At 39.5% G+C, this 144,179-nt stretch overlaps 5 protein-coding genes and 16 non-coding genes across 23 annotated transcripts in view; 20 read left to right on the top strand and 1 right to left on the bottom strand.

The window, feature by feature from the left end:
- Positions 1-35,474, top strand: part of clstn2a (calsyntenin 2a) — a 101,558-nt gene extending 66,084 nt beyond the window's left edge. Inside the window, exons 6-17 of one of the 2 annotated variants that reach the window (XM_053628297.1) lie at positions 2,381-2,566; positions 6,617-6,874; positions 7,506-7,627; positions 22,445-22,607; positions 23,975-24,141; positions 24,234-24,382; positions 24,517-24,725; positions 27,382-27,549; positions 28,589-28,734; positions 28,988-29,108; positions 31,037-31,173; positions 33,379-35,474. In XM_053628297.1, coding sequence (XP_053484272.1) covers positions 2,381-2,566; positions 6,617-6,874; positions 7,506-7,627; positions 22,445-22,607; positions 23,975-24,141; positions 24,234-24,382; positions 24,517-24,725; positions 27,382-27,549; positions 28,589-28,734; positions 28,988-29,108; positions 31,037-31,173; positions 33,379-33,588 — 2,036 coding nt within the window. In that variant the 3' untranslated portion in view covers positions 33,589-35,474. Of the gene's footprint in view, positions 1-2,380; positions 2,567-6,616; positions 6,875-7,505; positions 7,628-22,444; positions 22,608-23,974; positions 24,142-24,233; positions 24,383-24,516; positions 24,726-27,381; positions 27,550-28,588; positions 28,735-28,987; positions 29,109-30,985; positions 31,174-33,378 lie in introns of both variants that reach the window. The other variant, XM_053628296.1, reaches the window with a different exon arrangement.
- A 5,835-nt stretch (positions 35,475-41,309) lies between these two features.
- Positions 41,310-41,382, top strand: trnat-ugu (transfer RNA threonine (anticodon UGU)). The gene has a single exon. It is a non-coding gene; the product is annotated as a tRNA-Thr (tRNA).
- Positions 41,383-42,338: 956 nt separating this feature from the next.
- On the top strand, positions 42,339-42,411 carry trnat-ugu (transfer RNA threonine (anticodon UGU)). Its single transcript has one exon. It is a non-coding gene; the product is annotated as a tRNA-Thr (tRNA).
- Positions 42,412-43,368: 957 nt separating this feature from the next.
- trnat-ugu (transfer RNA threonine (anticodon UGU)) lies at positions 43,369-43,441 on the top strand. The gene has a single exon. It is a non-coding gene; the product is annotated as a tRNA-Thr (tRNA).
- Positions 43,442-44,394: 953 nt separating this feature from the next.
- trnat-ugu (transfer RNA threonine (anticodon UGU)) lies at positions 44,395-44,467 on the top strand. The gene has a single exon. It is a non-coding gene; the product is annotated as a tRNA-Thr (tRNA).
- A 958-nt stretch (positions 44,468-45,425) lies between these two features.
- On the top strand, positions 45,426-45,498 carry trnat-ugu (transfer RNA threonine (anticodon UGU)). Its single transcript has one exon. It is a non-coding gene; the product is annotated as a tRNA-Thr (tRNA).
- Positions 45,499-46,455: 957 nt separating this feature from the next.
- trnat-cgu (transfer RNA threonine (anticodon CGU)) lies at positions 46,456-46,528 on the top strand. Its single transcript has one exon. It is a non-coding gene; the product is annotated as a tRNA-Thr (tRNA).
- Positions 46,529-47,482: 954 nt separating this feature from the next.
- trnat-ugu (transfer RNA threonine (anticodon UGU)) lies at positions 47,483-47,555 on the top strand. Its single transcript has one exon. It is a non-coding gene; the product is annotated as a tRNA-Thr (tRNA).
- A 957-nt stretch (positions 47,556-48,512) lies between these two features.
- On the top strand, positions 48,513-48,585 carry trnat-cgu (transfer RNA threonine (anticodon CGU)). Its single transcript has one exon. It is a non-coding gene; the product is annotated as a tRNA-Thr (tRNA).
- Positions 48,586-49,539: 954 nt separating this feature from the next.
- Positions 49,540-49,612, top strand: trnat-ugu (transfer RNA threonine (anticodon UGU)). The gene has a single exon. It is a non-coding gene; the product is annotated as a tRNA-Thr (tRNA).
- Positions 49,613-50,569: 957 nt separating this feature from the next.
- trnat-ugu (transfer RNA threonine (anticodon UGU)) lies at positions 50,570-50,642 on the top strand. Its single transcript has one exon. It is a non-coding gene; the product is annotated as a tRNA-Thr (tRNA).
- A 956-nt stretch (positions 50,643-51,598) lies between these two features.
- trnai-uau (transfer RNA isoleucine (anticodon UAU)) lies at positions 51,599-51,671 on the top strand. The gene has a single exon. It is a non-coding gene; the product is annotated as a tRNA-Ile (tRNA).
- Positions 51,672-52,624: 953 nt separating this feature from the next.
- On the top strand, positions 52,625-52,697 carry trnat-ugu (transfer RNA threonine (anticodon UGU)). Its single transcript has one exon. It is a non-coding gene; the product is annotated as a tRNA-Thr (tRNA).
- Positions 52,698-53,654: 957 nt separating this feature from the next.
- Positions 53,655-53,727, top strand: trnat-ugu (transfer RNA threonine (anticodon UGU)). Its single transcript has one exon. It is a non-coding gene; the product is annotated as a tRNA-Thr (tRNA).
- Positions 53,728-54,681: 954 nt separating this feature from the next.
- Positions 54,682-54,754, top strand: trnat-ugu (transfer RNA threonine (anticodon UGU)). Its single transcript has one exon. It is a non-coding gene; the product is annotated as a tRNA-Thr (tRNA).
- A 957-nt stretch (positions 54,755-55,711) lies between these two features.
- Positions 55,712-55,784, top strand: trnat-cgu (transfer RNA threonine (anticodon CGU)). Its single transcript has one exon. It is a non-coding gene; the product is annotated as a tRNA-Thr (tRNA).
- Positions 55,785-56,737: 953 nt separating this feature from the next.
- On the top strand, positions 56,738-56,810 carry trnat-ugu (transfer RNA threonine (anticodon UGU)). Its single transcript has one exon. It is a non-coding gene; the product is annotated as a tRNA-Thr (tRNA).
- Positions 56,811-57,791: 981 nt separating this feature from the next.
- Positions 57,792-60,454, top strand: LOC128609653 (retinol-binding protein 2-like). Its single transcript, XM_053628295.1, has 4 exons — positions 57,792-57,925; positions 58,061-58,239; positions 59,027-59,128; positions 60,170-60,454. The coding sequence occupies exons 1-4, from the start codon at positions 57,853-57,855 to the stop codon at positions 60,221-60,223; spliced, it is 408 nt and encodes a 135-aa protein (XP_053484270.1). The 5' UTR covers positions 57,792-57,852; the 3' UTR covers positions 60,224-60,454.
- A 3,326-nt stretch (positions 60,455-63,780) lies between these two features.
- copb2 (COPI coat complex subunit beta 2) lies at positions 63,781-74,396 on the top strand. 2 transcript variants are annotated; one of them, XM_053628294.1, is made up of 22 exons: positions 63,781-63,918; positions 66,174-66,311; positions 66,440-66,526; positions 66,656-66,782; positions 66,856-67,004; positions 67,659-67,805; positions 67,916-68,015; positions 68,108-68,250; positions 68,841-69,040; positions 69,253-69,363; positions 70,493-70,581; positions 70,726-70,832; positions 70,940-71,083; positions 71,390-71,520; positions 71,647-71,854; positions 71,964-72,074; positions 72,214-72,428; positions 72,525-72,617; positions 72,906-73,089; positions 73,282-73,356; positions 73,724-73,870; positions 73,993-74,396. In XM_053628294.1, exons 1-22 carry the CDS (start codon positions 63,916-63,918, stop codon positions 74,086-74,088), a joined length of 2,805 nt encoding a protein of 934 aa, XP_053484269.1. In that variant the 5' UTR covers positions 63,781-63,915; the 3' UTR covers positions 74,089-74,396. The 2 variants fall into 2 exon arrangements, with proteins under 2 accessions (XP_053484269.1, XP_053484268.1); XM_053628293.1 differs by having other exon boundaries at positions 73,721-73,870.
- Positions 74,397-83,170: 8,774 nt separating this feature from the next.
- On the top strand, positions 83,171-83,659 carry LOC128610666 (zinc finger protein interacting with ribonucleoprotein K-like). The gene has a single exon (XM_053630084.1). The coding sequence runs from the start codon at positions 83,171-83,173 to the stop codon at positions 83,657-83,659; it is 489 nt and encodes a 162-aa protein (XP_053486059.1).
- A 7,053-nt stretch (positions 83,660-90,712) lies between these two features.
- Positions 90,713-130,192, bottom strand: rem2 (RAS (RAD and GEM)-like GTP binding 2). The gene is made up of 5 exons (XM_053628292.1): positions 129,866-130,192; positions 126,095-126,419; positions 122,937-123,010; positions 103,175-103,352; positions 90,713-91,939 (listed from the first exon to the last, which is right to left on the bottom strand). Exons 1-5 carry the CDS (start codon positions 129,875-129,877, stop codon positions 91,623-91,625), a joined length of 906 nt encoding a protein of 301 aa, XP_053484267.1. The 5' UTR covers positions 129,878-130,192; the 3' UTR covers positions 90,713-91,622.
- Between the last annotated feature and the right edge of the window lie 13,987 nt (positions 130,193-144,179).

The following is a 144,179-nucleotide window of genomic DNA, read 5'->3' as shown; positions in this document are numbered from 1 at the left end:
TCTTCCAAATAATCACAAGCCTATCAAAGAATCATTTTGTTGGATTATATCTTCATTTTACTTGAATAAATTGAGGGCTATATTCAGAGTTGAGTTACATTTAAGGTGGACTACAAGTGTTTACATTAGAAGAGACAAAATCTTAATCATATTGCTTATCTTAATCATATTGCTTATTTACACAACATGTAAATTGAGCTGAAAGTGTAGCAGATGAGTGCTCATTCAGCTTGTCCTTCAAATTGTTGGTACGTTTTTGTTTTTTTGTTTTTTTATAGGAGAGTGCATTGATTTAACAAAAACCTTGGCATTAATTTGTTAATTTATGTGATAAAATATGCCACATACATATTATGATTTCATGACCTCAAATTAATATCTTCATTCAATTGTGTGCATAATTAACTGTTGGAACATAATATTAAGATAATAAAATAATAATAATAATAATAATAATAATAATAATAATAATAATAATAATAGTTTGTTGATCTGTTGGATCAAGTGCTATTTTATAAGCTGCTGAATAATAAGAGATAGAAACCATATTGTTAATTTAAACCAAATTTGCAGTGATTACATGCAGCAGTATATTACTTCTAGTATTAGATGTTTAATTGAAAAACTTCAGTTGCTTCTACTCAAAAAACATCTGACAACTTTGAAGGCCTGAACTACATGCAAGTAATGTATGCTTGATTTTGCTGCGGCTTTTTTCAAAATCTGCGATGCAATTTGTGGAGTTTTTTTATGATTTTTTTTTCCCGAAAACTACTTGAATTGGCAAAATTGCAACTGCACAAAATTGTTTTGCACGGTCCTTCACAGTGATGTTTGTCGGCAAATGACACCTTTTAGGTGTACTCATGTTCGATGCATGTGAATCGACGGGGGTTTTGGCTGAATGCATGTTGTGATGATGTCAAATGACGCGTCTTGGCCCAAATCTGTGGAAAATCTGCGGTCATTTTGAAAAATTGCAAGCGCCTGCGAATATTATTCTGCGATCGCAAAATCCTGGAGGGACTGACTATTAGCATTGTCCCTACAATAATTATGTGGTTTTGTCACCAGTATGACAATCAATTATAAAACTAAATGCTATTATAATTTGATTTATATGGATGGCCCCCTTTTTTCCCAGACCTAGAAAAAGTGTGGACCCACAGGGTTTCATTTTAACACATATCTCAGGACATTGTGTGGTTCAGTTATTGTTATTTCTCTCAGTGTTTTTATGGATTTGGTAAAACAGAAAAGCGATTGCTATTATTCTGAACAATCCAAAGCATTTTTTATTTAAAGCGTAAAGCCTGTCCCCTCTGTCCTGTTTTATTTAGAATGAAAATGCTGTCTCAGTTATTCATAAAGAACTATGACCCTTTCTCTTTGGAGAAAAAAAGGCATCTATGTCAACATGGACACTACTGTCTTGCCATTATAAATCAGGATTGTGTTGCTAAAAATGTGTCCAAAGAAAAATTATAGTTACTTGAAAGAAACCATACCAAAACAAATCTATTAAATAAAGACAAATAAGATAGTTCAATTAGGGCAAAAGAAATGGCATCCTATAAAAGGAGGATGAGTTGGTCTGTGTCTGTGTGTTGGTCTAGCCAGTGGGATTTGTCATTTTCCGCTTTGCGAGTTTTGTGGGTGTGACGAAATTTTAAATTGACTGTGCTGTAAAAGTGCTTGGTAATTTATGGGTGATTGGCATTCATCAACATACTGTATACAACATACTGTGAGTGTTACTGAAGCTTTCGTAAAAATAGGAATTTTTAGTTCAGGTTGGCCTACAAAAACATTGGCACACAACTTTACTTAAGGATGACTAAATGATAAATGGTTTAATGGAAAGTATTAGTTAGTATAAGTGTCGCTGAACTGAGGGCAAACAATGTTTTGCGTTATTTGTTATGAGCGTTCAAGTTTCTTATTCGACATGTATCAGTTTATTATGCTTTTCTCTTACGTCCATAAATTTCCGAATCCTTGCACAGTTGCCAAGCCTGGTAGTAGAATGAATAATAAGTATTTTCATGCAAATCTGCACCAATATGCTATTATGTCCTGATTTAAAACGTATTAAAAATCTGTACTGTAACTGACTCATTCATCAGATATGCTGAAAACTGAATTCAGAGCAATAGACTTAGCTGCCAACACTCATTCTTTTTACATGTACTTAAATTACTTAAAAATACTTAAGGATACACATCAAGTTACAAGTTCTAGTTTCCGTTAAAACAGCCATGCAGTATTTATGTCTGTACGGAGCTACAGTATTACCTTAAAAGTGTGTACTTGCTGTTCTAGGACTGCTAGTAAAGCTGTGTCACATTTGTTTTCTGTCACACATGTGTTTTCTCTCCAGGATGGAGTAAACAAGTGGACTACGAGCCCGGGACAGGCAGCAAACAGCTGTTTCCAATGATGCATCTCGAGACGTGTGGCAGCCCCTTATCCTCGGTGCGAGTCATGGTAGAACTGCAGACCAGCCACATCGGGAAGGGCTGTGACAGGGAAACCTACTCTGAGAAATCTCTGCAGAAGCTCTGCGGTGAGTCATGAGGTCAAGAAACAACAATAAGCAGTTACCTAGTTATCCATTAGCTAGTTCTGGGCAAAAGAAAAGACAAGCAGAGAATTGTGTTATTCAGAACACACCACTCCGAAATATTTTGGTACTGGAAGGAGAACCCATGGAAGAAACTTTGAGAGAAACCAGACTCAAAAGTGAACCAATCTTCTTATGGGTGACACCATATCCTGGAATTTTAAATCATTACAGTATACGGTTGAAGAAGAGTACATGCAGGGAAACTAAAAGGTGTTTACAGGGTGTTCAGGTTCAGCAGATTGTGAATAAATGTCTGGGAATGAGCACAGGACAGTCTGAGTGATTACAGTTAAATCTACAATATCCAGGCGGGATTAATAATTGAAACAAGGATGTCTTAAATAATTTTATATAAATATATAGGATGTATAAATAATTTTGGGGAAGTGAAAAACCATTTTGGGCCATTCACAACATTAAATTAGTTAATATTAATGCACCATATGTATTATTAAGAAACTAGTTAACACTATTCTTAATTCTTAATAGTGTATACTTAAAAAAGCACTTGCATTCACTAGTGTTTTGTCCATCTATCCAAAATTTGGTTGCAACATTCAATATTAGCAAACACCTTAATTAATATGCTAAATAGTGTCTACAACAGTTACACCCAGTAATTTGGGTTCAGAGGGACATACTCATTTAGAAATACATGTTGATGTTTATACTTAATAATGTTTCGTTCAATTGTCCAAAATATAACTAACAAATTTATATTTATATATCCGCAATATATATTATCTTGGAAATTATTCTAAGCGTATGTGTCTTGCCTCTATAAAGCAGGGAACTTTTTTAAAACAGGATATTTTTTTACAAAATACTAATCCCCTACTGTATGCAATAAAACTGCAGTTGTTTACCAGAATTCCTGCAAAAATTTGTTCCAGGAGTCTCTCATATACATTTTAGTAATTCAAGTAAAAAATAAGTACATTCTATGGAGATTATTGGCATTTTTTGACATATTTGGACAAGCAAATATTTGTTCTTTGAAACTGTACCTATTAATGAAGTTGATATACTTGATCAAAACCTCAAGGAAAAATAGCTTTTTCACTCATTTATTCAACAGAAATATCAATAGATGTGATATTCTTCTGTGGAAAAGGTAAGAGCACCCTTGGCCCCAGAAGCTAGTATTGCCCCCTTTAGCAGACATAATTTCTTGTAGGCGTTTTGCATAATTGCCCACCAGACTTGCTGGGATTTTTGACCACTCTTCCATGCGATATGCTTTCAGTTTTAATATGTTTGAGGGTTTTCTTGCATGTACTGCTCATTTCAAATCCTCCACAATATTTCAATGGGATTCAAATACAGGCTTTGACTAGGCCAATCCATAACACTTCATTTCTTCTTTTTGAGTAATGGTAATCCACCATTACTTGGTGGATTTGTTAGTGTGCTTAGGATCATTATCCTGTTGAAAGGTCCACTTTCAATTCAACTTCAACTTTATGACAGATGGCCTCACATTATCTTCAAGTACTCTTTAATATGATGCAGAATTCATAGTTGAATCAATGCATGCAAGCTCTTCAGTCCCTGAGACAGTGAAGCAACCCCAAACACTACATGTCCACCACCGTGCTTCACAGTTGCTATGAGGTGCTTTGGTTTGTGCCAAACATGTCTGCTTTTACTGTGCCCAAACAACTCTATCTTTGATTCGTCTGTCCAGAGCACATTATTGCAAAAGTCTTTGCCTATATGCTCATTGGCAAACTGTAGTCTAGCTTTAATGTTATTTTTAAACAGCAAAGGCTTTTTCCTGGCACGCCTCCTATGCAGGTCAAATTTGTTCAATCTCTTTCTGATTGTAGAAGCATGCACTTAGACACCAACAGTTGCTAGACTTACTAGCAGAACCTGTGATGAAATTTTGGGGTTCTTGGAGACTTCTTCTTTTTGCATCAGACGGTCAGCTCTTGGGCTGAATTTGTGCCACTTGTAGATGATTTTTCTTACAGTGGAATGATGCATTTCAAATCATTTGGAGATATTTTTAAATCCCTTGCCAGTCTTATAGGCACCCACACCCTTTTCTGAAGGTCTTACAGAACTCTTTAGATCTTGGCATGATGACACCACACACCTCAATAGCAAAAGGAACGCCAGACACTAGATATGAGAGGGGTATAAATAAGACAGGTTCCACCTGCACTCCCTAAGAAGGTTCTAATCAGTGGCACCCAATCTTGAACATCTGATTCTAATTTTATGGATTTGACGGTGTGATAAATGTAATGGTGTACTTACTTTTATCATGTGACTGATCTGTTTTATGTTCATTTAAATTGTGAAAATTACTACAAACTGTCAATTTTTTGTGTCATTTCATAGTGTATCACCTTTGTTAATAGCCACTGTTTCAGAGATGATCAAATGCTTGTCCAAATACGTGAAAAAAAAGCCCATTTCCATGGGGTGTACATATTTTTTCACATGACTATATGCCTCCCCCCTGCCAAACTTTACATTTTATGGCAGCCACCCTCATCTAGAGCGACTTATGTTTATCTCATTTATACAACTGAGCAATTGAAGGTTAAGGGCCTTGCCCAAGGGCCCAACATTGGTAGCTTGGCAATGCTGGAGCTTGAACTCCTGACCTTCTGATGTGTACCCTAGAGCCTTTAACCACTGAGCCACCATAGCTCTGCACACCTTGAACCCTGGACCCTCAGATTAAAAATCTGCTCTACTGACTGAGCTAGTTGCCCTATCCATTGATTTTCTCTTCACTTGCTGAAACAGAAAATCAGTGGACCTGAACTTCTGTCATTTTCATTTAAGAATCCTTCACCCTGGCACTATGAGGACCTTAATCGGTTTAGGCAGGATTAAAAGAAGTGAGATGAGTTAAGGACTTGCACAGTGTTTGAAGCTATCAAACCCCCCATACATACCTGATAACCACCTTAGTATTAGATTTCTACTGTGACACAGACCATTGCAGATAAATGGTGCACTCTATTATAAATATGTGTATGCAGTAAATGTTTGTTATTAAAGCCTGGTTTGTTGGTTTAAGCACTTTAATTAAATTCTTTAATCTTGCCATCTAAATGCAAAAATGTTTTCACTGCCTTAATTTTGAATATCCAATATTTAAAAATTGTGAGGCAACTGTGATTTGTAAAAGTGTCCAAACGGTGGTGAAAAATATTTCTAGAGGCAGTACAATTTTTCTAAATTACTTCAAACTTATTCCTTTAGACCAGCAGCATATGCAATGAATTCCATGTTTAAATACTACTATTGTGTTTTACTCTGAAGTTGAATGTTAGCAGTTACATGAGTTTTCTTTTTACTTTGGGTCAGACAGAACTTAATTTTTAAAACTGTTTTTAAAAAAGATGATTGCTATTGATTGAAGATCAAGCCCTGAGGAAAAGTGCTCAAAGCCTATATATATAAGAATGAAAGTCCATTTCAGGAAATGGATTTTTGCTATTAGGAAGTCAGGCATTTACTGGAAACATCCATTATTGATTAAGATGAATACAAAGAAATTAAATGTAATACTATCTGTCTGGTAACCTGGGAAACCCTTCAAATGATCAAACATTCATCTTCTAATACATATACAGACATCACAACTACCCCTACAGCATATAGCTATCCAACAACTTGATCAAATTATGACGTTCCTTGTGCGAGGAAGCCCAAGTGTATCAAAGTGTATCATATCACTGGTATTAACTCCAAACCAGATTTCTGGTAATTTTTTTGCTCCTTTTTTGGGCAGAATTTCCTGCTTCACAAATAACAGACAGTATTTTCTTATTCAAGTGGTATAAGAATGCTCTACCGACACTAGCTTGCCTTATCACTTAGTATTTTACACTTGCTTTCCTGTCATCATCCAAAAAGGGGAGAAAATAAAGCACTCTTCTGAGCTGATGTTTGCTGTTTAGTTCAGTTTGTGATTTTTCGTCACCTTATAAGCTAAAGCCATTCTCACATTTGTTATTTCTGCAGGTGCCGCTTCAGGCAGTGTGGATCTTCTCCCTGCCCCGAGTGCTTCTACAAATTGGACAGCTTCGCTGCTGACAGACAGCGGACGAGACAGTGACCTCATCTTCCACTTCGATGGACGGCAGGCGGCCAATATTCCTGAACTGGTGGTGCCTCAAAACCTCACTGAACAATTCACCATTGCCACATGGATGAAGCACGGCCCGAGTCCTGGACTGAGAGGCGAGAAGGAGACGCTGCTATGTAACTCAGACAAGACGGGTATGAGTGAAAAGACAACTGGTTACTGTTGGCCGATGAAAGGAATGCTTTGCAAAAAATGAGAGCATTGATAATTAGTGCTAACCAGTCCCTATTACACTGCATTTATTGTTTAGCTACATTTGAGGAATCTGTATGTCACAGATGCCCAAAATATATTGAACCAAAGGGAAACTATGTGCATCTCTATGGAATCACAACACAATGTTAATACATTAAACAATTAACATTCTAAGTAACCTTAAGAACAGTTCCTGGATCATGGCCATTAAATATTCGCTCTCGACCACAATTTCTAATACTGATGACTTTCCCATTGAGCAAAATCTTATCATGATTTTCGTGACTGTTGCTACTAAAACACAGCCACCTATGTAGTCTTTATGCCTGAAGCTCTTGACATACTGTGCCAATAATAATCCCCCTTGAAAAGTCAATTAGATCTTTAATCTCACCAACATTGAGGTCAACTTCGCCTGTTCAGCATTTCTACACATGCCACAAAGCATGGTAGGATGTTAATTGCGTATTTGTGGCATGCAGTACACATTCACTAATTATGATTCTGAACTTATTTATTCAGGTTTTCCCATTCATTTGACTTAATTTCACCCATCATGTATATTGGCAGAGATGAACAGACACCATTACTCACTGTATGTGCACAACTGCCGTCTGGTCTTCTTGCTGCGGAGGGACTTCACGCAGATGGACACATTCAGGCCGGCTGAGTTCCACTGGAAGCTGGAGCAGGTGAGAAGACACTGAGACACTGATACATACTTCAACCAAGAGTATAGAGGGAGAGAAAGAGAGAGAGAGGAAAAGGGAGTGTGTGTGTGTGTGTGTGTGGAAACTAAAATAGGTATATTTCCAGTTCAGCTATGAGTTGTTGAATGGGATGACCAGAAGGTCTTTGATGAGCATAGATTTGAGATGAATTAGGCCACTGGATCAGACTAAAAATTTAATCGGAAATAAAACTGGCTAAAGAAGACATGCTGTCACTGAAATACAGGAAAGCAGCCAGTTGCCTAAGGTAAAACTGCCTTTTGTGCATCACTGGGGCTACTCCAATATTCATGATGGATTTCTAATGTAGCAAAAGATGTGCTTTTTGTGTTTGGTTGCATTGTGGGCAGTCAGGTCTTGATGCATTGGTTCATGACTAATGGAGTGGAGAGGTGGCCCTGCTCGGGTGTCCAGGATTTATGATACCCCTGAATCAGGTCAGGTTTAAGTACCATGCTCAAGAGCTCACCAGTGGCAGCTTGGTAGTATTTCGGCTTGAAATACTTTCCAACCTTCCAATAATTAATAACCCACAATTTTAACCAAACTCTCAAATGCTGATTGAAAACAGATGGAACATCCGTATGAGATGAATTATGACTCCGTTTCTGCCACAACATCTATAATTTGTGAATCACTGTTTCAGACATATGTTCTCATTACTTTAGATGTCTCCAGAGTAAACAGAGTTTCTTATATGCTGTAGTAATTAGTTCACACAACTTGAAGACTCAGCATATTCCAAAAATATTAGAGAGTGTAGGGATTTTTTTCACATATGTCGAGAGTCAGGCTTTTAAAAGAAACCAGTCTAGAAATATGACTGATTACACAGGCAACGTAACATCTGTTTCTACAGCCAAAAGCGCATATTTCTTCTGTGTTAAATACTGTGACAGTTTCCTCAGCCTCAAGAGTCTGCAAATGTGTCAGCAATTGTAAATTTCCTCTGGGTTAATTATCTGCAATTGAGAAATTGCATAGAAGCAGAGAGGGTTTTGTATTTACATAACAGCTGGAGCCATTCTACATGTCGGCACAATGTTCAGTTCAGTTCATTAAAGGTCAAAAGGTCAAAAATAACTTTAACAATTTTTTTTTCTGGTAAGCCACACTGGCTTCAGAGAGCCAGTTCTGCCTTGCCCAGTGTACAATTTAGTAAAATCACTCAGTTTTTTTATGCACTATAGTTTGGTGAGAAAGCATACAGCTGGTAAAAACAAACCCAAACTTGCAGCTCAATAAGACAACGAATAGCCTAAGAGTTGAGATTTGAGGTGGCCATGGTACAAGTTTCAAATGGTCTCACAAATGGTCACTTTTTATCCCAGAACTGTCACATGTAAGATCAGGAGCTGTGGCTGGCTTTTCACATGCTCTTGGGACTGTCCACACAGTAGCTAGTAGTCCAGAAATGGGAGTACGCATAGACCCCACCGTGAGCCATTATCAAAACTGGGAACAGTGATGAATCTTCCCAGAGGTCAGTCTACCCAATTTTCTCCAAGAGCGCATTAATCCAGGATGTCACCAAAAACCCCAGACAAACATCTAAGCAACTGCATGCCTCATTTGCCTTGGATAAGGTTCATGATTTCACTATTAGAAAGAGACTGAGCAAAAATGGAATCCATGGGACAATTGCAAGGTCAAAAACCACTGTTGTCCAAGAGGAATATTAAAGATTGTCTGAAATCGGTCTCAAAATAACACCCCAAAGCCTTTTGAACTGATCTGGAACTTCTTGAAAGACCCGTTACATCTGGCATAAACCTAACACAACATTCCACCATAAGAACATCATACCGTCAATAGTCAAACATAGTGTGATGGTGCGGGGATGCTTTGCTGTTTCAGGGCCTGGGTGACTTGTCATAACAGAATCATTGACAGAACCATGAATTCTGCTCTCTACTAGGAAATCTTTTAACTTCAACATATATGTTTCCGTTATTGTGTTTTCATTCTTATTTGAGTTTACCTGCTTTGAATATAGTGGAACTCATCCATTTAATTTGTGGATTGTTAACAGTATTTTTATTAGATCAGGGCTTGTTTTTAGTATCTTGAAATGGAATCCCCAAACAGTTCATATGGCCCTAAAAAGTTCATTAATCACTATATTCGAAGTACAACTAAAAACAAACTCCCTAAAAACAAAGCATTTAAAGGTGCAGTTTACACCAGTTTGCAACAGATCACTGACCCGGCCTGAATTCACATTCTATTAAATAAAGGTCACTGAAAATCTAATTGAAAATTTTTTCATCTTATTACCACTGCACTTTATCTTATTACCTACCACTGTACTTGGCTTGTGCTAGCATTGCTGTTCCTGTGCAACTTAAAACTGCAGGTACTACACGAATGTTTAACTGTGGGTAATGAGCAGTTCCACATTTGAACACTTCGCATTTAACGTACTAACACTATCCGGATTTCCTATTAAGGTTAGTGTAGCCTTTAAACCTACTGAAAGGTCTGTTTTGAGTACCAGTAGCCTGCCTATATTTTCTAGATTAGTAAGTACTTTTGAATGTATTAACAGAGTGTTGAGATGCAAGTTGAGATGCATATGTCAAAAAAGTGTATTATATTTATGCAGAATGTGGTGCCATATTTAAATATGTAAGTAGCTAGGCAACTTAATTTATTGTTACTCTAAATAAACATTTCTAATATAAGTAGAATCTGAGTGATCTTATCTCAGAGAGGGCATACTATTTGACTTCAGTGCCAACATTGCCAAAAGGAAAATACTAGAAGACAGATAAAACCAGAAATTTAACATAAAAACCCTAGCATATGTTGGTGGATGAGATGACTGCATGCTAACATTATAAATGATAAAAATGTTAGCTAAATGCACAAATTTGTGTTTTCCACACCTTATCCCGTTCACTTAATTTAGGGGGATATATTAGCCAGCAAGTAAACAGTCAGTTCTCGAATTTGATATGTTCGAAGCAAGAAAAATCTGCAAGCATAAGGATTTGAGAGACTTTGAAGGGCCAAATTGTGATGGCTAGAGGACTGGGTCAGAGCATCTCCAAAATGGCAGGTCTTGTGTAGTGTTCCCAGTATGTAGTGGGTAGTACCTACCAAAAGTGGTCCAAGGAAGGATAACTGGTGAACCAGCAACAAGGTCATTGGCTCCCAAGGCTCACTGATGCGCATGGGGAGCAAAGGATAGCCCCTCTGGTCCAATACCACAAAAGAGCCACTGTAGCAGAAATTGCTGAAAAAGAACAAAGTGCATCGCAACCTGCAGTGCATGGGGCTGTGTAGCTGCAGACTGGTCAGAGTACCCATGCTGACCCCTGTCCACCACTAAAAGCACCTACTTTGGGCACATGAGCATCAGAACTGGAGCATGGAATAATGGAAGAATGGCCTGAAGAATAATGGAAGAATAATGGCCTGGTCTGATGAATCACATTTTCTTTTACATCATATGGATGGCTGGGTACATGTGCGTTACATTACAATTACATTTACATTTACATTTATTCACTTAGCAGACGCTTTTATCCAAAGCAACTTACAAATTAGAAAAATACAAGCAAAGCGATATATCAAGCAGAGAACAATACAAGTAGTGCTACCATACAAGATTCATTAATTGAGATCCAGAAGAAGCAAAGTGCACAGAGTAGAGGTGTATTTGCAAAAAAATATATTTATTTATTTATTTTTATTTTTATTTATTTTTTTTTTTTATGAGTTGGTTAGGTGTTCACGGAAGAGGTGGGTCTTTATCTGTTTTTTGAAGATGGTGAGAGATTCTGCGGTCCAGGCCCACCACTGAGGAACAGTTAGCGTGAAGGTTCTGGAAAGGGACCTTGCGCCACGCTGAGTGGGAACTACTAAACGTCGGTCGCTAATCGATCGCAGATTGCGAGAGGGAACGTAGGCCTTCAGGAGAGAGTTGAGGTAGGAGGGTGCTGTTCCTGACAAGGTCTTGTAGGTGAGAATCAAGGCCTTGAATTTGATGCAGGCAGCTACAGGAAGCCAGTGGAGGGAGATGAAGAGGGGTGTGACATGGGTTCTCTTGGGCTGGTTGAAGACGAGGCGCGCTGCAGCATTTTGAATCATCTGAAGAGGTTTGATGGAGCTGGCTGGGAAGCCTGAAAGCAGTGAGTTGCAGTAGTCCAGTTTAGAGATAACAAGAGCCTAGACTAGTATCTGTGTAGCCTGTTCGGTGAGGTAGGGTCGGATTTTCTTGATGTTGTACAGGATGAACCTACAGGACCTTGCAGTTGTTGAGATGTGGTCTGTAAAGGTCAAGCTGTCATCAAGAATCATCCCAAGGTTCCTGGCCGTCTTGGTTGGCATGAGTGTGAGTGGGCTGAGCTGTACAGTTAGGTTGTGGTTGATTGAGGGACAGGCTGGGATGACGAGAAGCTCAGATTTTGCCAGGTTAAGCTTAAGATGGTGTTCCCTCAACCAGACCGAGATGTCCGGCAGGCAAGCAGAAATGCGTGCAGAGACAGATGGATCGTCAGGCTGGAAGGACAAATAGAGTTGGGTGTCATCAGCATTGCAATGATATGAGAAGCCATGAGACTCTATCACCTGCCCTAGAGATGTAGTGTAGATAGAAAAGAGGAGTGGACCCAGAACTGACCCCTGTGGAACGCCAGTTATGAGTTGCTGAGTTTCAGAAATACCTCCCCTCCATGATACCTTGAAGGATCTGTCAGAGAGATAGGATTCCACCCAGCGCAGAACCGTTCCAGTGATGCCCAGGCTGGAGAGAGTTGACAGGAGGATCTGATGGTTCACAGTGTCGAAAGCAGCAGAGAGGTCAAGTAGGATGAGGACAGATGATCTAGAGGTTGCTCTTGCTAGTCGTAAGGCTTCAGTTACGGAAAGCAGAGCAGTCTCCGTGGAGTGATTGCTCTTGAAGCCAGACTGCTTGGTGTCCAGGAGGTTGTTCTGTGTGAGAAAATTGGAGAGTTGATTAAAAACGTCTCTTTCAAGAGTTTTGGAAAGAAAAGGGAGGAGGGAAACAGGTCTGTAGTTGTCAACTACAGCAGGGTTAAGTGATGGTTTTTTAAGCAGTGGGGTAACCCGGGCCTGCTTAAATGAGATAGAGTATGTGCCATAGAGAGGGATGTGTTAAAGATGTGTGTGAGTGCAGGAAATAGTGTGGGAGAGATGGACTGAAGAAGGTGAGAAGGGATAGGGTCAAGAGGACAGGTTGTGGGATGGCTAGAGAGGAGGAGTTTAGAGACATCAGTCTCTGAGAGGGGAGAGAAGGAAGGAAGTAAGTGTTGCTTACCTAGGGAAGAGATCACCAGAATGTGATCTCCCTGTTGCACTATAGAAAGAACGGAAGCTAGTGGAGGAAGTGTGATGCTCTGGGCAATCTTCTGCTGGGAAACCTTGGGTCCTGGCATTCATGTGGATATTACTTTAACACGTACCACCTACTTAAACATTGTTGCAGACTAAATACATTCCTTCATGGCAACAGTATTCCCTAATGGCAGTGGCATCTTTCAGCAGGATAATGTGCCCTGCCACACTGTTAGCCACACAAGATGTTCAGGAATGGTTTGAGGAACATGACAAAAAGTTCAAGGTGTTGACTTGGCCTCCAAATTCCCCAGATATCAATCAGATTGAGCATGGGTGGGATGTTCTGGACAAACAAGTCCGATCCATGGAGGCCCCACCTCGCAACTTACAGGACTTGAAGGATCCACTGCTAACGTTTTGGTGCCAGATACCACAGCACACCTTCAGAGGTCTATGCATGGACTTGACTAATGGAAAGTCAGACAGTCAGAGCTTCCTCAACTGTCCAGTTTGGGTGAGCCTGTGCCCACTGTGGCCTCAAATTCTTGTTTATGGCTGACAGGAATAGAACTCGATGGTAGTAGTTTTCTGCTGTTGTAGTCCATCTGCTTCAAGGTTTGACATGTTGTATGTTCTGAGATGCTTTTCTGCTCACCACGGTTGAAGAGAGTGATTGAGTTACCACAGCCTTCCTGTCAACTTGAATCAGCCTAGCCATTCTCTTCTGTCCTCTCTCATAAACAAGGAATTTCTGCCCACTAGATGTTTTTTTTGTTTATTTTACCTCATCATTCTGTGTAAGCTCTATAGACTGTTGAGCATGAAAATCCCAGGAGATCAGCAATTTCTGTAATATTCAAACCAGCCCATCTGACACCAACAACCATTCCACAGTAAAGTCACTGAGATCACTTTCCCCACTTCTGATTTTTGTTTGTTGTGAACATTAATTGAAGCTCTTGACCCACTTATGTTTGATTTTGAAACATACAAGTCAGTGTATGCAAAGTTATCACAGAAATAAGCTCTAAGTCTGGCTGAAAACCACAGCCATATCTCCGTGCAGCTCTCACCTGGTTTCCCACTGAAGCTAAGTAGGGTTGAGCCTGCCCAGTAATGGGCAGGTAATGATTAGACCTCTACTGAAGTGTTGTTATTATAGTTTGTTTGTTTTGCCAAAGATGCGTTTGCTATAATGTTTTAATGCTGAATGTCAAATTAATTCATTCAGGGTGAGTATTATACATCATTGGGTACAACTGCACAGTGAAGTTGCTGAAACTGCTATGAGCAGCTAATATAGATGAGAACTTATGTGGAAAAGCAAATTAGTTAAAATGTTTTATTTGCACTAGCAAAATCTTCTCACCCAAGATGTTGTTTCGTTTAAGGAAATTTTGTATATCCCTTTACAGATTGAATTGAGGGGTATATACTGTAAAACTGTTATAATCAACACTGTGACCTTTTTTAAATGACATTATTATCATTTTTAGCCTGCCTTTTTAAAAAAATATATTATTTTTTTATATATATAAATGGACTCCATTCTGTACTTCTGGCAAAGTATGAAATCTGTTTTCAAGCCCAGGAGAGCTCCAGAGAACCAATCCCTGGGCCTCTCGCAAGCATTGTTATGGTCAGTGGAGGAGACCTTATTCATATATAAAACTAGACTTTTATTAGACTAAGATAAATACTAGACATTATTCAAAGTACATCAGAAACTTTGAGTTACATAGCTACGATATGACTTTGTGGTAAATTACTTTCAATATCGCTAACTGTCAAGTTTATACCTGCTTCTTAGTTAGCTAACTTTGTTTATGTGAGGTAAAGAAAAGGCTATTTACCAGTAACATTAAGCTAGCCAATCAACAAAATATTTTAGACTAACTGGGAATTTAAAGAAACTCCACTAATATTAAGAGTGAAGACTGAAAGGGGAAAATGACATGGCATGTCATGTGTAGGAATACTGCAAACCAGAAGACATGAGACGTGTGTTTTTCACAATGCTCTCAGCGCAAACACTTGCTCTAAAAAGGTGAGCTAATTAGTGCTCCAGTAAGGTTTTACACAACTTCACCGGTTGTAAACTGCTATTACAATTTCGACTCTTCCCTTGCAGAGTGAATAGCACAGCCAAGGCGACGCTGCATTAGAGCAGCAGCAGTTAAAATTCATAATTTTCACTAAAATAATAGTGTCAACAAAAATTCTCAAAAAGAGTCTAAATCATAATCACAATACAAAATTATAAAGAGGCTGCTAGAAACAGGGTAAGAGAAAAACAAGTGGAAAAAGCAAAGCATGAAAAAGGATAACCTTAATTCTTCTACCCCCTTTCCAGCAATGCAGAGAGCTACTAACACCTGCAACAATATTAAATATCCATCCACGATGTACCATTCCCGTCCTCTGTTGTACCACAGGAGCTTCGCTTTGCCTACAGCTTTTCTGACAAAAAAAGAGAAACTCAGTTTTCTGTAGTTCTTCACTAGAAGCCTAGTGTAGGGATTATTTGAGAACCCAGCCAATATATTGTGTGCTGAATCAGAACAGCTCTTTCTGATCATACAATGCATTTCCTGGAGGAGGGAGTCTGAAATGATGGCTTTGTCATGGCTGGCCGAAGTGCTTGGCAGAGCCACGCTGAGAGGAAGCTAAGCCAAGTGTTTGTGTGCAAGTACACAAGTGTGTGTTGGTGCTTTCATGTGCATTAATGGCCTTTTCCAGTAAAGTGGATGTTATGAACTGCCTTTGCACTGTGGTCCCTTTAATGTGGATGTGAAGTGTTGGAAAGATGGTTTCCTCTCATACACTGATGACCTCACATGAAATATTGTTCCACCTTCACCTTCCCATGCTTTTGCAAATTTAATCACTGCCATATCTCTCACTGTTTCATGCCTGGAGTTGGGTGAGAGTGATGTGGGTACCTGACGAGAATGTCATGGGGGAAGTAATCACAAAAACATTCCATCTCCCATCATTCCATCTACTTCCTGCATGAGTGGTAGGAGTGTTCTCACCCTATGTTCACACTAGCAAGTGACAAGTCATTCGTCTCGCTTGTAATTTGTCTTGCGTGGGAGTTTAGGCATTTTTATTAGTTCTGTTGCAAAGTTAAAAATGTATTCTATTATTTTAATAAACCTTTGCTTTGCTTTAAATGTCATTTTGATTACACTGTATGGCCAAACCTTTGTGGACACCTCACCCATCATACCCATATGTACACCCTTCTGGGAAGGCTTTCCACTAGACTTTTGTGTTCCTTCAGCCACAAGAGCATTAGTGAGGTCAGGCACTGATGTTGGGTGAGGAGGTCTGGGGTTCAGTCAGAGTAACAGTTCATCCCAAAGGTGTTCAGTAGGGTTGAGGTTAGGGCTTTGTGTAGGTCACTCGAGTTCTTCCACCTTCATCAACCTTGGTAAACCATGACTTCATGGAGCTCGCTTTGTGCACAGGGGCATCATCATGCTGGAACAGGTTTGGGCCTCTTAGTTCCAGTGAAAGGAAATAGTAATTGTACAGCATGCAAAGACATTCTATACCACTGTGTCCTTCCATTGTGGCAACATGGGTATAATGGATGATGGGTGTGATGGTCACCTGTCCACAAACATTTGGCCATATAGTCTATATTCTTAATATTACTGATATAATAATAGGCCAGTTACATTTAAACATCAAACATACTATCCAATCATGTTCATTCCTGCACAAAAATGATATATTTTTATATAATTTAAAATATGCCTTAAATATAAGGCATATCTTTGTAATGTCTCTGTACACTTTTAATAAAAGATCATATGTGACAGGATAAGATGAAACCATGCTTCTACATGTTTCTTCCATTTTGCAAGTTACAGTGTAAATGGGAACTAATTCCTAATTGGGTGTAAAGTAAAAGTTGTGAGTGGGCAAGCGATGAAAAATCAGACCATACATGCTATTGGATTTGTCAGAGTAAACAATTAAAACAGTTGTTTGGATTTTATTTTAGGTTAGTACAAAGGAGGGTGTAATTGTGTGTGTGAAAGTTGCCCTGCATCCCATTTTGGTTGAATTCGACTGCCTTGCACCCAGCACAGTAGGATATGCTCTGGATTCACCAGATTAAGTGGTTACTGAAGAATGAATCAATGCAGCGCAGAATTCTAGTATCAGGGTGGTTTTCATAAGTTATCATGCTGTAGACAACCTAAGTGGCTGGTCACTTAGGGTGTACTCACACTAGGCGTTCTGTACCGTGCTCGAGCACGTTCGAACCCCAAAGTCCAGTCGTTTGACTAGTGTGATCGCTCCATACCGTGCCCAGGCCCGCTTGAAGAGGTGGGCTTGGGCATAGTTCAGTTGGACTCTGGCATGGTATGCATATAGGGTGATCGCTAACCGTGGCCGAGCATGGAACTCAAAACATGACAGCAGTGGTGTAACTGTTCCATTTAACAGAATATTTGGGTTTATAGCAGGTCTGGTTCTCACCTTATTGATGAATGGGAATTGTAGTCGGCGAGTAAAGCTGCAAATTCATCCCTCAGTGTCAGCTGCCTCCATAAAAAACTTTGATACATGCAGCATGATTAAGTGAAAATCGCTGCAATGCAAAAGTGATAAATCCATTAGGCATGTGAGAGGGCCACGTGTCACTGCACCCCAAGTGACTCTAAATAAGCCACAAAGTAAGTAAAGTTACAAATGATGGACTCCATTGTGCTGTGCGAGAGCATCTTTCTTCCTGTTTTCTTCAAAACAAAAAGCAGCATCGTAATGATGTAAGTGTGTTCAGGCCCAGAACGTTAAGTGCAATGTGTATGCCAGCGAGGGAGTGGGGAAATGGGGACAATTGTGCTTGGGCACGGTACAAAGGCAACAAAGTGTGAGTACCCCCTTAAATGGAAAGTGGTTCATCTACAGTTCAGTAACTAAAAAACAAGTGTAAATAATGGTAACTATGCTAACTGCAAATTTAATTAAATCAGGAACTGCTTTGAATATGAAAGTGTTTCAAATCTACATCTGGGTGAGTGGAGAGTTAATAAAAAAAGGTGCAATGTCTCGAATAAATTAAGGCCTGATTTTCAGTGATCTCTTACTAGAACATGTTTGTATCAGATAGACCAGCACATAGATGTGTTTTGAAAGCATGGGAATAAATAAGCCCAACTCCCTAGAGCACTGATTTGGTATTCTTGGGATCAGGTCACATACTGAACCAGCTTGTGGCATGGACGTCAATGCCAGTAATGTATCAGGAATTCCTGAATCATTTATCTGCCACTGCTCAGTGTAGAGAGGGATGTCGCTATGATTTTGCTCCACTCACTGTCAGTGCTGTTGTGGGGGAGATGAATGGTGATATGTCTTGTATTTAGCACTCTAGAACTGGATGAACTTCAAGTCTACTGGGATGAAAGCTGTTTTTGTGTGAAAGTGTGCCATGCATACCATTTGGTAGGAGTTCCATCAACTAGGTGATTCTTGCTCTGTACAAGCATCTCATTTGTGAATGGACAGATAAATTCCAACAGAGGATAGTGCAAACAGATAATGGGTGCACCTGGATCCTAGTATTGGAGCGTTGTCTTTTGTGTTTAGAGATTTAGTCTTTGTTTTATCTTTTTTGTGTAATGTGCATGGCTGGAAAGCCTATTCATACTGAGAGAAAATTCTTGGCTTTAGTTGTTTGTTTCTCCTTTCCTCTGTTCATTCTTGTGCAGGATTTAGCAATGTGAAAACCTGTTCTAGTCCTGCTAAGCATTTTATCAAAAAAGCAAATTCTAAACTCTTGCTGAAGTTAGTTCTTAATTGAGCAGCTGTTGAATAGTTTCCAAAGTCCCATCATATGCTGAGCAATCATCCTTTCAAAAGGAACACTTTTTGACTACAAACTGTGTACATTATGTAGCTCAACATGATAGGTTGATGAGTCAGGAAATAAGAGGGAAGGGGTGGCAGGGGGTTCACTGTGGGGATAGCCTCAAATGATTGTTTACCCCAAGAAGCTCAAGCCTGGCCTATTACAGGTTCGTAAATCTCCAGGCACTTAGAAACACTCAGCCAATCTCATGCTCCAATGATCAGCCTAGTCTGAGCTTTGAAAGCAATCAACAACTCTCCCTTTCAGAGTGAAAATGAGGATGATTATTTCATACCCTTTGTTTTTCTCATGGACATTTTACCCCCTCAGTAAATCCCCTCAAGTCCACTGAATTCAATTGGTGAATGTTGACCAGGTTTATCTGTTGTATGTCTAATTCCTGGTTGGTGGCGTTTAGTTGAATGCTGAGGTGGGAAGGAGTGGTTTACCATAATAAATGTATTAAAAGAATGACAAAATATGAGTACAATATGTGTGTAATGCAATGACCTATCTGCATCTGGATTTAAAACTGAAGTGGGTGTGGTCTAAACAATAATAGTTTTGTTTGTTTGAATTAAATATGAACCTTACCACTACTTATAGCAAGGGGAAAAAAAACTGGAAATCACCAGAAAAAAATTCTCAGCACTGTCCTCTCTGCCAGCATGTTGTTGAATTCTGGCTCTAACACTTCCTCAACCTCAGATACATCACTCAAGTTCATAATTGCACTAGAAATGTGCAGAGAGGGATTTTTTAAATCCTGTTGGGGCAGTTATTATTTTTTGTTCGTACCTGTCTGCAATATTTTCTAACCATATAAGTAATTCCCAAAATATAACCAAACTAGTAGCCTGATTTAAACCAGTGCAACCTTGAGCAGGCAAATACTAAGGATGCTGCAAATTAGGACTGCACAATTAATCGAATATCGATCGCGATTACGATTTTGCCTGCCCATGATTAAATGAACATGATCGACTGCAATATTGCCGTTTAAAGTTCGTCCTCTGCTCATAGAAAACTCCGCTGCAGATCAAATCAAGTGCTTCTTAAATTTGCAGCCAATCACCATAGAGTGGCGCGGGGATGATGTCATTTTGTAGTGCCAAAACCCGGAAACGGAGGGGGTGTGATGGTCACCTGTCCACAAACATTTGGCATATAGTCTATGTTCTTAATATTATATATATATTATACATTTTAGCGCTCGAGCTGCTAGCTTCGCTTCGAGCTCCAGCGCTCGCGCGAGGGGAAATCATGACATTAACATGATGCTAAATGGCACTACAGAGCTTGTCGGACGTTAAAACTCATCACGCCATACAGGAAAAAGCATTGCAGATAATCTCAGGGCTCTACAGTGCGACCATTTCACTCGCGTTTGCAACTGAAAAGTTCTTTGTGCGACTGTGAATAAATATTTATTTGCACCGGTGTGAGTAACCTGTTCGGAGTTGTATAATACAATCGGAATAAAAACTACAGGAAGTCCAAAATGCATCTACACCGCGCAACAGTTACTTTCACACTGCTTTTCATCATCTCAGTCAACCGAACAAGTGTGTAAATACTGCAAAGAAGCCATTATGATGACAAGAGTAACACTGAACATCATCTGCTTCTCTCAACTTCCCAATCTCACAAACCGCCATCTTTTATTGATCCCGCAAAATGACCTGAACTTTCACCTGCTTGTGTAGAGACATACGTCGGGCTGAGTAAATTAATAATAATGCTAACGCTACAAGGTGGTTTAATTCAATCTTTTTTATGATTGGTGAGGAATTATTGAATAATCAAGATTAGCAACTATTCAGAAGGAGTACGCTGCTGCTCTCCTTCACGCTCTTCAGTAACATAGCGTATTCACTTCATTTAAACTTAAGGTTACCAGATATCACCAGAAGTCAACTCCAGTTTCCATGTTTTGATTTAATCCCCAAAAAAAATTATTATCAGCAGACATGGCAACACTGTACTGGGGAACCGATCTAAAAGGAACAACTGATAAACAAACAAACAGAAACTAATAAAATGTAAAGACAGAAAATGTGCTTAGTTATAAATAAATCATTTAATATAAAAAATAGATATTATAATAACTTCATAAAATATAAATAAAATGAGAAATGAAATAATGTTTAATTACTATGGGTTGCATTTAATATCAATTTGACATTAAGCTTAGTTCTTTATTTCCTTAGAAGGCTATTAGCCTTTTTCCTAATATGGATCATGCTTGTGTTAGTCTACTTTTAATTAGGACTATTGTTTAAGATATTTAAAAATAAATATTTTATGCTTCTTTATTTATCAATTAACCAACAGTATTTCTGATTGCTATTATTTTAATTCAATTAACAGTGACCATGAGCAGAGAGCTTACATTTAACTGTTTATTATAGACCTCCTGATTAAAGCTTAAACAAAAAAAGATTGGTATCTGGATCGGTATCGGCTGTAAAAATCCTGATCGGAGCATCAGTAATGAACACCATTAAACTAAAGCACTTTGCATCTGACGGGTAAATGAACTCACCCAATCACATCCTATATGAGATTATTCAGATATATACACAATATACACCGAGCAGTTCGAGAACTGGCTCCAGCCCAGAAATATGACAGTGGAAAATGTCTAATAGTGTAGCTTTAAATATATTTAAGAGGAGCAGACTTCAAAGGCCGAACATTGAGGTTTATTGTATTTGTTTACAAGGTGGAACTGGTTAACAGTGGTTTTTTTTTTTTTTTTTGCATACAGTCTGTAAAATGAACTGAAAATATTAAATTTAGTTTATCAGAAGGTAAATTAATTTGTCATGGCTCACACTATGTTCCTAAATTCTGTCATAATTGACAAGCTCAAGTTTTCTCATGCCTACAAATGGCCTATGAATGTTTGTGGATAATGTTTATGGATCATTTTTTTTTTAACAATATTTTACCTACTATTTGTATTTGTATATGTTTATAACATGTTATCTGCTCCAAATTATGTCATCGGTTGCATCCCTAGAGTAAAGCCACTAACTGGAAGTAGCAAACTAAACTGTCATTTTATCTTACAGTGCAGCTTTTGGCCGTGTACAGATAAATCATCTGAGTTCGGAGCGTGAGCAGACAATATTTTTTCCAAATGTTTTTGAGTTTCTGCGGCACAGATGTAATCCAGTAAACGGGAAGGAGAAGTGAACATAGGATTGTTTTTCTACATCTTGAACAATTGCCAGCTTTTCTGATTACAAAATATAGCTATCTTTACCAGGCAAACAGAATGCAAAATAAAAAATCAAGCTGAGCTTTCTGACTTCTTTCCTTCTAGGAACTTAAGAGCATTTGACAAAATAGTAGAGTTTCATTTTCCCAGAATGTCTCATTACTAAATACAGTAGCCATTTTAATTAAATGCCAATCTGAACTAGTTAGGGAGGATTTTCTTTTGTGGGAGTAACATGATGCATGATTAGCTGTACATTGTCATGCAATGAAAGCCTTATCTGTCATTGCATAATATTAATATAAGGCCACTTCTTTTAGGCAAATGTTAAGAGCTTACTCATATAAAAAAAATCTTTTCTCTTTTCTCCACACAGATCTGTGATAAAGAGTGGCACTACTACGTGATCAACGTGGAGTTTCCTGCTGTTACCCTTTTTGTTGATGGAGTGACCTATGATCCCTACCTAGTAACAGACGATTGGCCCATTCACCCCTCGCAGATTGACATGCAGCTGACAGTTGGTGCCTGTTGGCAAGGTGAGGGAAATGAGGACAGACAGGTTTTTTTTTTGTTTTTTTTTGCTCAGATCAGCAAAAAGTATAACTTCTGTAACCATTTAAGAGTGAATTTAAGAGTAGAATGTAGAATTATAGACATTTTTGTTAGAGGCATGAAATGTATTAGTAGTCCTGGCTGAAATACCAATAGAGACACCATTTTGGCTACTGGAAACATGGTACTTTTTTCTTTTTCATTTTTTCTTCTCTTTTTTTGTTTAAGAGCCAGCGGCTACAAACCATCAAAAGCACAAAAAATTAATTTGCCCAATTAGTTTCAGTATTCTGAAATGAGGCTCTCAGCACTCATCTGTTTTTCTTTCTATTTTCCCTCTGGTGGTGATTATTGGGACCTCCAAGACAGGATACAAAGGAATCGAACGGTTCACTCACTAGTGCACCTCAGCAGATTTTGCCTGAGCTCCACTAAGCCACAATATAGAACCTTTCAGACTGTTAGCATATGAGATTGCTTTAGCAGTCAACAACTTCCTGTACAACATAAGCTGTTAACTGAATTTTCAAGGTTGAGCCAATTGAGATCCTTATCATTGTTCAAAAAAGTCATGCGTTCTACTCTATACGGTCTGAAAGAAAGCACAAGGAATAAAACACATGGGAATGTGCTATTACAGGAAAATTATCAATGAAATAATCAGTTCCATTTCCATTTGTTTATGTGGAGTGTCGATAGTTCAAGTCTTGCGTAATTAGTTTTTCTAGAAACAGTAACTTACTAGAACGAGCACCTTAATATAAAACTGTGATTGTAATTATAGACGGTACTACAGTCAGAGATGGTGTTAGGAAAAAAATAAACACCTTCTGACCAACCAGATTTGAGAATTCAGTGATGCTGTGGTATAAATAGCTATAAATAAGATTAATACAAACAGTCCTTTAAGTTTACTACTGCTAAGACTCGCCGATTCCGTAAGCATTTCATCATGCTACTGCTAATGTGCTGCAGTCAAACAGACATGGCTGGGAAATTTAGTTATTTTTAATCCAATTACTCAAATAGTGTGTTAGGAGCTGGGTATTAATTTTTATTCTCATCTAGAAAAAAAATGCTACTATTTCATAACCGATATAGTAGACTGTAATTTTCTGTCACAAATGAGAACTCAAGTGTTCCCTTACAGTTTTCCTGGGCTCAGATAACAATCAAATAGTAATATCTGTCAGAAAAATGGTCAGTGGGCCAGGAGAGGACAGATTAGGAGAGTCTCCGAATGCTAGTGTCAGCAGATTGAAGAAAGAGACAGGCTTTTCCCCCACGAGACGGCTATTGCACTTGTTCGATACGCTTGGTTTTTGTTGACCATGTTGTGACTACCTGGCAGGAGGAGAGGTGATGACTCCGCGCTTCACACAGTACTTCCGCGGAAGTCTCTCGGGACTCACTATCCGTCCTGGGAAGATCGAGACTCAGAAGGTCATCTCCTGTTTACAGGCCTGCAAGGAGGGTCTGGACATCAACTCGCTGGAGAGCCTGGGGAAAGGCATCAAGGTGCACACATAACCATAAACAAATCAGCTCATTCACACAAGCATAAATCTTTGAACACATTCTCCCTCTTTCGTTGTTTCTCTCTAATTCAGTTCCACTTTAACCCAGCCCAGTCAGTGCTAGTGATGGAAACTGATGATCTGGAGAACATTAATACAGCCATGGCAAAGGTCTCCTACATTAACTCGAGGCAGTTCCCTACTCCAGGCCTGCGCACACTGCATGTATCCACTGCCATTCAGTAAGTGCTTCGTTATAGAAAAAGAATCAACACCTTCTCACCAATGAGCATGGAGCATTGTAACTGACCATTTTACCATTGCTCTCAAATGCAAGTCTTCAACGAGGGTTTCTTTTTGTGTCTGTGTGGTGCAGATGTTTCGGTGAGGACAAGTGTATCTCCATCGTAGACATAAAGGCATTGGTGATGGTGCTGGTGCCCAGCGAGCCACAGATCAGCATCACAGGAACAGAGCATGTAACAATACCCGCTGCTGAGCTCCGAGCCCCTCTTGGGGTGGCACTGTTCAAAGAGATTCACATCATCAGCACGGTTACCAGGAGCAATGGGACATTCAGCTTGGGTAACACACACGTACACACACAGTTCAATATATTTTGTTACACCCAAAACGCTGCAGTATGCATGTTTTCTACTGTGTGTTTTATGAGGATGTGGTTACTAAAAAGACTTTATTAACAAAGCCACTAAATTAGAGCCTCGAATAATTTAAGCCCTCTCCTGTGAAACGCATTCGCCCTATTGTCTGGAGATCACAAGTTCAATTCACAATGATGCCACATCCATCTGTGGGTGGGAGCCTAGGGAGCAAAATTGGAGCACAACATGTCCTCTGGGTGGGAGGGATGGTATACTTTCTCTCTTTCTCTCTCCTGTCAATCACAGCAACAATAGGCATTCGTGGGAAGACGTAAGCTCATATACGAGGAAGAAAGCAGATAGCGTTTTCCTCCGAGTGTGTTAGGATACCCTGAGATTCAGCACAAGCAGCAGTTGGCTGGCTTTACGTGTATTGGATAGAAGACACGCTTTCTGAAATTATATATACAGTGCCCTCCACTAATATTGGCACCCTTGGTAAATATATGCAAAGACGTCTGTGACAAAATTGTCTTTATCATTTAATCTTTTGATATTTTGTTCAAAGAATTCACAAAAATAATCTGTAAACAATTACAAAGAAAACAATTCAAAAAAAGTCTTTGTTAAATATAGGTGTGCAACAATTATTGTAACCCTTTTAGTCAATACTTTGTGCTGCCTCTCTTTGCCAAGATAACACCTCTGAGTCTTCTTCTATAATGCCTGATGAGGTTGGTGAATACATGGCAAGGGATCTGAGACCATTCCTCCATACAGAATCTCTCCAGATCCTTCAAATTTCAAGGTCCATCCTGGTGGACTCTCCTCTTCAGTTCACCCCATAGGTTTTCTATGGGTTTCAAGTCAGGGGACTGGGGTGGCCATGGCAGGACCTTGATTTTGTGGTCAGTAAACCATTTTTGTGTTGATTTTGATGTATGTTTTGGATCATTGTCCTGCTGGAAGATCCAACCATGGCCCATTTTAAGCTTTCTTGCAGAGGCAGTCAGGTTTTCATTTAATATCTGTTGATATTTTATAGAGTCCATGATGCCATGTATCCTAACAAAATGTCCAGGTCCTCTGGCAGAAAAACACCATGAAAAACCAACATGACACCGTGGGCATGAGGTACTTTTCCATATGGCTACCTCTCTGTGTGCACCAAAAGCACCTGTAGTTTATTGCCAAAAAGCTTTATTTTGGTTTCGTCTGACCATAGAACCCGATCCCATTTGAAGTTCCAGTAGTGTCTGGCAAACTGAAGATGCTTGAGTTTGATTTTGGATGAGAGTAGAGGCTTTTTTTCTTGAAACCCTTCCAAACAACTTGTGGTGATGTCGGAGACTTTGGCTTGTAGTTTTGGAGACTTTCTGACCCCAAGATGCAACTAACTTCTGCAATTCTCCAGCTGTGATCCTTGGAGATTTTTTGGCCACTTGAACCATACTCTTCAGAGTGCGTTGAGACAGTATAGACACACGTCCAATTCCAGGTTGATTCATAACATTTTTTAATTTCTTAGTTATTGCCCTGATGGTGAAAATGGGCATTTTCAATGCTTGTGCTATTTTCTTATAGCCACTTCCCATTTTGTGAAGCTCACCACCTTTTGCCGCACATCACAGCTATATTCCTTGGCCTTACCTATTGTTATGAATGACTAAGGGAATTTGGCCTATGTGTCACCTCATATACCCCTTATACCCCTGTGAAACAAAAAGTCATGGTTCAACAATCTCCTGTTCCTTGTCACCCAGATATACTAATATATATATATATATATATATATATATATATATATATATATATATATATATCGATGGGATATTATACTTCAAATATATTTTTCTCATATGAATTCATAGGGGTGTCAATAATTGTTGCACACCTATATTTAACAAAGATATTTTTAATCCTGTGTTGTGTTTGCAATTTTTTGGTATCCATGAGAGCAGAGTATTTTTGTGATTTTTTTTTTTTTAACAAAAGATCAAAAGTTTAAACAATAAAGACAATTTATATATTTATATAAAAAAAATTACCCAGGGTGACAATATTAGTCTAGGGCACTGTATAAAAAATGTGACTATACAGAGAGGGGTTCTGCTTTCTGCATAAATAACATGATCATGGATAATCATAAATTAGAATGAATAAATCATATTTCTTTCCTCGTGCACACACACACACCTCTCTGATGTGCTTGGAAAGTTGGAAATTGAGATTTCCCCTTCCAAGCTAGCTTGGGGAGCATGCTGATGTCATATAAATATATCTGAAGAAACATGATGTTTCATGATACTTAGGAAATAGAATGTTCTCAAAAATAAGTGATACCTATTGTACCATACTAGGACAAGTGTACCTTTAGGAAATGTTCTGTCCAAGCCTCACCAAATTGTGCACCTTGTTTTATTGAATGCATTGTGCTCCTTTCCGTAGGAGCAATAGATCACAGAAATTGCCTTCATGCACCACACAAAGGCTCAGTAGTGGGTGATATTCTGTGTATATGGGGTGGGGGGGCAGTGAGAGTTATAGTCAAAAATGGTCAATGTACATCTATATGACAAAATGGCCACAGAGTGTAGTTTTAAGGTAGATGTAGCTAATATATATGTGTGTGTGTGTAGGTCACAGACCTGGAATTCTGGAGGTAATGCACAACCTTGATTACTGTGATGTGTTGGTCATTGGGGAGGAGCTGAATCCAGAGCATGAGAGTCTGGAGATCCATCACAGCTCTCTACTTGGGAAACACCTAGACGCCACTAATTCTACCTCTGGCATCTCCATCTATGGTATGCATTACGCCAGCTATTCTACTACGTCCATGAACGGGACCCCCCCCCTTTCTATATTTATCATTTTACATGTATTATCATTTTAATACCTCATATGTGAATGTTTTTGATCAGCCACTGCTTGAAGCTCTGCTCTGAATGGTTTAGCGCTGGCGTATCTTGCAAAACTACCCCAGGCACTTCACTCAGAGTTTTTGAATCCAGACAAAAACTTATTTATTTAACTTGGCCTATTCTTAGTCTTGGCACTTCTCATATATGTGAGGGGAAGCACCTTCACTTGATTCATTCATTATTGCACTTTACACCTTGTTTTGACTGTCTGTTTTTTTGTGCAAAGGGTGATATAGGCTATTTTATCACGCTTATAAGTCACTATTTTGAGTTGTCAAATTTAATAAAATAATACCAGAGTTTTTCCTGTTAATTCAGTGTGCTCCTCTATGAAGAAAACATGCCTACGGTTTATCCCTTTAAATTTTGTAGGGGACTGACATCATCACCCTGCCCAAGAGACACGATACTCTACACACAGAAACCCAAAAGTGTCCTGACTAATCTTATAACAGCGATAAAATTATTATTTTATTTATTCTGATTGATGTCTGATACATCGATTTCCATTCCACCAGTGGAACGCCAGCTTACAATTGATTGAAGTAAATTCATAATGTTAATTCATATATGACATTGTGACAGAGATATGCCATTAGTCTGAATTCGACTTTAGGCTTTCACCCATTCCTATTAAACAATTCTCTGGAGGCTGGATACTAAGTATGACATTCACACAACATGTTAAGTTGCTGACTCACACAATACATAACCATAAAGTAATTATTTGTAGCCACAAGATACGTAGTTTAGGACTGAAAGCATTAACTCTTGGTGTCAATATTTTAATTTGTGGCCAAAAACAACCACCATGTCATAACTACCTCAGCGGCCCAAGTGTATTTTTGTGGCTCTGTCTAGCTGGAGATAATTTAGCAGGTGACTTGTCACTGACTGATGGCTGTGTGTGTTTGTGTCTCAGGTGTGGACTCCATGGCAAAATATGAGCTGGCTATCCGGCAGGTGAGGTACCGCAACTGGCAGCCAGCCAGCCCGTCAGAAAGAAGGTTCAGGCTCAGCTGCTCCGAGCTCAATGGCCGCTACATCAGCAACAACTTTAACCTAGAGGTCAGAGGTCATGTCTTGGCATTTGTGTGTCTGTGCACTATTTGTCGTTTCCTACATACATTTTGACAGTTTAATTGAAACCTTCTCTACTAACAATGATAGACATAAGCTTACAGAGGAAGGTATTTTGAGCTGTAAAAAATATGCCATTGGCAAACATTTCGCAGCACACAGCCTTCTGCAAATCTCAGCTGTTTTAATTTTTTTTTAATTAAATCTTCAAAATTCTTTTTCTCTTCTTTGCACCTCTCAGATACGAATAGTTCACAGTGCAGAGTCTGTGGAACATGTAAATCAAATGGCTGTCCAATCCCCGTACATGAGACCCATCCGTCAGCCACTGGTTATCCAGACCAACTCAAAATACATGTCAGGTAAGGAGACCAGACACAAAAACTTTCCATTTACTCTTCACTTATTGACATGTATTAATAGTAATTAATGTATTAGTTAATATTAGTAAATAATTTCTGCTTATCCATCGGCCACATAAGACTTTGCTCTGGTGATTTATCTGGACATGCCCCGTGGTTGTTCTTGTTTTTTCCCCCTGCTCTCTTGAAGTACACATTTACATATTTCTTTATTCCTAACTTATTATTTTGAATATAACATTACCGCGATGAACCATTAATGAATACTCTTAAAGCTTTTACTGAAGATGAATGAATGGACACATTACACAACCATTAGTATGCCACTGTGCTTTTGAATCAGAAGGTGTGGAGAACCTTTCTCTGACACTAGCACCATAAATAACAGGTACTCTTATTACAATATGTTATTATAGTAATGCATTATTCTGCTCCTATACAAACAGCTCATACACTGGGACTTCTATGGAGGACTATCCACATAATCTAAGGCTAACAATAAATAGATTTTTTAAAAGGATTGTTATTTAACAATGAAAAACATATAATTGTCTATTTTTAGGAGATGTTTTACGTTTGTGTAACTGTGAAACGTTTGCTAGCGTTTGCAAATCGTGTGCCGATAGTGGAAAATTAACATTTTCTATAACTCCGCTACATGTCAGGCCACATCACAAAACCCTGTCATGTATTATTTTTCCGATAACACGGCCCATCGTGTTTCACTGTATTTCTTATTTAGTCATGTTTTTATGACACAACCTTTCTGGAGCACTTTATAACTGCTTAAGAGTTTTTAATGTAGTATAACGAGAATGCGCTTGAGAAAAGGGAAGTGTTACTTAAACATTATTAAATATTATTGTGCTGTGGTGGCTTAGTGGTTAGCACGTTTGTCTCACACCTCTAGGGTCTGGGGTTTGATTCCCGCTGGGGCCATGTGTGTGGGGTTTGCATGTCCCCCCTGTGTGGGGGTTTCCTCCCCAGTCCAAAGACATGGCTGATTGGTGTGTCTAAAGTGTCTGTAGTGTATGAATGTGATTGTGTCCTGTGATTGGTACCCTGTCCAGGGTGTACCTTGCCTTGTGCTTGATGGTCCCTGGGATTGGCTCCAGGTTCTCCTGTGACCCTGAAGAAGTAGTAAGTGGTAAAAGATGGATGGATTATTGTACTGTTTTTATATATATATATACACTACTATGCCCAAGTAAGCATTAAACTATGTATAACCTTATAAAAATATATTTCCTTTGTGCCCCTCCTTGTTAAAAAATAGTTTAAAATTTACAATATACTCCTTTGTTAATAGTCTCATAAATGCAAGCATTTTTAATAATTATTTATTACTTGCAACCCTTATTGTACAGTTGAAAACTTGGATCCATATAAAACTTATGTTCAAACTTAACCATCCTTATATCCTTAGTCGCTGCCTTACAGAACTGTTTACTAACATCACTTAATACAATGCTAAAAAAAACTGTAGGAATGACGAGTGGAGCTTCTGTTTTGACGTAACTGGGGACTCAGTGTGTTGTGTCTGTGTATTTAGTACATATTTCTAGGGGCAAGGTAAGCTCTCTTTGCACTACACTGATAGTTTCTCCTTTCCAGCTAGTTTATAAAGTTACACTGGCCAGCAGAGTAGCATGCACATCATGTTTGGTTTAATAAAATTTGGCAGCAACCAACTTATTAACCAATTAGAGTCATGGGTTTTGCTAGTAATGCTGCAGATTAACTTGTATTTTTACTTTTATGATGTGAGATTTTACCATAGTTTACCTTATATGTAATTTGTCACTTTGATCTTGTGTGTGTGCGGTGTGTGTGCGTTGTGTGTGTGTGTGTGTGTGTGTGTGTGTGTGTGTTCACAGATACATCTGCAGCTGCAACAGTAATGATAGTAATGTGTATCACTGCCCTAGTGGTCATCATGGTGCTGGGCATCTACCGCTTTCATGCAGTCTATCTAGAAGGCCTAAAAGAGAATGAGGATGAATGGAAGGAGCCAGAAATAGTCTGGAATGACACAACCTTCACCATTACTGTCAATCCTATGGAGGTGACTTGCACACTTGCTTCATTACCCTGTCCAGGGGTAGAAGCAGACCATTTGAATCATGAGTAGTTTTCCCTACACATATCAAGGACACATGCCATTTAAGAGGGGAATTCCTGTTATTTCAGTATTGGAGCAATGTATGTTCCAGATTACCGGGGTGGTTTCCTTTGGTTTCCATGCCAAGACCAATAGCAAAGCCATCACCTCATGACTTGACATGAATAAGTCACGCTCGTTCACTTTCCCTTTCTGGTCTTGACAAGAAATTAAGGAAGTGGATTCAAAGATGTGGAGTATAGTGCTGTAATTCTTGTTTCTTGCTAATAAGCGTAATCTTGTTATTGTTAAATGTGCATCATCAGATAAGAGTGCATTGGCATGCACCTTGGGGACTTATTACAATTCTTACCACAGTCGACTGTGCCATTTGAACACACCTTCTGGTTATCCTTCTTATTTCCAAACATACTTTCAATACACTTAGTACTGCTTGCCTTTAGTCTTCTATTATTCTCTGCTTTTGACTATGTCTATTGTTGAAAGTCCCATACAAATAAAATGGAACTGAATCACTGAAAGTGCTTTGGGATCACAGTGTCATTTTCTTAAATTACACAGTTGATGCTGTGTTGGTTTTTCCCTCTGCAGCTTGATAACATCATATTATTGGCTACTGAGCACAGCCTGTACAGGGTATCATTTACAGTTCAACCATCGGCCACTGCCAAACATCGGGGTCAGCCAAGCAGAGGTGCGACACCCAGGCCTATTGACTATGGAAGTGCAGTTGTTACTTAAGCAAACAGCAATGGAAATAGTACATGGACCAGATCAGATGGCTGGATATGTATGACCTGAATGTTTTCATAAAACAACTGTTGTTCTGGTATACCAGATATGATGTGAGCAATGAATAAGCATGACTGGTTTGTGACCACAGATCAAGAAAATGCACATTTCCTCATTACTGTAGAGCAACATATCTATGCTGTTTCAAGGCACAAAATCGCAGGCAAATGCAAGTGGGCAGATGTATACTTTCTATCTAAGAACAGCCTAACTACCAGGCCAATGCAATCAGACAGTGAATTCTCGGTTTCACAGAAAACCCTTGCCTGGGAATTTTTTAATTCACAGAGGTGGTTCGTCTACGGCAAGGCGATCTGTTTGTGAACCAACTCATTGTTCAGTGTGGGTCATGGACAGGGCAAAGTCAAAGACAGAGTCTTTTGGCCAGGACGTGCTGGCATGCAATTGACCAAATTTCTACTGTATGCCTTTCCACCTCTGCCATGTTATGGATTACACTGCAGCATATCCAACAGACTATGCAAGCAGTGTTGTTGCTGGCCCCATTCTGACCAAACAGGACATGGTTCCATCTGTTGTTTACATTACTGATGGGCGCTCCATACTCTGTACCGGCCAGACTATACACCTTGAAATTATGAGTCTGACCCATGGGAGCAATTCCAGCACATCACTGGCATAATTGCAAAGGGTCATTCGCAGTCTAGTGAGTCTGTTTGCTTCATCTAGGCACCAGCTGTGTGCAGGCAAGTGAATTTTTTTACTGTGCTGTGAAACACTGGACATAAACCTCTTATCTTGCACAGTGAACAATGTTTTGGAGTTTATGCAGACTTGGCTGAAAGCGTCTCTACCACAGAAGTGTGTGTCTGAGACATTGATGGTTTGCCGATGGGAGCACAGTGGGACCTGGATTAAGCACTAAGCATTTTTGCCATATGAACCAATGGAAGATGCCTAGCTTTAGCATAAGACAGCTTTATTGCTGGCAATTTCTATGGCCAAACAAGTCTGCAAATTGCAAGAGTTAATTCCCAGCATGCAGTGTCTTATATGGCCATCGTCAGGAAGGCAAAAAAAATGTATATTGGTACTCAGCAAGGAAGCAAGCAGGAATACTCCACTAGTTCCAAAGAAAGGAAGTAGAACCACAGCAGCTATGTAACCTTCTGCTGTGTTCATGAAATTAAATTATACCAATTTATAAATTGTATGTTTTTACAAAACTTTATAGCTATTCGAGCTGTAAAAGTAAGTCTGTACTTTTGTATGAGACTGGGTGCTTAGTGTGTAAGAATGTGTTTCCATCCAGACAGTTCCATAACCTTGTAATTTCAATCCAGAGATGAATGCTTTATGAAAATAACTGTCTCTCCCATGTTTTCTGTGAAACAGAACATTGATGGCCATCAGAATGCCGGGGATATCACGGAGGAGTATCCTGAGAAAGAGGACGAATACATTGAGGAGGAGGATGCCGATGAACTGGCTAGGAATCTGTCCAGTGCAGAGTCTGAAGATAGTGAAGAAGAAGAGCACACAAAAGTTGACAGAGGGAGCATGAAGGGCAAACTAGTGTGGGACGAGTCCACTTTACCCTATTAACACCCGTCCTCAACTCATACACTCAGGAGACACACACAAAAAATAATAATAATAATAATAATAAAAAATCAGAAATTGCTGCCTGAAAATCTTAGATTATTATCTAACTGACCCACGCAAAAAAAATTTTGCTGACACTTACCTGATGTGTAGTCTAATCCTCTAATCTGTCTTTAATGGCCAGCAATGGAACTACACCAACATGCCCTCACTCAAATAGAGAGTCCTTGTTCTCTGTGTTTAAGGAGCTTAAACATAAATCAACCCAAGAAAAAACAAGACTTGTCCAATATTTTTGGTGGAATTACCAGGTAACATATATATGCACAGACACAAAAAGTGATCGCGAAAACCAGCATTGCTGGGAGGTTTTATGTTTTTTGCTGAACATATTACGTCTTAATGTCTCAACATGTGGTTAATGGTTATTTTCCTTAACATTAACTTACAGAGCGCTTGATTTTGTGTGGCATAAAGGTTTTTGTTTTTTTTCCTCTAACAAATTACACTGAAGAATTTATTTTTAATGTAAAATACTTTCAAATGTTTTTTACTGCATTTAATATTTAGAACCTTAAATAGATTTTCATTTACACATTCTTACAATAGTACATAAAAATATATCTTTTTTTTTCTTTTTCTCCTTTCTGGTGAATTTCTATTGAAATGTCATAAAAAGGTTGGCAGTACAATTTTATATGCCTGTATACTGTAAATAGAAATCTGTCGGGTAGAATGCATCCCCTCCATGCCACCTTGTTTTGTGTCCACACTTGCTTGTCATAGGAAAAAAAGGCTCTCTGATTATTAGTGTCTCTTTGACATCTTTGTCTTTTTTCACATAAAAGAGTACGAATGGAAATTCACAATGTGTTCCATTTTCTATCCCAAATTCAGATTTATAGAGAAAAAAAAGGAAGTTTGCTCTTTACCCTCTGGTTAAAAAAACAAGTTGTATAAAAATGACCCCACTTCCTGTTTAGTAATGAGTTCTGTATATCATTTATCTGGGGATCCTTGTGAGGATGAGAACATATGCATTTGCTGAGGAGGCTTGTTTAACAATATAGTAGGATCAAAATCAAGATGGATGTTAAATGTAGTCATTCTTCTGTAGCTGGAAACTGCTTGTTGTTCCTGCTATTTGATCTAAGCTAGGAAAATGTCATTTGCTTCATTTATTTCCGCACTGTGTGACATGTACGTTTTTGTAGCTGTGGTTACCATTTTCCTTGTTTCCATGTACTTGTAATACCATTGTTGTGAGATACTCAAACACACCCAGCTGTCCCATGTGTTACATTGTTTTAGATATCTTTAAATCGCTCTATTTCGTTTTTGTAAATGTTATGCCTTTTCTCTGGTGGTCACTACAGCACTTTCTGTACATTGACCAATGAAGACATTTTAGAATAAAGGAGTGTCTCTTTACCTTTAAAATGTTGTGTAGCTTTCACTGTGCTTTTTGTGTAAAATACAAACATTTGTATCCAAGAAAGGGAAAGTAAGATCAACTTATTTAAAGTTACAGAAATCAAAGCTTTAAACCAGGAACCTACGAAATATATGTGAATTGGCTTTACACCAATAGTCAATAAGTACGTATTCAATAACATTGAACGAATTAATATGATTATGGAAGCTGGAGGTATTTTTCTAGCCTCCAAGCAACTGAGTGCCTTTCTTGAATGAAGTTAATATTAGGAGGCATTGCATCAACAGAGGACTCTACGTCTCATGCTGTGTACTGAAGATTGTCTGGATGGTGCTTACAGAGGAAAAGATGGAGTCATTTGAAAACTAGTTCCAAAACACCCAGAAACCAAAGTCCAGCAAAAAGGAAATTATTCTTTCTAAAGAGGGTAGAAAGCTGATTTTCAACAGCAGTTCCATCACACAGGTTCATTCCCTTTTCTTGCTTCGATTCTTTCAATGATGGAAATTTGTTTTTGTGCTAAACTGGATGATTAGAAGAAACCAATAGCGTAGTCAAGGACATCATTTAGAAGTTATTACTAAGGATGCATCAATATTGATACTGGTATTGAAAAAAAAAAGTTCCTATACCAACATCCGATACCACATGTGACTATGTGACATAGACCTAGTGTACGTTGCTGTGCTAATGTATAGACAACATGAAATAACAGGGATTTGGACAGAGCAGACTACAAACTGTGCTCTGTGAGAATATCAAGAGGTGGTACCACAGCATCTTCGTACAATACTAGTAACTTGATAAAAAGATTGTATGGCATGTAAAAAGTATCTTTATAAAATGGTGTTTTGATTTGCACCATCACAAGTGACTCCAGCCACCAAAGCCAGAGTCCGGCAGACGGCACTGCACCATCAGGTCCGGGACCAGATGGCTTACGGACAGCTTTTACCCTAAGGCCATCAGGCTGCTGAATATCCAGTGCACTAGCATGTGGTTTGAACATACCTCTAAAACTCATAACTCCATGCACAGTCCCACCCCCACCCTATCAATCACATACAATGTGACCACCCAGTTCATTCTGCACCTTTTGCAATAGTCATGTAACTGATGTACCATCACACTATCAGCTGACACCTCAATCACCCTTTGTATTTTGTACCATTTGAATTACTCCTCGTTTACATCGTGTGTACACAGTATATTGCCTTTTTAATACTGCAATGAGGAAGTGTTAAACATCCAGCATCTGAATTCACCATCATACCTGTGCAAACATAATGTGATTTGATTGATTTGATAGATTTGAACCTGTGTGTCAGTTCTCAGATTCAGGCTGTAGGCAGCAAGGATTTATGCAGAGAGCTTCATCGGCCTGAACCCCTAATGAGGCCACTGGGTCTTGGTTGTTTTGTTGACTCTCATTAAACATGACCACAAACACACACCCTTTGCAAGTGTTTTTTTTTTTTCTTCATGTACAGAACCAAACCGAACCTGGTGATGTAGGCAGTCTTGTCTTGTCCACATGTGACAGTCTTCACAAGCACAAAGTCAGGAAACATTGCTTGAAAAAGTCATTTGCTTGAGTCGGAAACATTGCTTGAGTCAATGTCATTTGAAGTATACAAGTGATGATTCACCACTGTCCATAATACCCAGATAACCTTTCGCTTTCAGTCAGTACGTTTACATGGAGAACAATAATCCAATATTAACCCAATTAAGACAATACTCTGATTAAGAAACTAGCATGTAAACAGCAATTTTTAATTACCTTAATCTGATTAAAGTCATACTCGAAGTAAACACAAATCAAATTAAGACGTGGAGTACTCCTGTTTTAGTCGCATTATCGACGTGTATTATAGACATGTACACATCTTAATCACACTATTAACGTCGTGTGGGATTTTTCACCGCATTTTGCGACAGGACATGTACACACATGGCAGCGCTCAACCATTTTACGGCAAACGAGAGCATGGCCTCTATAGTAGGCGAAATACATGCATCTCGGCTACTATATAGAAGGTAAGTACAAGTTTTGGGACGCAGCCCAGGGCTTCGAGCAGTTGTCTATTAGCACCTATAGCATGACAAATAAGTAACTGCACTTCAAGCGTACGTAAAAAAATTTTAGTAAAAACACCCAAAACTGTACACAGTACCATATCGAAGACGAACTGTATGTCGATATGTGAAATTCTGGAGGGATGTCAGACGGTGTGGCACGGTGACGTAAGTATTCTAAAAGCGACTCATGTAAACACCTTAATCACAATATTGTCTTATTCAGAGTAAGGTCAATAATTAGTTTACTGCTGTCCATGTAAACGTAGTCAGTGTTAGCGTAGATCCACAGATTTGTTGAAATTCACAGCAAGCGGAAACTTTACTCAGAAGAGTTACATCCATTCCAAAAAATCTAAATACACAAGTTTAAATCAGATGCAACTACATTTATTTACATTCAGTCTGTTTTATGTGACACTGTGTAATGAGTAACAGCTACATCTGTAGTATTTTTCTTTTAACTAGATGCTTTCTTACTCAAGTAGATATTTGGATGCGAACGTTTATTTTTACTTATTTGTATTTGTTTCAGGTATTTGTTTCTTATTACTGGTACATTCAATTTTTACTAGACAACTCTGACAAGAACAAGTTATTATTATGAAAATACAAATGTTTTTAGAACATTGCAACATTAAGGCACATTTTGTTTTCAATAATGGATGATATTTAACTTAACTTAGCTATAACAAATCAGTCAAAATTATTTAATAAATATTAAATAAAGTTATTTTAAACTAAGATGAAGAATTTGCCATTTTTTAAGTTCTTGTCTTCCTTGTCTCTCTTATAGAAAGAAACAGTAATGCTGTTGAATGTAATACTGTATATTAGATCTACCAAAGTGTTTCACATTTTATTATTTTTATTTCATTGTCTATACCCTTGGGTCCTGAAAAACGGGGACAGTTTGTAATGCACAGTATATAGCATGAAAGTGAACTAAAAAAAAGAATTAGCTTCATGAAATGACATTGCACATGAGACAATGAACACAATTTACACAGAACCCGTTAAGACAATGATCTCTGATGGCCTGCCCAGTAGTTGCCACTGCTTTCGTCTGGCTAGAAAGTCACACTGTGCCGGCATTGCTTTGTTCTTGTGATGCGGACAGACGTGCTGGTATCTCCTTGCTAAAGGGCAGGCTTTGTTCACATTTATTCTAAAGGTTCGGCTGGAAATGGCCTGTGAAATTGCTTTCTGGGCCGGAGTTAATAACCAACAGCAGCTTCGCCAGTGCAAGTGGGCATCGTCAAAATAAAACTCATTCATATTCAGCAACTGCTGGTCAGGGTTGCAATGGATCTTTCTAACACTAAGCGTGCCATGAACTGGATAGGACACCATACCATAGCAGGGCATCAGGCACCCATGTATAGGTTATGATAACCAAATGTCAAGTAAAAATGTATTATATATATATATATATATATATATATATATATATATATATATATATATATATATATATATATATATATATATATATTATATATTTTTTTTCAGATAGCCTTTAAGAATGACAAAAGAAGAACATATTAAAATCATTTTCATGGCTGGTTTGGGAAGTTGTCTCAAAGTTGCAGTGGACTTTAACAGGAAACATGGCAAGCACATCACATACGACACTGTTACCAAACCTCTTAACAATTTCTAAAAGACTGAAAGTGTTGCGGACCAACCGAGAAGTGGACGTCCTTGAACATCCACTGAGGAAGGCACAACCAACATGGTGCTGGCAAACACAGTCCCCTCTGCAGTGCTTAATTTGTAAACAAGCAGGTTACAGAACACTAAGAGGGTAGTGCTCCAGCAAGTCTGGGGACATGCAAAAGGTCCCGTTCCCCAAATTTACAGATGCGTAAAAGTGCTTCTAGAATAGAGCTACAAATGAGATTAATTCTGGAGAAACCCCACTTACACTCCACTCGAGATTGATATGGTATTCACAGTAGCAAACAACTGCCTTGGTCCTTCTGGAACTTGATGTATTTGAGTTCCTGTACTCCCTAAAGTCCTGAAGGATTGTACGTGAGCTGTTAACTCCATTTAATTCCTGGCAGTTAATCTCACTTTCAAAGCTATGGGCATATATATTTATCCTCCTTGTAAGCGGTTCTAACAATCCTGGATGTGGTCTGTAATTGTTCAAACTGGGTATTAACCACACTATTTTCCAATGTCTTTTTGTTAGCCTCATCAAAGATGCTGGCTGCTGCTAAATGGGCCTTTGTACGAGCATGTGCAAAAGCTTTAATTTCTGAGCGCTCTTTGGCGTTTCATAATGTCAGTTGCAGTGGAAGTTACTGTGCAGGATATTCATTCTTTTGTTAAATTAATTCCCATTGTTTTCTCTGTCCCTAAAGAGTCTTTTTTTTTTTTTTTACTAGTTGCACAGAGAAATTCTTGAATTGGTCATCATTAGACAAATATAGTGTGTTTACTTAATTTTAAACCATATTTCTGTTGAGTCTTTTTCCGATGTTGGTGTGGGCCCACTGCTCTCTAAGTTGGTCTCCTCTCCACTGAACAAACCTCCACCAAAACCGTATTTCTCTTTACTTCACTAGTATCTCCTTCAACACATCAGGTTAGCATTATCACTGCTAGACGTGGGAACAGTCGCCAGTTTAAAAACATCCGATAATTAGGGCTGATTATATCCTGTCAATGAAAAGAGGGCAGGAAAACACGGTGATTTGGTGCTGTGTGTAAAGATGATGTCTCTTGTTTGGAATGACAACAAAATTGCAATAAAGAATAGAATAAAGAAAAAATAGAATAAAGTTTTTATTTGCATTTTTTTCAGAAATGTAGAATTATCCATCCATCTTCTATACCCCTTAATCCTTTTCAGGGTCACGGGGAAACCTGGAGCCTATCCCAGGGAGCATGGGGCACAAGGCGGGGTACACCCTGGACAGGGTGCCAATTCATCGCAGGGAACAATCACATACACATTCACACACCGATACATACACTACAGACACTTTGGACATGCCAATCAGCCTATCATGCATGTCTTTGGACTGGGGGAGGAAACAGGAGTGATCGCTTGACTGTTTTTTCTTCTTCGGCAAAAGCTTCTAAAGACGATGAACAGGTATTCATTTGGTCGTCACTACCTAAAAGCTTGACGTTGCTGCAAACTACCGTTCTTCTCTTTTTAACACTACAAATGCTGACTAAATTGTTAAATTAAGGAACCATTGCAAAGGTTCATGGCTCCGTGATTAGAGCATTGGTCTTATAAAACAGAGGTTGTGAGTTCACTCCTCACTGAGGCTGTTATGAGATGTTTTCAAAGCAGTCAGGAACTTAGAACCCTTGGTAATGAATCCAACAAGTCTCAAGCCCAAAATTCCTGCTTTTTTTGAATAAATGCACACCCTGTAGTGTGGATGTTGTTTAACTGATAGCGTGAACTGGTATTCAATTTGTCGTCACTACCTAAAAGGTAGACGTTGCTGTCCGCTACCGTTCTTCTCTTTTTAACACTGCAAATGCTGACTAAATTGTTATTGTTTGCAACACCTTTAAGCTTCAACAAAAAAGTGATCTATTTGATTTGCTCCAGCAAAAAAGTATTGCCTTACTGTAAACTATAACAGTCGTATGTAATCTTTAGCTATCATAATGACCGAGATGCCATACTGACACATGACAGGGGTTAGATGAAAAACAACTTTGACCAATCATGAAGACCAATGAGCGATCAATACCTATGCAAATATCCAATTAAGTCTTTTTTTTATTAACTGAAAGAATCGGGCACAACCACGACACCATCCAGGGAAAGTTAGTGACTGGGTAAAGAGGGCATTAGACCCAAAAGCAACCAAAAGGCCAAGGATAATTTAACATGCTGGAGAGATCCACAAGACATGTTGGAGATTCAGCAAACATGGGGGAAAAGGTTCTCTGGACTAAAAGAATTGTTTGGCCTTGATACAAAGTGCTACATTTGAAAGAAATCCAACGCCACTCAGTACTTGACAACACCGCCCCCACAGTGAAGCCTGATGGTGGTAGCACCATTGACAGTTACCCATTTCTTAACCTAAAGATTTTATTTACATTGTGCCTGCTAGTTGACTATGATCAGTTACAACTATATGTCAACTTTTCTCTCCTTGTAATTCCGTTGGCTTGACTGGGATATGTGCCACATTTTGGTTTCACCCCAAGTAGTAATCTGCAAGGCTTCATAGCTCAGTGGTTAGAGCACTGGTCTTGTAAACCAGAGGTCGTGAGCTCAATCCTCACTGGAGCCTTTAGTGGATGTTTTCAAAGTACAAAGATTCTCAGGAGCTTGCAACACTTGCTTGTGTGTCCAATGAATCTCAAGATTAAATTTCCTAGTTCTTCGAATAAATGGACAGCGTTTAGTGTTGGTGTTGTCTTATTGATCGCTTCACAGTTTTTTCCACTTCAAGCGTCTGATGCGCGTGAACTGGTATTCAATTTGTCGTCACTACCTAAAAGGTAGACGTTGCTGTCCGCTACCGTTCTTCTCTTTTTAACACTGCAAATGCTGACTAAATTGTTATTGTTTGCAACACCTTTAAGCTTCAACAAAAAAGTGATCTATTTGATTTGCTCCAGCAAAAAAGTATTGCCTTACTGTAAACTATAACAGTCGTATGTAATCTTTAGCTATCATAATGACCGAGATGCCATACTGACACATGACAGGGGTTAGATGAAAAACAACTTTGACCAATCATGAAGACCAATGAGCGATCAAAACCTATGCAAATATCCAATTAAGTCTTTTTTTTATTAACTGAAAGATTCGGGCACAACCACGACACCATCCAGGGAAAGTTAGTGACTGGTAAAGAGGGCATTAGACCCAAAAGCAACCAAAAGGCCAAGGATAATTTAACATGCTGGAGAGATCCACAAGACATGTTGGAGATTCAGCAAACATGGGGGAAAAAGGTTCTCTGGACTAAAAGAATTGTTTGGCCTTGATACAAAGTGCTACATTTGAAAGAAATCCAACGCCACTCATTACTTGACAACACCATCCCCACAGTGAAGCCTGATGGTGGTAGCACCATTGACAGTTACCCATTTCTTAACCAAAAGATTTTATTTACATTGTGCCTGCTAGTTGACTATGATCAATTACAACTATATGTCAACTTTTCTCTCCTTCTAATTCCGTTGGCTTGACTGGGATATGTGCCTCATTTTGGTTTCTCGCCCAAGTAGCAATCTGCAAGGCTTCATAGCTCAGTGGTTAGAGCACTGGTCTTGTAAGCCAGAGGTCGTGAGCTCAATCCTCACTGGAGCCTTTAGGGGATGTTTTCAAAGTACAAAGATTCTCAGGAGCTTACAACACTTGCTTGTGTGTCCAATGATTCTCAAGAGCAAATTTCCTAGTTCTTTGAATAAATGGACACCCTTTAGTGTGGGTGTTGTCTCATTGATCGCTTGACTGTTTTTTCTACTTCAAACGTCTGAAGAGCGTGAACTGGTATTCAATTTGTCGTCACTACCTAAAAGGTAGACGTTGCTGTCCGCTACCGTTCTTCTCTTTTTAACACTGCAAATGCTGACTAAATTGTTATTGTTTGCAACACCTTTAAGCTTCAACAAAAAAGTGATCTATTTGATTTGCTCCAGCAAAAAAGTATTGCCTTACTGTAAACTATAACAGTCGTATGTAATCTTTAGCTATCATAATGACCGAGATGCCATACTGACACATGACAGGGGTTAGATGAAAAACAACTTTGACCAATCATGAAGACCAATGAGCGATCAATACCTATGCAAATATCCAATTAAGTCTTTTTTTTATTAACTGAAAGAATCGGGCACAACCACGACACCATCCAGGGAAAGTTAGTGACTGGGTAAAGAGGGCATTAGACCCAAAAGCAACCAAAAGGCCAAGGATAATTTAACATGCTGGAGAGATCCACAAGACATGTTGGAGATTCAGCAAACATGGGGGAAAAGGGTTCTCTGGACTAAAAGAATTGTTTGGCCTTGATACAAAGTGCTACATTTGAAAGAAATCCAACGCCACTCAGTACTTGACAACACCGCCCCCACAGTGAAGCCTGATGGTGGTAGCACCATTGACAGTTACCCATTTCTTAACCTAAAGATTTTATTTACATTGTGCCTGCTAGTTGACTATGATCAGTTACAACTATATGTCAACTTTTCTCTCCTTGTAATTCCGTTGGCTTGACTGGGATATGTGCCACATTTTGGTTTCTCGCCCAAGTAGTAATCCGCAAGGCTTCATAGCTCAGTGGTTAGAGCACTGGCCTTGTAAACCAGAGGTCGTGAGCTCAATCCTCACTGGAGCCTTTAGTGGATGTTTTCAAAGTACAAAGATTCTCAGGAGCTTGCAACACTTGCTTGTGTGTCCAATGAATCTCAAGATTAAATTTCCTACTTCTTCGAATAAATGGACAGCGTTTAGTGTTGGTGTTGTCTTATTGATCGCTTCACAGTTTTTTCCACTTCAGGCGTCTGATGCGCGTGAACTGGTATTCAATTTGTCGTCACTACCTAAAAGGTAGACGTTGCTGTCCGCTACCGTTCTTCTCTTTTTAACACTGCAAATGCTGACTAAATTGTTATTGTTTGCAACACCTTTAAGCTTCAACAAAAAAGTGATCTATTTGATTTGCTCCAGCAAAAAAGTATTGCCTTACTGTAAACTATAACAGTCGTATGTAATCTTTAGCTATCATAATGACCGAGATGCCATACTGACACATGACAGGGGTTAGATGAAAAACAACTTTGACCAATCATGAAGACCAATGAGCGATCAAAACCTATGCAAATATCCAATTAAGTCTTTTTTTTATTAACTGAAAGATTCGGGCACAACCACGACACCATCCAGGGAAAGTTAGTGACTGGTAAAGAGGGCATTAGACCCAAAAGCAACCAAAAGGCCAAGGATAATTTAACATGCTGGAGAGATCCACAAGACATGTTGGAGATTCAGCAAACATGGGGGAAAAAGGTTCTCTGGACTAAAAGAATTGTTTGGCCTTGATACAAAGTGCTACATTTGAAAGAAATCCAACGCCACTCATTACTTGACAACACCATCCCCACAGTGAAGCCTGATGGTGGTAGCACCATTGACAGTTACCCATTTCTTAACCAAAAGATTTTATTTACATTGTGTCTGCTAGTCGACTATTTTCAATTACAACTATATGTCAACTTTTCTCTCCTAATTCTGTTGGCTTGACTGGGATATGTGCCTCATTTTGGCTTCTCAACCAGATTGATTACCGCAAGGCTTCATAGCTCAGTGGCTAGAGCACTGGTCTTGTAAACCAGGGGTCGTGAGCTCAATCTTCACTGAGGCCTTTATGGGTAGTATCCAAACAACATAGATCCTCAGGAGCTTGCAAAGGTTGCTTGTGTGTCCAATGATTCTCAAGAATAAGTTTCCTAGTTCTTTGAATAAATGGACAGTGTTTAGTGTGGGTGTTGTCTTATTGATCGCTTCACAGTTTTTTCCACTTCAAGCGTCTGATGCGCGTGAACTGGTATTCAATTTGTCGTCACTACCTAAAAGGTAGACGTTGCTGTCCGCTACCGTTCTTCTCTTTTTAACACTGCAAATGCTGACTAAATTGTTATTGTTTGCAACGCCTTTAAGCTTCAACAAAAAAGTGATCTATTTGATTTGCTCCAGCAAAAAAGTATTGCCTTACTGTAAACTATAACAGTCGTATGTAATCTTTAGCTATCATAATGACCGAGATGCCATACTGACACATGACAGGGGTTAGATGAAAAACAACTTTGACCAATCATGAAGACCAATGAGCGAACAAAACCTATGCAAATATCCAATTAAGTATTTTTTTTTATTAACTGAAAGAATCGGGCACAACCACAACACCATCCAGGGAAAGTTAGTGACTGGGTAAAGAGGGCATTAGACCCAAAAGCAACCAAAAGGCCAAGGATAATTTAACATGCTGGAGAGATCCACAAGACATGTTGGAGATTCAACAAACATGGGGGAAAAAGGTTCTCTGGACTAAAAGAATTGTTTGGCCTTGATACAAAGTGCTACATTTGAAAGAAATCCAACGCCACTCAGTACTTGACATCACCGCCCCCACAGTGAAACCTGATGGTGGTAGCACCATTGACAGTTACCCATTTCTTAACCAAAAGATTTTATTTACATTGTGCCTGCTAGTTGACTATGATCAATTACAACTATATGTCAACTTTTCTCTCCTTCTAATTCCGTTGGCTTGACTGGGATATGTGCCTCATTTTGGTTTCTCGCCCAAGTAGCAATCTGCAAGGCTTCATAGCTCAGTGGTTAGAGCACTGGTCTTGTAAACCAGAGGTCGTGAGCTCAATCCTCACTGGAGCCTTTAGGGGATGTTTTCAAAGTACAAAGATTCTCAGGAGCTTACAACACTTGCTTGTGTGTCCAATGATTCTCAAGAGCAAATTTCCTAGTTCTTTGAATAAATGGACACCCTTTAGTGTGGGTGTTGTCTTATTGATCGCTTGACTGTTTTTTCTACTTCAAACGTCTGAAGAGCGTGAACTGGTATTCAATTTGTCGTCACTACCTAAAAGGTAGACGTTGCTGTCCGCTACCGTTCTTCTCTTTTTAACACTGCAAATGCTGACTAAATTGTTATTGTTTGCAACACCTTTAAGCTTCAACAAAAAAGTGATCTATTTGATTTGCTCCAGCAAAAAAGTATTGCCTTACTGTAAACTATAACAGTCGTATGTAATCTTTAGCTATCATAATGACCGAGATGCCATACTGACACATGACAGGGGTTAGATGAAAAACAACTTTGACCAATCATGAAGACCAATGAGCGATCAAAACCTATGCAAATATCCAATTAAGTCTTTTTTTTATTAACTGAAAGAATCGGGCACAACCACGACACCATCCAGGGAAAGTTAGTGACTGGGTAAAGAGGGCATTAGACCCAAAAGCAACCAAAAGGCCAAGGATAATTTAACATGCTGGAGAGATCCACAAGACATGTTGGAGATTCAACAAACATGGGGGAAAAAGGTTCTCTGGACTAAAAGAATTGTTTGGCCTTGATACAAAGTGCTACATTTGAAAGAAATCCAACGCCACTCAGTACTTGACAACACCGCCCCCACAGTGAAACCTGATGGTGGTAGCACCATTGACAGTTACCCATTTCTTAACCAAAAGATTTTATTTACATTGTGCCTGCTAGTTGACTATGATCAATTACAACTATATGTCAACTTTTCTCTCCTTCTAATTCCGTTGGCTTGACTGGGATATGTGCCTCATTTTGGTTTCTCGCCCAAGTAGCAATCTGCAAGGCTTCATAGCTCAGTGGTTAGAGCACTGGTCTCGTAAACCAGAGGTCGTGAGCTCAATCCTCACTGGAGCCTTTAGGGGATGTTTTCAAAGTACAAAGATTCTCAGGAGCTTACAACACTTGCTTGTGTGTCCAATGATTCTCAAGAGCAAATTTCCTAGTTCTTTGAATAAATGGACACCCTTTAGTGTGGGTGTTGTCTTATTGATCGCTTGACTGTTTTTTCTACTTCAAACGTCTGAAGAGCGTGAACTGGTATTCAATTTGTCGTCACTACCTAAAAGGTAGACGTTGCTGTCCGCTACCGTTCTTCTCTTTTTAACACTGCAAATGCTGACTAAATTGTTATTGTTTGCAACACCTTTAAGCTTCAACAAAAAAGTGATCTATTTGATTTGCTCCAGCAAAAAAGTATTGCCTTACTGTAAACTATAACAGTCGTATGTAATCTTTAGCTATCATAATGACCGAGATGCCATACTGACACATGACAGGGGTTAGATGAAAAACAACTTTGACCAATCATGAAGACCAATGAGCGATCAAAACCTATGCAAATATCCAATTAAGTCTTTTTTTTATTAACTGAAAGAATCGGGCACAACCACGACACCATCCAGGGAAAGTTAGTGACTGGGTAAAGAGGGCATTAGACCCAAAAGCAACCAAAAGGCCAAGGATAATTTAACATGCTGGAGAGATCCACAAGACATGTTGGAGATTCAACAAACATGGGGGAAAAAGGTTCTCTGGACTAAAAGAATTGTTTGGCCTTGATACAAAGTGCTACATTTGAAAGAAATCCAACGCCACTCAGTACTTGACAACACCGCCCCCACAGTGAAACCTGATGGTGGTAGCACCATTGACAGTTACCCATTTCTTAACCAAAAGATTTTATTTACATTGTGTCTGCTAGTCGACTATTTTCAATTACAACTATATGTCAACTTTTCTCTCCTAATTCTGTTGGCTTGACTGGGATATGTGCCTCATTTTGGCTTCTCAACCAGATTGATTACCGCAAGGCTTCATAGCTCAGTGGCTAGAGCACTGGTCTTGTAAACCAGGGGTCGTGAGTTCAATCCTCACTGAGGCCTTTATGGGTAGTATCCAAACAACATAGATCCTCAGGAGCTTGCAACGGTTGCTTGTGTGTCCAATGATTCTCAAGACTAAGTTTCCTAGTTCTTTGAATAAATGGACAGCGTTTAGTGTGGGTGTTGTCTTATTGATCGCTTCACAGTTTTTTCCACTTCAAGCGTCTGATGCGCGTGAACTGGTATTCAATTTGTCGTCACTACCTAAAAGGTAGACGTTGCTGTCCGCTACCGTTCTTCTCTTTTTAACACTGCAAATGCTGACTAAATTGTTATTGTTTGCAACGCCTTTAAGCTTCAACAAAAAAGTGATCTATTTGATTTGCTCCAGCAAAAAAGTATTGCCTTACTGTAAACTATAACAGTCGTATGTAATCTTTAGCTATCATAATGACCGAGATGCCATACTGACACATGACAGGGGTTAGATGAAAAACAACTTTGACCAATCATGAAGACCAATGAGCGAACAAAACCTATGCAAATATCCAATTAAGTCTTTTTTTTATTAACTGAAAGAATCGGGCACAACCACAACACCATCCAGGGAAAGTTAGTGACTGGGTAAAGAGGGCATTAGACCCAAAAGCAACCAAAAGGCCAAGGATAATTTAACATGCTGGAGAGATCCACAAGACATGTTGGAGATTCAACAAACATGGGGGAAAAAGGTTCTCTGGACTAAAAGAATTGTTTGGCCTTGATACAAAGTGCTACATTTGAACGAAATCCAACGCCACTCAGTACTTGACAACACCGCCCCCACAGTGAAGCCTGATGGTGGTAGCACCATTGACAGTTACCCATTTCTTAACCAAAAGATTTTATTTACATTGTGCCTGCTAGTTGACTATGATCAATTACAACTATATGTCAACTTTTCTCTCCTTCTAATTCCGTTGGCTTGACTGGGATATGTGCCTCATTTTGGTTTCTCGCCCAAACAGCAATCTGCAAGGCTTCATAGCTCAGTGGTTAGAGCACTGGTCTCGTAAACCAGAGGTCGTGAGCTCAATCCTCACTGGAGCCTTTAGGGGATGTTTTCAAAGTACAAAGATTCTCAGGAGCTTACAACACTTGCTTGTGTGTCCAATGATTCTCAAGAGCAAATTTCCTAGTTCTTTGAATAAATGGACACCCTTTAGTGTGGGTGTTGTCTTATTGATCGCTTGACTGTTTTTTCTACTTCAAACGTCTGAAGAGCGTGAACTGGTATTCAATTTGTCGTCACTACCTAAAAGGTAGACGTTGCTGTCCGCTACCGTTCTTCTCTTTTTAACACTGCAAATGCTGACTAAATTGTTATTGTTTGCAACACCTTTAAGCTTCAACAAAAAAGTGATCTATTTGATTTGCTCCAGCAAAAAAGTATTGCCTTACTGTAAACTATAACAGTCGTATGTAATCTTTAGCTATCATAATGACCGAGATGCCATACTGACACATGACAGGGGTTAGATGAAAAACAACTTTGACCAATCATGAAGACCAATGAGCGATCAAAACCTATGCAAATATCCAATTAAGTCTTTTTTTTATTAACTGAAAGAATCGGGCACAACCACGACACCATCCAGGGAAAGTTAGTGACTGGGTAAAGAGGGCATTAGACCCAAAAGCAACCAAAAGGCCAAGGATAATTTAACATGCTGGAGAGATCCACAAGACATGTTGGAGATTCAACAAACATGGGGGAAAAAGGTTCTCTGGACTAAAAGAATTGTTTGGCCTTGATACAAAGTGCTACATTTGAAAGAAATCCAACGCCACTCAGTACTTGACAACACCGCCCCCACAGTGAAACCTGATGGTGGTAGCACCATTGACAGTTACCCATTTCTTAACCAAAAGATTTTATTTACATTGTGCCTGCTAGTTGACTATGATCAATTACAACTATATGTCAACTTTTCTCTCCTAATTCTGTTGGCTTGACTGGGATATGTGCCTCATTTTGGCTTCTCAACCAGATTGATCACCACAAGGCTTCATAGCTCAGTGGCTAGAGCACTGGTCTTGTAAACCAGGGGTCGTGAGTTCAATCCTCACTGAGGCCTTTATGGGTAGTATCCAAAAAACAAAGATCCTCAGGAGCTTGCAATGCTTGCTTGTGTGTCCAATGATTCTCAAGAGTAAGTTTCCTAGTTCTTTGAATAAATGGACAGCGTTTAGTGTGGGTGTTGTCTTATTGATCGCTTCACAGTTTTTTCCACTTCAAGCGTCTGATGCGCGTGAACTGGTATTCAATTTGTCGTCACTACCTAAAAGGTAGACGTTGCTGTCCGCTACCGTTCTTCTCTTTTTAACACTGCAAATGCTGACTAAATTGTTATTGTTTGCAACGCCTTTAAGCTTCAACAAAAAAGTGATCTACTTGATTTGCTCCAGCAAAAAAGTATTGCCTTACTGTAAACTATAACAGTCGTATGTAATCTTTAGCTATCATAATGACCGAGATGCCATACTGACACATGACAGGGGTTAGATGAAAAACAACTTTGACCAATCATGAAGACCAATGAGCGAACAAAACCTATGCAAATATCCAATTAAGTCTTTTTTTTATTAACTGAAAGAATCGGGCACAACCACAACACCATCCAGGGAAAGTTAGTGACTGGGTAAAGAGGGCATTAGACCCAAAAGCAACCAAAAGGCCAAGGATAATTTAACATGCTGGAGAGATCCACAAGACATGTTGGAGATTCAACAAACATGGGGGAAAAAGGTTCTCTGGACTAAAAGAATTGTTTGGCCTTGATACAAAGTGCTACATTTGAAAGAAATCCAACGCCACTCAGTACTTGACAACACCGCCCCCACAGTGAAGCCTGATGGTGGTAGCACCATTGACAGTTACCCATTTCTTAACCTAAAGATTTTATTTACATTGTGCCTGCTAGTTGACTATGATCAGTTACAACTATATGTCAACTTTTCTCTCCTTGTAATTCCGTTGGCTTGACTGGGATATGTGCCACATTTTGGTTTCTCGCCCAAGTAGTAATCCGCAAGGCTTCATAGCTCAGTGGTTAGAGCACTGGCCTTGTAAACCAGAGGTCGTGAGCTCAATCCTCACTGGAGCCTTTAGTGGATGTTTTCAAAGTACAAAGATTCTCAGGAGCTTGCAACACTTGCTTGTGTGTCCAATGAATCTCAAGATTAAATTTCCTAGTTCTTTCGAATAAATGGACAGCGTTTAGTGTGGGTGTTGTCTTATTGATCGCTTCACAGTTTTTTCCACTTCAAGGCGTCTGAAGCGCGTGAACTGGTATTCAATTTGTCGTCACTACCTAAAAGGTAGACGTTGCTGTCCGCTACCGTTCTTCTCTTTTTAACACTGCAAATGCTGACTAAATTGTTATTGTTTGCAACACCTTTAAGCTTCAACAAAAAAGTGATCTATTTGATTTGCTCCAGCAAAAAAGTATTGCCTTACTGTAAACTATAACAGTCGTATGTAATCTTTAGCTATCATAATGACCGAGATGCCATACTGACACATGACAGGGGTTAGATGAAAAACAACTTTGACCAATCATGAAGACCAATGAGCGATCAAAACCTATGCAAATATCCAATTAAGTCTTTTTTTTATTAACTGAAAGAATCGGGCACAACCACGACACCATCCAGGGAAAGTTAGTGACTGGGTAAAGAGGGCATTAGACCCAAAAGCAACCAAAAGGCCAAGGATAATTTAACATGCTGGAGAGATCCACAAGACATGTTGGAGATTCAACAAACATGGGGGAAAAAGGTTCTCTGGACTAAAAGAATTGTTTGGCCTTGATACAAAGTGCTACATTTGAAAGAAATCCAACGCCACTCAGTACTTGACAACACCGCCCCCACAGTGAAACCTGATGGTGGTAGCACCATTGACAGTTACCCATTTCTTAACCAAAAGATTTTATTTACATTGTGCCTGCTAGTTGACTATGATCAATTACAACTATATGTCAACTTTTCTCTCCTAATTCTGTTGGCTTGACTGGGATATGTGCCTCATTTTGGCTTCTCAACCAGATCGATCACCACAAGGCTTCATAGCTCAGTGGCTAGAGCACTGGTCTTATAAACCAGGGGTCGTGAGTTCAATCCTCACTGAGGCCTTTATGGGTAGTATCCAAAAAACAAAGATCCTCAGGAGCTTGCAATGCTTGCTTGTGTGTCCAATGATTCTCAAGAGTAAGTTTCCTAGTTCTTTGAATAAATGGACAGCGTTTAGTGTGGGTGTTGTCTTATTGATCGCTTCACAGTTTTTTCCACTTCAAGCGTCTGATGCGCGTGAACTGGTATTCAATTTGTCGTCACTACCTAAAAGGTAGACGTTGCTGTCCGCTACCGTTCTTCTCTTTTTAACACTGCAAATGCTGACTAAATTGTTATTGTTTGCAACACCTTTAAGCTTCAACAAAAAAGTGATCTATTTTATTTGCTCCAGCAAAAAAGTATTGCCTTATTGTAAACTATAACAGTCGTATGTAATCTTTAGCTATCATAATGACCGAGATGCCATACTGACACATGACAGGGGTTAGATGAAAAACAACTTTGACCAATCATGAAGACCAATGAGCGAACAAAACCTATGCAAATATCCAATTAAGTCTTTTTTTTATTAACTGAAAGAATCGGGCACAACCACAACACCATCCAGGGAAAGTTAGTGACTGGTAAAGAGGGCATTAGACCCAAAAGCAACCAAAAGGCCAAGGATAATTTAACATGCTGGAGAGATCCACAAGACATGTTGGAGATTCAGCAAACATGGGGGAAAAAGGTTCTCTGGACTAAAAGAATTGTTTGGCCTTGATACAAAGTGCTACATTTGAAAGAAATCCAACGCCACTCATTACTTGACAACACCATCCCCACAGTGAAGCCTGATGGTGGTAGCACCATTGACAGTTACCCATTTCTTAACCAAAAGATTTTATTTACATTGTGTCTGCTAGTCGACTATTTTCAATTACAACTATATGTCAACTTTTCTCTCCTAATTCTGTTGGCTTGACTGGGATATGTGCCTCATTTTGGCTTCTCAACCAGATTGATTACCGCAAGGCTTCATAGCTCAGTGGCTAGAGCACTGGTCTTGTAAACCAGGGGTCGTGAGTTCAATCCTCACTGAGGCCTTTATGGGTAGTATCCAAACAACATAGATGCTCAGGAGCTTGCAACGGTTGCTTGTGTGTCCAATGATTCTCAAGACTAAGTTTCCTAGTTCTTTGAATAAATGGACAGTGTTTAGTGTGGGTGTTGTCTTATTGATCGCTTCACAGTTTTTTCCACTTCAAGCGTCTGATGCGCGTGAACTGGTATTCAATTTGTCGTCACTACCTAAAAGGTAGACGTTGCTGTCCGCTACCGTTCTTCTCTTTTTAACACTGCAAATGCTGACTAAATTGTTATTGTTTGCAACGCCTTTAAGCTTCAACAAAAAAGTGATCTATTTGATTTGCTCCAGCAAAAAAGTATTGCCTTACTGTAAACTATAACAGTCGTATGTAATCTTTAGCTATCATAATGACCGAGATGCCATACTGACACATGACAGGGGTTAGATGAAAAACAACTTTGACCAATCATGAAGACCAATGAGCGAACAAAACCTATGCAAATATCCAATTAAGTCTTTTTTTTATTAACTGAAAGAATCGGGCACAACCACGACACCATCCAGGGAAAGTTAGTGACTGGGTAAAGAGGGCATTAGACCCAAAAGCAACCAAAAGGCCAAGGATAATTTAACATGCTGGAGAGATCCACAAGACATGTTGGAGATTCAACAAACATGGGGGAAAAAGGTTCTCTGGACTAAAAGAATTGTTTGGCCTTGATACAAAGTGCTACATTTGAAAGAAATCCAACGCCACTCAGTACTTGACAACACCGCCCCCACAGTGAAACCTGATGGTGGTAGCACCATTGACAGTTACCCATTTCTTAACCAAAAGATTTTATTTACATTGTGCCTGCTAGTTGACTATGATCAATTACAACTATATGTCAACTTTTCTCTCCTTCTAATTCCGTTGGCTTGACTGGGATATGTGCCTCATTTTGGTTTCTCGCCCAAGTAGCAATCTGCAAGGCTTCATAGCTCAGTGGTTAGAGCACTGGTCTTGTAAACCAGAGATCGTGAGCTCAATCCTCACTGGAGCCTTTAGGGGATGTTTTCAAAGTACAAAGATTCTCAGGAGCTTACAACACTTGCTTGTGTGTCCAATGATTCTCAAGAGCAAATTTCCTAGTTCTTTGGATAAATGGACACCCTTTAGTGTGGGTGTTGTCTTATTGATCGCTTGACTGTTTTTTCTACTTCAAACGTCTGAAGAGCGTGAACTGGTATTCAATTTGTCGTCACTACCTAAAAGGTAGACGTTGCTGTCCGCTACCGTTCTTCTCTTTTTAACACTGCAAATGCTGACTAAATTGTTATTGTTTGCAACACCTTTAAGCTTCAACAAAAAAGTGATCTATTTGATTTGCTCCAGCAAAAAAGTATTGCCTTACTGTAAACTATAACAGTCGTATGTAATCTTTAGCTATCATAATGACCGAGATGCCATACTGACACATGACAGGGGTTAGATGAAAAACAACTTTGACCAATCATGAAGACCAATGAGCGATCAAAACCTATGCAAATATCCAATTAAGTCTTTTTTTTATTAACTGAAAGAATCGGGCACAACCACGACACCATCCAGGGAAAGTTAGTGACTGGGTAAAGAGGGCATTAGACCCAAAAGCAACCAAAAGGCCAAGGATAATTTAACATGCTGGAGAGATCCACAAGACATGTTGGAGATTCAGCAAACATGGGGGAAAAGGGTTCTCTGGACTAAAAGAATTGTTTGGCCTTGATACAAAGTGCTACATTTGAAAGAAATCCAACGCCACTCATTACTTGACAACACCATCCCCACAGTGAAGCCTGATGGTGGTAGCACCATTGACAGTTACCCATTTCTTAACCAAAAGATTTTATTTACATTGTGTCTGCCAGTTGACTATGATCAATTACAACTATATGTCAACTTTTCTCTCCTAATTCTGTTGGCTTGACTGGGATATGTGCCTCATTTTGGCTTCTCAACCAGATTGATTATTGCAAGGCTTCATAGCTCAGTGGCTAGAGCACTGGTCTTGTAAACCAGGGGTCGTGAGTTCAATCCTCACTGAGGCCTTTATGGGTAGTATCCAAACAACATAGATCCTCAGGAGCTTGCAACGGTTGCTTGTGTGTCCAATGATTCTCAAGAATAAGTTTCCTAGTTCTTTGAATAAATGGACAGTGTTTAGTGTGGTTGTTGTCTTATTGATCGCTTCACAGTTTTTTCCACTTCAAGCGTCTGATGCGCGTGAACTGGTATTCAATTTGTCGTCACTACCTAAAAGGTAGACGTTGCTGTCCGCTACCGTTCTTCTCTTTTTAACACTGCAAATGCTGACTAAATTGTTATTGTTTGCAACGCCTTTAAGCTTCAACAAAAAAGTGATCTATTTGATTTGCTCCAGCAAAAAAGTATTGCCTTACTGTAAACTATAACAGTCGTATGTAATCTTTAGCTATCATAATGACCGAGATGCCATACTGACACATGACAGGGGTTAGATGAAAAACAACTTTGACCAATCATGAAGACCAATGAGCGAACAAAACCTATGCAAATATCCAATTAAGTCTTTTTTTTATTAACTGAAAGAATCGGGCACAACCACAACACCATCCAGGGAAAGTTAGTGACTGGGTAAAGAGGGCATTAGACCCAAAAGCAACCAAAAGGCCAAGGATAATTTAACATGCTGGAGAGATCCACAAGACATGTTGGAGATTCAACAAACATGGGGGAAAAAGGTTCTCTGGACTAAAAGAATTGTTTGGCCTTGATACAAAGTGCTACATTTGAAAGAAATCCAACGCCACTCAGTACTTGACAACACCGCCCCCACAGTGAAACCTGATGGTGGTAGCACCATTGACAGTTACCCATTTCTTAACCAAAAGATTTTATTTACATTGTGCCTGCTAGTTGACTATGATCAATTACAACTATATGTCAACTTTTCTCTCCTTCTAATTCCGTTGGCTTGACTGGGATATGTGCCTCATTTTGGTTTCTCGCCCAAGTAGCACTCTGCAAGGCTTCATAGCTCAGTGGTTAGAGCACTGGTCTCGTAAACCAGAGGTCGTGAGCTCAATCCTCACTGGAGCCTTTAGGGGATGTTTTCAAAGTACAAAGATTCTCAGGAGCTTACAACACTTGCTTGTGTGTCCAATGATTCTCAAGAGCAAATTTCCTAGTTCTTTGAATAAATGGACACCCTTTAGTGTGGGTGTTGTCTTATTGATCGCTTGACTGTTTTTTCCACTTCAAACGTCTGAAGAGCGTGAACTGGTATTCAATTTGTCGTCACTACCTAAAAGGTAGACGTTGCTGTCCGCTACCGTTCTTCTCTTTTTAACACTGCAAATGCTGACTAAATTGTTATTGTTTGCAACACCTTTAAGCTTCAACAAAAAAGTGATCTATTTGATTTGCTCCAGCAAAAAAGTATTGCCTTACTGTAAACTATAACAGTCGTATGTAATCTTTAGCTATCATAATGACCGAGATGCCATACTGACACATGACAGGGGTTAGATGAAAAACAACTTTGACCAATCATGAAGACCAATGAGCGATCAAAACCTATGCAAATATCCAATTAAGTCTTTTTTTTATTAACTGAAAGATTCGGGCACAACCACGACACCATCCAGGGAAAGTTAGTGACTGGTAAAGAGGGCATTAGACCCAAAAGCAACCAAAAGGCCAAGGATAATTTAACATGCTGGAGAGATCCACAAGACATGTTGGAGATTCAACAAACATGGGGGAAAAAGGTTCTCTGGACTAAAAGAATTGTTTGGCCTTGATACAAAGTGCTACATTTGAAAGAAATCCAACGCCACTCATTACTTGACAACACCATCCCCACAGTGAAGCCTGATGGTGGTAGCACCATTGACAGTTACCCATTTCTTAACCAAAAGATTTTATTTACATTGTGTCTGCTAGTCGACTATTTTCAATTACAACTATATGTCAACTTTTCTCTCCTAATTCTGTTGGCTTGACTGGGATATGTGCCTCATTTTGGCTTCTCAACCAGATTGATTACCGCAAGCCTTCATAGCTCAGTGGCTAGAGCACTGGTCTTGTAAACCAGGGGTCGTGAGTTCAATCCTCACTGAGGCCTTTATGGGTAGTATCCAAACAACAAAGATCCTCAGGAGCTTGCAATGCTTGCTTGTGTGTCCAATGATTCTCAAGAATAAGTTTCCTAGTTCTTTGAATAAATGGACAGCGTTTAGTGTGGGTGTTGTCTTATTGATCGCTTCACAGTTTTTTCCACTTCAAGCGTCTGATGCGCGTGAACTGGTATTCAATTTGTCGTCACTACCTAAAAGGTAGACGTTGCTGTCCGCTACCGTTCTTCTCTTTTTAACACTGCAAATGCTGACTAAATTGTTATTGTCTGCAAAACCTTTAAGCTTCAACAAAAAAGTGATCTACTTGATTTGCTCCAGCAAAAAAGTATTGCCTTACTGTAAACTATAACAGTCGTATGTAATCTTTAGCTATCATAATGACTGAGATGCCATACTGACACATGACAGGGGTTAGATGAAAAACAACTTTGACCAATCATGAAGACCAATGAGCGATCAAAACCTATGCAAATATCCAATTAAGTCTTTTTTTTATTAACTGAAATAATCGGGCACAACCACGACACCATCCAGGGAAAGTTAGTGACTGGGTAAAGAGGGCATTAGACCCAAAAAGCAACCAAAAGGCCAAGGATAATTTAACATGCTGCAGAGATCCACAAGACATGTTGTAGATTCAGCAAACATGGCATAAAAAGGTTCTCTGGACTAAGATAGTTTGAGCTTGGTCCTCAGTGCTACATTTGAATGAAATCCAACGCCACTAATTACTTGACAACACCGCCCCCACACTGAAGCCTGATGGTGGTAGTACCATTGACAGTTACCCATTTCTTAACCTAAAGATTTTATTTACATTGTGTTTGCTAGTCGACTATGATCAATTACAACTATATGTCAACTTTTCTCTCCTTCTAATTCTATTTGCTTGACTGGGATATGTGCCTCATTTTGGCTTCTCGCCCATTGCTCTTATCTTTAGTACTGTGACCGGTTTACTTGCTTCAGTATAAAGTCCCAGAACAGCATGCTCTCTTTCATTCTTCCCATAGTTCACCAGACACCACCATGCCTGTGGATTTCAGTGGGACGTGGGTTCTGGAGACAAATGACAACTTTGAGGATTACATGAAAATACTCAGTAAGACCAAATGAGTTGTATGATATTATGCATAATGATTCTTTTCTTGTACACATGGTAGTTGTATATGATTGCAAGATCAACTCGCACCCACTTGTATCATGTTCTTGGTTTTTTGGGGTGTTTTTTTTGCAGACATCGATTTGGTCACACGGAAGGTCGCGGTCCAATTGTCTCAAACCAAGGTTATTATCCAGGATGAAAACAAGCTTACAATAAAGACACTCAGCACCTTCAGGAACTACGAGATAAGCTTAACAATTGGGGAGGAGTTTGACGAGTGTACTAAGGGACTTGACAACAGAAAGCTAAAGGTAGGTATGAATATTTGACCCAGTTTTTTTTTTAATAGACAGACCTTTGCATTAACTCTGATTCCAGCTGTCAGCTTCACATTTTCCTTCATCAACTCCATTACTTCAATCATGTTGAGGTCAGGTATCTGATAAATGCAGTAGTTTGATGTGTTACTCTACGAGCAAGATAGGTTACCATTCAAATGTTTCACAATATTAAACAAACACCTGAAAAGTAACCAAGAGAAATTGCAAAAGAATCTGTTTCCATGAACTACGATGACAGTGACATTAACCAATCATAGTAACATTAGCCAATCATAGGCATCTGTGAGCTCATGTATGCAGAAGAGGGCAGATAACCTTTTACCTCCAAGTGGGTTACACGGCCCTAGAAAATGTGTAAAGAATTATATGTACATTGTCTCTGCTGCCTTGAAACGCTACAGCAGTGTCTGAAATCACCACATAACATCTGAAGTCTCTCCCTCATAATCACATCCTAGATTGTTTGATTCCTCTTATACCACAGCCATTTGCAAAGAAATACAAATTAAACCAATGTACTTCATATTTGTTTAGTTACGATTTGCCCATGAAACAATCAAGTTTTCAAAAAGCTCCTTGACCAGCCTCTCTTTTCTCTCTCTTGAACCCAATAAGACCAGCTTCTATCCCTGAATGCTTTTCAGTGTTTTCCAGTTTGATTGGTAATTAAAGCTTGTTATGCGTAAAATGAGCAAAATTAAGATAGCACTGTGATTTAACTGCCTGTGATTTAACTGCCATTTAACTGTGAGAACAGACTTTGGTCAGCTGGGAGGGTGACACGTTGGTGTGCACACAAAAGGGAGAAAAGGCTAACCGTGGATGGAAGCACTGGATAGAGGGAGATAAACTACACATGGTGAGCTTCGAATATATATATATATATATTGTATCAGTTACTATCATATTGTAATATTGTATGACATACATCCTACGTCATCCTACAATCCCCTCTCAAACTATTGGAATTGCAAGGCCAATTAATTTGTTCATGTGCTATACACCAAAGACACTTGGATTTGAGATCAAAAAATAGACATGAGATGAGAGTTCAGGATTTCAGCTTTTATTTCCTGGTATTTACATCTAGGTGTGTTAAACAACATATAATATAGAATCATTAGTATCCGACCACCCAATTTTTAGGTGAGCAAAAATAAAGGAACAGATAAGTCTTGAAGTAAATGAAAGTAAATAACACTTAATATTTGGTTGCATATCTGCATCAGGTCTGCGACTAAATGACATCAACAAGCCCAAGCCATGGCACTATCTCCACCATGTTTCACAGATGATCTTGCATGTTTTGGGCAGATCCTTTCTTTTTCCTCAATTTGGTCTTTCCATCACTCTGACAGAGGTTAATCTTGGATCCAGAACTTTTGTGGCTTATCTCTGTATTTATTTGCTGTGTTTTTCTCTCATAATGTTTTTGTCATCAGCTGTTGTTGTTTTCCTTTTGGTGTTTGTTGCTCAGAACACCGGTGGTTTCTTTCCTTTTCAGGACATTCCAAATTGTTGTACTGGCTATTCCTGATGTTTGCGCAATGCCTCTGATTGATTTTTCCTGCTTTTCTCAGCTTCTAAATGGCTTGTGTTTGTCCCATTCTCTGATCTTCATGTTGGTTTTATCCTTTTTAACAACAAATGCAGTCTTCACAGGTGAAACTGAAGGCTAAAACCACGAGTAAATGTTCAGAGCTATTTATTGTTCAGTCACATGTTCCAGTAGTTTTGCTCTCCCAGTTTGATACAAAATGTGCAATGTTCTATGTTCTACACCAAAAACAAATTAATTGGCCTTACCGTTTCAATTGTTTTGGAGGGGACTGTATTTTCATATTGTTTCTGTTGCCAGTGTAACATCGTTCTTCCTGTTTGAACTTTTATTTTGTTGCAGGAGCTGTATTGTGAAGATGTTGTTTGCCATCAAGTGTTCATCAGAAAGAAATAGTGCCTACATTATGGTTACTAAAAAAATAATAAAGTCTCTGTTTGACCAATAATAATAATGACAATAAAAGTATATGTAGTATTAGGTGTAATGCCAGTCATCTATTATTGAGGCGATATTGCAGTTTCAATGCCCAATTGTTTCACATGGTTTGTTCTGGCAATTGGTAACAAAACTGTGAACAAAGAACCTTGTTTGCAAGTTAAAATAAATAAATAAATTATAGACTGAGCATGTTTAGTTTCTTTTTTTAAACTTAATTAGTGTAACTGTAGGGGAAAAAAGCTCACTTACCTTTTTATACCGCAATAAAGTGGATAAACTAACTAACTAGGCTATTTAATACAGGATGTGCGGTTTGGGAGGCAGATTCATAGCTGCAATTCATGCTTTTGACCACCAGATGTCACTAAACATACTGAAAATTCCCTCATTCATCTTCAGTTTACCCTACTCAGGGTTGTGGTGGAGCCAGAGCCTATCCCAGGAAAACTGGACATGAAGCAGGAATACACCCTGAATATGGGATACCAGTGTATCACAGATTACCATTCACACACCTACATGGGAATTTAAATGGTAAATGGTCTGCACTTATATAGCACTTTTATCCAAAGCACTTTACACGGTGTCTCATTCACCCATTCACACACACACACACACACACACACACACCAATGGTAGCAGAGCTGCCATGCAAGGTGCTAACTTGCCACCAGGAGCAACTTGGGGTTCAGTGTCTTGCCTAAGGACACTTCAGCACATGGAGTCATGTGGCCCAGGAATCAAACCACCAACCCCATGATTAGTGGGCAACCTGCTCTACCACCTGAGCCAAAGCCACCCTGAATTTACCATAATCAATCAGGAGGAAACCAGGGAACCTGAAGGAAATCCACAAGGATAGTAACCCGAGCACAAGGATTGAACTGTGGACTGTGAAGATCTGAGGCAGCCATGCTACCCTTTTTTCCCAATAGAGCTGGGAATGAAAGCCATTGCTTCCGAAAGCTTTGAATTGTCATTTGAGATGTTTTGTGGTAATTGTAGAATAAATCAATCAATCAATAAATCAAAATTAATAAATTGATTAGTTAATTCATTCATTAATTTTAAAACGCCCCCCCAGCCCCCCCGCCCCCATAAGGCCACTTTCACCTGAATTGTCTAATTTAATTTTCAGTGGGTGATAATTAAGTAATACGTCATATAGTATGTAGACTGATTATATAAATAAATATACAAAAGGCCCCAAATAACCACATTTTTACCTGCATGTGCAATGTAATTTTAAGTGAGCGTTAGTTCAATAGGCTAAAAATCCACAATATGGAAAAAAGTATGTGGACACCTGTGTACTGAACATCCCATTCCAAAACCATGGGCATTAATATTGAGTTGTCCCAACCCCTGTTTACTATTATAACCTCCACTCTTCTGGGAAGGCTTTCCACTAGATTTTGAAGCGTGGCTATGGGGATTTGTGTCCATTCAACCATTAGTGAGGTCAGGCACTGATGTCGGGCGAGTGCAGTCGGCGTTCCAGTTCCTCCCAAAGGTGTTCATTGGGGTTGAGGCCAGGGCACTTTGCAGGAAACTCGAGTTCTTCTACCTTCATCAACCTTGGCAAATCATGACTTCATGGAGCTCGCCTTGTGCACAGAGGCATTGTCATGCTGGAACAGGTTTGGGTCTCTTAGTTCCAGAGAAGGGAAAATGTAATGATACAGCATACAAAGACTTTCTATATGATTGTGTGCTTCTAACTTTGTGATAACAGTTCAGGGAACAAAATATGGGTGTTGTGGTCAGGTCGGGTGTCCACATACCTTTTGGCCATAAAGTGTATATAACATTATTATTTCAGTAATCTTTGAAACTTTTGTGTATTACTGTATTTTGTTTTATGTGTTTTTGCTGCTCAGATTTTAACTAGTGATAGCCACTTTTGAAACACTGATTCATGAAGCTTCGAAACCTTTATGAATCTTTTGTTTCGAATCAGCTGTTCGGAGCGTGTATCAAATTGGGCAAGTCACTTTTTGATCTATTTATTTATTTCTTTTTATTGAGCATATACAAAAGTAAATACACATACACGTGTTTACAACTCACAACAGATATTAACAACAACAAAAATAACTAGTACACAAAGAACCAAGAAAAAAAGCAAAACAAACAAAACATTGTGCCAAGGGTAATATGTAATTTACAATAAATGAAATTTGAGAAAAGAAAAAATGCCTCGAGTCCTCTAATTATCCCCCCCTTATTTCCCTCCCTCCCTTTTATATGCAACACACAATCAATTGTACATTATAAAAAAGCATAAATATTATACATTGTACACAATGTAAAGGATTTTAAGGCTTAATTGGGCAAGTCACGTGATTTCAGCAAATTAGGCTTCATTACGTCATTACTGTTTCGAAATGTTTCGAAAGTCCAATGGTTGCCATTATGGGGTGTTGATCTCAAAGTGAACCCATGAACCAGTGTCTACTATGGTTTTAACTGATTTCGGGTCAGTTTTATTAAGTATGTTAATAAAAACTGAAATGAATCAGTTGTGTTTGTACTGATCCATGATCAGCGCTCACTTCACCCCTTCATTTTGCTAGTGTTTTATAGTCAGCTTTAATGACGTGTGTATAATTAAAAAGGTTCGCCTCACACCGTCAGTGTTGGGGATTCATTCCCACCACTGCCCGGTGTGTGCGGAGTTTTCATGTTCTCCCCATGCTGCGGGGGTTTCCTCCGGGTACTCCGGTTTCCTCCCCCAGTCCAAAGACATGCATGGTAGGCTGCATGGTAGGCTGATTGGCAGGTCCATTGTGTATTAATGTGTGAATGTGTATGTGATTGTGGACTGGATGGATTGGCAGGGTGTAACCAGCCATATGCCCCATGCCTCCTGGGATAGGCTCCAAGTTCCCCGTGACCCTGAAGGATAAGCGGTATAGATGGTGGATGGATGGATGGCCTGATTAGCAAGGACCCTAACTAATACACAGAATACAAGCACTAATATCAAATGGTATTTAATGATTTGTAAATTATATTGAAAACGTTAAACTGTTGTGAAGATATTTGCAACTGTTTTGTAAAAGGTACCATTATGTTTGGGCCTACAGTAGATCTCGTTGTTTTTACACTGTTTTGACCAGCAGGTGTCGCCAGCGTGTGGTATTCCGAACGCTTCGAACCGGTGAATCATTTTGCGAAGCGATTTGTTCAGTTGATTCAAAGCTTTTCAAAGCTTCGTTTCTCCCATCACTAGTTTTATCAAGTGGTCAAACAAGCAATAAGTAACGCAATGTAAACGCATGTTGTTCTTTTCTTTGTATATATCAAATAATAATAATAATTATTATTATTATTATATATATATATTTTAGAAATTACATTCATTAAATCACACAATATGCTTTCATCTAACGCTGTAACACGTTTGTTTACTCATTTCCCCTAAACTCCTTCGGTCAGAAAAGCCCTCATCTCGAGAAACCCATACATATCCTACTCATAGGTACCAACCCACAATGCTTAGCGTGCTCACGTCATCACTTCTGACAACACGTTTCAGGAAGTTCCACGTCAGATTTGCTGTCTAGAAAGGAAACACTTCACTTGCAGTGTCGGAGGCAGTGTCGCAAATTTATTATAAGGGCAAAAGCGGAGCAAGAGCAGACATGGTGAGTCTAATAGTGTTTGTATTTATAAATAAAATAAATTCAATATGTAGTAGTGGAGCTAGCTAACGATATTTCAGAAGTGCTGAACCGGAGGCCGTATTGCCACATAGACGAGTTGCTAATGCTAACGCTAACGCTATATGGCTTAGGTCTGTCTAATATGTCTTCGTTTTAGTTAGTTAGCTAGTGACTGTTCTCCAATTTGCATATGCTGCAGAATGAAAATGAAAATAATAATAATAATAATAATAATAATAATCGTCTAATTCGGAATAGAGGATATTTACTTAAATGTATTTGTATTTATATGCATGATATACTGCTATGGTGTACTGAGTACGGTTTATAGCTAAATGACAACGCGTAACAGAAAATGGCGTTATTTCTTGTTGTTCGTTTGCAAGCTCTGTTTAAATTGGTATATTTGTCATTCGACATGGCTGACTGGTCAGTGTATTAGTCAGGATGTACTGCTCTAGATGGAATAAGCAACGATGGAGTAAGTATGGGCGACAATATGGCAAAAATATTGTATCGCTCATTCGCTATACTTTTTCCCCCAAGATACACAATATGCGTTACGATATATGTGACGTCATACGTTTGCATAGGCCTTGCAAAATGTTAATAATTTAAAGTAATAATAACGAGGCGTCATGTTATTTAGTCCCGCCCTGAATAAGCTATTTCATCTAGTCCACAAATTCACAATAATAACCAAATTTACACAAATGAACCAGTTCAACAGTTTACACAGCTACTGTATGCTCGGTTCTTAAAGCGTACCTGTTATGGTTTTTCAGATATTACCTTTCATGTGGAGTGTTATAGAGCTTTTTGCGAATGTAAAAACGTCTGCAAAGTTTAAAAAACCTAAAACGCACACGACTATTGACTCCCAAAAGAAGGAATCAATTCTGAACAGCTGAATCGAGTTGTTAGTAATTCAAGATTTGCTTCCTGTATTTACCTACGTAGGTTTGTAACAAAAAGCCCCACCTCTGGTCTTCATCGGCTGCTCGCTGACAGCGGTAGACCAATCACAACAGACTGCGACATCTGACTAATCAGAGCAGAGTATGCTCTCTGAAAGGAGGAGTTTAGAATGAATCCTTAAGAACAGATCATTTAATGTGTCGTTTTTGACACTGAGGGGAAAAATTAGTAATGCTGCAGTTTAAATTATGAGCACATTAAAGTGTTGGATGTGTGTAAATCTATTGTATGAGAGCTTTAAAACAAAATTAGGCACTTTTCAGAATCACAATAGGTGTGCTTTAATACCATGTGGTGTTACCTGGATGATCGACAGCTGTTTTTCTGTTTTGTGATAGTTGTTCATGAGTCCTTTGTTTGTCCTGAGCAGTTAAACTGCCCACTGTTGTTCAGAAAAATCGACCAAGACCTGCATGTACTTCACTTTTCCAGAATCTTCTGCATATTTGACCCCTTTCCAACAGTAGCTATATGATGTTGAGATCCATCTTTTAACACTGAGGACCTCATACAGAACTATTACAAAAGGTGCAAACATTCACTGATCAAGAAGGCAACACGATACATTAAGAACCAGAAAAGTATCAAGTTTTCAACAGGATGGTGGGTGTAAATTGTTATCTTATGTGGCTTCTGAAGGGCGGTACTAAATGGGGGGGATAATTTATATCGATCATCCTGCTTAAATGTTTAAACACCTCACCCCGGCTCTTAATGTATGGTGTTAATTTCTTGAGTATCATTGAATGTTTGCACCTCATGTAATAGTTGCGTACGAGTCCCTCAGTTGTCCTCGCTGTGGGAAGATGGGTCTTGACAAACTTAAAAGTGAAATGGCACGGCACCGCCGAGTTCTCGATTCTGTTTGGCTGGACGGTGTTGCTTAGTTTTCCTTAATGGCCGCTCTGAGGGTGGATCCGAGCGCAAGGCGAGTCACAGGTTTATATTAACACGCTCGTTCGAATATGTTATCATTTCCGTAGTAACAGCTCATCCACAGCGTCGTGCATGACTGACACCTCACCGTAATCTAAAACTGATGATAACGTAATTTAAAAAATTTAAGGAAAATGTTTGTAGTTGATATCGTGATGATTTCTGTAAGGAAACATTTATTGAACATTAACAGAAGGAGTCTCCAGTGTCAACACTGTGCGCGTGTAAGAATCAGGAAGGTTGCTGACATTCTGCCTTTTCGAATGATACACGATTATCATATTGCTCCCTCACGTCTCCCCCGTTTTATTTCCTCTCTTTAGCCTCTCAGGCTGGACATCAAGCGCAAGCTCACAGCTCGGTCCGACCGTGTCAAAAGCGTGGATCTCCATCCCACCGAGCCATGGATGCTGGCTAGTCTCTACAACGGCAGCGTGTGCGTCTGGAACCACGAAACACAAGTGAGTGGAGAAAAGGCTTTGTAGTGAATTGCTCGACATTTGTATTTTGCTACTTAAATCCAGAATATAGTAGAGCAGCCAATTATATCCTCTCGCTCATCAAATAATATTCTTTTCTATGACCGTAGACCTTGGTGAAGACGTTCGAAGTGTGCGACCTGCCGGTGAGAGCTGCAAAGTTTGTCGCAAGGAAGAACTGGGTCATAACCGGAGCGGTAAGTATATAATTTACAACGGGATCATTTCAGATATTTATAGTCCTTTTAGCAGAGCAAGTGCTTTTTTAGGTCTGATTCGGTTTCACCTTGAGTTGGGTAAATCTTTCGCGGCCTTTCGTCTTTTAGGACGACATGCAGATTCGCGTCTTCAACTACAACACGTTAGAGCGGGTGCACATGTTCGAGGCCCATTCGGATTACATCCGATGCATTGCTGTGCACCCTACTCAGCCCTACATCCTTACTAGCAGTGGTACGTATGTCGCAACAGTCATTATGTTAATTCTAAAATGTACGAATTTTAAATAACAATTTACTGTGTTCAGACGATATGCTCATTAAGCTGTGGGACTGGGAGAAGAAGTGGTCGTGCAGTCAGGTGTTTGAGGGCCACACACACTACGTCATGCAGATTGTCATTAACCCCAAAGACAACAACCAGTTTGCAAGTGCTTCGTTGGACAGAACCATCAAGGTGAGTTTGTACCTAAGAACTGCTACGGCAATCGTTAAGACCCCAAATGGACTTAAAAAAAAAAAAAAAAAACCTGTCACGTATGTGTAACGTGGCTTAAACCTAAATAATATTCCTTGCACGGACGGTTAAGCAGCAGAAGAACTGTGGCCTTTGACTGCAGTAACACAAGAGGCATTATTCACACACACTCACTTGCATATCTTCTGTACTGTTAATATATAAAAGCGACTTCCATTACATGGCCAGCCAGAGCCAGAAGATCCCGATCCACAATTCGGACTATAAAACGTTTTGCGATTTCATGCTTCAAACGCCCTGCCATAGCTCTGTCTCTTTTAAAACGTTCCGCTGTTGTCCTGATCGGCGTCATGGGCCACGTCTCAAATTTAAAAACTCCGACTTTACGTTCAAAAGTATTTACTAATCTAGAAAATCCTGAAGACTGGTATGCAAAACAAGGGCTTTTGGTTAGTTTGTTTAGTGGAGATAAGTGGACGGGGAAATTTTTTTCCCTTTTTTTTTTCCTGTTAGTGCAGCATAGTGGAGGAAAAAAAAAAGACTGAAAATAGCATGTATTAATTTAAGTGGCTTGACTCCCAGTAACATTTCAGAATATTCCAAATCAAGCTTTTTCCATTCGTGATGTTTCAGGTATGGCAGCTGGGTTCCTCATCCCCTAACTTCACTCTGGAGGGCCACGAGAAAGGCGTGAACTGCATCGATTATTACAGCGGCGGAGATAAGCCGTATCTCATTTCAGGAGCTGATGACAGGCTGGTGAAGATCTGGGACTACCAGGTGAGGACCCCCCCGTCTTTCTTTTTTTTATCCTGATGTCATTCACTTGGGCTTCATTGTCTCTGTAGCCAAGCTTACACCTCTCCCGGTTACATAATTATTACCCTCAGAATAAGACGTGCGTGCAGACACTGGAGGGTCACGCCCAGAACGTGTCGTGTGTTAGCTTCCACCCTGAGCTGCCAATCATCGTTACAGGATCTGAGGACGGTAAGGTCACGAAGGAGTCACAGTACGCAAGTAAATAGTCGCGTTAGGACTACTGGTGGTTATTTATGTCGCTGCACTTTACTCATGTTTAGGCACAGTGCGCATCTGGCACTCCAGCACCTACCGACTGGAAAGCACGCTGAACTACGGCATGGAGCGGGTGTGGTGTGTGTGTGGCCTGCGTGGTTCCAACAACGTCGCGCTTGGTTATGACGAGGGCAGCATTATTATTAAGGTAATACACAACACATGCAAAGTATCATACTTCTACACATAATATCTTGCAGAGGTCGTCTGATAGTGGATTTTACCGATTCGACAATAAGTTGAGTGGTACCTACCTGCCGATAACCGATTAATAAATTAAAAGTTTTATTTAGTTTTTACAATTGACACTGAACGAAAACATAACTCAAAATAAAATATTTCATAACTTTTATTACAAAAATAAACAGTTCTGAATGTACCATGAAAATGTACTGTACTTTTGTTCAAATGAAATAAATATTACATTAACTACTAATAAATGTTAAAGCAAAGAAAAGTTAACCAAAAAGTAACGCTCTAAATAACAAATAAAATAGAGTTGTCCAAAATCGATAAAAAATACACTTCAAATAACACAACAAAATTTGGTGGCGATGGTTTTTATTTCGCCTCTAGAGGCTGCTCTCGTACCGTATAACCACAGCAGACTCTTCTCAGCCACTCCCGCAACCAGGAAAGACTAGTGTGTCCATAAGGAAGAAAAATAATCTCAGATACTATAGATTATTCTCCTATAGTAGCATCCTTATGTTGAATTTTGTTTTGTTTTTTCATTAGCTTGGTCGTGAGGAGCCTGCCATGTCCATGGACACCAGCGGGAAGATTATCTGGGCCAAGCATTCAGAGGTACAGCAGGCCAACCTGAAGGCCATGGGCGACACAGAGATTAAAGACGGAGAGAGGCTGCCATTGGCCGTCAAAGACATGGGCAGCTGTGAGATCTACCCACAGACTATTCAGCACAACCCTAATGGAAGGTCAGTTTGCACAAAAGCATGCTGTAAATATTACAATTGAGTCCTCTTGGTTCTCTGAAGCAGTATCAGACCGGTTAAATGATTTAATTTTTTTTTTTAGACCAATTTAATGTTCATCAGCCTAGCTTGCGTCACAGATATTGCAACTTTTAAGTTATCGATGAATATACCAACATGAAATATATACATATACACTTTCCTTTCGACGCCAGGTTCGTGGTGGTTTGCGGAGATGGAGAGTACATCATTTACACAGCCATGGCTCTGAGGAACAAGAGCTTTGGCTCTGCTCAGGAGTTTGTTTGGGCCCACGATTCTTCTGAGTAAGTGTTCTTTCCTCCATCATGCATACAGTGGATATAAAAAAAAAAAAGTCTGCACACCCCTGTTAAAATGGCAAGATGTTAAAAACATATAAATTTAATTAAAATTAAAAACAACTTATAAAAATTAAACAGAAACATTTCAAGGGAAAACAAAGACAACTTACAATAACCTGGTTGCATAAGGGCATCTCCTGTGAACGGCCCTCTTCAGGGCGCTCCATGGATTTTTAATTGGCTTCAGGTCTGGGCTCTGGCTAGGTCGTTCAAAAACATCAACCATCTATTGGTTAAGCCGTTCCATTGTCGATTCGGATGTGTGCTGCGGGTCATTGTCGTGCCGAAAAAGGAAATTATTAGCAGACGCATGAAGGTTTTGCACAAAACTCAACTATTGTAACTATTCATGATCCCATCCACCTTGATAAAAGCACCAGTTCTGGCTGAAGAAGAGCAGCCCTAAAGCATGATGCTGCCACCGTCATGCTTCACCGTGGGAATTCTTTTGTTGATGCACTACTGTTTTTTTTTGCACCAAACATGCATTTTGGAATTAGTCTCATCAAACTGTAAGACATTTTGCCACATAGTTTTGGGGTGATTTAATTGAGCTTGGATGTTTTTATGTGAGAAAGGGCTTCGATCTAGTCGCCCTACCCCACAGCCCAGACATGTGAAGAATACGAGTGATTGTTGTCACATGCCAAGAGGAATCAGTCTTGTCAGATATTCCTGCAGCTCCTGTAATGTCGCTCTCTTAAAGGTCCCTCGGAGAGCTCAGATCCGAGTGGTGTTTCTGCAGTTTTGTGTGTTACATTACATAATGTTCATCGGTTTTTCATTTTATTTACCCTTCATGGTCTCCTTACTGAGAGAAAAAAACAGAACGTTTAAGGACGTTGTGTTGTTAGTCGTAAGTAGTAACGTGAAGCGGCACGACGTATCAAAACATCACCACGTTATAGCCGTAAGCAAATCATTAACGGTTAAGCGTCAAAAGAACCGTGGCCTTTGAGTCATATTAGTTTATCCAGACTTTTCTAAGCAAGGAATTTTGTCATTAGTTATCGACTTAGGTGATGAGTCGTGAACTAGCGTGTGAGAAATCTTGTTCTCGTACACTACACAGGTATGCAATCAGAGAAAGCAACAGCATGGTGAAAATCTTCAAGAACTTTAAGGAGAAGAAGTCCTTCAAGCCTGACTTTGGAGCAGAGGGTAATTTTTACTTTTTACATTGAGCTAAGCAGTTATGGCTTTAGGGCCTTGCTCAGGAACATGGCGGTGGTTCTTTGGAGGCTCTCTGTTTTAAGATCACAGCTTTATATCACCACATGTTTATCAGATTCCATCCCCTTTCAGGTATCTACGGTGGCTTTTTGTTGGGCGTCAGGTCTGTAAACGGCTTGGCTTTCTATGACTGGGAGAACACGGAGTTGATTCGCCGCATTGAAATTCAGCCCAAACATGTATTTCTTGCCGCTCATTGCTGTAGTTACCAAATACTACCAAATATTTTCTAGTTAGTGATGTGTCCAAACCTGACGTGACATTCCTTTTGTTGCGCCACGTTCAGATTTTCTGGTCAGACTCTGGAGAGCTGGTGTGCATTGCCACGGAGGAGTCGTTCTTCATCTTGCGCTACATGGCGGACAAAGTGGCCACATCACAAGAGTCCAACGAAGGGGTCACTGAGGATGGCATCGAGGACGCTTTTGAGGTCCGTGGTCAACCAATCACGACGACTTGTTTTTTGTACAATTTAATCGTTTATTTCTAATTAGTCCACCTATTAACGAGCACGTTAGATTTAAGCATTACCAAATGAAGACTTTTATCTTGCGAAAATTCAAAGTAAGAACCTACTTGTCAGCTACAATAAAAAATAAGCTTGAACTACTGATTTGTCCACAGAGTGGATGACCTTTGATGATCATGTGACAGGGTAGACCATTATATCAGAATTGTTAACAGTGACTAGTCATGTTAGCACACTGATTTTCTGTGTGTGTGGGCGTGCGTGCAGGTCCAGGGCGAAATCCAGGAGATTGTGAAGACAGGTCTGTGGGTGGGAGACTGCTTCATCTACACCAGCTCTGTCAACCGGCTGAACTACTTTGTTGGAGGAGAGATCGTCACCATCGCTCACCTGGATAGGTGCGTTTCAGTAGCCATTTCATTCTGTCCATCTCTCGAATGTTGTAGCAGTAAAAGGTCGCTATATTCCTCTTTTAAGCTCTCTCTGTCTTTGCATTTTCTAAACGACGCCTCTGATCTCCTCAGAACCATGTACCTGCTGGGCTACATCCCTAAAGACGACCGACTGTACCTCGGAGACAAGGAGCTGAACATCGTCAGTTACTCGCTGCTGGTGTCGGTGTTGGAGTACCAGACAGCTGTCATGCGGCGTGACTTCTCCATGGCTGACAAAGTCCTCCCCACCATTCCAAAAGAGCAGAGGACCAGGGTGGCGCACTTCCTGGAGAAACAGGTGTGACTTCACATACATGCTGAACTGACCCCTATGTCATTTTTCTCATATAAAAAAAGGGCCTGTTTTGTTTTTGTTTTGTTTTCTTAATCAGATATTCTGTTTATAGGGTTTCAAACAGCAAGCACTGGCCGTGTCTACTGACCCAGAGCACAGGTTTGAGCTTGCTTTACAACTGGGGGAACTGAAGATTGGCTACCAGCTAGCAGTAGAAGCAGAGGTAAGATTTGTGTAGCATGAGAAGTGGTACTTCCTTAATTCTGTTCTGAACTTGAGCAAGGCATGTAAAAAAACGTTTATGGCCATAGTCAAATGTAATATTTGGTGGGGTTTTTTTTGTGTTTTTTTATTCTGTCTAGTCTGAGCAAAAGTGGAAGCAACTGGCAGAACTGGCTATCAATAAGTGCCAGTTTGGCTTGGCACAGGAGTGCCTTCATCACGCCCAGGACTACGGAGGCCTGCTGCTGTTGGCTACAGCTTCTGGCAACGCATCTATGGTGAACAAGCTGGCCGAGGGCGCTGAACGGGACGGCAAGAACAACGTCGCCTTCATGACCTACTTCTTGCAGGGGAAGTGAGTACATGGACTTGTCTGACACTAATGCACTTTTAAAACATGGCTTCAAACATTGTACATGTTGATGTTGATGTTTGCTGTTTCTACCTTAAGGTTGGACCAGTGTCTGGAACTTCTGATTAGGACCAACCGCCTGCCCGAGGCTGCCTTCCTCGCTCGCACCTACCTGCCCAGCCAAGTGTCCAGGTGCCTCCCGAATCCCACACTCTATAACTACGCAGTATTAACATTAATTTTCATTTTGGACTCATTATGAGAATGAGAGAGCTGGAGGATTTAGTAGTAGTGAGCATGCATGTGTTTTACTGCCAAACACTCTGGCTGCCTTCTTTCTTTTCTTTTGCCACCTAGTGGCCAATCTGGTTATTAACACTTTACATAGAGGTTAGGCATGAGGCATAGATTGAACAATTGTAGTCATATGTTGTTTGCAACAATGATGCATCGAAGTGGCTTGTTGTGTGACGCTAACAGAGTGGTAAAGCTGTGGAGGGAGAGCCTGTCAAAAGTAAACCAGAAAGCGGCAGAGTCGCTGGCCGACCCCACCGAATATGAGAACTTGTTCCCTGGGCTGAAAGAGGCTTTCCTGGCTGAGCAGTACCTCCGAGAGACCTGCCTACACAAGAGCAGACCTGCCACTGATTACCCACTGGTCACGGTGAGAGAGAGAGCTTCATTCTCAGCAACTCTTAGAGTTGCTGTAAAAATTAATCAGCGCCTTCTTACCAACCAGAATTGAGCATTCAGCAAGTTGTGGTATAAAAGTATGTTATGTAGTAAGTAAGTAAGCACATGAGCAGATCTGTACACCGTTTTCTCGCTAACCGTCTGGATCTCTGCGTGCGTCTAGCCCAACGAAGAGCGGAACGTGCTAGAAGAAGCCAGCGGTTACGAACCCAAAGGCGTACTTCCCACCCACACACAGGTACGTTTACACAATTGCGCAATTATGCAATTTCAATGACCTTTGTTTGATTGTTTGTTTGTTTACTTATTTATTTTTATTTTTATTTTTTGCTCATCTGTGGCCACCTACGAAAAACATCTGAGATCCTTAAGGCAGATATAGCACGAGCGTCTGTAAGAAAGCTAACGTTTTGTTGTCATGGAATGTAAACGTGTCGCTGAATGCATGTCCATCAGAGTAAAGAAACTGGATATGGTTTTTACTTCCTGATGCTAAATCGTGCATCCCGTTCATCGATGGGTTAACAGATGCAGAACTGTTCCGATTTATGAATGTCAGGATATTTGCATCAAATAAACTCAGTGTGTGTGTGTATTCACAGCAGGCTGCAGACCCCGAGGAGGCTAAAGCAGAAGCAGAAGTTCCAGCAGTCAGGGCTGCTCCTGTTGATCCTCCAGTAGCGAGTGTGGCTCCGACGAAGCCTGAACCTGCTAAAAAAGAGGAGGAAGACATTACAAAGTTTAGAGAAAAGGTGTGCAACAATTACACACTAATTGTTAATTACAGAATTAAATATATATATATATTCTATTCCTTGGTGTATTTTTAGAATATTTTAGAGTATTAAAAATTTTCCTTTGGCTTTGCTCATAGACTCTGGAGGAGCTGGAGGACGACCTGGACAACCTGGACCTGGACGACATCGACACTACAGACGTCAACCTGGACGACGACTTCTTAGATGACTGATCCAATACTGAGATGTTGAGTTTTATTTAAAAGACCAAGCCTTTTTGTATGTGTTGTCCTGTCGTTAATCACAAAGTCACCCAGAAGTCAAGATATAGAAGTGTGATGTGGACTGGGGGGGGGATATGGAGTTATTGTTGTCAAATTAAAATTTTGTACTACATGCAGGATCTTCTTGTTTATTCCTTCTTTTGTTTGTTTGTTTTTTTCCCTTTTTTTTTGCCCTTTCATTGAACTGTACATTTCGAATTATCTGCCCATGTGAATCCACTTGATTCAAGAACTCAATAAATATATACAGTCTATAATCTATAAATATTGTTTATTTGTGCATATAGAAAATGTACGTCATCAGCTATCTGAGCAAAACGTCTTGAAGAAAGCAAACCTCTTCTACTATTAATGAGCATACTGTACAGTGAATTTCACATGATATGGTTTAGATGCCTTGCCTTAACATTCACCTGATATAGTGCATATAGTGTACCTTTTTAAAAACCAATCTGTCTCCCAGTATACAGTACAAAATATTTTCTATATGTCCCCCTTTAATGAAACCTGCCAACGGATCTGTCTTTTCTTCATCTATTCTATTTATTTATGTCTATTCCTTTTTAATATATTTGTTTGTTAAGGAAAATAGGTGTGTGCCCCCCTTGCAATTGTACACTTGGTTGCGCCCATACTCAACGCAAGTTTGTTGATATATTTTAGCAGCTCAGTCTGTAAGAAATGGAGACAACAGCCAAGAGTAGAAAAGTGCAGCAGAACATACGAGCTTTTTTTTTTTTCAGAGAGTAAGTAACTAGATACCTAAATAGTAGGTAACCTTTAGCTTGGTATAGATGGCTTGGTATGTTCTTAAGAACGTCAATTAACTTTTGATATTTGCACAACCACGAAGTAGGCTAGGCTAATGTCAGTTCCAGTTTTTGACCATTAACATTACATTCACTTGCATATCCTCCCGCCAAGTTCGTTGTGAACCCTCATGTTGTGACAGACTTATAAATGCGAGTGAAAGTGAGGAAAGTTGCACAGCATTTCATTCCTTTACACTGCATTTGGGCTAACGCCAGCTAAGTGATTTTACAAATATAAGGCTCAGCAAAATGCTGAGATGTGCTAGCTTGGCAATGAGAGATATGGAGTTGTGGCCATATTGTAGTTATCCATTCAGAACTAGTTATGGCAGTTTGTCTTTAGAATTAAGAAAAGAAAACTCCAGTACCCTTTACATAGCTAAAGTTTCAGGTTACCACTATATATTGTTGTACACTTATTACATAGCAAGCTAAACAGCATGATGACATTAACATAATAAACTACACTTACACTAGAGAAAGGGTTTTGACTCAGCCATCTGAACTTTTTCCTTAATAGTCTTTCTCTGTCAAATATAAGCAATGAGACAAAAATAAGTCGCGATTAGGAAAGAAGCTGTCCGTGGAACTGAATTAATGACATTCACTTCACCCTATCAAAATGTATGCATGTTTTTCTTTGTACAATAAGGACACATTTGTTTATTATTATCTTAAATTACATAACGCCATACATACATACGTCAGCCATACAAGTCCCTGTGAATGAGTTGTTACTATAGAAATTATAATCTATTAGAATGAGTACATTGAAATAAATCTTGGAAGTATTGTCAGAGCTGTTGAAGAAAATTATTCAACACCTTCTGACCAATCAGAATTGAGAATGCAAAAGTACTGCGTTATAGTAATTCTGTGTATTGTATGCATAACAAAGGTACGACATTGTGGACATTTTGTTACAGTTGTACCCAGTGTAAGCAAAATATTATTGTTGCTATAATATATTGTAGCATTTGGCCTAAAATAGAGCCAGAATGTGGCCAAAAGCATGTGGACACCTGTCCATATATGGCTCTTCCACACAAATGTATAGTAAGTCTTTGTATGCTGTAGAATTACAAGTTCCCTTCCAGCAATGCAATGACAATGCCCCTGTGCACAAAGCAAGCTCCATGAAGACATGGTTTTCAAGGTTGATGAAGGTGGAAGAACTTGTGTGATTTGCACAGATCCTTGACCTCAACCCCAGTGAACATCTTTGGGATGAAATGGGATGATGACTGCACAGCCAAGGCCTCCTCACCCAACATTATTAATGCTCTTGTGACAGAATGGGCAAATCCCCACAGCCTCGCTCAAAATTCTGGAAATTCTTCACAGAAGTGTGGAGGTTATTGCAACAGCAAATCTATCTAACTGACTATCTATATCTATCAATCAATCAATCAAATGTGCGATGGTGAGGTGTCCACAAACTTTTGGCCATATAATGTATGCCAAAAGTGATGGCTCAGTGGTTAAAGACTTTGGGCTACTGATTGAAAGGTTGTGAGTTCAAATTCTAACACTGCCAAACAACAATACTTCGTGAGCATGAACCTCATCAGTTCGCTTATATGCTGCCTCGGTTTTATAATGAGTATTAATGTCCTTCAGTTATGAGCCTCTTGGACTGGTCACTCAATGGGTTTAAGTAAAAAGACATGTCGGCCTATAAATAATGTGAACTTGAACTTCAATATGTTTTGTCAGGAAAGTTCAGGAATAGAAGTTGTAGATAAGAGGTAGAAAAAGTTCAATAACTCTGGTTACTGAGAGCAAGACTTGTCATCCTCTCCAGAAGGTGGTGCTGACATTACTAATCAGCATTATAGTCAGCCACCCTAGTCCCAGAGGGGGGAAAAAATGGCAGTAAGTCAAACCTGTCAGTAATTAACTAAGTGTTTGCAGTTGTAGCAGGGGTATTATTGAATGACCCTTTTTAAACATAATTTTCTCCATTGTGTAGCAACATGGCCAGTGTTCGAAGGCTAATTCCCCCTGGGGACAGCATATGTTTATTTTGTTTGGGCTGTTTAAACAATTCTGTGGATTTAAGATGTTCCCACAGGTTGTGCAAAAGCTGTGTACAAAGTTACTGGGAGATGACACAGTCTCTGAAATGTCCTGTTTGTTTGAGAGAGACATTGTGTAAGGTGTCTTTACAAAATGTGAGTTCTGAGCTGTCAGGATCAAACAATGGAAATGTCCTTTTGAGGAACACAGAGGGTAAAATGGCAAGTGCATATTTGAGCAGGTTGTTCAATAGCCTTTTAATAATCTTGAAAGATAATATACTATATATTTAGATATCCAGAAAAGCCTATATTGGTCTGATAAATATATATATAGACTATAGATTTATGTGTACTTCCTGCATAATGGTTGGTTATACCCAAATGTTGCAATGTAGTTTTCATTTTACAGTGCCCTCCACTAATATTGGCACCCTTGGTCAATATAAGCAAAGAAGGCTGTGAATAATTGTCTGTTTAACATTTTGATCTTTTGTTAAAAAAAATGTACAAAAATACTCTGCTCTCATGGATGTCAAACAATTGCAAAACAGAACACGGGTTTATCCAAAAAACAAAAACAAAAAAAAAAACCCCACACTTTTTAACTATAGGTGTGCAACAATTATTGGCACCCTTTTAGTCAATACTTTGTGCTACCTCCCTTTGCCAAGATAACAGCTCTGAGTCTTCTCCTATAATGCATGATGAGGTTGGAGAAAACATGGCAAGGGATCTGAGACCATTCCTCCATACAGAATCTCTCCAGATCATTCACATTTCGAGGTCCACGCTGGTGGACTCTCCTCTTCAGTTCATCCCACAGGCGTTCTATGGGTTTCAAGTCAGGGGACTGGGATGGCCATGGCAGGACCTTGATTGTGTGGTCAGTAAACCATTTTTGTGTTGATGTATGTTTTGGACCATTGTGCTGCTGGAAGATCCAACCACGGCCCATTTTAAGCTTTCTGGCAGAGGCAGTCAGGTTTTCATTTAATATCTGTTGATATTTGATAGTCCATGATGCCATGTATCTTAACAAAATGTCCAGGTCCTCTGGCAGAAAAACAGCCCCAAAACATTAAAGATCCATCACCATATTTAACCGTGGGCATGAGGTACTTTTCCATATGGCTACCTCTCTGTGTGTGACAAAACCACCTCTAGTGTTTATTGCCAAAAAGCTCTATTTTGGTTTTATATGACCATAGAACCCGATCCCATTTAAGGTTCCAGTAGTGTCTGGCAAACTGAAGATGTGGTGATATAGGTGACCTCAGATTGTAGTTTTGGAGACTTTCTTACCCCAAGATGCAACAAACTTCTGCAGTTCTCCAACTGTGATCCTTTGAAAGTTTTTGGCCACTTGAACCATCCTCTTCACAGTGCATTGAACCATTATAGACACACGTCCAATTCCAGGTTGATTCATAACATTTCCAGTTGACTGTAACTTCTTAATTATGCTTTTGCTAATTTCTTATAGCCACTTCCCATTTTGTGAAGCTCAACAACTTTTTTTCTTTTTTTTGTTTGCCACTACCCCCCACTTTGGTGGACCATTAAGACTTTATTTATTTTATTTTATTTTATTCATGTTTTTCCTACGTGTTGTATTTTGTATTTAAAGGTTAGTATTGGTGAGCGGGATATAGTGCAGGACTTGGAGAGGACAGTTATAAGACTGAGTAGTAGACAAGACAAGACGGTGGATGTGATTGGGATATGGTACTTATCAAAGCGATGGGTTGGGGGGGGGGTATGGGGGGAAAGTGTGTAATTTGAAATGTCAGTTGAGTTAATATGTACAACATCAACTTTGGATTCTGTGAGTGTTGTATGCATGTATGTTTAGTTTATTTACATGTGTTTCTGAGCATCCTGTTTAAGATGTGTGGTATGGCTTTGATTATGTGGTTGGTCTGTAGAAGCAGTATTGTTGGCTATTGCAAGGCGATTCCCTGGTGTATGTAGGTGATCAGTGGTGTCCAAATAGAGTTCAATTTGAAAGTTTATTGAAAGTTCATTGAAAGTTTATTGAAAGCCAATATTAGTGGAGGGCACTGTATATATGATAACTGTGGCAAGGCACTACAGGTTAATTGTTTTTTTTTTTTTAAACAATAAATATAATGAGCAACTTTGGTTGTATAATTCATTTATAATATGCTTCTACTTAGGGGTTAGAAAGAATGTGTAAAGTTCATGGATGCAGGTCTTCTAGAAGTCTTCAAGGAGAAGATCTGAAGATTCTGAAGATAAAAATACAATGTGGTTCAATATGTTTTCACTCCAGTTAGTATGGTTTATAAAGGAAATTGACATGTATAATGACACGTACGTTGACTCATATTTCAGGAGCTTTTCAAAGATATATGACATAAAATGATTATGCCAAGTGGGCAGAGCTTAAAGCCTTCTTCAAAGTTGATAAATTTCAGCTAATCTGGTGGGGTGCAAGTGACCAAAACTATAATTTCTTCCTCTAGTGTCTTGGGTGAAACTGTAACCGTAGAAAATCTGGATTAAGTTTTATTATTTTTATTTCCCCATGTTTTTGATACTGAGTGTGTTAAAGACAAATGCTAGTTTTAGAAAACCTTTTCAGTCTAAATGCATTCTGAGATTCTGAATGACTGTTGGCTTGTTATTCAACCCTCCCACAGGGGTGGGCAAATGAATAATTCATTAGCTAGCCCAACAGGCAGGTCAAAGCTCCAATCTGCATGCCCAGTCCCATGTTATGCTTGCCTGGAGGTCCAATTAACTCTAATAAAAAGTGTCAACTAACAAACATGTTCCTCAAACATAATTAATTATGTGCATTAATACAGACTATGGAAAATAAGCAAGTACGTGAACCACTGAGCAGGGTGACTTTATGTAGCTGTAGTCTTCTTCCTTTCCTGGTAATATCTCTGGTAATGAAATATCTTATACGTTATACAGTATTTGAGTCTGACTAGCATCTTCATTTTTACTCAGTTAAGTGTTTAAAGGTGGGGTGACCTTGATGTGCTAACAGATAGAGTTATAGTTTTGTGATATTCCTAGTAAAAGTAGTTCCTCCCAACAGCCAGACCACGTCCTTGGTTTGTTTGTGTGTAGTTTGAATGTAATGTGCTTGCCTGGGTTGGCAATTTGTCCACCCCGACCTAATTTGTAAGGATTTTATCACTGGATTGGCTGACTACCATGTGCTTATGGAAGCAACAACAAGATAATAAGTAATATGGGTATGAAAGCAGAATGCATTTGGTCAAGAAAAGCATTAGGGTCCATGTAAATGATCAAACTGTTCTGTCATATGCTTGGCTCACAATCTTGGCAGACGCAACCAAAGATGTGGCTTCAAAAGGTAGCGAGCACTGTGACATGGTACTGCAAAGGAGATGAGGCTAAAATATGAACCAATAGAGCTGAAAATATCTGCCTATTTTAACGTCCAAGAAACTGGCACACACAGGTTTAAAACAGAAGATGTCACTCATTTAATGGTAAAGTTCATAAGTACTTTTGCTATCATGACTAGTAATTTGAGCTTGTCACCATATATTAAACTGTTGTGTTCTGTATTTTTAGAAGCAGCCCAGAAGATGCAGGTATGTATGATGTTTATTTTGCTCATACCTACAGTGGATATAAAAAGTCTACACACCCCTTTTAAAATGGCAGGTGTTTGTGATGTAAATCGTGTCAGCACCTTTTTCACCTTTATTGTGAAATTACAATATATTGGAAATTACAACATATAAATATCGAGTGACAAACACCCAGAAATGTTTTTGGGATAAAAAGAAAAACAAAAAAACTTCCAATACCCAACTTTCTTAAGTGTGCACACCCTTTTATAATTGGGAATGTGGCAGTGTTCAGAATCGACCAATCACATTCAAACTCATGTTAAATACTAATTAGTAGACATCTGCCATCAATTAAAGTGACTGATTAACTCTAGATAATGTACAGCTGTTCCTATAGGATTTTCCTAACATCATCTTGGTAACATCCATCTGGAAAAGCCATGGGCCACAAAGAGATTACAAAACAGGTACAGGATCTCATTGTTGAAAAATATCAATCAGGAGAGGGTTACAAAAACATTCCAAGGCATTGGATATTTCATGGAACACTGTAAAAACAATAATCAACAAGTGGAGGAAACATGGCACAACAGTGACAAGAATGGGACATCCCTCTACAACTGATGAGAAGATCAGGAGAAATCTGTTCAGGGAGGCTGCCAAGAGGCCTACATCAACATTAAAAGAAATTGCAACAATTTCTGGCGAGTACTAGTTGCTCCCTACATTTGACAACAATTTCTTCATATCTCTGGTCTATGGAGTAGGGTGGCAAGAAAGAAGCTGTTTTTAATCAAAAAATAATAAATAATATATCAATGACCAAAACCATGTGGAATAATGTGTTATGGTCTAATGAGACCAAAGTTGAACATTTTGGCCATAATACCAAAAGACATGTTTGGCACAAAAAATCAGCACATCACACACAAAAAAAAAAACCCCAAAAAAACACCGTGCCCACAGGAAAGCATGGTGGTGGCAGCATCAGACTTTGGGGCTGTTTTCTTCAGCTGGAACTGGAGCTTTAATAAAGTTGGATGGAATAATGAATCACTCCAAATACCAGCTAATTTTGGCACAAAACCTTAAGGCTTCTAAGATGAGGTATTTCACCTTTCAGTATGACAACAACCTGAAGCAAACCTCCAGATCAACAAAGGGATGGCTTCACCAAAACAAGTTCAAGGTTTTGGAATGGCCCAGCCAGAGTAAATCTAAATCCACTCAAAATCTGTGTGGTGACCTGAAATGGGCTTAGAGTAAGAATACTTTTGCAAGGAAGAATGGCAAAATATTGCCACGTCAAGATGTGCCAAACTGTTTGACTCTTACCCAAAAAGAGTGAATGTTGTTATAAAATCTAAAAGTGCTTCAACTAAGTATATAGGGGTGTGTACACTTATACAACTGGTTTTTGTACATTCTTTATTTCTTGGTTAATTTTATTTTTATTTTTTTACATCACAAAAACCTGCCATTTTAAGAACGGTGTGTAGACTTTTTATATCCACTTTACTATGTGAATGTAGAATTACTTCGTGAACCCTAACACAATTGGCATCTTTTCAGATTAAAGGATGAAGAGCAGTTTGTAAAAGTTGAGAAGAAAATACTTTCTTCTCATTCGAGATCCACTGCAAGAAAATCTTCCAATGACATACCGAGCACAAGTATGGACCCAATGGATCAGAAAGCCCAAACTCTTTCAAATGTCCCATCATTTTTAATGGCTTTGAGAGCCAATCTGTGCCATGAGTGTGGCAAAAGTTTTGAAAGCACATCAGCCCTGAAAACCCATCGGAAATCCCATTCTGTACAGTGGCTGTATGGGTGCTCTACCTGTGGAAAGCAATATACTAGGAAGAAGGAACTTAGTTTACATCAGCGACTACATACGAATGAGAGGCTACTCTATTGTGCCTATTGCAAAAGGAAGTTCACAAGGAAGAGAGACCTGATATGCCATGAAAGAAGCCACACTGGAGAGCCTTTCCCCTGTACTTTGTGTGGGACAAGCTTCAGTAGGAGAAGCACGTTAAAACTGCATATACAGCGACACAAGGGGATCAAACTGTACCAGTGCAACCAGTGTGGAATGTATTTCCATACATCGGCAGCCTTGAAGATACACAAGGCAAAACACACAGGAGAAAAGCCCTTTGCTTGTCATCAATGTGATAAGAGATTTGTTCTGAAGGCTCATCTGGACATTCATTTGCGCAAACATGCAGGAGAGACACCCTACAGTTGTTCAGTGTGTGGGAAGGCTTTTAAGTGGAAGCAGAGCCTTACCACCCACCAGCTAACGCATCAGGAAGAACGACCGTTTAAGTGCCCAGACTGTGACTGCAGCTTCAGACGAGCCTACCACCTTAAGTCACACCAGTTGATCCACTCAAGTGAGACGCCATACAAATGTAGTCATTGTGGCAAAGCTTTCAAGCGTCGGAATTCTTTAAAGGTTCATGAACACATTCATACAGGCAAAAAGCCCTACAGCTGTGATCAGTGTGGGAAGAATTTTGTATCGTCAAGCGAACTGAGTGTCCATCGGAGAGTCCACTCAGACGAAAGAAACTACAAGTGCTCTGAGTGCGAGAAGTCTTTTCGATACATGCCGTCCTTGAAGGTCCACCAGAGAACGCGCTCTATGGAGAGACCGTACCATTGTCGTGAGTGCGGTAAAAGCTTTATTGCTCCCTCCCATCTCCGAACCCATGAAGAAATGCACAAAAACGAGCGACGCCACCACTGCACAGAGTGTGGTCAGGGTTTTAACTGCTCCAACACTCTGAAGTCCCACCAGATGACCCATTCGCCCAGGATGGAGTTCCGTTGTGATGAGTGCGGCAAGATTTTCATCCGTAAAGATACCTTTAAAATTCACCAACAGATCCATACGGGGGCCAGAGTCTGCAATTGCTCGGAGTGCGGAAACAGCTTTAGCAGCTCCAGCAATTTACAGCGACACCTGCAGAACCACAAAGTCAAGACAATGTATCACTGCAGCGAGTGCGAGAAGAGCTTCAGTAGTGTGGCATACCTGAGGAAGCACCAACTAGCTGTGCATGCAGCAGAGGCGCCATATGTCTGCACAGAGTAAGAGGAAAGCCTTGATGCTGAAATGCTGCTAGCTGAAATACTCAAGAGATCCTCACAGCATGGGATAAATCACCTGCATTTTTATTTTAAAAATAAAATCATGAGGACATATCTGTATATTTCAGAATGCCCACAAATGGGGGATGGTACTGATCAGAAATGAGCTTTTCACTTTGTATTTTTTGTCAGTGTAAGATTTTTTTCTCGTTGTCCATCCAGATAGCTGATTATATGATTGTTATTCCTGTCAAGTAGCTACATTCAATGGTTCCCTTTTTTTTCATTTCAGTATCTGAATGCCAAATATATATATATATATATATATATATATATATATATATATATATATATATATATATATATATATATTCAGGTTTACTCTTGATGTGCAGTGATATTTACACGCTAAATGGCATCCTGAATTTGTAAAATAAATTTAATTTCCACATATCTCTCAAAGGAGTATGGTTCTCATTTTCAACCATTTCAACCAGGATGTCTCAGATATCTCAGATGCCCCCCCCCCCCCTCATGTTTTATAAATGTAACATCTAAAAATGGAGCAGAAGCTCTGGTAAATGTAACATTGTACATCTAAGATGTCATTACTCACTTAGTTGCTAAAGGCAAAGTTAAAATAAATTATATATTTAGAGATCTTTCGAGAAGGTTTGGCATTTACAACCTTGGTTTACGTACGAGTGACCTTTAGAGCACTGTAGTGCAAATCACCATTAAAAAATAAAAAGCCCCAACCCAATTTCTGTAAGAAGGTCTATAGTTGAATCATATAAAAAATTAAATTGAAGAGACTTTAAAAATCAAAATAAGATGCTTAATAAGGATTTCACTTGCCTATTAATCTTTATAATTAACATGATCCATGATTTAGTTTAAATGTCATTTAAAATATCATTTCACTACTTTAAATGACTTTATAGTAGTATTTACTTTACATCAATCAGCATAGACTTGTTAGTTGGTTAAATCCATAGCATTGACCGTACAGTTTGCTGTTTTGAGGAAGTAAATACATCAGAAACTCGTGATCACTAATCGATGTCGGGGTGGCTAATCGGGAGTACTGGGAGAATTCCCACTGGGCCTGTTGGTTGGTGATGCAATAAATTGAATTTAGTATTTTAATTTAGGCTACCCTGCAACAAGTATTTCTATCGCTCACCCTCCTTCGACCCCATACAGGAGGCAAAAGGAGGGTGAGGTCCCAAAATCCCTAATCGGTCGATTGATTCTAGGCTGGTCAAATAACATACAGGTTTACACTCAGAGAGCCGCCTTAGATACTACTGCCTTAAATACTGTTAATCAACATGGACAGCAAAAAAAGAAAAGGAGTGGAAAAGGCCCTAAATGTGCCAGACTTGCATACATGCTTGCAATCATCTGAATGCAGATAATATAAATGCAAATTACATACAGAGAAAGTCACAGTAGGTTCTGTAAAACTTTAAATCATGAAAAGCTTATAGATAGACAAGCTATAACTTCTAGGTAGTACATCTTTCCTTCATCTTCAAGCTACCTTCACTTTAGTGTTTCTTCATTTTAGCATCCAATAATTTTCAAAGCAATGCTGGGATATTTATGAATGACTGGTTTGTTAGTGTCAAAATTGTTATAGGATAGCCTAATCCAAAAGATTAAAAGTAGAAGAATATATATATATAGCTGAATCATATAGCTGCATTGTATCCTGAAACTTTGAATCCAACGTTTGCTGTCTCTGCTCCTTCTATTTTGGATTTCTCATTAATCATTTGTAAACAAGAGTGGTATTAAACCACCAGGACTCTAGAGCTGACTATCCAACTAAACTCTGTAACTGGGCTAGAAGGGCCTTGGTCAGGGAGTGACCAACAACCCAATGGTCACTCAAAGAGAGCTTCAGAAGTCCTCAGCAAAGATGGGAGAACTTGCTGGAAGGACACCTATCTCAAAAATACTACATTAATCAGGCCTTTGTGGTAGCGTGGTTAGACAGACGCCACTTCTGAGTTTACTGAAAGCTAAGCGCAACTGATTAAACAGATGGAATCGGGTGTGGCTCCTGCTTGATTGGAATGAAAACCTGCACCCACACTGGCCCTTTGCGGATAAGATTGGACACCCCTGGGTTAGACAGAAGCAACTCCTGTGTAAAAGGCATATGGCCTCAGACTCTCTGGTCTGATGAGACAAAAATTTAACTCTTTGAGCTGAACTCCAAGCACTATGTCTGGTGAAAACCAGGTACTGCTCATCAATTGGTAATACTGTTCCTATTGTGAAGCATGGTGGCATCATGGTATGGGGTGCAGAGAATGGGAGACTGGTCAGAACTGAGGGAAGGATGAATACAGCCAAATAAAGAAAAACCTGCTCCACAACCTCAGACTTGTGTGACTTATTAACTTCCTTCTGCTTAATTCTGACAAGACAGAAGTACTTCTACTAGCACCCCATACAGTTAGAAGTAAGCTTTCTGATTACATTGTAATTCTGGATGGCCTTTCTGTTTCATCATGTGCAGCAGTAAAAGACCTTGGTGTGATTATGGAGTCGTCTTTCATTTGACGCTCATGTAGATAATATTAATAGGATAGCCTTCTTTCATCTCAGAAATATTGCGAATATAAGAAATATAATGTCACCACATGATGCAGAAAAATTAGTTCATGATTTCATCACCTCTAGGCTGGATTACTGTAATGCCTTACTGTCTGGATGTTCCAGTAGGAGCATAAACAAACTCCAGTTAGTTCAGAATGCAGCTGCAAGAGTCCTTACTAGAACCAGAAGATATGACCACATGACCCCGATCTTACCCTCAGTGCATTGGCTCCCAGTAAAATTTTGCATTGATTATAAAATACTATTACTAACCTATAAAGCATTAAATGGTCTTGCGCCACAGTACCTGAGCTTTTATGATCCGCCACACCTACTTCGATCAAAAGGTGCAGGCTATTTGTTGGTACCTCGAATAGCGAAGGCTACAGCAGGGGAAAGAGCTTCCTCTTACAAAACCCCACAGTTATGGAATAGCTTTCCAAATAGTGTTCAGGACTCAGACACAGTCTCAGTGTTTAAGTCCAGGCTGAAAACATATTTGTTTCTCAAGCTTACCATGAGTAGACTTTTTTATGCAAAGTACACAGTCTTATCCATTACAGGATAATAAGCATACTAACAATCTCCCCCTTTCTCCTTCTGTCGAGCTACAGATGATACTCAGGAGATACCAGTAATCCTGACCCATTCTACTCTCCGGATCTGCCTGATCCATCCTGATGCCCTACCTCTGGTTGGAGTTCTCATCAACTGGAGGCTACATTCTGCTACTGAGGACGGCCCCAAGCAGTGCAGCCTGGAGATTGCTGAGGATGGTGCCACTTGAAGTACCATCGAAATGGTTTTGGACCTCAATTTCACATGGACACTTGCGCTATGGTGCTGGAACTACAGTTACTGCTATGGCCTTAGGACTGCAATTACCACATACAATTTTGCACTCAAGTCTCCTTTAGTGAACAGTGGATCAATTCAACAAAACAGACTTCATATAAAAACTAGAATGAACTTCCCTTTACTTTCACACTATCCATTATTACCCAGATGAGGATGGGTTCCCTTTTGAGTTTGGTTCCTCTCAAGGTTTCTTCCACATATCATCTTAGGGAGCTTTTCCTGGTCACCGTCGCCATTGGCTTAATCATTAGGGATACATTCACACACTTAAAATCTGTGTCCTGTGTATATTTGTTTCTGTAAAGCTGCTTTGAAACAATGTCCACTGCAAAAAGCGCTATACAAATAAAATTGAATTGAATTGAATTGTGATGGTTCACCTTTCCGCATGTCAACTCCTATTTATCATTATGTGTAAATGAATGACTCAAAAAGTACTTTTTAAACCATTTTTAAATGAAGGGGTCTAAATGAGTGGGTATTAAGATTATGTATTATTAATAATGACAGTATCAAATTCCTCTTTTAATTTGTATAGTGCTTTTAAGAGACATTGTCATGAATCAGCTTTAGAGAAAGATATAGACTGATCGGTACAGATGTTTGCAGTCATTCCACTCCACTCATACATTGTAAGTCAAGCTTAGGAGAGTCACACTCTGTCTCCCTGGCAACCGTCACCAGGCAACCATCATCCGTCATCCTCCTCCTCCTACCTCACCTCATGTCCCAACCATCTGCCCTTTGGGCTGCATCGTCCAGTGTTTGCCCACAATGCAACAGTTGCTTTTATACACATTGCTCTAACACAGGCATTGCTAGCAAGCGTAGTAGGCAAAACATTTAGGTGCATAAATAAGAATTTATTTCAGACAAAAACAGACACAAGCCAAAAAAGGAGTACAAATTATCTTTATTTTCCCTTTTTGTCCCCCAAAAGACTTTGAGCAACGTTCATCAACAGCGAATAATGCATGACTTGACAATGAAATGACACTGTGATGTTGACTTCAGAGCAACGTTTCCAGAACGTTTTGGTGTTGCATCAGCGTGTGTGGCCAGCCCCCACAACAATGCTCCTCGAGCTCAATTCAAGTACGATCATGTAGAAAAAGGGAAGCGTTTAAATGTAAGGACATAAAACAATAGGACGACATGTACTAAATAGTTTGCCGGGGATATTCGGCTAAAATTTGTAAAGGTCCGCTTATGTAAAATTCCTTGTTTAAAACAGGTCTTTAAACATTGTTTTTTTTTTTTCTAAAAACAGATTGCCAATTAGATCATAGAGGGTTTTACTTTCTGAGCTCTAGTCCTATAGCTAGTCTCTGGTCTGCCTTAAGCTATTACAAATAATTTACATAACATCATGTGATTGGATAAACTATAGGAGAGGATCTGCTGCAGTTGAGGAGCTAGTTCATGTTTGGAAAACTAGATGATTTTTATTCATATGGTTATCAACTCTGCTACAATATTTTTCCAAGTATTTGATTCGATCCATTGAAATACTTTGCTGTCCGCATCCAGACCATCAATTGATGACCCCTGCTCTAAAGTCTCATTTTCACCAAGACCCCTAAATTAGAAATGAACTGAATGACATTGTGCTGTACTGATGAAAAATGTGGTTGAAGACTACTTCACTGCATTTCAACAGTGTTTTTGTTTCATTAATTCTCATTAACATCCCTTTGTTATTATCCTTTGGGCGATTTCTTTTCCTCCTCCATTTCACATACATTATTAACGCAAGTGAAATTCATTAGATAATTTTCATTAGATAATTTTTTCTTTTAAAGCAGTGTCAAATGGCTGATAAAGCAGTTTAGGAAAGCAATTTAAATGTTTGCTGCATTTAAATCAGGAGTAATATAGCCAACTACACCATCTCTGGCAACTACAGATGACATTTATTGAGTTTATGAGCATATACCTAGCTTAGTTTTTTTTCTTGGGGGGTGTAAAGACAAGTTGTTGTGTTTAAGTTGGGGGTTTAGACGCTGTTAAAATAATCCACTGGCGCATCTACTCAAAGACGAAAATCTAGCAACCTGGGCGGCATGAACTGCATGATTTTAATAAACTGAATGGGGCACTAAATAAATACTGACACTTTACGATATTCTTTGTACTGCAAGTGGCCAGACATGATCAATCGAGTCACAAAAGTGGACATGGGTGTGTTTAAACAGTATTGAAACACAGGGTAAGACTGTGGATAAAGACGTAGGACTTCCATAGTATTGCTTCCTTACTGTATATGTAGTCAAAAAAGACATATATATATATATATAGAGAGAGACGAATATCTATCTATCTATCTATCTATCTATATATATATATATATATATATATATATATATATATATATATATATATATATATATATATATATATATATATATATATATATATATATATATATATGAGCTTGTTGCTCTCTGCACATGGCTATAATCCATGTCTGTTTGGAATGTGGTTCAAGTGCAAGCAATCCTTCAGGCATACGTTTAGTCGCAGTCTTGGAGGTAAAGCAAGAGTGTGCGTGTAAGTGAGAAAGAGAGCGAGAGAAAGCGAGAGAGTAAAAAAAAGTATTTCTCTCAGAGATTTGTCTGTCTGCCTGTGCTGTTCATTTACTTTTAGTGCAAATAAGTTAGTGGCTAAATTCAACGTGTCAAACTGAAGGACTGAAGTGAAATTATCGCCAAAGTATTTCCACAATCTCATGCGGTAAATCATATTGCTCTTTCATCATTCAGCTATCTATTAACATGTCCTTAAAACGAAAGAAATGGTGTCCATGTACTGTACGAGTGAAACGTTCATTTAAGAATATTCAGGAGAGGAGAATCCCAAATATTAAAGGGCTCATAATTCCTACAATTCTACATTCTATAGATGTCTTAATATATACATAGTCAAAAAGATTGAGATATGTTTATTTATGATGCCCCACATTCTTAAGGGCAGAAAAAAACCTTTTTTAAAGACTGATATTGGGTCTTTTTTTTTTGGGGGGGGGGGGGGATACTACTATATGAAAACTCTACATGTCCATGCACTAATTATAATACTGTCTTACATTTCAAGCTTAATTTCAGCATAAAGCTTCTCAAGGAGCTACACTACAACTGCCTGTGTAAGTGTGTGATAAGGAGATTTTTTTTCTTTCCTTCTTCATCTTGAGTATTGATTTATGAAACAACAAAAATGATAAAGTCTTCAGTAAACTTCCTCTGTTCAACTTCTATGTCTGTCATTATAAAAGTGTAGCAGCTTGGGAAAACCCTTAACAATTTTTTCCAGACTTTCCTGAACTGTTTTATTTGCACACATCTCAAACAAGACGGAAAGGTACTGTATTTGAAAGCCCACCAAAATTGGAAAGGGAGAGAATCGCATTTAAAGCTTTCATTCCAATTCCACTGAAAGACGCCACGCCCATGTACTTCTACTGTTATAGCCTAATCTACTCATAGAAAAACACAACACTGCTGCCAAATTTTAAAGAACTATAAGTTTACAATCAGAAATCAGTTCTCACTTTGATTATCAGCATCATCCACATCTCTCTCATATTGCCTGAGGTTTAAAAAAAAAATCATGAGCTGCGTTTGTCAGTTCTGACAAAATCACGTTGTTATTAATGCCTTTTTATTAGGTCATTTAAACATGTTTAAAAATGTTTGTCTGCTGTCATTTGTACAAAGTGTGTAAGTGCTTCTCTGTTTTGATGAGGACACCCGGTAAGGTAAAGCTGTCAAAGTATATTTTCAGCATTTTTGGGTTTCCAGAATTTAGCCACAGCGATAGCCAAAGGGTTTTCCCAGACCGCCACGTGTATGATATACTGTATATACAGTCCATTCTGAAACTACTAGCCAATAGGAAAAGCCAATTCATTTGTTTTTGCTGTACACTAAAGACTGGGTTTGAGATTAGCGAGTTCAGAATTTCAGCTTTTCTTTCCTGGTATTTATATGTAAATGTATTACATAACATAGAATGTAGCACATTGAGTGGAAGTAAAAGGTTTTAGACTGGCCAAGTCAATCACCGGACCTTAACCCAATTGAGCAACTTTTCACCTCCTGAAAACAAGTCACAGTCTTGATACAGTTATTGCAAGCAAGGGATATGCAACTATATTTTAAGTGTTATTTACTTTAATTTACTTCAGTGTTTTGTTTCTATATTTTTGCTCACCTAAAAATCGGGTGGTCTGATATTCTATGTTTTATGTTGTTTAACACATCTAGATGTAAATACCAGGAAATAAAAGCTCAAATCTTAAACTCTTGTCTCATATCCATCTTTTGATCTCTAACCCAAATGTCTTTGGTGTACAGTGCAAACAAATGAACTGGCCTTTGCATTCTAATAGTTTCAGCGGGGACTGAATGATGCCAAAACAAACAATGTTTTCATGGATTTAACCTGACAAAATTGATTTCTGGTTTCATTTTCTGTCTATAGTTACTAATCTTTCCCTTCTACATCAGGGCACTGAGGTCATGACAGGAGCGAGATTTCTGCCGTAGCATTCGGCAGCCTTTGTGTCGCTCTTGCTCACGGATGCGTTCGCGGCCATGGTGTGAGCGCGGCACCAGGCCTGACAGGAAACGCTTGGCCCTGCTGGTAAGGCTTTGACGACGGCCACCTCCGGGGGATCCCTCGGTCCAGCCAGGTCCCAGGCTGTGGCCCCTGGCAGCCCTCACTGCCGTCTCCAGGAGCTCATTAGTGCCGTGATCCAGAGAGAATGAGAGCTCCAGGTACACGCAGTCGAATATCATGGCGTTGGAGTGGGCTTCTGAGAAAGCACAAGAAAAGCAAGAAATCTGTAAATGTCTATAGCTTCATAAAAAAAACCCATAATGTTGTTACCTTTCTGTTGTTTAGCATTTTGTTGTGCTACTACTTGGGTCTTACAAGTTTTGATTTGGGGATCTTCACATCTACCTCCCAGCAGGATCCCTCAAACGCTCTCAGGTTTTGATAGGGCATGTCACGGTAGCCCTCTTTACAAGTGAACAATTCACTACTCAAGATACACCCACTGATCACTTTATTAGGAACACCTGTACACCTGCAAATTCATGCAATTGTCCAATCAGCCAATTTCTGACAGCAGCTTAATGCAAATACAGATCAAGCGCTTCAGCTACATGAAACATCAGAATGAGGAAAAAATGTGATCTCAGTGACCACCAGACCATCTGTGTTTTTCAGAAACGGCTGATCTCCTGGGAATTAACACAATAGGGTAAAAAAAAACAAAAACAACAAAACACAGCCCGTGAGAAGTGGTTTTGCGGCCGGAAATGCATTGTTCATTACAGAAGTTAGACGACAATGGCCAGACTGGCTCGAGTGGCCAGGAAATTAACGGTAACTCAAATAGCTATTAGCAAATAGCAGGTAAAGTCAGAATTTGGCATCAGCGGGATGAATCCATGGACCCACCAGGCTGGTGGAGGTGGTGTAATCGTGTGGGGAATGTTTTTTTGCTCACACTGGGCCCTTTAATAGCAAGCGAGCACCGTTCGAATGCCACAGACTATCTGAATATTATTGACTACCGCGTGCCTTCCTTTATGGCCACAGTTTACCCATCTTATAATGACTACTTCCAGCATGCACCATGTGACAAAGCACTCAGTCTCTGGCTTCACGAACATGACAGTAAATCCAGTGCACTTCAATGGCTTCCCCAGTGACCAGATCAGAATCCATTACATCACCTTTGGGATGCGGTAGAAGCCTGAAATGGTGAAAAAGCTAGATATTCGATGTGGTAGACATTCACACCGTGATTATGTGATGCACTCATTCCGACATGGAGGAGAACTTCAGAGGAATGTTTCCAACACCTTGTGAACTCCAAAAAAAGCAAAAGAAAGCAAAGGAAAAGCAAAAAGGGGGGTCTTACCCAGTATTGTTATGGTGTTCCTAATAAAGTTGCAGTCCTGAATAAATAAAAACAAGCAGGAAATGTCAGGACTTTTTTTTTTTATATATATTTCTTCTTATCTTTGTGCACACACTCTGCAAAGGCCATTGAGCTTTGGAAAGATTGTATTTCATAGAACATAATTAGATAGCCTCCCAAATATCACATCCGCAAATCTTTCGTATGAATTTTTAAAAATTAATTTTTTTTATTAAAGTGCACACGTGGTTTGGATAAGGGGAGAGAGAGAGAGCGCGCGAGAGAGAGAATGCGTTGATGAATATTAAGTTTGACACTCCCTTTGCTTAAGGCTTGTACTTTTTCCATCCCTAGTCCTCAGTACCTCACCAGACAGGCCACAATTTTCATTTCAATTTTATTTGTATAGCGCTTTTAATAATTGCACATTGTCACAAAGCAGATTTGCAGAAATCTCAATGTAGATTTAGATCTTTAATGAGCAAGCCAGTGGTGACAGTGGTGAGGAAGAACTCCCTGAGATGACAGGTGGAAATAATCTTGACAGGAACCAGACTCAAAATGGAAACCATCCTTCTGAAGAGCGAAATTCGACAACTGTATACTTTAAAGACAAACAGTACTAAGAATAATGAGGACACGAGTCTTTTTGATTACAAGTATGATTCTACTAGTGAAATTACTCACAATTTTTTCAGACTTCTTCAGATCCTAGCAAAACTGAACCTACTGATATAGAGAGAAAAAACCCCTGGATGCTGAAGTAGCTTCTGTTGTAAGCTACATCAGCATGTCCACCACTTTTGGTGATATGAGAATCAATCGAAAGTCAATGCGAATTTATGGGTCTACCCTGATAAAATAGGCTGTCATTCAGGGAGAGCATCGATTTCTGCAGGAGTGATTTCTGACAGAGACCAATTTCTAATGCCTACTATCACACCATAAAGCCAAACGAACATAAACTAATATGAGAACTGTTAATCATAAGCAAGCAGTTTTGCAACTTTTGAGACACACACTCCATATTAGAAAACTGTAATAACCTAACCTAATAGATCAACAGTGCTCCCAGAACAGGTTTACAAAAATGACAAGACCAAATGACAAAGTTTAAAGCCTGGTTTATGTTTTGTCAGAAGTGCTTCTAAGAAATGAAAGCTCATGTTGTAATAAAATGACAGCACAGTTGGTGATGTTTAATTTGAGGACAATTATACAGAATCATATTATCAATCGTAAACACTTCTGTGGCAGCTTAATTTGAGGCTTTTAAATTTTACACAGAGCTCTATTAAAGCGTAACCTCATTTACGATGTAGTTATTACTCCATGGCACTAAACACTGATTTTGTAAGAAACAGCTGTACTGTACTGATCTGATTTGAAAGGGGGAAAAAATAATATAATAAAAAATAATTGTTCCATTTTCTACATTCATCCTTCATTTATCTTCAGTAAGCACATTGTCCTGGTCAGGTTCATGGTGTATCTGAGCTTATACAGCACTAAAAGTAGCAGTAAACTGTAAACTCATCTAGCTACCAGTTATAACCCATTATTATTATTATTATTATTAATAATATAATATAATATAATATAATATAATATAATATAATACTGTCACGATTCCCCCTTTAAGCAGCGTGCTCTAAGCGCGAATGCGCGAGCACCTGCTTTTCCGTTGTTGACCGTAACGACATCTGGACACGTGTGTTTTGTTTATGTTTCTGTCATGTCTCCTCCCTGTTCTGTCATTGGCTGGGATTTCACGTGGGTCTGTATTGCTCTCAGCTGCTAGCAGTTTAGACGCTGATTATGTCCGCATATATACCGCGCGCCTCCCAGCACACAACGCGGAAGAGTAATACTTTAGAGTTAGTTTAGTTCGTAGCGTATTCATAGTCACAGTCCATGTTTAGAGTTAGTTTAGTTTGGGTCATAGTCATAGTCATAGTCATAGTCACGGTCCATGTTTAGAGTTAGTTCGCGCTGGATTATCCGCTTCCAGTCCCTCGTCATAGTTTGTTTCTTGTTTTGTTTATCGACCTAGATTCCTGCCTTGCCCCGTGTATGCCTGTTTGCCAATCGCCTGACCTCTTGCATGTTTGTGGATTACGTTTTGGATCACGTTTTGGATTTGTCTGCCTGTCTCTCTTTCTAATAAACAACTGTTCATCCAGCACTTGCATCCGTCCTATCTCTGCTCCGTCACGATTCGTGACAGAATCTTCCGCCCAAAACATGGATGCAGCAGGAGAACGGAGGAGACGCAGAACCCGGAAGTCGACGCCAACCGTCCCCGCTATGGACTCCGTCCACTTCCCACAATGGACATTTATGGAGCTTCCTGATCCATTTGACGGATTTTTCGGTGCCCCTGAATATTTTCTGGTAGACTGTCAATACTATTTCGCCAGCCTGTTAGACCCTAAGCCAGAGGAGAAGCAATGGCTCCGATTCATGTGGTCCCGGTTCTTTGGACCGGCCCGTCAATGGGTGCAGCTCAAACTGGATAAGCACTGTAGGAACCTGGACGGTGTAGAACAGTTTGTGGGGGAATTCATGGTGCGATTCGGGAGTCCGGAGGCGAAGGACGAGCTAGAACAACTTCTCAGGGGGATAAGTCTGGCAGGTGAACCTGCCCTGCCGTTTACCTACTACTACAGGCAACTTCATGCAGAGCTCAACTCTGAGATCCAAGTCAAGCCTCCAGTCCCTGAGATCCAAGTCAAGCCTCCAGTCCCTGAGATCCAGGTCAAGCCTCCAGGCTCTGAAGTCCAAGTCAAGTCTCAAGTCCCTGAGGTCCAAGTCAAGTCTCCAGTCCTTGAAATCCAAGTCAAGTCTCCAGTCCTTGAAATCCAAGTCAAGTCTCAAGTCCCTACGGTCCAAGTCCAAGTCAAGCCTCACGTCCCTGAGGTCCAAGTCAAGCCTCACGTCCCTGAGGTCCAAGTCAAGCCTCACGTCCCTGAGGTCCAAGTCAAGCCTCATGTCCCTGAGGTCCAAGTCAAGCCTCACGTCCCTGAGCTCACGTTCAAGCCTGCTGATCCAGTTGACCAAGCTCTGCTAATATCTCAGCCTAATGACCAAATGCTGCTCACGCCCAAGTCTACCGACCCGGTCGCCCAAGTTCAGCCCGCGCCCCAGTCTGCTGACACGCACAGCCAAGTTCTGCTCGCGCCCCGGTCTGCTGACACGCACAGCCAAGTTCCGCTCGCGCCCCGGTCTGCTGACACGCACAGCCAAGTTCCGCTCGCGCCCCGGTCTGCTGACACGCACAGCCAAGTTCCGCTCGCGCCCCGGTCTGCTGACACGCACAGCCAAGTTCCGCTCGCGCCCCGGTCTGCTGACACGCACAGCCAAGTTCCGCTCGCGCCCCGGTCTGCTGACACGCACAGCCAAGTTCCGCTCGCGCCCCGGTCTGCTGACACGCACAGCCAAGTTCCGCTCGCGCCCCGGTCTGCTGACACGCACAGCCAAGTTCCGCTCGCGCCCCGGTCTGCTGACACGCACAGCCAAGTTCCGCTCGCGCCCCGGTCTGCTGACACGCACAGCCAAGTTCCGCTCGCGCCCGAGTCTCCTGACACGGCCAGCCAAGCTCCGCCCGCGCCCGAGTCTGCTGACATGGCCAGCCAAGCTCCGCCCGTGCCCAAGGTTCACCTGGTGACCTCAGAGTCTCAGCCTCCCTGTTCAGCTGAGGACGTCGCTCAGCCCGCCTGTTCAGCTGAGGACGTCGCTCAGCCCGCCTGTTCAGCTGAGGTCGTCGCTCAGCCTTCCGGCTCCATGGCAAACGTCATTCCTCCCTACTGCTTCGAGGAGACCCACGCTCCTCTCCCTGGCCGCACGGAGACCCACGCTCCTCTCCCTGGCCTTACAGGGGACTTCGCTCTGCCTTCCAGTTCAGCTGGGGTCGTCGCTCCGCTTTCATGCTCTGCCGAGGACTTTGCTCAGACTGCCTGCCCGGCTGTGGATGTCGCTCTGCCTTCATGCTCCACCGAGGACTTCGCTCAGCCTGTCTGCCCGGCTGTGGACGTCGCTCTGCCTTCATGCTCCGCCGAGGACGTCGCTCTGCTTCCCTGCTCCGCCGAGGACGTTGCTCTGCCTTCATGCTCCACCGAGGACGTCGCTCTGCCTTCATGCTCCGCCGAGGACTTCGCTCAGTCTGCCTGCCCTGCTGTGGTCGTCGCTCTGCCTTCATGCTCCGCCGAGGACTTCACTCAGCCTGCCTGCCCGGCTGTGGACGTCGCTCTGCCTTCATGCTCCGCCGTGGACGTCGCTCTGCTTCCCTGCTCCGCCGAGGACGTTGCTCTGCCTTCATGCTCCACCGAGGACGTCGCTCTGCCTTCATGCTCCACCGAGGACGTCGCTCTGCCTTCATGCTCCGCCGAGGACATCGCTCAGCCCGCCTGCCCTGCTGTGGTCGTTGCTCTGCCTTCATGCTCCGCCGAGGACTTTGCTCAGCCTGCCTGCCCGGCTGTGGATGTCGCTCTGCTTCCCTGCTACGCCGAGGACGTCGCTCCGCTTCCCTGCGCCGCCAAGAACACCGTGCAGTTTCCTGGCTCTGCCTGGGACATTCAGTCCAGGGGGCCGGCTCCGCCAATTAAACGGGATGACTCATGGCACTCCGGGAGGAGTGCCTTTGGGGGGGGGTACTGTCACGATTCCCCCTTTAAGCAGCGTGCTCTGAGCGCGAATGCGCGAGCACCTGCTTTTCCGTTGTTGACCGTAATGACATCTGGACACGTGTGTTTTGTTTATGTTTCTGTCATGTCTCCTCCCTGTTCTGTCATTGGCTGGGATTTCACGTGGGTCTGTATTGCTCTCAGCTGCTAGCAGTTTAGACGCTGATTATGTCCGCATATATACTGCGCGCCTCCCAGCACACAACGCGGAAGATTAATACTTTAGAGTTAGTTTAGTTCGTAGCGTATTCATAGTCACGGTCCATGTTTAGAGTTAGTTCGCGCTGGATTATCCGCTTCCAGTCCCTCGTCATAGTTTGTTTTCTTGTTTTGTTTATCGACCTAGATTCCTGCCTTGCCCCGTGTATGCCTGTTTGCCAATCGCCTGACCTCTTGCATGTTTGTGGATTACATTTTGGATTTGTCTGCCTATCTCTCCTTCTAATAAACAACTGTTCATCCGGCACTTGCATCCGTCCTATCTCTGCTCCGTCACGATTCGTGACAAATACCACATTGCTGTTGAAAGTGAAAACAGGAACTAACTTGTCTCTCAGACATTCCACAACATTTAATCTAACTATATGTTGTTAAAATGTGCGATGTTTTATAAATTAATTAAATGAAACATTGTAATCTTTGAAGAATAGGGTTGCTGGGGTCTTGGAGCCCTAATAATAACAAGAAGAAGAAGAATTTAGCATTTTTCTCTTGAATGAGTAACAGGGTTTAGTGTAAATTTAGCAAGTTTGGAGTTAAAGATGATAAATTTATATATATATATATATATAATTTGGGTAACAGCACTGCATTTTCAAAGTGACCTTGTCAGCCAATATCACAATATCATTGAAAATGAATAAAAAAAAATAAACAGACTGAAAGAACTTACTTTTCTTCTTCCCATGATCTGCAGGAAATTTGGATCATGCAACTTCCAGTCGAACATATGACACTGTATTACATAGGAGTGAATGTGTTCAGGTAACAGGATTGAGTGAATGAATGGAAATTGCCTTTTTTCCCCCCATGGCCTATAATAGATGACACGTGGAAAAGGATGATTCAAACATGAGATTAAATGGAGTATGAAGTATGTAAAGTGTGGTTATAGTGGGTTGGGGCAGGCAAAAACTGCTATTTTTATAGGTTTTATTTTAGGTTATGCATATACATGCATACACATATTTGTAAATGTAATATGCGAAAGAATGAGTAAAATGGCTGAGTGAAGAGAAGTTTTACAAAGAAATCAGCATTTGACTCAGCTGCTGAGAGACACAAGTGGACAGAAGGAACTGGATGAGAGAGAGAGAGAGAGAGAGAGAGAGAGAATAAAACTGACAGACTGGGACCATTTAAAATATAATTTCAAAGGGTGCTGCTATAAAATTGTGATATTCTCATAAACCAACTGGCACCAAATTGGAGGGGGGAGGGAGGAGGGGGGTTGATATAGCTGAAATGAAGACACCATGTGGCACACTGAGTAAAGATGAGCTCATATTTCTCCAACATAGCTGAGAAGCAATGAATCTTTTGTATGAATCTTATTCTAATTCACGACCGCATATCACAGTCTGGAACCAGATATACGGTCAAAGTTTGATTAAAGAAAAAAGAAAGATGGATTCTAAAAATATCCATGTTGGATATGTGTGCTGAGCACAGTGATATGAAAATACCGCCCCCCCCTCCGTCAGCAATCTCCATCTCCTTTGTCTTTTCTCTCTCCCTCTCGTTCTTTCCTTCAGTGTTGTGCAAACGTAAAGAAATTTCAGTGTTTCAGAGTTTTTGGTACTTGACCCTTAGTGTTATGGACAGCGTTATGATAGTAGAGGGGAAGAAAATACCAAAATAGCATTATCATTAAAAAAAATTGATGATAGATCCCTGTCTTGTGTTCGTCCAATGAAACGCCCTCTAGTCCCGCCACAGGGTTTGTATTTGGCTATGTACAGTATGTCAGGTCCATAAATATTTTGACAAAATGTATTATTATTTTAGCTGTCTAACACAGTTTATTGAACAGATGACTGTGAAAATCAAAATGCAGACCTTCAGCTTTAATTTTAGGGTATTTAAATCCAAATCAGGTGAAGACTGCCGGAATTAGAGCACTTTTTTTTTTATATACGGTTCTTACAGCTGAGGAGTTGTTTGCATCTTGCGGTATGGCCTCTATATTTCTGCTCTCGAAGTCTTCTTCAAACGGTGGATTGTGATACCTTCACCCCTGCCCTGTGGCAGGTGTTGGTGATGTCACTGACTGTTGTTTCTGGGTTTGTTCTTCACAGCTCTCACAATGTTTCTGTCATCAGCTGTTGTTGTTTTCCTAGGCCGACCCATTCGGTGTCTGTTGCTCAGTACATTACAGGTTTCTGTCTTTTTTAGGACATTCCAAAATGTTATATTGGCTATGCCCAATGTTTGTGCAATGCCTCTGATTGATTTTCCCCCTTTTCTCAGCTTCAAAATGGCTTACTTTTGTCCCATAGACAGTTCTCTGATCTTCATGTTGACTTATCCTTTTTAACAACAAATGCAGTCTTCACAGGTGAAACTGAAGGCTAAAACCAAGAGTAGATGTTCAGAGCTATTTATTGTTAAAACAATCAGTCTAACAGAACACATCTGGGTAGCAAGAAACCTATGTTAGTCACATGTTCCAATATTTCTGCTCGCCTACAAATTGGGTGGTCATTTCACACGTCTACATATAAGTACCAGGAAATAAAAGCTGAAATTCTAAACTCTCTTCTCATATACATCTTTTGTTCTCAAACCCAAACATCTTCAGTCTGTAGCAAAAAATAAATAAAAAATGGGCCTTTCTGTTCCAATAGTTTTCAGGAGGGGACTGTTTATTGGGAACACCGAAAGGAAATGGAACTGGAGGACAACGGAAAACAACTGTGGTGGATGACAGAAGAATTCTTTCCCTGGTGAAGAAGAACCCCTTCACATCAGTTGGCCAGATCAGGAACACTCTCGAGGAGGAAGGTGTACCTGTGTCAAAGTCAACAATCAAGACTTCACCAGAATAAATACAGAGGGTTCACCACAAGATGTAAACCAATGCTAAGACTCAAAAACAGGAAGAGTTATTAGGATTAAAGTCAAAAACTTATTCAAAATGCCAAAAAACCCATACAGCTCTGGAACAACCTCCTATGGACAGATGAGACAAAGATCGACTTGTACCAGAATGATGAGAAGAGAAGAATATGAAGAAGGTAAGGAACTGCTCATGATCAGAAGCACACCACCTCATCTTATGGCGTTGGCATGTTTTGAGTTTAACTCCTATTTTCCAGCAACGCTATATTAATGAGGGAATTAGCTGATCACCTCGACCTTTTATTTATTATATACTTGAATATTTAATAGACTGCAGCGCTTGCTACATCTTCCAAACACACCTACACACAGACTATAGACAGGACGCAAACCTATTCATCTTCCTACAGTGTTTAGTTTCAACGCAGTCACTTCTAAAACACTGGTGTCTTCAGAAGACCTTGAGCTGGGTATACAGCATCAAAATAGGACAGCGGTTCCTGTTCTCAGTCCCAGGGGATTTGTGTACCTCATCCAGGCCAATTATCGAGCCCTTCCTGAATGGAATCAGGTGTGTTCAAACATCAAACGGTTCGCAGCTCCCTTAGGACTCTCCCTTGCACACTCAGTGGATTGGAACGCCAGAACTATCCTTTAGACAATGTGGCGTATTGCAGAAATCACAATACCGTGCCACATGAGGCTTTAAAAGCATTCCAGGCAGATGCTCATAGTGTGTGTAAGCACTGGTCCAGAACTATTTAAAGGAAAACTGCATTCTGAAAATGTGTTGGTTGGTGCTATATTTTTGTTATTCCTGTGATATCACATAAGGGCATGGGGCCTCGTTTATCAAGCTGAAGATGAACGGATTTATGCGTAAATTGTTCATACGGTTTTTTATACAAGAAATTTGGTATCCATGAAAATACCATATATCAGGAAAAAAACGTTTGTATCCTACTCGTGGTCCTGAGTGTGTGTAAATCTCCACATATGAAAACGACCTAACGTAAACCTCGACTTGATTGACTCCAATTTGCATGGATTACTGCACTTTTAAATCTGGAATGTACTATCAGGGTTAAATTGCTTCTTTTTATCATGTTTACAGCGTTTAGTAGACACCCCCTTATCCAGAGTGACTTATTGAAGTGCTTTGGAGTTTCTATCAAAAACAAATCCTCATGTTAGTTCACTAGGTCAGGGACTACGAGTACCGTCAAGGTGATTTTGGGAAAACCAGCCATTTTATATTATTGGCATTAATTAACAAGCATAAAAATAAAGAAGGCTAACCAACACAAACCCATAAATAAAGACAAACCGTTTAATCACGGAAAAAGACATGGCGCCGGTCAGCCTGCACATAGCCATGAGTAATAATATTATAAAAATTCTGTTATTTAAAAAAAAATTCATAGGCATAGTAGTGAGTCAAAATTTCCACCTCTGCCACTTCTTCAGTTTTGTCACTAAATTCAAATGAGCTGTGCTGGGAATGCTTTTCTAAAACTTTTTGTAAATAAAATAAGTTAATAAATAAAAAATACAAATTTTTGTTCGGTTTGGATTACACAAAAACGTTTACACACAACTTTACTAAAAGAATGATCAATGAGGCCCGCTGGTAGCACAGATATGATGCAGTTTAATACGAGAAAACTATTTAAAACAGAAGAGGCAACAAACAAATTTTACAGTTAGCGCTTAAAAACAAACAGAGCGAGAGCTCATTTTCATTTACACTAACTTCGTATTATTGAGAAATCCAAGTTGGTGCAAACGTTGGACTCGACATGGCTATATTACTGTTATGGCAGAGACTTGACTCAGCTACCTAGCTGCAGATTGTCGAAGTGCACTGTGGGTAACGTACGAAAAAAGTGAAAATAGAATGAAGAAAATGCCAAATGAAAGAAGAAGAATCTCATTACTAAATAAATCTTCGGCGCCAAAACAAGTAGTCACCATTACTGCACAATAAGCACCTACGGCTCATTTTAGTCCCCCCCCCCGCACTTTATTGTAGCTGTGACTGAACTGCACAGAGAGTAACAGATTGAACGGTATATATGTGATCTGATAACAACATGGATAGATCTACTGCCCAATACAGTGAAAGCAAGACTGAATGAATAAGGGCATTATTAGATTTAACCTACTGTGGACCCTCTGCCTCACAAGTCCCAATGAAGGAGTCCCAAAAAATGACACCCGGCACTCGTCAAAGGTAGTATTGTAAAAAATAAATCACCTTTCTGACCAATCAGATTCGAGAGTTTAAGAACGCTGTGGTCTACACTATTATTACTAATGAACTAGGTGCCTTACTGGAGCTGTTAAATAATTAAAATGGCGCCTTGGTCTTTACCCTCTGTGCTGATCTCACGGGAGCGCACTAGGTCGCTCTTGTTGCCCACGAGGATGATGGGAGTGTTGGGGTGGCTCTCCCTCAGGAGCAAGCGCAGCTGAGACACGCGGTGGAAACTATGGCGGTCCGTCAACGAGAACACCAGTATGCACACCTCACATTGTAGCATGGAGAGCTCCTGTCAATCAATCACACAAACACACAGAAGCTAGGGTTAGTGAAGAATACAACGTTTCTGAATCAAGTGCAAATGGAACATTTCCCACTATAACTATGGACCGAAGTGACACGTTTTCTTTTCCTGAACCAACATATGTGGATCACGATCCATACCTTTTCTTTCTTTTTTCTTTCACGTTAGTTTTTAAGACTAATTTAAGAATAAATTCCATTGATGTTAATTTTGTAGTGTTTTCTTTAAAATGTTAAAAATGTTTTTTTTTTTTTTACAGAATTGTTTCTTTATCCTCCTATCAAGTAATATAATTATAATATAATTTTTAAAGATAGTAGAAAGATAATTTCTAATAAAATTCAACACCAATGAAATCTTTTTTTATTTTAGAAAACCAATTTAATGTGACGCATATCGTGTCGATAAATTGGTCTTCCAGTATTGTGATATGATCCATCCATCCATCTGTTTTCTGTACCACTTATCCTACAGGGTCACGCTGAACCTGGAGCCTATCCCAGGGAGCATTGGGCACAAGGCGGGATACACCCTGGACAGGGTTCCAATCCATCGCAGGTCACAATCACATACACGTTCACACACTATGGACACTTTGGACATGCCAATCAGCCTACCGTGCATGTCTTTGGACTGGGGGAGGAAACCGGACTAACCGAAGGAAACCCCCACAGCACGGGGAGAACATGCAAACTCCACACACACAGGGCAGCAGCAGGAATCGAACCCCCAACCCTGGGGATTGAAATCGTATCGTGTGGTAAGTCTGAAGTTTACACCCCTAATACTAAAAAAAAAAAAAAGAAAAAAAAAAAAAACCTTTCTGATTCCACATACGATTACAGATACAGATTTTATTTGGGAGCACTAAACAGATACAGATACAGAGACAGATCGTGTCATTGCATTACACCCCTAATATACACTTCACGCATGTACAGGAGACGAAGCCAGTGTGCAGAGATTCTGACTGGACTAGATTTGTGTAATGCTCTGAAATTTGCTGCGACCCAGGAGATGGATGCTGAGCTCAGGTGTGCTCTGCCATCGTCCCAACGCTTAGATCCCTCAGTCCTTACACCGGCATGCTTAAATCTGTAATTTTGACAGGCGAAGTGAAATAGAGCGCACCTGCCCCCTCCCTTCACGTCTGTCACGGGGCCCTCTAGTGTCTCTTCTAGGGTGTGAGATAGAAATACTGACAGCTTGTTTATTTATCCCCATTCTCTTTGTAATCCTAGAGACAGACAGAAAGCGAGAGAGAGAAAGAGAGCGAGAGAAAGAGAGAGAGCGAGATGGAGAAAAGAGCACCAGACAAGGCTACTGTCTCTTTCTGTCTGCCCTATTTTGTTTAAGGTCCAAATCCTCAGGAGAAATTCACATCCCCTTGTATCATGCCCTTGAGGTGAAGATTTACAGCCCCAGATCCATTCTAGTGGGGGAGGGTGAGCTGGAAGGATAAAACAGAGGGATAAAAAAAATAAAAACAGCCAAGCCACCTGCCACTACGCCTAAGAGAAGATGGATGTGAACGATTCCTCTTTTCCCCATGACGGACAGTAAGGTTTGTAGAATTTGAGGGTAAACAAGGGGTCGATAGTGTGAGGAAAGATGGGCACTCTCTGGGGAAGTCCTGACAAAACTAAAAAGGTCTTTCCATCATGAGACTGATTTACACACTCGCACAACCGCTAAGGGCTCTGTGCTGTTTTCGGCTGCTCTCGCCATCTGTCAGTGTCCGCCTGCTCATGTACTCAGTTACACACACACACAGTCATAGCTTTAACAGTCATAAATACAGTCACAGCTTTGGAAAATAAACCCCTGTGTTTTGCTTTCTCATACACACTGATTAAAATAATGCACCGTGTCTAAAGCTGAAAACATTTATTAACGCACTCGTTCAGAATCACAACCATCTCGCAAACCTATTTTACTTTCCTGGCATGTGAATAGGTACGGCAATTCATATTTATGGCAATCCAATTCGATTTTATTTGTATAGTGCTTTTTTTTGTAAGAGACACTGACACAAAGCAGCTTTACAGAAATCCGGATGTAGATTTAGATCCCTAACGAGCAAGCCAGAGGCCATCATGGCGAGGACAAAACTCCCTGAGGAAGAAACCTTAAACTCATATTTAATAATATGGTTGTTGTTTTTTTGACGATGTACTTAATAATACATACCAATATTAAATATGGTAATAATGACCTAATATGACATCCACTTATAATCAGTTAATACCAAGTAGTTGGTATACTAGTGTACACTGCCATCCAATCGCATCAGGCATTACTCTTCCTTCAAACACCCACATCTAAGGGCCTTTCTCCATCTGTGCCAAATTAGCGAACCAAGTCGAGATCTCTGATAATCTTGAGGTGCAAAGCGAGTGCATTAGGCACTATGAATAAACGCTAAAATCAATTATTTGTGACACTAAGTTAATTTCTATCTTGTACATCCAAACCTTTTGAAGCAATTACATACAAAAATAGATTTTGGATGTGATAAGACTATTGGTGTAATGATCTATGACCAAAAGGGCTAATGTATGCTGGTGTGAAGGGTTGCCAGGTCTCAGCACAATTTGCACTCTAATTACAACTTAAAGACTGCACAGGAAGCCCAGAAACTAGCAGGACTTGAAAAAAGGAGTCGCAGTATTTCACTGTGCATTTATGCATTTCTGATTCGATGCATCCCTGCTTGGGTGACTCACAAGGGGGTGTGTCTGAAACACAGGGCACAATCTGCGGTTACTGAATTGTGCTGTAAAAGTCACGCAGTTCTCTGAAGCCCAAATTTGTTTTAGAATCCTCCGTTCTCTACTTTAAGTTCTAAGTTCACTTTCAAAAATAAACTTCCAAATCGCCGTCACTGAATTAGAGGTAAGGATCGTGGTGGATCAAGAGGCTATCCCTGGAACACTGAGCAAGAGATGGAAATAAATCCAGGCTTAGAGTACCTTAAAGTTCACCAAACACATGCACTTGCCTTTAATAAATCGCTCCGTGGCAGAGTGGGCTGTGGTCGAGACAAGCCAGGAGACTCGGAGAACAAACGGGTAACATATGAGTGGCTGCACCTGTGTGGGATTAACGTGCTAATATACAGTCATGTGAAACAAATAAGTACACCCCATGGAAAGTGATGGCTTTTTTGACATAATTGGACAAGCAAACATTTGATCATGTTTGAAACAGTGCCTATTAATGAAGTTTATATACTTGAACAAAACCACAAAAAAAATTAGCTTTTTCAATCATTCAACAGAAATGTCAAAAGATGTGATATTCTTCTGTGGAAAAAGTAAGTACACCCTTGGCCTCAGAAGCTGGTATTGCCCCCTTTAGCATAATTGTCCACCAGGATTGCTGGAATTTGTGACCACTCTTCCATGCAATATTGTTTAATTTGCAAGATGTTTGGGGGGTTTCTTGCATGTTCTGCCAGTTTCAAATCTTTCAAAGGGATTCAAATGCTGACTTTGACTAGGCCATTACATACCCCTCCATTTCTTTGTTTTGAGCCATTCCTTGGTGAATTTGTTATTGTGATCAGTATCATTATCCTGTTGAAACATCCACTTTCAATTCAACTTTCGATCAGATAACCTCATATTTTCTTCGAGCACTCTTTGATATGATGCATAATTCATAGGTGAATCAATGAATGCAAGCTTTTCAGTCCCTGAGGCAGTGAAGCAACCCCAAACCATAACATTTCCACCTCCATGCTTCACAGTTGGTATGAGGTGCTTCTCCTGAAAAGCTTCCTTTGTCTGCGCCAAACATGTCTGCTGTTACTGTGGCCAAACAACTCTATCTTTGATTCGTCTGTCCAAAGCACATTATTCCAAAAGGCCTGGTCTTTGCCTATACACTCATTGGCAAACTGTAGTCTTGCAAAGGCTTTTTCCTGGTATGCGTTCTATGCAGGTCAAATTTTGCAATCTCTTTCTGATTGTAGATGCATGCACTTTGACACCAACAGTTGCAAGACTTACTAGCAGATCCTGTGATTAAATGTTGGGGTTCTTGGAGACTTCTATTTGCTTCAGACGGTCTGCTCTTGGGCTGAATTTGCTGTGACAGCCAGTCCTAGACAAATTGGCAGTTGTTTGAAATCTGCACCATTTGTAGATTATTTTCCTAACAGTGAAATGATGTATTTCAAATAATTTGGAGATTTTTTAAAATCCTTTGCCAGACTCATAGGCATCCACAACCTTTTTTTTTTTTCTGAAGGCCTTACAGAACTCTTTAGAGCTTGATGACACCACACACCTCAATAACAAAGGGAACACCAGACACTAGATCTGAGAGTGGTATAAATAAGACAGGTCCCACCTGCACTCCCTAAGCAGGTTCTAATCACTGGCATCCAATCCTGAACACCTGATTCTAATTTTAGGGATCTGAAGGTGTGATAAATGTAGGGGTGCATTTACGTTTTCCATGTGACTGATCTGTTTGTTAATTTAAATTGTGAAAATTGTGTGCATCACCTTCATTAATAGGCACTGTTTCATAGAGGATCAAATGTTTCTTTGTTCAAATATGTCAAAAAAGCCAACAATTTCCATATGGTGTACTTATTTTTTTCACATGACTGTATATCCCATGCGTCTAGCAGAAAGATAGAGCTGGTGCATCTTGAGAAAGACGAAGGACAGGACCCTGCTGAGCCTGTGTATGGATTTATTTTTATTGATTTGTTTTAGGTTCTTTTCTTATGAGAATTTCTTATTGGGGGGGGGATGGGGGGGGGGGGTTGGAGAGAGAAACAAAAACAAAACAATAATAAGCACAGCTCTCTTCTGCCTGCTTCCAGAGTAATTCTGTTCTACACACTAGGGTATAGCACACACAATGTTCTTCTCTTCTTAAAAGTTGCTGACGCATTACACGGGTGTCATAGAAATGAGCTTTTATCTTTCACACACACTTTCCCTCTACTCACCCACAAAACACCCTCCAACTTGAGCATAAAGCACACACACACCTCTGCGGATAAACACTTACCTTCTTGCCAGACTACAGAAGAAACAGAAGACAGCTTTACACCTACAGAACAGAGTCTTGCTCACCACACTGACATTTTAAGAGCACCTCCATTTTCTCGCACTGACGGGGTGCTGAAACGTTAGAAACGCTACAACCCACTCTCATTTCACAATCGAAAACCGGTAAACAGAAGTGTACACACGTACTCCCAGTGTACTTGTCCTCTGTGTAGTCGGCATTATTACCCAGGTGGAAAAGAAGTGCTTTGTTTTGTTTTATTTCCCTGACTTGGACCTGGCGAAGGTGGACAGCACAGATATAATGATGATAATAATAATAATAATAATAATAATAATAACAACAATAATAAAAACACAGAAGAGTAGAACACTAGGGCAGCTCCCGCGAACAACTGAACAGTGAAGACAGATACATAGAGGTGCGTCTGCCAAGTCGAAGCAGGCAAAAATAGTTCTTCTTGATGTTAAGTTCATTATTGGTAGCTATTTGTGTAACTTACTTTGAGCCCACTTTGGGTTTCAAAAATATTTTTCCTAGGTGGCTAGTGCTGGTGTGCATTTGCTAATGTTAACCAACACGTGAAATGTTGACATTAACCGATATAACAGGATACTGATACTTGCTAACTAGGGGAGCTGCAGGGAGCTCGGGCTAGCTGCCCTAATACACGCTGTTCCCGCGCCGTTTTGTGCGACTTCTCGTTTCTCCAAATCTCCGCAACAAAGGTGAAGTTTGCAAAGTTAGCATGACCCACAGTTTGACACATTAACGGGAAATACCCTAGGTTTAAATAAACCCCAATTATCAACATACGACATATACAACATACCTTGTAATCCACACGGGTTGCTTTATTGCTTCGAATAATACAACAATATCAGTGGCTTTGCGATTGAACTCTGCTTACTGTAATAGGTGTTGTTGAGCCTCTTCTTAACCTTGTGTTCAATGTAACATATACAGGCTGTGCTGGATCGTGACGATGAACGAGAGGCTGAAAATGGAAGTCAAGAATCTGAGAACAGTCTTTTTCTTCTCCCTAGAACACTCATGTCGAGCTTGATGAGGATGTAGTCACAGCTTCGAAAGGTAAATGAATAGGCATGAATATGTAGATGTGAAACACGTTTATTTAAACAGGTTTTTGTGCAGTTTTTTTTAGTGATTGTTGCAGTAGGAAAAAAAAAAAAAAACCCGTGATGCAATTTGCAAAGTTTTTGTGCTTTTTGCGGAAACTACTTGAATTGGCAAAATTGCAGTTGCACGAAATTGTCTTTCACAGTGATGTTTGTTGGTAAATGAGACCTTTTAGCTGTACTTGTGTTCGACGCTTGTGACTCAAAGAGGGCTTTGGCTGAAAGCGCGCTGTGATGACGTCAAGCTGCGGAAAATCTGCGATAATTTTTTTTTTTTAAATCGTTAACATCTTAATCGTTGCATTAACAGAACAAAATCAAGAGAATAATAATAAAGACGTAGTGTAACAGCAGCATTGCAGTTACAGTGCATCTTTTTTTAACAGAATAAATTCCAGTGTTTAATCAAGAGACAGTCAACTACAAATGAAGGACAAACCAAACTAGGTGTTAGTACTGGACTAACTCTGTATAACATGCAACTGCGCTGTTTATTTCTTGTAGAGATTCGTTGCCTCTTTCAAAGAGGTCTTAGAGGCCACGAAAAGAGGCTCATCTTACAGCTCAGGTTCAAGCCCTAGTTGCAGTGAGCTGTGTCTTCCTGCGTCCTCAGAAACGGTTAGAAAAGACCTTGTGATAATCCAAATTTGATAGGTGTAATAAGAATCTATTTTAGCCATGTGTCTGTTGTGTGTCTGTGTGCATGTACGACCACTTCACAAAATCCAGTAGCATAGTACCTGCTTTTGATTTTGTGTGAATCGTTATAATACCTCTGCTTGTTTCTTATTCTATTCAGATTGCCCTTGCTGATTCTGATGTTACAGTCCTCAAGAGGATGTTTGAAAGTCTCAACAAATTTCTTTTTGGGTGAAAAGAAGTTTCTCTTTTCACCCAAATACCACCTAGGATATACAAGGGATTTATTTTTGTAATGTACACAACAAGATATAGTACATTAAAGTTTTCAAGTTTTCAAAGTGTGTGTGTGTGTGTGTGTGTGTATGTTTTTTTTGTTTGTTTGTTTTTTTTTTACTGATTTTTATTGTACTGAAGGGGCATTTTGCACTGTATATTTAATACAGTAATACAACATTATTTTCATACTGAATGGTTTTATAAAACAGCTTTTTAATATACTAATAGTTGCACTTGTAGTGTGCTGGTAATAAATTACTAATGAGTTGATATGCTATTGGAAATGTTCTGGAAACACATTAATGTGAAGCTTAAACTATTTTCTAACTACTTCAAGAATAGCATAAAAGTGTATTTTACATTAAATTTAAAGAAGCACAATTAAATTAAACTAAAGGTAATTGAATTGGTTCCATTTTAACACCACTAAGTACATTAAAATTACATTGCAATTAGCTTAAAATGGGTCTTAAACATATCTAAGAGAACACTTAATGTACTTAAAGTTGTTCCAAAATAACACATTTAATATGCACTTAGTATAGTACAATTAAAATATGATAAGTGCATCGGAAAAAAAGCACAACATAAGTAGATTTCTTTTTCACCTGGGTATGTCCAGTTCTTATTTGTAAACAAAATGTACAGATGTAACTGGTCCTCAGTCTTCCACTGAAACATAAACATTTCAGAATTCCTTCCAAAAACGGTAAATAACTTCTCGCAGAAATATCCGTTTATGCGTTGTGTCATCCATACAAGTCTCTATGCAAGTTGTAACTATAGAATCAAGTGCATTAATATAAACCTGTGCAGCCGGAACTACTGTCCGAGTATCAACAATCAGAAGCAAGAATTCAAGTGTGATATGGTATAAACAGGGGTTGTGTTAACTTGGAATTTCCTGTCATTTAGCAAATTTTGTCAGATACAAAGTCTAGGAGTGTCTGCCACAGACAGAGAACACTGAAACCACTGTTGTTCTTCTGCTAGCTAACTAGTTTATTGGAATTGCGTTCATTAGCAACTGTGACTTAAAAGAACTAGCTAGCTAGCCAAGTGTTAGAAACGTAGCTAGCTTTTTACATCTTACCTTAATCTCACATATACTATTAATAGGCTGTTTGGATTCGCTGTCACCTGACCAATGTTCACAATGGCAACCGCTACTATTACAATATAATTCATTACTATTAGGATATGATTGACAGTCCCTACAGTATTTTGCGATCGCAGAAGTGGACACAAAATCAAGGAAGCGCCACAATATTCGGAAGAGCTTTCAAAATTACCACAGATGGTCCGCAGATTTGGGCTGAGACATGTCATGTGATGTCATCATAATGCACATTCAGCCAAAGCCCTCTTTGATTCATTTGTGTCGAACATGAGTACAGCTAAAAGGTCTCCTTTACCAACAAACATCACTGTGAAAGATAATTTCATGCAATTGCAATTTCAAGTCTGTCTTTTTCTGCCTAAAAAAAAAAAGCACAAAAAACCCAGCAAATTGTGTCGCAAATTTAAAAAAAAAATACACAGCAAAATCAAGCATTTTTGGCCACAACAATCACAAAAAAAAATAAACTCTGTATGGACTGAATAGAGTTGCTGTGAGAAAGGTCTCAATTGTTCAAATGGCAAATGAGATATAAATTTAGGAGACTACGGCAGAATTTTCAATGTGACTGGTAGCTATGTTCCACGCTGTTGCACATTATTTCCCCCAAATTATTATTTCAGAGAGGCCAACAGAGAACCTATTGGAACAAATAATGAAAATGGTGGGGGGAAAAATCCAAATATCTCTCACAGACTGAATAGCTGACAATTACTAGAAGCTTTCAATTTCAGATATTAAAAAATAACCTTGTGTTTGAGAGTAATTACGCTATTTAGTTCATGGCTGTTAGTAAGAATATGCATTGGCACCTTTCCTAAAGAAGAACTTAGCTGTTAAACTAATCAGCTGTTAATTTCCTCCCTTTGTAAACAGCCAACTCTAAAGCGCATAATTGCAAATAATGCATATAAAAAGAAGCCAACAGTAAACCAAACCACACTATAGTACTGTGCATCAACAAAGGATAAGCAGCAAATTACAGCACCATTATCACTCATGGAATAAAAACAACCACTGATTTTCTTGATGCCTTGATATCAAATTTCATGTAACACCATATTGATTCTTATAGCTAATATGGATGGAAACCCAAGGAAAGGAAGATAAATATCATTTTACAAGCTTTATATCACACCCCAGTTGAATGCTTGATTCTGATTGGTAAGGAGGCGTGTATTCATTGTCTATAATAGCAGCTCTAGTGATGTATTAATGTGTGTTTTCTAATGCATAAGTTTGTATGGTGGATGCTCTACTTAAAAAAAACAAACAAATGTAATTGTTGATATGATGAGGATTTCTGTGAGGAAATATTATTTAACATTTAGGGAAGCAGCCCCCAGTGTCAGCGCTTTGTAACAGTCAGGGATAAAGCTGTAACTGCATTTTGGCTGGTTAGGGAACAACTGTTTATAGCTGCTATAAATAACAGGAACCGCCTTGTTTTGAAATTGCTAGTGGCATAAGAGGAATCACGTACTTTGGGATGTGCTGTTATTGGAAAATAATCAAACTTTGGGTTGGTAACAGGGTCGGGTCACATCACGACACCCTGTTGGTCATTATTTTCCTATAACAGCATACTCTGTTGCGCTTTTACACATAATGGCTTTTACAAGAGCGCACAATTAACAAATGCTAATCAGTTTGGAGGAGCTCACTGTTTACCACAGTTACATGAATACATTTACTAAAATCAAATAGTGCACTCTGTCATGCTAATTGGTCTCATCTCTAAATAACCAGTCCAATATTTCCGTAGACCTATTGTGTCATGTTCCGTTCTGTTGCTGTTCCACCCTGCTGAATATCTCCATTCTTTTCTATGGAACTGGTTTAGTAAAATGATCTAAAGCATTGGTATTTCCTCACACTGATAAAATGCAATGTCAGCAACCTTCAGTTTTACGATACAATGCTTTTCAGAGCAGTATACACACGCATACACACACTTCTCATACACCTGTCCTCTTACTGCGCAGTCATCATTTTGTCTGGACCAATTTCAGAGTTGTAAACAAAGTGTAGAGCTGTGGCATCTGCAGAAATACAAATGTTCGTGAAACTATCCACCTTGAATGCTAAATCAACCTGCGTACCACTTTCTGCATACAATTATGTCTTGTTTTGGTGCTGTAGTTTGGTAAAGGTAGGAGCAGGAGTGGACAAATTGTAAATTTTGGTTGTTTGAAAACCTAATGACAAGACTAAACACTAGTCCATAAGATTATGTATAAAATATGGCAAACTAGTTAGCTACTTAAATGCGTTAATACAGATGCAAACAAGTACATACTGTTCATTCCACATAAAGGAATGACTTTGTCTACACACTGTCATTAGGCTTTCCTAAGAAAGCTTCTAATGTAGCACATCGTATTTGAAACCTCGACAACAAGCCAGCAAGTTGTTGGCTACTAGTTAGCAATGAGCGGTGGTCTTTTCTCTTCAGATCACATATCACACACGCAAGGTCTAGCATCTTTATTTTTTGTCAGCATGTGCTGTGCTAATTGGAGAGATACAGTATAGTTGTGAGCAAATGTGAATGTACCTAGGCCAAAAATATATATCTCAGTTTGTCATAACTCCATACATTTCATGTTACCATACATTTCTTTTGATACATCAATTAGGGCATCTACGTAGTTCACATCAGAAGTAATTTTAAACCAGTCGATTAGAGACAAATTCACTAGTTCGGTATTCCAGACAGTCTCTTTAAACAGTCTGGAAGATTCAAGAAATTAATGTAATGACTTTTAGAAGCTTCTGATTAGCCACTTGTCATAGGTAGGAGTTAATAGGGAGTGCACCTGTGGCTGTATTTAAAGGCCTACTTTTAGAGCTAGAGCCGTTTTGCCCTTCACACCATTGGAATATCCAAAGAACAAAGTCAAGACATCCACAAAAATGTCAATCTCCAGAAGACCGGTTCCTCCTTAGGAGCAATTTCTAAACAACTGTATGCAAATATAAAAACCCTGATACCACACGGACACTGCATCCTTCAGGAAGGAGGCATAAATTAACTCCCGGGGATGAATGAGCTTTGGTCTGAAAGGTTCAACTGAACCCCAAGACAACAACAAACTTACTGATGAAGGGGGTAGAGGCATCAGACACCAAACACGTATATCCACCATCCACCAAGGCAGTCCCACATTGCCGTGGCTTGAAAAGTAGTCAAGCAAGAAAGAAGACTGGCATAAAATTGCAAGACTGAAGTTTGCAGGTGATCACCAGGACAAAGACCTAGCTTTTCAGAGGACAAAAATTTAACACTTTGGCCATAATGATCAGCACTAGGTATGGGCGGGTGGAGGGTTTAATTCAAAGAACACCATCCCAAATGTGAAGCATGCGGGTGGCAGCATAAAGTCGTGATGTCTTCCAGCAGGACAATGATCCTAAGCATACCTCCAAAGGTGTAACAAAATGGCTTAAAGACAACAAAATAAAAGTACTGGAATGGCCATCACAAACCCTGACCTGAAACTTATAGAAAATGTCTCGAGTGAACTGAAACAGCATGTCCAAGCTCCCACAGAGTCCCACAAACCTGACTGAGCGACACCAGTTCTGTCAGGAGGAATGGGCAGAAATTCCAGCAAAATATTGTGAGAAATTTGTGGAAGGCTATCCCAAATTAAGAAATTAAAAGGTTCCACATATCTGTGGATGCACATTTTTGACCCACTGGAAATCTGACATAGTAAATAACCGCTGAAATTAATTGGTCTCTTAGCTGTTATTTTGAAATGAACTCTTATGGAAATAAAGTAAAGTAGACACCCTAATTGACTTAACACAGGAAATGAAGATGAAATGTGTGGGGTTGACTCCCGGCTTATGTGTTTGTTTGGTTCTTTCTTTGTTTCTTTGCATTTTTATATGGTCGATTAATACAGTTATACTGTGAAACTGTGATATTTTTAGACGGTTTAAATATTTTCACACTCTGAAAATAAACTATTGCAATTTTCATGACTATTCTTAGGTAAGGTGACATATTTATCCCTTGACTCTGTGCCATGTCAGAGTTAAGTTTCAGGATCCAGGCTGCTGTTGAACAATAGAGTGGACTCGTTAGCACAGGTTGGACAGGTTTCAAATATGTACACCAAACTAAAGCATAAATGCAAACCAGTAACAGTGGCCGATGGCAGGAACAGGCAGTCTATTTTAGGAAACTGGATGACCCATTCTGCTGCTATCTACTACCTGCTGTCAAGCGTGTTTCAGGCCTCCAGGAGACCCAAAGCAGTCTACTCCAGGCAGTGTGTGTTTGAGTGCAGAGACACAAGCGTGTCTATCCTGCTGAGTATGCATAAGAGCCGGGCGTGAGAGTGCAGTGTATACATCTGCATATGCATGAGTGCTCGTGTATGAAGCATACTGTGATTGTGTGGGCTGACTTGCGTGTGTTTTCCTGCACAGGCTTAAGTGATTATAGTTGATTAGGTGGCTGTCTATGTTTCAGTAAAGGTAATTGACAATGTGCCAATGTCTAATATTCTCTTATTAGCAGAGGAAAGCTGTTTTTGAAGCCATGATTTATGTTATTAACCTGATTCGTCAGAACAACAAAAAAAAAGGCCTTCAGGGCCTCCAATCAGTTAACATTTCAAGCCTCTGGAAACAAGATTAAATTCATGCAACCGATGACATGAAATACTGGGTGCACACTAATTTATGCTGCTTTAGGCAATCAGGATTTGCATAAAGTATGGAGAGTTTGGTCTGTCCGTAATTGGACGGTAATTCTATGCCACAGTCAATTGATTGGATCCTGAAGTGTTAGACTTGCCAGTAAATGTGGCACTATATCAAAAAGTCTCAAATTCAGAACTAGAATAAATGTGTGGGTCCTTCCAATGGTCAAATGATAGGATTTCCACTGAATAATGCTATGTCTACTTATACATTTAGAACCTAATCTACTTATGGAAAATAACATTATCGGTAAACGTAAATAGGAAATTAGTTCTCACTTTGATTACCAGCCTCATTCATATTGGTCTGTCTCATCACCTGAGGTAAAAGTCACTTGCGATATTTAAACACGAACCTCACTGTTGTCTCTTTGCTCGACTGAGCTAATGGGTTTTCCCAGACCACCTCAAAAATCCGCAAACATGATATATTAAAATCTAATGCCTGGTACATTGTTATTGTAAAAAAAACAACAAAAAAAAAACTGATCCTGCATTCTTTCAAATCAAAATAGATCACTGAAGAATATTTTCAATTGTGACGAACACCTTTGTGTGGCTGTAGATATACTGTAGATTAGGGATATCACGAGAACCAATACTTCGGTACCAAGTCGGTACCAACATTGTTAAAACGTGACAGTACTTGTTTTTCTGCAGTAGCAAGGTAGCAATTGTAATGAACGTACCAAGGTTGCAATTCTTTCGGACTTGAAGGGGGCAGCAAATACACGCAAGTGTTTTAGTCGGTCCACAAGTGGTGAAGAAGAAGATGAACGCCTACAAGTACACGGGAAAAACTACAGAAGTTTAGCTCCGCCCCGACTTGTTGAGAGGAAAGTGGTAAGAGTTAAATATGTAAATAGATCGCATTCGAGGAGGATGACAAACATATAATTGATGCTCTGAAGCCGGTGTGCAACCGATGCTATAGTTCATTTCAAACAAAGCGAGGAAACACCTGGGATTTGGTGAAGCACCTGAAAGATGGCCCTATATTATGTTTGTTTGAGGCAGCTGGCATCGTGGCCGTGAAACCAGCTAACGTTATGCTCCATGTAATGTTTGCGATAGCCTGTTATTTGTTAAAGACGTTAACGCATTGCAAGGTTATAAACTACACTACCTCCTAATGGGCCACCATGCATCGCCATTCAGCTGGTGTCCTGTCAGCTAAATGTAGCCTACTGTCACTAATAATTATTCAAATGTTCATGCTTTTAATAAATCTTTTTGTCCTGCCACCATATCAGTGAATTTAAACTAATGCTTGCATTCAGAGTATAAGGTGTGTGTGCGCGCGCGTGTTTAGGAGTGCACCTCCACTATAGCCTCCAATCATTGTCAGACAGTGTTTGATAACTAAAATATCCCCCTCTCTCTCTTTGCCAGTATGAGCCAGAGGAGGATGTCCTCCAGGAGAGTTTTTAATTAATTATTTTTTAATTTTATTTTTATACCACACCGTGGTATCAACTTTGGTATCGAGTATCGTGTACTTTTGGTGGTATCGGTACCGACTACTAGATTTTTGGTATCGTGACATCCCTTCTGTAGATATGTCTCAAAGTCTATCATTAAAATCACCAATCCACTCATATGACCAGAGATGAAAAGATGTAAGTCACTGCCAGTTCTTGAGGTGAGTACAGCAGCTTTAAATCATCTTTAACGATGATCTGAATGCTGAACGCAACATACACAGTTATCTTACCTGACCAAGTGCATCATCTTGTAACAAAACAACAACCCAAGACATCAAGGAAAAGCAACATGATTTTCATTGCTAAATCACTGAATCTATTTTAACCACATTTCCTTACTGAAGACACAACTGAAGTGGAAAGTGAAAATGGCAGCATTACAAACCTGCTGGAGCATCAATGCGATACACAGTATCTAGTGATGCGATTCCCATGCCTCAGAAAGTCATTGGCTTCAGAATAATTTGCGTCTACAGTCAATTTAAAGGAATGTAAATTTGAATGAGAATTTCCTTTTGGATTCGTGAAATGGTGACCATGTACATAAAAGCTAGTTTCTATATACATTTCCTTCTGGTGAAGAAGGCTATTTGCATTTCTCTTGAATTTACTGTTCATTACACTTCAATGCCAAATGTTGCCCTCGAGTGGGTGGAAAGACATTGGCATGCTGTTAGATGGATGGAGGGGTCGATAGAGAAGGGGTGGATCGGAAGAGAATGATGAGACAGAGCGAGCAGGTCCAATCATTGCTCACTCTCAGCTCTGAAGTATATCCAATACCTGGAATCATTCAATCTTACTAGCTCTTTACTATACCAAAGACATTTGGGTTTGTGATCAAAAGATGGATATGAGATGAGAGTTTAGGATTTCAGCTTTTACAGTATTTCCTGGTATTTACATCTAGATGTGTTAAACCACAACAATCATACAACTTTTTGTACCAGACCACCCAAGTGGTTGCATATCCCTTGTTTGCAAGAACTACATCAAGCCTGTGACCTATTGACATCACCAAATTGTTGGTTTCTTCTTCTGTGATGCTTTCAGTTGTTGCTTGTTTTGGGAGGTTTCTCCCCCGGGTCTCCTCTTCGGGTGATGAAATGCTGCTCAATTAGGTTAAGGTCTGGTGATTGGCTTGGCCAGTCTAAAACCTTCCACTTTTCCCCCTGATAAAGTCCTTTGTTAAGTTGGCAGTGTGTTTTTGATCATTGTCTTGCTGCATGATAAAGTTCCTCCCGATTAATTTGGATGCATTTCTCTGTAAACTGTTTCTCTCAAAGTGTTACTGTAAACTTCAGAATTCATTCTACCATCATGAGATACATCATCAATAAAGATTAGTGAGCCTGTTCCAGAAGCAGCCGTGCAAGCCCAAGCCATGACACTACCTCCACCATGTTTCACAGATGAGCTTGCATGCTTTGGATCATGAGCGGATCATGGTGGCTTATCCTTTTTAATGGCAAATGCAGTCTTCACAGGTGAAACTGAAGGCTAAAACTAGGGATGCACCGAATCTTCGGCAACTGAAATTAGTACAATAAGTGAAAAGGCCGAATAAATTTGACTGAACAATGACATGTTTGATGACGCGACCAAATAGCCTAGCAACCAGAGTGAGACGCGCGAATGTAACAATCTCCCCTTCTGGCAGCGTGTTCGGAGAGGTGAGGGGGCGCACGCATGCACAAGTTACATGCACGAGTGCTCAGTGAGCGCATGCTCTTCGGATGTTGACAACCGTGACATTGTTTACTGTGGACACATGCATTTGTTTTGTTTCTGTTCTGTCTCCTCCCTGTTTTGTCATTGGTTGTTGTTCGGGGGTGTGGCTTTATTGTTTTCAGCAGCCACCGCTCGCGTCCCTGTACACCCTGAACTGACTTGAATGTGGGAAAGCAGAGAAGCTACTTTTCATAAAGAAGAACCTGCCACTTTTCTTAAAGAAGCAGGCATATGTCTAGAACAAATATTCATTTTTATTTTACTAATTTATTTATTTAAAGTTATATTGTGCCTTGTTGGTAGCCTATGCCTGCTGGAATGAAAAAAAAAATGTTTAGTGTTAAATAAATATTTTACTAATAATAGAGTTTTTGTAATCGATTTTTTCCTTTGAAAAGCAAGACAAAATAGTAAAAAGCACATTTTGACTATTTAATTTATGCAATGATGGAAAAAAAATGGCAAAATAAATGGAAAAAACATGTTCAGTATTTGGCCCTCGGCCAAGTTTTTCATTATATTTGGTTTCGGCTTCGGCCAAGAATTTTCATTTCGGTGCATCCCTAGCTAAACCCAAGAGTAGATGTTCAGAGCTATTTATTGTTATAACAAGCAATCTAACAGAACACACCTGGGTAACATATGACGTGTTCCAATATTTTGCTAGCCCACAAATGGGTCGTCTGATACAAAATGTGCCATGTTCTATGTCGTTTAACACGTCTACAAATAAATACCAGGTAATAAAAGCTGAAATTCTAAACTCTCTTCTCATATTCATCTTTTGATCAACAAATGAATTGGCCTTGCTGTTCCACTAGTTTCGGTGAGGACTGTAGTTCCGCAGAGTTATTACTTCACTTAGTGGTCAAAAAAGGGAACTACAACAAGCACTAATAGAGGCCCATTGGGGTAGGAACCACGCTGCCCTGTGACAGGGTCATTCAATACTCAGCTTTATAGCAAACAATCAGAATTAAATCTAATATATTTCCGCAAACAACGTCGAAAGTGCAGCACTTTTTCTCAATTCTCTGCAAATTATTTATGTCCAAACGCTTGCCTCAATTGCTGAACAATCTGAACAATGAGGTGATTTCATCAGGAACATATTTCAACAGAAACACACACAGGTTCAGGTAATGGGGTTATTCCTTCATGTTCTGCTAAGACAGCAATTATTTACGGCCTCATCCATCAGCTCCTGGGTAATCTGTTTAAAACGTGGCCTCATATCCTCTAGAGGTGACATATACACACACCCACACAAAACACACACACACACACACACACACACACAGCCCTTTTTGTCCCCTGGGCAATCTGATTTCCCCCCCAAAGGGAATAAGCCTGGTCAGGTGTTTTATCTCATCCTGTCCTGAAAAAAATGCATTAAGATCCACCATAATGTAACTGAAGCATTATTTACATTTATCCCACAACACTGTTGAAAACTTTGATTCTTTTCAGAAGGTGTTGATTAATTTTCTATAACAGCAGCTCTGACAGCAGTTCCAGCTGCAAGGCAATTCACTGTTTAATATTAATGCACTTGTTCAAATACTGTATATAACACAGTTATATGTACACAGTTACAGCTTTCTATAGTAACAGCTTGTACACTTGTTTGGCAGATACGCCACGTAATTGAAGTTTTACAAAAATCTCAAATGGCTAAATGGGCATTGCCAAATAACATTTGAATGAGTAAAGAAACACTCATTGTGCCCACCCTCATTTCCACCCATGTACACAACGCTCCACCCCAAAACATATGGTGGTTCAAATAGAGTTACCATTAGCGAGGACTGTCTTGACATCACATTTAAGCATGCTCAGCCTCTATTAACATGCAACTTCTCCTCGTAATGATTTACCTATGAGGAGGTGAAAGGGTGTTGGGGCGTGGCTATAAAATGACGGACCAGAGGCCAATCCAAATGTGATTAAACATTCCGGACCTGCAGGCGTGCTTCCAAACTGTTCCGACACAATGGCTTAAAGCCCCAGTATTGTTTTTTTAATCATTTCTACACAAGTCTCCACATTGTTTGTACTAGTAAGAAATGAAAAATATTGGCTATCGCACCTTTAATAAAGAAAGAAATAACTGTCGAAGATTATATAAGGACGTTTTCTGTAAGGAGACGTTCATTTAACATTTACAGGAGGAGTGTCTGGTGCCAGAGACATTTTTTTTAATGTGGCAAAGTGGCTTCATGCATTTATTTCTTATTAACTTCAAAAAAAAAATGGATAAAAACAACAACATTTCATTGTTATATATATATATATATATATATATATATATATATATATATATATATATATATAAGAGGAATAAAACACTTCTGCATGTTCTGTTATAGGAAACGAATCGCTTTGTGGTGGTAAGAGTAACTAACTCACGCCACGCTGCCTCTGATTATTTTCCTAAAACAGCATGCCCCATTGTGTTTTATGCCTTATTCAATTACAATTAATGATCAGGGTCCTCATCCTCATGAGGTGAATTTGGTGTAGGTCTAAGGAGGGTTAGCAAACTGCAGCTGTGAAGAGAAAGATTTGTCTTTCCTCTCTGCTAACAGATTGCCTGGAACGAAACAAAAGTATGAAGATTGAAAAGGAAACGGGAGTAACTAGAATTCTCGGTTGAGTAAAGAATCACAGACTGGACTAATCATAGACTAATCACAGAGTATCAGATGTATAAGCGAGTGCAAAACAAGCGTGTGCGACTGCGCGATTATTATGCAGTTGTATAAGTGTGAGTTTGAATCTGATGCGTTCGAAAGTATCTCTGCATATTGCATCGTGATTAATGTGGTGCATTCGTGTTGCTCCCGAACGTAAAAATTCTGAAGGCAGGAAGCTTGCTTTGCAGCCTGCCAGGATGTAATTAGTTGTGTTTGGCTTGAGTCCGACCCTTGATTTCGCCGAGATAAAAACGTACTAATGGCTCCCGGCTTTCTCTGTAACATAAGTGGAACGGATTACACGGGAAAGAAACAAAGAAAAACTATTTCTTCTAAAGGAAACAGGCCTGCTGCAGCCTCAGGGGGTAGGGGGGGTGCCGTTTCACAGAACACAGTAAACAGTTTTGCATTAAAAACTCCTCAACCAGGAGTAAAACGTAAGCTCCCTTGTTCTGACACTTCAATATGGTGCTCAAAGCTGCATTTAAAACAATCTGCTTGTGATACTTTGAGCCTTAGACATCCGCGAGTGTTCTCTCTCTTCCCTATTCCAACACAGCACTCGTCAGTTTCTGTCTGCCCGCTCCACATGAATATTGAAGTGACTGTGTTAAATAAACATGTGTCAATGAGTGTTACTGTTAATGCAGGCAGAGTCAGTGAAACACACAAAGCAGTGTGTGATCAGGTTTACTTTAATTGTGTAAGTGTTTGTGTGCATGTATGACTCACCTGTTTCCAGTTGTCATACACCAAGATTGAGCTATCCTCGTCATCTACCGTCACCCTTCGCAGATATCCTTCATCTACAAAATAAACAACAGATTGATCATCACACTTCTGCGATTCATTTTACTTTTAAATACGGAATAAAACATGAGGGGCTGAAGTGTTTATTATTAATCAATTTTTTTTAGCCATTTATAGCTACATTTTTAAAAGTTGTTTATTATTGACATATTACTTTTTTTTTTTACATTAAGAGCAAAAATTGCAGTAACTCCTCACCGATTATATCATCTGAAGCTAATCAAGGTTCACATGAATTTACACAAACTCTCCCGACTTTAATCCAGTAGAAATGTTGTGGAAGGACCTGAAGCATGCAGTTCATGTGAGGAAACCCACCAACATCCCAGAGTTGAAGCTGTTCTGTACTGAGGAATGGGCTAAAATTCCTTCGAGCCGACATGCAGGACCGCTCAAACGTTTAGTTGCAGTTATTCTTGCACAAGGGGGTCATACCAGATACTGAAAGCAAAAGGTTCACACTTTTGCCACTCACGAATTTGTAATATTGGATCATTTGCCTCAATAAATAAATAACCAAGTATAATATTTTTGTCTCGTTTGTTTCTTTATCTACTTTTAGGACTTGTGTGAAAATCTGATGAAGTTTTAGGTCATTTATGCAGAAATCTAGAAAATTCGAAAGGGTTCACAAACTTTCAAGCACCAGTGCGGATGTACAATCACAGAGCATCGTGCTCAGCACCTCGTTTAGCTCCACAGAGTTATTATTGTACTTAGTGGTCAATAATGGGAACTACAAAAAGCACTAATAGAGGGGGAGGAGCAGCAGACAGGGCTGTTAATGACAGGTTTATACAATACTCAGCTGCCAGAGCGATCTTCTTTTACAGCGAATAATCAGAATGAACCCTTTCCCACATTTAAAGCTCCTTTTTCATATTTTTATATTTAATCACCTCCAAATCATTTGAGAGCACGACTGCAGATTAGCATAAACTTCTGTAACTCGCTAGACAATTTGTCGTTCTCAATCTTTACTAACTTTCTACATAAAATTTGTAAAAAAAAATAATAGCAAAAAAAAAACAAAAGTGACTTTTATTAATTAAAATTTGTAAAAATTCGATTTTTTGTTTGTATTTTTGCTTTTTTTTTACCTCTTTGTGTCATGCAACAGTACTAAACTTTTGTATGTTCATAAATAACATTTTCTAAAAGTTTGTCTTTTTTAAATAATTTTTATTATATATTTATTTTTTTATTTCAGTCACACACTCAAAATTCATGCATCATGCAATATGAGGTTTAAAAAAAAGAAAATCGAAAGAATCTGAAAATGCACATGAATCATTTATATGTGAAAGGGTTAAATTGAATACATTTACTCAAACAAAGGCCAAATGTAAGTACAGAGATTTTCTTTATTCTATGCTGCAATTCCTTCACCAGTTAAAAAAAAACAAAACACAACAACAACAAAACAAAACAAATCAAAAAAAGACTTTCCCATGACCGTTACAAAGCACAGTCACCGGAGACTCCTTCCGTAAATGTTCACCATATCAACAAATATATGTTTTTCTTTGTTAAATATGCAAATAAATATTTAGTGTTGCTTTGTTTTGCAGCCCGCAGTGCAAGTCCCTGTGTATTAAAACTAACACGTTAACGTTAACCTGCGATTCGCCTTGCAGCTGGAACGGCTGTTACGGAAAATTAATCAGATTGAAAAGGGTATAAAAAGGCTACCAAGTTCTGCTGGGGGGAAAAAAGCAGAGTTATCTCTCACCAAGTTAAACGCATTAGACAGATGGAAGTCTCCGAGTAGATGACTGCCACTGGCTACTGCAAGCTCTTTTCTCACTGCATGTGTGTCAAATGAGGGCCAGCATACATTAACAAACAGGACGGCTGCGGGTGAGGGTTTGACTCGAGAAACGGTCTTTCTAAGATATCATTATTTACCCATTTGAAGCAAATTACTGTAAAATGAATATACTGTGATAATATACAGATTTAATTTAATGTACTTAAATGTACATTAATGTACATTTCAAAGCAGTCGTTTGCATATTTTTTACCGTGGACTTTTGCAAGGTGCCGACACTGGAGACTCCTTCCATAAATGCATTATTTACATTTATCCCACAACACTGTTGAAAACTTTGATTCTTTTCAGAAGGTGTTGATTAATTTTCTATAACAGCAGCTCTGACAGCAGTTCCAGCTGCAAGGCAATTCACTGTTTAATATTAATGCACTTGTTCAAATACTGTATATAACACAGTTATATGTACACAGTTACAGCTTTCTATAGTAACAGCTTGTACACTTGTTTGGCAGATACGCCACGTAATTGAAGTTTTACAAAAATCTCAAATGGCTAAATGGGCATTGCCAAATAACATTTGAATGAGTAAAGAAACACTCATTGTGCCCACCCTCATTTCCACCCATGTACACAACGCTCCACCCCAAAACATATGGTGGTTCAAATAGAGTTACCATTAGCGAGGACTGTCTTGACATCACATTTAAGCCTGCTCAGACTCTATTAACATGCAACTTCTCCTCGTAATGATTTACCTATGAGGAGGTGAAAGGGTGTTGGGGCGTGGCTATAAAATGACGGACCAGAGGCCAATCCAAATGTGAGTAAACATTCCGGACCTGCAGGCGTGCTTCCAAACTGTTCCGACACAATGGCTTAAAGCCCCAGTATTGTTTTTTTAAGCATTTCTACACAAGTCTCCACATTGTTTGTACTAGTAAGAAATGAAAAATATTGGCTATCGCACCTTTAATAAAGAAAGAAATAACTGTCGAAGATTATATAAGGACGTTTTCTGTAAGGAGACGTTCATTTAACATTTATAGGAGGAATGTCTGGTGCCAGAGACGTTTTTTTAATGTGGCAAAGTGGCTTCATGCATTTTTTTCTTATTAACTTAAAAAAAAAAGTGAAGGAATGACTTATGCTATATGCCTGCTATATTACATAAGTGATTACAAAGGCACTGACCTGTTTCGCAGATGTTCCGCTACATTACATGTAATTATAAATGGATAAAAACAACAACATTCCATTGTTTTTTTTTTTATATATTATATATAATATATATAAAAAATATCTTTACCGCTTGCTTGTGTTTCAGAGTCTACTGAAAGTGATCTGTCAGACAGACCAGCGAGAGAGAGGGCCAGTGACGATTTGCCCACTCCGTTCTGCCCTAACAGGACAATCCGCAGTGGTCCATGGTACTTTTGCTCTGGAGCCTTAAGAAGGAGCGGTGCATCTGGAGCGTCGCTGGTGCCAAAGGATGGAGCAGAAGGCTCATCGAGCCCCGGCATCCAATCATAATCCTCAGAGACGGCTTCCTCTCGCCTTAACAGGTGCTTGATAGGTAGCGGGGTGCTTCCTCTGCGAAGTGGAGGTGCAGTGGATAAAGTCAAGCCATAAGCCTGTAAAGCACAGGAACAAGAGTGAAAATACTGTAAAGTGACATGTTACACCCTAAAAAGAAGATTTATATTCAGAACAGGAATTGTGGATAGCTTCTACAATCTGTACACTAAGCAAATGCAGTGGCGTGAAAATTTTTTTTATTTGCCCTCATCCTGATTTCTTCTGTTTTTGTGTATCTCTCATATTAAATTGTTTCAGAAATTAAAACAAAATCTAAGATAAAGATAAAACAAAGGTGACCTGAGTAAACACACAATACAGTTTTTAAATGAAATTGCTATTTATTTAAGTAAAAAAAAGTTATCCAATAACAACTGGTCCTGTGTGAAAATGTATTTGCCCCTATATAATTCCCCAAATCTATAAAACTGCATTGATAATGGGGTTCAGCTGGACTAGACACAACCAGGCCTGATTACTGCAAACCCTGTTCAATCAAATCAACACTTAAATAGAACTTTTTCAACAGCATGAAGTTGGTTAAAAGGTCTTACTCAGTAACACACTATGGAAGAATGTGACTGAAATACATCAGTCTGGGAAGAGTTACAAAGCTATTTCAAAGGCTCTGGGACTCCAAAGAACCACAGTGAGAGCAATTATCTCCAAATGGAAAAACTCTGGACAGCAGTGAACCTTCCCAGAAGTGTCCGTCCTTCCAAAATTCCTCCAAAAGCACAGCAACAAACCATCCAGGAAGTCACAAAAGAGCCAAGAACAACATGAAAGGAACTACAGGTCCCTCTTGCATCAATAAAGGTCACTGTTCATGACTCCACTATGAGAAAGACACTGGGCAAAAATGGCATCCATGGAAGAGTGATGAGGTGAAAACCACTGCTAACCCAGAAGAACATTAAGATTCGTCTGAATTTTGCCAAAATACACCTTGATGATCCTCAAAGCGTTTGGGAGAATGTTCTATGGATTGACGAGTTGAAAGTGGAACTGTTTGGAAGACAGGGGTCCCGTTATATCTGGCTTAAACCAAACACAGAATTCCACAAAAAGAACATCATACCTATGGTCAAGCATGGTGGTGGAAGTGTGATGGTGTGGGGGTGCTTTGCTGTTTCAGGGCCTGGGCAACTTGCAATAATTGATGGAAACATGAATTCTGCTCTCTACCCGAAAATCCTAAAGGAGAATGTCCAATCTTCAGTCCGTAAATTCAAACTCAAGCACAACTGGATCATGCAGAAAGACAATGATCCAAAGCACAGGGATAAATCCTAGTCCCAGAAGTAAGTGAAAGACTGATCTCCAGTTATCAGAAGCATTTGGTTGCGGTTATTGCTGCTAAAGGTGGCACAACCAGATTTTAAGTTTAAGGGGGCAATTAGTTTTGCACATTGGTGATAGGTGTTGGATTACTTTTTTGCTTAATTTTTTTTAAATAAATAAAAACTCTATTGTGTGTTTACTCAGGTCACCTTTGTTTTATGTTGCATTTCGTTTGGAGGTCTAAAACTATTTAGTATGAGATATGCACAAAACGAGAATAATTCACAGCACTGTAAAAAGCAATCACACATTTAATGACTGACTCAGTGTAGGATTGGAGTGGAAAGACATCTCGAAATTAGGAAGGAGAGGAATGTCTTTCTTGCATATGGCCACCAGCAAAAGCTGGAGGCCACTTTCGATTTCTGTTTTGCAATTTTACTAGGGAAATTCACTGGCAAGCTGCAAACACAAGAATCTAAAATCAATCAGACAGTCACTCCAATGGGATATGGTGAGCTGTGTACATGGATTACATGGAAGTGGAAATAGGTCAAAGCAGCGTGTGTCCGTCTTAAAGCACACACACACACACACACACACACACACACACACAGAAAATCTATAAGTATGAACTGGGTTGACACATGGGCTACATAGCTGATGCTTTTTTACCTTTAAACAGTAATCAGGTCCCTAGAAGCACTTAGTGTGAGCACCGTCACACCTGCCATTAATATTAATACAGCAATTATCCAAGCGGTGGTGCTGTGTGTGTACTGGGAGCTGAGTTAGGTCAACCTACCACCAATACACACACACACACACACACACACACAGGCTCAATTATACTAATAGTAATAGACTAATGAATTAATCTTGGTCTATTGCAAGGAGGATGCTGAGACAAAGTCATGCATACTGCACTGCAAAACAGCGAATGAAGCAAACATACAGTAATCAGTATAACTTAAAACAGCATGTCTGTATAACTTACACTCTCTCACTCTGCACTCGCACAATGCATAAAATCATGAACGGGTTAAAAGTGCATTAGTGTAGGTAAGATTAGGTCTCTAGGTTCAACATTTCAATCTTGGGTGGAGTATAGTGTCTATAATAAGACTGACCGGATTCACAGCCAACCAAAAACAAGCATTCTGGACTGGAAGTGGCTAAGGCATGGCTTAATCCATGGGTTTCTACATATCTTCCAGGTTATTTTCACAAGTGAGGAATAATAATAATAATAATAATAATAATAATAATAATAATAATAATAATCCATCTTCTATACTGCTTATCCTTCAAAGTCATGGGGAACCTGGAGCCTATCACAGGGAGCATTGGGCACAAGGCGGGGTACATCCTGGATGGGGCTCCAATCCATCGTAGGGTACAATCACATACACATTCACACACTACAGACACTTTGGACATGCCAATCAGCCTACCGTGCATGTCTTTGGACTGGGGGAGGAAACCGGAATACCCAGAGGAAACCCTGTAGCACGGGGAGAACATGAAAACTCCACGCACAAAGGGCCGTGGACGGGAACCGAACCCTGGAGGTGTGAGGCGAACGTGCTAAGTATATTATTATTATTATTATTATTATTATTAATAATAATAATAATAATATTTTTAATCAACTACTGCACCTTTAATGTTCACATCAAACATCAGAATGTGATTTCAGTCACTTGGAGCGTCACATGGTTTTTGGGTGCCAGGCTGCTTATTTGAGAATCTGCTGATCTCCTGGGATTTGTTCTACAGCATTCTTCAACCGAGTGACAGTTCTGTGAACAGAAACGCCTTGTGGATGAGAGAGGTCTTACTGTAGGAGAGTGTCCAGGCTGCTTCGAGCTGACAGAAAGGTTACTACACTACGTCATACAGTATAACCACTCTTTACAACTGTGGTGAGCAGAAAAGCATCTCAGAATACACAACAGACCAAATCAGGTTTTTATTCCTGTCAGTCAAGGACAGAAACCTAAAACTAATACAGGATGATGATGATGATGATCATAATATACACACACATCATTGAAATCTGAATTTCTAAGTGTTTCATATTTAATAGATCTATTTCTTTGTGTAAACAAACCAACTACACTAATCCGTGTGTATGGAGAAAGAGAGTGACAGAAGGCACAGCTCGGCTCAGGGTGTGTGCAATAAACATGGCATGATGGTGTTATGGTGCTCTTACCTGCTCCGACATGGTGTTCCGTTCATGTGCTCTCACAGAGGCACTCCTTCACCAGCGCGAGCTCCACGCACGACATGACATGCCAGCACGCATCCTCCGGTGTGGGAATTTCTTTTCGTTTTTCCTTTTCTTTTGTGCAAATGTGCTACCGCATGCCTGTTTCTAAATCGCGAAACTGCCGACGGAGCAGAAACAGCGACGGTACTTGAACCGATTGTGTGGCGCGAGGCTGTGCGCGAGCACCTCGACCTGCCCGAAAGCGCGTCTCAAACGTCAGCTCGCTCACTACACCTGGATAATCCTGGATAAAGCCTTTGTAGCGGTTCCAAAGTCCCGCCCACTTCACCGCTTCAGCCAAACAGCGCGAGCGAGTACCTGCCCTGCTCTCGTCTGGGGCGGAGCAAATCAATCATGACCACGCCCCCAACACACCTCCTTGATAAACATGAACATTATATCAAGGTGCCAGCATTGTTTTCATCGTCCTGGTGGCTTAAAACATGAAGGTTTTTTTTCAGAATTTTATTGCGGGTATATAGGATAGTGGGCCTTTTGTGGTCAATGTGGTCAAAAGTTTGTGGACACCTAACTATCAGTTAATATAATAGAGGAAGCACAACTATCTATTATGGACAGTAGGGACTTGTATGGTGGAGGCTCCATATAATCTAAGACTAATAATAAACGCAGCTAATCAATTTTACTGTACCAAGACAGCGAAAATAACCTTTCTAATGGTTGCCACTACAAATACCATTACAAACCATCAGCTAACCATTAAAACTGTTACCATTATTGGTCATTAACAGTATCCACTAGACATAGCATGCCACCAATAGAAGGCAACAAATTACCCTTAGGTCCATTACAATTCCCATTAAGAATATTACTTCTATGAGGGTTTTTATTGTGTTTTGTTTGTTTGTTTGTTTGTTTTTCATGCATGAGCCTCAAAAGAGTTTTCTAAAATCAGGTCAACATTAGCAGTGCTCGCCAGTTTGTGCCAAAACATAGCTGAGCTGCTAGCTGAAGACGGAAGTGAGAGCTAGCGACCTAGCTAGACTTGTAAACAACACATTTCAGAAATGAATGCAAACAATCAAATGGAGCTTTATACTTACATTTTATTTACAATAAGTGATTCCAACTGGTGTAGATGTGTTTAAGTTTGAGATGTTCATTCTTGATTTGCTGATTGGCAGGTGGTTACAAGGTTCTGCCCCTTTAAGAGTTCTAGTGGTCATCATAAAGAGAAGCTAGGCATCATTTAATTCAGTAAAACACTGAATTCCTCCAAGATTGATGAATAATATAGACTCTTTGGGTAACATTTCATGGCCGCATTGCCAAAGCACACAATTGTATGTTGTGTGTGTTCTATGACTGTCTACAAGCAAGTTCTATTTCTTGATTTAAATTGCAATTCAATTTAACATATAATGTATAAAATATTCGAAGCATTCAAAAATTACAACTTTGTCTGCTTCAACTCTTTGATTCCGGTATTTAGACCAATTATTTAAAAAAAAATTATTAGGCTTATGTCTTTATGTCTTATGTTTTTCACTATGTCACATAACCAACAACTTTATCAAGCATGACAATGGCTGTGTGAGGAAAGATCACTTAGCTAGCAAGCTAGCAATTAAAACATTAAGCAGATGACCCATTTTTGCAGCCATGTTTTGTTAAACTGAATCATTCAATGTACCTCAACTACAGAAAGTGGGATTTGTCAAAGCATGGTATAGGCCGAAAATCCCAACTTTGGTTTAGCGAGTTAAGTCCAAGTTTCTCTTCTACACATTCCTACAGTCAGTGTTAGCCGTACTCACTGAACGACAGTAACTGAAACTATTGAAATACTAGTGGAACTGTGCACTGTATGGAAGCTGTGTCCATTTTTAATTCATGCATCCTCGAAGACTTGCTTATGAGACATTTTTAGTTTTCCTACGCCACTAAGTGTGCCACTAAGTCAGCTCTGATCTCGCACTAGTTTATAACACCCATGACCACAGTGACAACCTCATAAATAATGTATTATCTGCTTTGCTGTCTTTGAACTAAGTAAAATAAGAATCAATACTTCAGGGCCTATCTGGGTCACAAATGAACCAGGTATACTCTTCATGCTGATACAGGCACAAACCCCCATAAAGGGAAAAAAGTTTGTTGGTTAATAAGTAACAAAATCTGTATTAAATCATTACATGGCTCTAAACAGCGCATACATGTTACTAATGCTGGGGGTTTGTTTTATATGAAGGGTAATGTTAATGAACATTAATTAAAGTTAAATATAACAATTAACAACACTGTCATGATGCTGTAGTTGTAAATAGTCATAAGGGGAGTGGTATATAATATATTCTTTATAAGAACTTGTACAGATGATGCACAAGGTTTTTTGATGCACAAGTTTTTTAGAAAAGTTTTGTTTATTTGGAATTTTCATGACCTGATATGTAGGGGTGTAACACAGTGACACTATCTTTATCTGTATCTTTTTAGTGCTCCAAATATTTGTATTTGTATTGAACTTAGTAGGTTCTACTTCACAAATTACAATATAAACAAACTAGTAGCCTAATTTAAACCACTGCTACCTTGCCCAGGCAGTAACTAAGGATGACTAAATGCTAAATGCATTGTGTAGTGACTCATGTTTACAATAATGAATGTGGTCTTTATTTCTCCCAGGAGGTTCATATCTGTTGGCTTGCTTGCATCCACAAGCTTCATATCTGACCACTCACCTGTATGAAGGTAAACAGACGTTACTTGTTCCTTCGGAATAATGCATTCATATTCAGCTACATCTCTAACGTTGAAAGAAAATGCTACGCCACTGGACCACAGTAAATACTTACCTGGTTGGTAAAAAAAAAAGCTGTGCAAATCCATTTACAGGCTTCTGTTGTTTACTGGTGGTTTTGGTAATGGTTTGTAATGGTATTTTTTATATTTGTGTATGCTGATACTGCAATGTAATAGGTCCTAATGAGCAAGTTTTTATGGTTCTTTAATTAGATTCAAGGTGTAAATGGTAAATCTAGCTGATTTACTTAATTGCACCCCAAATGCATCCTGATGTTTTTTTTTTTTGGCAGCATCTCTATGCATTAAGTAAAAATAGAAACAAAATGTAGTGACGTTGGATGCATACGGCTGAGAAATTAAATGTGTCTTTTTTTGTTTGCAAATGTACCTTTTCAGAAAATAATATCTGTCAACGAGGAAGGCTATTTGTACTTAATGGGAATAAGCAGCAGGGTACTTTTGTACAATACATCTACTGAATTTATAAAAATACATCCATTTGGCAGGACACTGGTCCTTCAACTCTCAACCTTCAGAGCAGCAGATCAGCACGTTAACCACTGAGCCATTGAATCATTACCAACCCAAATGTGTTCGATGTGAATATAAACTAATATATTTCCTCTTTGTTTATTATGAATTAACCAGCAATCCCATAAACAGTGTACCAGACCATTCAATGATCATGCTACTCATTCATTCATCTTGAGTAAGATCTTTAGCCTGATCAAGGTCTTGGTGGATCCAGAGCCTATCTCAGGTGTGAGGTGGGAATACACCCTGGATGGGACACCAATCCATCATAGGGTACCATATACACACAAAGACACATTCACACCTTGGGGCAATATGTGAGCTGGAAACCCATGTTGACTTGAGGAGAGCATATAGAAACGCTACACAGACAGTAACCCAATCTCAGGATCAAACTGCAGACGCTGAAGCTTTGAGGACACTACTTGCTGCACCACCATGCCACCCAACCTGCTGCTCAACATGCATAATTTAATATGGAATTGCCAATGATACTTCGGAATAATTCTCCAGCATTTTGCAGCTAGACGAATGGGGATCATGTTACTGAAAGGTCTCTAGTGTACCCTCAGGTAAAGGGGCAGATCAGGGGAGGTCATGGACATTATAGTTGACTGGGATGTTTTGATGCTGTCACTAACACACAGGTTCGTGCAGTGGTTGGATATTTCCCAGGTTCCACTCAAGTCTGTATTACCTTCCGTCTTTGTAATATGTAGACCTGCCAAGGTCCCTGTTTGGACTCTGGTCACAATGTACACCTTTTTATACCACTGTACCGAATGTGGCTTCTGTCTCACCATTTGGACTTGCTGATTCATACTAATGCTTTAGTTCTGTTTGGACCTCAGAACGTTCACTTGTGACTCACTTACTGTTGTTGTAGCTGGTTCCACATGATACCTTACCACTAGATCTGTAATTCTCAAGAATGTTTTTTATTCACTTTACTGTTACTACTTTTGGACCTGCAGAGTTGGTTAAGTTTCCCCAGTTGACATTGTAATAAGCAGTTGCATTTGAAATAATGCATTTTCATAATGCGCTCTATTAAACTGCTCCTATTCAGTGGTGATGACACTGCACGGTTTGTGGCCACCGCTTGGTTGTCATGCCACACATTTTGCTAGAGGTGGATGATTAGTCTGCACGACAAGCTCGTTGATCTGCAGTGTTTTAATTATGCCTCATCAAGCCTCAGCAGCTCTGTGTGAGTCTGAGTGCGGCTTATCAGAATGACAAGGACTCAAATTATTCCCCAAATCCTCAAAAGTACAACTGCTGTAATTATGGAATGAATTGCGTGAATTGAAGTGTGATGATGGGGCAGAACTCTCAAGTGTGGCGTGGACACCTGTATGCCTGCTCATCCAATCAACCAAACACGTGGCAACGGCATGCATTTTTTATTTCATATATAGCTACAGTGGTGCTTGAAAGTTTGTGAACCTGTTAGAATTTTCTATATATCTGCATAAATATGACCTAAAACATCATCAGATCATGGGAAGTCTTAAAAGTAGATAAAGAGAACCCAGTTAAACAAATGAGACAAAAATATTATACTTGGTCATTTATTTATTGAGGAAAATGATCCAATATTAAAGTATGTGAGCCTTTGCTTCTATCTGGTGTGAATCCCTTGTGCAGCAATAATTGCAACTAAACGTTTGCAGTAACTGTTGAGCAGTCCTGCACATCGGCTTGGAGGAATTTTAGCCCATTCCTCAGTACAGAACAGCTTCAACTCTGGGATGTTAGTTGGTTTCCTCACATGAACTGCTTGCTTCAGATTCTTCCACAACATTTCTAATCGATTAAGCACTTTGACTTGGCCATTCCAAAACATTAACTTTATTCTTCTTTAACCATTTTTTGGTAGAATGACTTGTGTGCTTACTTGGTACAATGACTTGGTCGTTGAATTGCCATATGACCCACTTTCTCGTCAGATTCAGCTCACAGACAGATGTCCTGAAATTTTCCTTTAGAATTTACTGATAATAATTAATTGTTCATTGTTCCATCAATGATGGCAAGCCGTCCCAGCCCAGATGCTGCAAAACAGGCCCAAACCATGATACTACCACCATCATGTTTCACAGATGGGATAAGGTTCTTATGATGGAATGCAGTATTTTCCTTTCTCCAAGCATAACACTTCTCATTTAAAGGAGACCTATTGTGACACTTTTTTATAAGATGTAATATAAGTCTCAGATGTCCCCAGAACGTGTCTGTGAAGTTTCAGCTCAAAATCCCCCATGGATCATTTATTATACCATGCTGTAAATGCCCCTTTTTGGGTGCAAGCAAAAACACATTGTTTTTGTGTGTGTTTCTTTAAATGCAAATGAGCTGCTGCTCCCCGCACGCTTTCTGGAAGAGAACAGCTCATGCTTCGGATACTACAGCCAAATCCACTGTGGAACAAGCACAACAAAGGCAATTTGGTGTAAAATGATTAGCACAAAACATACACTGTTTCCAAAAAGACAATCACCTTACTGTATTGTGCATAATGAAAGTGCGGTTCTGAATTATACAGACAGTAAGTGTTTTTTGTGTTAAAAATAAAAATGACGACATAGCTCTGGTCTCCGTGAATACAATCAGAGACAATGGTAACTTTAGCCGCATTAGTCGTGGAATCCGCTAACAAGCACATTCAGAAAGGCGATTTGCAAACATTCACAAAATATTAAGTGAAATACTTATGTCTTCTGGATATAAAGCTGGATCACCAACAGTTGGTATTGATCCATGATTGAGAATTAACTTTTCAGCAAATCCTACTTTGTATTGACCCGCATTCACAAAGCAGTCCGGTGTAAAATGATTCACACAAACATCCATGAATTTAGCTATTTCTTGGGGCACATTTCCTTCAAAAATAAAACTTTTCCATTGCATCTTCAGTGGCTCTGATGCCGGGATTACATGAAGGCTCTTATGTTCATTCAAGCTGAGACATTCTTCTTATCACTGCAGCTACTCCAGCGCAGGGAACATGGCGGACTGTGTGCGCTCACTCAGGGGAGGATCTATGCTAATACGGCAGAGTCCGTCACCAGTCATGGACGGGGCTTGTTCTAATGTAACATCACATTGAAGAGAAAACAAAAACGACTCATTTTGAGACACTGTTTATGATTTATGGGGAATATATAAAAGTAGTGGGTGGATTTTTACCATTGTAGGGTGGTTGTGTACACCTACACCCTTTTATGTTCAAACACCATGTAAAAGTGAATTTTGCATAATAGGTCTCCTTTAAACCACTTTGGTCTCAACCATCCACAAAACATTTTTTCCAGTAGCCTTCTGGCTTTAGATGGTTTTGTAATCTTTTCCAGCCTGATGTGTATCAACAGCTCTTTGTCTGAGGTCATCAGAAAGCTCCATGTGAAGATCATACTTTGATAGATCCCTGTTCTTTAAATAAAACAGGGCGCTCACTCACACCTCATTGTCATCCCATTAATTGAAATCACTCTAATCACTAATCTAATCACTCACCTGACTCTAATCAGGTAATCTTGGAGGTTCACAAACTTTTGCCACTCACAGATATGTAATATTGGATCATTTTCCTCAATAAATAAATGACCAAGTATGATATTTTTGCCACGTTTGTGTAATTGGGTTCTCTTTGTCTACTTTCACGACTTGTGTGAAAATCTGATGATGTTTCGGGTCATACTTATGCAAAAATTTAGAAAATTCTAAAGGGCTCATAAACATTTTTCACCATGAGGCCACCATCCCAGTTTGTTTTTTTTATTTATTTATTTTTTTATTTTAGAACTTTTTGAGAACTAGTGTAAAATGGTGGAAGGGGGCAGGGCTTCCAGAGAGTATCAGTTAACACCAGAGAGTTCAAAACACCTGCATGAATGTGGATTAGCTCATCTGCCATCGTATTATGAAAAAACAAAAGACAGCTCTTTTGGTGTATTATTTACGAAATGGAGAGCCCCTATGCAAAATGCATAAAGGTTAGCAAGTCTGATACAGTTTTTAAAGTATTTGTTTTCCATCTCACCCCTCAGCCGCACCCCATCTGCAATAACCCGTCTCCCAGTGTCAATAGTGCTAGCATACATGCATGGTAAATCATTTTGAGAAAAAACAAGGACTACATAGACTCAAATATTTTTTACAGAAAATAAGATGGATCAGTTAGGGTTATGGGCAACCGTAAAACAGGACTTTATTAAACAGATTTTATTTGCCATGTGGGCTAGCTAATAAATTCATGATTGGACCACCTTGGGGTTAAAAAAAAACAAACAAAAGACTTTATTTAGTAGTAAGGTTAAGCACATTGAATATGTGACAGCAAAAAAAGATGACAGCAGTATCCAAGAGTGCACAAACCACATCATAGATATAGTCCTGGTAAATTGAAATCATGTGTCAGCTTCTGAGTAGAATTATAGTCTAGAGCTGACCTCCATCACCCAGTGGGAAAGCTTTTTGTTTTGACACCAAAGCAAACAAGTAATTGCTCTATCTGGAAATTTAGTAGGAACATAGTGCAATATCGCCGGCAGAGACAAAGACAATGAGTGTCAAGTGCTGTTCGTCAATACAGGAAGCCAGTGCAGCACTGATTTATAGTTGAGAGACAAGACCTTAGGAAGAAAGGATGGATTGGGCCAAAGCATGACAGCAGTACCACAAACATAGCAGGTGCACTGGTTTAGTAAATTTTAGCAAGTTTGCGTTTAGGACACAGCTGAGGTACATTTATTGGCACCCACAAAACTCCATAAAATGCAGACATACTCTAGAAATAAATAAACTATTCAAACAGATTAAACAGAAGTCTAGTACTCATTAGCAATCAGTCATGGTTCACATTAGTGTGTCACTTATTCTTATAATTATTTCAACATCTTACGAACTCATGTAGACTACAAGGGGTGGCTGTGGCTCAGGTGGTAGAGCGGGTTGTCCACTAATCATAGGGTTGGCTGTTCGATTCCCAGCCCACGTGACTCCACATGCCGAAGTGTCGTTGGGCAAGAAACTGAACCCCAAGTTGCTCCCGATGGCAAGTTAGCACATTATATGGCAGCTCTTCTACCATTGGTGTGAATGGGTGAATAAGACACAGTGTGAAGCGCTTTGGATAAAAGTGCTATATAAGTGCACCATTTAGTATACAAACACTTTTATTATATATATTTTTTCAAACTAACTGGATTTTTATGAATACAGCATTTCAAAACTATTTACTAATAAATCCTTGCATGAAGTACAATAAATGAGGCCTATTGCATACAGCTCTAACATTCTTCCAGGTTTGGCTTAATGAACAGTTTGTTTGGGGGGGGGGGGGTTCTAATAGTTAAATATTACACATTGTCTAAAATAGTCTAAGGACATATTGCAAGGTGGACAACTTGGAAACCACCTAGGGGGAAAGCAAGATTGTGCGTGATGGCACTGTGCCTTTGCAGAAGGCAAATGAGAATGTCTTCATGAAACAAACAAACTTTTTTTAAATAAAAAATTGCATACATTTTTTTCCTGTAAAGTCAGCACAGCACGGAGTTTGGCTCCCAAGCCATGTTTTTTTTTTGTTGCTAAACTGACCAAAGATGTTCTTCTTGGTCTAACTAATGGCTGAAATTTTCCTGTATAACAAATATTACTTGGCATGACATTTTAGAAAGTCTATTTAAATAATTGTTAAATCAGCATGGCGCTACAGTGTTGTTGTGCCCGCTATGTCTGTGCTTCATTAAGAACATTCATTTTCATTTACACTGACAATCAACACTCCTCATCCACTTGACTACATACAGTACATCTTCAACAAGCGGCAGCGCTCATTCCCAAACGCATAGCTCATCTTTCACGCTAATGAACAGCCCAGATGCTGAAAAGAAGGTTCCCTTAAAGCATTTTATTCAATTATGCTGCAAGAGTACCGGTATTGCTTACATCTATTTTTAAAATAAGAAAAAAGGCTCATATGTGTGAGTCAGCTTCTGACGTTCACCTAAAAGAGGCATTGCAAATAGCTGACTCATTCACAAAATGACAAATCACTAATGCTGTATTTCTTTGAATAGATGGAATTCAAAATGCTAATAAGTTACGTGCAACATGGTTAACATGGGTAAAGTCGCTTAATGCCTCCTGACCAAGGGGGGGCCTCAAGAGTTTTAAAATAGATAAGCAAAAAGGCACACTTTACTATCATTTGGCAAAAATGTTTATGTATCAGGCAGTTGCACGGAGGGCTACTCATGGTGTGAAAACAAAAGGTACTGTCATTTATGTAAATAAATTAGGTAAGTAACGTACAAGCATCAACTTGTCATGTACAAGCATCCATCATGAAGAGTGCATATCCACGCTTTCTTGCTTCTGCTTATTGATGTGATTGCAATGGCAAATGTTAGTGGCTAAGTAGCTAGTAGCTGGCTAGTATCTAGTATCGTCTTGTTCAGTTGTTATTATTTTATATTATTATTATTAACATTATTGTTATTGTTATTATTGTTATTATTAACATTATTGTTATTGTTATTATATTGTTATTACACACATACACACACACACACACACATGTATATATATATATATATATATATATATATATATATATATATATATATATATATATATATATATATATATATTTTCTTACAGGGCCCCCTGGTGGCTTGGAGGCCCTAAGCAACTGCTTATATGCAACTTCCATCCATCCATTCATCCATACATCCATCCATCCATTTTTTGTACCGCTTATCCTACACAGGGTCGTCTCAGGGCACAAGGCCAGGGACACCCTGGACAGGGTCCCAACCCATTGCAGGGCACAATCTTCACACACATTCACACACTACGGACAATTTGGAAAGATCAATCATCCTACAGTGCATGTCTTTGGACTCGGGGAGGAAAGCGGAGGACCCTGAGGAAACCCCCAAAGCACGGTGAGAACATGTAAACTCCACACACACAAGGCAGAGGTGTGAAACAAACCCCCAACCCTGGAGGTGTGTTCACAGTCTAAAACATTAAGCAAAGAATAAAGAAAACAAAACAAAGTTGACTGCAATCTTTGGTACTGAGGGTAATGTTATCCATCAAGATTCACAAATTGTCTTTTCATAAATGGACAAAACCAAGAAGGAAGGTGAGCAGTTGAAGAGAATATGGCTTTAAATGATATAATTTGGACAATGAAAACTGAACAAATAAATTGCATGAAAAATGACTAATATTGTGCAATAACGGGCATTATGCTTCTTTTGTCAGATGTGTGCTACAGATATTTACCAACACCAGCACAATTTGCATGAAGCACCATCAACGACATACCTACAGTAAATATTGAGTATCAGTCAAACATGGAAGCTCAGGATGTATATCAAGTGGAGATATTAGAATGAATGTATGTGAGTGATTTGAGGTGTTGTGGTAATACTGACAAAGTGTCTGCGTGATTGGCTTAATGACTCAACTCTGTCGTTTAGAGCCCAGCATGAAGTGTGCTTTTGTATGTCTGAATCATTCCCCTCTCTCTCTCTCTCTCTCTCTCTCTCTCTCTTTCTCTCTCTCTCACTGTGATTAGGAAAGGAGGTCAGGGAGCAGAGATGGAAAACAAGAAGTCTCCGGTGTCAGAAACATCTTATTAACTTATAGAAAAATAATCAACTTCAGGGTGATAACAGTATCTGCATCATATCACTCTGTTGTTGATCATTTTCCTATATCAGCAAGTCCCATTATTTTTTTTTTGTCCTCTTACACCACAGCAAACACAATTGTTTTCTAACAATGATGCACATTCATCATTGTTTTAGACAAAAGCTTTGGACAGATATACTGTGAAAGTAAAAATGAGTAAGCGATTAGGGGTTGTGAGCATGTGTGTGTGTGTGTGTGTGTGTGTGTGTGTGTGAGAGAAAGAACAGCTGGTGTGTTACCGGAATGAAATGTGAGGCTGGGATTTAAAAGCAGGGACTACAATCACCTTGATAGCGTTACCAAGCAACTCCTAGTTCGAAACATGATAAGAGAGATCATGAACTAGAAACATACACCTGTCATTAAAGAAACAGTGCCAGCATCGTGAAATGTAGGCCTGGGTGACATTTGCAGAGTGACATTTATTAGTGTGGCTAATAATATAGATGATACTTAGCAAAGTGTGTTGCTCACCAAGTAAGCTAAGGTAACTAAGTGAGCTACAATCTGTAGAGAGACTAATTAAATGTGTCCTCCATTTAGCTATAGCAACGACATGGTTTAGCATGATATTATAAAGTTTATGCAGCTGATAGTTATCACTAGTATAATGTTTCTAATGGAAGCCTGATTGAATCCTGAAGCAACCAGGAATCCCTAGCAGTAGGTGTGTGATAACAAAGCCACAAGAAAGTGTAATGCAGAGGAGCTGCCAAAAATATCTTTCAACATAGATATGTACACTCACCAGCCACTGTAATAGGAACACCTGTACTCCTGCTCTTGTATGCAATTATCCAATCAACCAATCATGTGGCACTAGCACAATGCATACAGTCATGTGATTACAGATCAAAAGTGTCAGAATCTACATCAGAATTAAGAAAAAAAATGTGTGACTCTGGACTGTGGTAATGAATGTTGTTGGTGCCAGACTGGCTGGTTTGAGTTCATCAGAAAGAACTGGTCTCCTCGGATTTTCACACAACAGGACCTAAAGGTTACACAAAATGGTGCGAAAAACAAACAAACAAAAAAACAGGAAGGCTACAGTATCTCAAATAACAACTCTTTACAATCATGGTGCGCAGAAAAGCATTTCAGAATGCACCTTCAAAATGATCTGCCAACCAGACTGAGATTAGTTCATTTCTTTAAAAATGTATTCCGTTACAGTTACAAATTACTTCATAAAAAATGGAATCAGTAACGTAATCCAGGTATCACAATATGAAAGTAATATAATCTGAATATTTTTGCATTATTTCAAGGTCACATGTAAATAAAGTCAAGAGAAAAGCAATATGACAGAAAATACTTTTATTTAGAGCTTATTTTAGAGCTTGAAAGCATTTACACATTTGAATGACCATGTAATATGAAGCAATGTGATAACATGAAATTTAAAATGACCTTACATGGCCATGGGTGTTGTTTTGAATCAGGACAGCTGTCATTTGCTGCTACTGTCGAGCAATTGTTTGACGCCGTAAACAACAGGGCTTCGCCTGTGCGAGCTCGCTGAGAGTAAGCTAATGGTTGAGAGGCAGGAATTTGGCCAATGGTTGCAGCAAGCCTTTTATAATCGATCAATTGGTGTTAAAGCAATGCAAACGTGCACACACGATGCCGTATTAGACCATAAGCACATCATAATGAAACTAAAGCCGAATCCCGGAAATTTGATCAAATTTAGAAATCCTGGTCGGACGCTTTTTTAAGGTCTAAAAATGAGGACTTATAGTCTCCCTAACAAAAGCATTTCAGAGAACAGTTTATTTCTACCAAATTAACTTTGCGCAAAATTTCTTTGCTCATGCACAAGAAGGTTGCTGATGTGAACCACGACTGGCAAGAGAGAACCAGAACTATAATCAAGCAGTTGTCTATATTGTGTTCTGTCAAAAGATTAATTTCTTTGGTGAATGAAAAAAATTGTAATCCTGATAGTATTCCCATTTTTTTACAGAATGTATCTGTAATCTGATTGCTTTGTTTTTTGACGTAACTGTAACGGATTACATCTACCAGTTTTTTGTATCCTGATTACGTAAAGCCGTTACATGTATTCCGATACTCCCCAAACTTTGTAATTGTTGTAACTGATATGAACATGAACTAATGTATTTCACAGATGTTCTACAACATTAAATGTAATTATAAACAGATGAAAAGATTCTTTAAAAAATGAACAATTGTAATTGTTGGCAGTTGATGCTGTGGTTATAAGTGGAATAAAACACTTCAGGGAGTAACTGTAACTATGCTTTCCGTCAGGCCATGTCACACCAAGCTACTGTTGATCATTTTCCTATAACAACATGCCGCCAAGTGTTTTATTCCTTACATTAAAAAAAAAAAAAATTAGAACCTTTCACTTGGCCTAAACAGATGTCGTGCAATTAAATAAGCCTATGATATCACTTCCCGCAAAAACATGCTGTCACGTGTTTTTCTTTGTCTCTAAAACAGTTGCAATTAAACTGTCTCCAAGATACAGAACATGATCCAGTGCTTACAGTTAACAATTTCATTGACTGATGGGAAACACTGCATTTCTAAGCAAAGCAGTGTTCAAGTGTATTAAATCGCTGATATTTTCATACTATGATTTACAATTCTGTCAAATTACAGTACCAGAGATAAGTTTGACATTCATGTAAACAAAGAGAGAAGGGGATTTGCTCTCTCGTGCATCACGAGAGTGTCCTGGCCCACCTTCATTATAATATCTCTATTTATAAGTCTCGTGCACTGCAACCATGCGTTCATGTGGTGTCATCATTTATAACCAGCTATGACAGCAATTTATTATTTATCTAAAGGTTCCAGTCCTGCACCTCTGCATAAATTATACATACAGTACAGTGGATTCAGAAAAGATGGAAGACAATTAATACACGTAATGCATACTCTATAATGCATAAAGTACATTGTTGATGGTGAAACACTTGTACAAGTTTTCTGTTGTAAGGCTAGGCAGAATGACTGGTTACTCAGGCAGTGCTCTGACCTCAGGATGCTGCATTCAAACCCATATAAGATATTATTCCAGAGCAACTGAGACACATAGCAGCAAATGAGATAAGGAACATCTGTTTCTCAGATTTCACTGACTCACTAGAGAAAATCAAAAAGAGTGCCAGTTGTGAACTTGTGAGCCAGCACAGTGATCATCGTCTCAAATCATGAAGACTGGATTGACATTCCGGTCAGAGCAATGCTGGAGAATAAGATTCTCTCT

Source organism: Ictalurus furcatus, chromosome 7, assembly GCF_023375685.1.
Source record: "Ictalurus furcatus strain D&B chromosome 7, Billie_1.0, whole genome shotgun sequence".
NCBI lineage: Eukaryota > Metazoa > Chordata > Actinopteri > Siluriformes > Ictaluridae > Ictalurus > Ictalurus furcatus.
Note: the sequence above shows the minus strand (reverse complement) of the source record. Positions and strands in the feature narration are given on the sequence as shown.

Coding starts and splice junctions, on each gene's coding strand:
- LOC128609653 (XM_053628295.1), top strand. CDS start 57,853: ATGCCTGTGGATTTCAGTGGGACGTGGGTTCTGGAGACAAATGACAAC. Junction 58,240..59,026: donor TTGACAACAGAAAGCTAAAG/GTAGGTATGAAT, acceptor CTGTGAGAACAG/ACTTTGGTCAGCTGGGAGGG. Junction 59,129..60,169: donor AGGGAGATAAACTACACATG/GTGAGCTTCGAA, acceptor ATTTTGTTGCAG/GAGCTGTATTGTGAAGATGT.
- copb2 (XM_053628293.1), top strand. Junction 67,005..67,658: donor CGTTGGACAGAACCATCAAG/GTGAGTTTGTAC, acceptor GTGATGTTTCAG/GTATGGCAGCTGGGTTCCTC. Junction 70,582..70,725: donor GCCTGACTTTGGAGCAGAGG/GTAATTTTTACT, acceptor ATCCCCTTTCAG/GTATCTACGGTGGCTTTTTG.
- LOC128610666 (XM_053630084.1), top strand. CDS start 83,171: ATGCCGTCCTTGAAGGTCCACCAGAGAACGCGCTCTATGGAGAGACCG.
- rem2 (XM_053628292.1), bottom strand. Junction 123,011..126,094: donor CTCTGAAACACAAGCAAGCG/GTAAAGATATTT, acceptor TTTATTTTGTAG/ATGAAGGATATCTGCGAAGG. Junction 91,940..103,174: donor CCGTGAGATCAGCACAGAGG/GTAAAGACCAAG, acceptor GTGCTTTCTCAG/AAGCCCACTCCAACGCCATG.